General features: G+C 39.8%; 2 protein-coding genes and 1 long non-coding RNA gene across 7 annotated transcripts; 2 read left to right on the top strand and 1 right to left on the bottom strand.

Moving 5' to 3' along the window:
- The first annotated feature begins 15,141 nt into the window (after positions 1–15,141).
- Positions 15,142–15,702, top strand: LOC108651385 (dynein light chain 7b). The gene has a single exon (XM_018101023.3). It carries the CDS (start codon positions 15,272–15,274, stop codon positions 15,575–15,577), a length of 306 nt encoding a protein of 101 aa, XP_017956512.1. The 5' UTR covers positions 15,142–15,271; the 3' UTR covers positions 15,578–15,702.
- Positions 15,703–37,669: 21,967 nt separating this feature from the next.
- Positions 37,670–136,608, top strand: Ubx (Ultrabithorax). 5 transcript variants are annotated; one of them, XM_018113554.3, is made up of 4 exons: positions 37,670–39,542; positions 49,312–49,362; positions 70,137–70,187; positions 135,264–136,608. In XM_018113554.3, exons 1-4 carry the CDS (start codon positions 38,783–38,785, stop codon positions 135,566–135,568), a joined length of 1,167 nt encoding a protein of 388 aa, XP_017969043.1. In that variant the 5' UTR covers positions 37,670–38,782; the 3' UTR covers positions 135,569–136,608. The 5 variants fall into 5 exon arrangements, with proteins under 5 accessions (XP_017969043.1, XP_089113882.1, XP_017969044.1 ...); XM_018113555.3 differs by having other exon boundaries at positions 37,674–39,515; XM_089257756.1 differs by lacking the exon at positions 49,312–49,362 and having other exon boundaries at positions 37,671–39,542.
- Positions 53,474–55,033, bottom strand: LOC149092278 (uncharacterized). Its single transcript, XR_016197697.1, has 2 exons — positions 54,259–55,033; positions 53,474–54,198 (listed from the first exon to the last, which is right to left on the bottom strand). It is a non-coding gene; the product is annotated as an uncharacterized LOC149092278 (long non-coding RNA).
- Positions 136,609–137,133: the final 525 nt, after the last annotated feature.

Genomic DNA, 137,133 nt, shown 5'->3' with positions numbered 1-137,133 from the left:
GGACATGCGAATCGTTGGCTACACCCACGCTCTTGCTGCTCACGCCAGCAGCAACAACAACAATGACAACTGCAATGAATAAAATTCGTTGACATTCGTTGCGCTGACTAAGCGGTAAATGAGATTCGCATAGAGGGGCGCAGAGAGTGAGAGAGAGAGAGAGTTGCCCCCCCGGCTGGAACGTGTGCAATCTTGGCCATGCTTAGATGCATGCGCTTGCCCTGTTGATGGACAAAACGTCTGGCCACGCCCTCTGCCCACTCCGGGCGCTCATGCGACTTCCTGCGACAAGTTGCTGTGCCAACAGCTCGCATTAAGTATTTAATGGTTTCTGTTTTCATTAAGTGGCCGAAAAAAGACTAAACGGTTATGCAGCCCGGTCAACAGTTTACTGGCCATTGATTAAATGGCCAGGCCATCAGCTTTTGGCCAAAACACTGAAATTAGTTGGCATTTTAACACGAGCACCTGACGCTAACATTGAGCACTGAGTGGGGCCGGGCTTCCTGCAGGCTCCGGCCAGATGCCTAGTATCTCTTTAGTCAAGTGGATTATATTACCCGGAATGGGTGGGGATGGATGGGGGACCATGTGCAGTCAGAGCTCGTGTACATGAACGGCCATTATCGATGGTGCATGCCACAGAGGCAAGGCAAAAGCAACAACAACAACAACAACAACAATGGGTTATTGAACGATAATTCCATTTAAGCAAATGTTCGCGTTGAGCACCAGAATTGTCCAAATTATAGCGTGTGTGCGGTCCAGGTTAACCCCTGCCCTCGCTACACGCCTCTCTATGTCTATCCTTCTCTGTCGTTCCCTCTCTCTCGCTCACTTGTTCTGTTATGCCTTGACTCACTGCATATAAATTAAAAAATGTAAAAGTTTCCTCAAAATCAACTCGATTGCAACATTGTTTTTTTTTCCTGCTGAAATGCGCGTAATAACACACGCAAAGAGCACAGAACAGTACAAAGAATACCCCTACTGGCCCCCTCTGCCACAGCATCCGCCACTGTTGTGCCTTTCCCTGTCTCATGTGTGCGTTTGTCCACAGAGCGAGCAATCCGTAGAGAAGATGCATTTTTACTTAAACGTTTTACTCCTCGAATAATGGCCTTAATGACTTTAATGGCGTACGGATAATTTCGCCGTCGGGCAACTGAATCAGCCGCCTCCGTGCTGCACCACTCGATCCCATCTCGAGTCTTTGACTTTAATTGGGAGGAAAGTTGCCGCCGCTCTAGATGCAGCTCGTCTCCTTTTGACTGCCGTGAAATACCTGTAATTTGTTGCTTCTGCAATTCATTTAAAATGCACTTGATTGGCCAAAGCAGAGGGCAGAGCTTTCATCTCATATATGAGATGCATAAGCAGATTAATCAATATGTGCAGGAACTCATCAGACTATCTGTATATGATTATGCTTATGAATGGTCTGTTTCTATTCAAATGAACGTGAATAAAAATTGTAAAAAGATTACCTCATATTGGCTATGAATTAACTTATTGCAGAAGAGATTGTAAATGAACTGAAGCTGTGGATAAATTCTTAGATAAGTGTTTATATATCTTATCGCATTAGCTTTATTTATTGATATTAAGTAAATTTAGATTTATTAAAAGCCTCTATAAGTCAGTAATATAAGCTCTAATCTAATCAATATTGAAATCAAAGCCAATTTCCATACTCCATAATAAATGATAGATAATCTATGAAGCAAACTTAAGTGCAGTTTAAGCTAATGTAATTCATTTTCTAAATATATATGTAGATTAAACACTCACCTGGCACATCAAAGAACCGCTAGTTGAATTATTTATCAGCTGGAATACGCATCGGCAGCTGCTCGAGCAATCAGCACAGCCAGAGTAACCTTGACTGCTCGCAACTGTTGAGCGTGAATGAGTCGTTAGACTGTAAGAGTAATGAAACAGGTACGACTACAAAGAGACAAAGTAAAAAGCAAACACAAACAAAAAACTCATCGTGACAAGGTGACACAAATCAAAAAGGTGCAACAATCCAAAAAAAAAGTGACATTGGGAAAACAGATCATTAAGGAAAGTAGCTGAGGAAAAGTGCCAAATGGCGATGGCGATGGCCAGCGTTGACCACCGAGTGGAATGACATGGAACACGATGCAAGGGGCTGCTGGGTATGCGGGGGTGGCGGCGGGAATTTGTTGAATGACAAGTCGCACATTTTCAAAAGAAATTACGACAAGAGAAAAGAAGACATTGGAACATGCACATAAATTAAAACAGAGACAGAGCCAAACAGACGTCGAAAATTTTGGAAATGGTAAAATGGAGAGGAAACCAAAAAAAGGAAAAGAGCAGAAGAGAGGAGAAGAACAGCTGCCAGCGAGAGGAAGGAGAACGATTCGTGTTGATGGATACGTGTGTATATGCATATATATCTATAGCTATATGTCTTTGTATTCCCAAATTAGTCTAAAGCGACTCAATTAAAAGAAAAAGCAGAAATTGATAGGGTAGACTGGGAGGCAGCGGAACAGAAAGAGAGAAAGAGAGAGGGAATGAAGAGCGAGCGAGGTGAATACTTAAAAACGCATTAAAGAATACAAATATTTTTGTTAATTGTTTACAAAAAACATTCTCAGTGCTCATTAAGAATGTCGCGCTGCAGAATTTATAAGTCTGGCCGAAAATGCGACTTTTTCATTAAAATTCCAGCGACGACAACTGTGAGAGAAGAAAGAAGCAAAAAAATATATACGTATTTATATGTGGACAAAAAAATTGCTTTTATTATTTTAATTACCAATTCCAAGCGAACTGACAAACTCAGCTGGCAGTTGGGCCAGTCAATATTAATTTCATAAAAATAACTTTGCAGCCATTTTTTCTGTTTTTCGTTTTTTCTATTCTCTTGTTGTTGTAGTTGTTTGTTTTTCTTCATTAATGTCCCTTATAGAAAACGTGTCTTTTGTTTCTGGCGCAGCTGCGGCCCGAGCTCACGGCCAACTGTCGGGCAGAATGGGGAGGGGGGCTGTGTTGAATGGGGAACTGGGGAGCTGGTAGCGGAATGTTTTCTTTATAAAAACTCCCGATTGAGCGCGACAGACATGCCAAACATTCATAGATAGATGCGCATTTGTGGCCCGTTCGATAAACATTTATTGGGCAATCCAATCACGGAATTCACGTTCGCAGTCGTGACAGTTTCGTTAAAATGCTTTTTGTTTAATTTTCTTCTCATTTCATTTCAATTTTTTTTCTCTCTCTTGGTCGGGGCTAAAGAATTATGTTTGGTGTATGAAAGACATATAAATAAAATCATATGTGCATGGGATAACTAAAAACTATCATGGCGAAATCGAAAATAATTTATAATTACACATAACTTTCCATTTCGATACAAATTGAAGATTATATCTTAATGCATAAATTACTTATCTGATTTTTATTATAGTTTGAATTTTAAGGAAAAAATATATATTTCAATTTGAAATAAATTAAGCGGAGGACCACTAAATTAAAAAAAAAAATTATATATTTAAACTAATTTAAGGTCTGAGGTCTACTTAAGTTAGGGCCATATTGAAAATATTTAAGTATTAAGAAATATTCAGACTTTTAATTTTTTTAAAGTATTTTCTTTATTGCAATATTTATTTGTTGTATTTTTATGATAATCATAGCCGCTATCCGTGAGTCATTAATTTGTGCTCTAAAAAATTTAACAGAGCGAATTTTTGTTTTTTTAAATAAGCACCTAAATTGTTGGGAGTATGTGAATTAAAATAAAATTTAATGAAATCGATTGATTCTAAAAAGGTTCCAAGATTTTGTTTACTTTGTTTGCCAATAAAATATATTAAAATTTATACAACAGCTTGCGACTCCGCATGCCTGGTCTGATTGTGAACTCTGAGATCACAAATTATAATTAAATTATTCTGCTATAACTGTCTTTTGTATAAAGTTCCTGAACGAATATTTCATAAATCTCCTCCCCAGAAGCCCAACAATATTTTTACAATACAACAGCAAAACTTTACTGTCAAGTCATCAAAAGACGCAGACAAATAGCCATTTGATTCAATGAGGCTAATACACACTCACACACACACATATACATAAATGCTGAGACGACTGTGATCCTTGATGGGGCAAGTCGGTGATTAGACGCATCATCTTGGGGCAATTTGTCACCACACAACGAGGACGGCAGGCAAATGGCCACTAAAAATCATTTAAAGAGAAATAAAAATATTTTTTATAGCATTTTTATAGTTGTTGCAACAATCTAATAACAATCCAAATAATTATCCAAACAAACAATTTCACCGATGCCAAAGCGACGGCAAAGGCAATGGCAATGCTCAGAGCTCAGTTACAGTTACTGTTGCTGCTGCTGTTGCTCCGACGGACGCCGAAAATGAGCCATAAAACGGACATAAAACCCCAGTGCGAAGCGCTACTGCCATGATAGGCCACGCCTCCGCTGCGACAGCGCTGCCGACGACTGCGACGCGCATACGGAAGCCATAACGGCCATAACGATAACTCAAAGCAAATGGCGTGCGCAAGCGGGACAGATAGAGTCCCGAGAGAGCGAGCGTGAGCGAGAAGGCGCACGCTGCGAAGAGAGCGAAACTGCGCACCCTAATGGCTGCGCATACAACGGCGACTGGTTTGCTGTCTCTGCTGCTGCTGCTGCTGCTGTTGCTGTTGCTCTCTCTCGCTCTCTCTCCCTCTCGCAAACGATGCGCTCAATGTTGAACCTGTGCCGGAGCCACGTGTCTCTCGCATTAAAACAAGTAAATCGCCAGTTGAGCATAATCGATACGTAGCCCGTTCTGATTTCATTCGTGAGAATTGCTTTTCTCACGCTCTTCGACTTCGGCAGCGCGCCGACGTCGCCAGCGAAGTGGCTGTTGTTGTAGCCATAACTGTCGTCGTTTATGGCCGTTTTAAGTGCGACTGAGATGGCCTCATAATCGTTTGCTGAATGTTGCTCAATTGCTCGCAGTTACCGACGCGCTCTTTGCGAGTTTCTACAGGCCTCTGGGCATTTGCATGTTTGTTTGTTTGCCAGTGCAGCCTAATGACGTTTGCCTGCATTAATTAGTATTGATTTAATTAATGTGAGTGCGTGTATGTGTGTATGTTTGCTGTCCAGCACTGACCATAGGTTTCACTCCACTCCAAACACCCTCTCACTCACACTCATTGCGGGCATTGTCTCTCGCTCTCTTCGTGCTTTTTTCGGGGGCGCTTTTTGCAGCACCAGCAACAACAACAACAACAACAACAAGAGCAGCAAAAACGAAAAAGCTCTCGCGCGCGCATCTGCCGACTTTGCACGGCTGCCAGAATGGGACATAAAATGTGCCAGGCAGTTAAAATGTAGATTTAAGTAAGTGGAAACGAGATCGTTACGTTGGCGCATAAAAATAAAAATCATTGTTGTTGTGCACTGATTGAAATAAGCAGAGCCAACAGAGCGAGGGCCCAAGCCCAAGAAAATCGTACGATTTTCCGCCCCAGCCGCCAGCAGCGTTCATTTCGTGAGTTTCCACTCGGCTTTTCTCTGAGTGAAACTCTGTGCTCACGAGTTGAGTTCATTTCATTGCCGGGACAAACATGTTGCGAGCGCTTGGCTCCCACTCGTTGGCCCATTCGAGATTAATCAATGCTCTGGGCCTGCTCCAAGTGGAGCCGCGGCACCTTAATAACACCTCAAACTTGTTTATATATTCAGCCAAGCAATACGCTAGTATTTCTTGACTGCCCGCTCCCTTTGGCCATTTAACTATTCATTAATTCTCGTTACTTGTTTTCTTTCTCTCTGTCTCTCTCTCTCTCTCGCTCTCATTGTTGTGGGTCTGCTTTTTAAGATTCTTTTCATTTTCATTTTATGGATTTTATGCGGGTCTTTATGACTTTTATGGGGTTTAGTGCGTGCCAAAAACGAAGAAAAAAAAGTACAACTTTTAATTGAATAATGCCCAAGTGGCCGCCGGCGTCGGCTTTTCGACTTTGTTATTGTTGTACGCGGTAGCTGTTGTTGTTGTTGCTTCTTGTCTGGGGTGTTGGCGTCAACGCCCTCAACAGTAATTAGGCAGATAAACATTTAATTGGCAAATTCAAATTGGGAACTACCATGAAATCCCATATGCATTTTAATTGGGTCAGAAAAAAGTGTAGAAAATATAAGCAGAAGTCTCGTAATCTAAGTAATATCTTGGAAAGATAATTCAATATATAATAATAATATATAAAATAAATAAAATATTTTATATAATAATTTTTATAATTTACTTGATTATATTGTGGAAAGTTTCGAAGTCTGTAAAAAAGTGTAGAAAATATAAGCAGAAGTCTCGTAATCTAAGTAAGATCTTGGAAAGATTATAGCAATGATAAATAAATAATCCATTTAACAAATAAGAATTTTAAAGTTCAAGCGCTAAAGATCCTTTGGAGTATAATATATAAATAAATAAAATATTTTATATATTTTTCATAAATTTTATAATTTTCTTGATTATATTGTGGAAAGTTTCGTAAGTCTGTAAGCTGCATATTTTATGGGCACACATAATTGGCTCTTTTAAAGGCAGGAAAAGGTAAATTGATAAATTACAAAAAATCATTAAAAAAAAAAAGTGAAGAAAAGAAACCTTATAATATAAATAATCAGCAAGTTGAACTTGTCGCACCGAGCCGACGTACTCAACATAATTGCCAGCTGGTCCGGATCGCATTAATTGAAGTTTTTAATATGCTTGCCCTCTTTCTGGGGCCCAGCGGACGGACGGTCGGACGTTGGGCTGGACGGGAAGTGAGTGTAAACACGACATGAAATGCTGCCATTGCCAGCTACTTAGACGGGACTGCAACAGGAATTTGCGTGTGCAGCACATGCAGCAATCCACATGCCGCATGCAACATGGCCAGCTCGGCTCGGACCAGAGGACCCCCTGGCAGGGCGCTGCCAACTCCTTTGGCATGCCGCGTGTGAAAGGCTGCAAAGGATGGAATTTATGAGCGACACAGGCTCTTGTAATTGCACGCAATGCCGTTGCCATTGCTCCTGTTGTTGTTTTTGTTGTCGTTGTCGTTGGCATTGCAGCCAGCGAGGAGTCGGCGACCTGAACGGGTCGAGAACGAGTCGCGTCGCGTCGGTCACACGAGTTTCAATTTTTCAAAATTATGAAAACAGCAGCAGCAAAAAGTTGAAAAGAGCGCTGCAAAACAAACAAAGCACGTCCACGTCGTTGTTGCCGCTGTCCGGCTCGTCCGACTCGTCCGGCTCGTCCTGGCCGCATGTGGCGCGAGTCCATTTGCCACACCAAGTGCCACACGGATCGGTTACGTGGAATGTCCTTTTAATGGACTTTACACACTCACACTCACACAGCGCGTCGCATCCTTTTACCAAACCTTTTACGCTGCACTCGTGTTCCGCGCCGTTTGATTGCCGTGAATTGCTGCCGCATGATTTTCATCCTTTTCGCCAGTTTTCCTAACACTCTGTCTCTCCCTCTTCCTTTTGTTGCCCTCGTCATAACTCCTCAGTGTCCTGCCGTGCAATTACGGTACGTTGCAGCGTCCGAGCAGTTGGCTCCGGACAGCTGACCAGTTGACCAGCTGACTGATTCTTTGCGGTCATTAAATTCACATAAATGAAGAACAAAAGAGATTTATGGATACAAATATATACTGATATATATGAGGGAAGTTTCTTCTGGGTTTCTTTTTCAGCTTGGAAATTTGTTGTAAAAGATTTTCAATACTCTGCAAATCATATATAATTCTTAATATATTGATAAGTCTTCAGACGAGTTAAATTAGCGTTGATACTCTGAAATTGAAAATTATGGATTGTTGATTAATATCAATATCATACTTATTTTACTAAATAAATATTGATTGCTTGCTTATTCAATCAAACAAAATAAATAAATATAAATAAAAAAAATATATATATATATCAAAAGCTCAATGTTAAGCTATTCGTTTAAAATACTTACTTTAATATAATACCAAATTTATTATTATTTACATTCTTTTGTTTAGAAATTAATCTTATTTAGCTATTTGGTCATACGATTTATAACGTGTCTCACATTTGTTTATACACATACCAAGCAGCTATAATAAATTCAAGTCTTATACTGACAAATTTTCTTAATACATGGTAATACCTTTTATTATGCACATTTTTTTTTAAACATTTACTCTTGTTTATGCATTTGAGACAAAAGCTCAATTGGCATATATGAATTTAACCATTTTGATTGTTATGTATATCAATTCATTATATAAATTCACATTATTATACACGTGCTTACATAACTAATAGCTGAACCATCTCACTTAACCTTAATATAAGACAAACGACAGACATTTCCCTTGTTTGAGCCAAGCACTGAATCATTTCACACTCTAAACCCCATTTGAAAAAGTCAAGTACAGTTGAATTTATGCATTTATGACCCTTGGACGCTGCTCAAGTTGACAAATCGTGCATTGGTCGAGTGTAGCCAAAGGGGGGCCACAGATGCACTGACAAAGCCAACGGCAGAAGCAGAAGCAGCAGCAATGGCAATGGCGTTGGCTGTGGCAATGGCGACGGCGACGGCGACGGCAACGGCGACGGTGTTGGTAGTGTCAGAACTGACGCTGAATTTATTACTGGGGCTTTATTTATGCGCTTATCGCGTTGCCAGTTGTTGGCCTTAGCACGTTGTCAAGTGTTTATCTTGGCCCGAGCCCCAGAGCCAGTTCGAGAACTCAAATGGAACGAAATGAAATACCTAAAAAGCTTAAAATTAAATTTATGGCTGCAGCTAAATCATGCGACAAAAAAATAAAAAGAAGAGAAAAAGAGGAAACAACTAACGCATGCTGCACATATATGAATATCTATATGTATATCTGTAGCTGAATCTGTCGCTGTATCTGTATTTGTATCTGTATCTGTTGCTGTTGCTCTGTCTCTTGTGGGAGTGCTGTGCGTCGCTTGAATGAGCCTGTCGCATGATTTAGCTGCCATGCGAGAGTCGAAATTTAAATAATAAATATTTCATAGTTACAACAACAAACAACGAAAAGCGAGAAAATCGAAAGCCAAATGCCTAAAATATTCAAAGCGAGACGCGCAAACGAAAAATTGTGCGACTAAATCAAAATGTTGTCGAAATAAAACGTTTGAAAATTGAATTTCGGGTTTCTTTCCCTTCTCTCTCTCTCTCTCTCCCTCTCTTTCTCTCTCTCTCTCTCTCTCTCTCTCTCTCTCTCTCTCTCACTATATGTGTGCGTGTGTTCATCTCTAACCAAATTGAAAACATTTGTAACGGAAATGAAAACCATTTTTCTCTCTCTCTCTCTCTGTGGCTCCCCCTGTCTTCCCCAGCCTTTAACTTTGAGGAGGGGCGCTGCGTCGACAAAACCCCCCAAAAAAATAAAACTCGACTTGTTGGCAACTCAGCGTTGGGGTCTGAATTTAAATTAAGAAATTTATCTTTTGAATACGTCTCTTCTTCTTCTTCGCCGCCTCTCTCTTTTCTCGTTCATATCGTGTTCCCTTTGTGTGTCTGCCTTTGTTTTGTAAGTCGCCTTTGTTGCTTACAGAAATAAAAATCTCTCACCTTCTGGCAAATAAAATTGAAATTCGTTTGATTATGCATTTGATATTTTTTTGTTCAGCTCATGTTTTAAGCGAATAAAAAAACGGAATAATAAACAAAAGATTTCTAAGATTTGATCATTTCTTGCCTAAATAAATTGAAATTTATGCCAAGTTTATTCTGCAGTCGTTTGGCATGCGCTAAACGAGTCGCCGAGAGTCGCTTAATTTAATTTCTGAGATTTATTTAAGCGCGCAGTTTTGCACCTTTTGAAGCTCGATATGTCCCCTCGTCCACAATTTACGGCCAGCCGCGAAGCCAGAGTGGGCGTGGGGCCATTCGAAATCGGGGAGCATTTGGAATTAGCATACGCAATCGCGCGTCATCTAAATAATTGCCTTGAATTAGCTGATATTTAGAAGGCACTCAAATAAATTCGGCCCACAAATAATGCCATTTGTCAATCGGAGTTTCGCTCGGCTCGGTTGCAATATTTTCACAGTGTTTATTGATTCCAATCGATTTTTAATTTTAGTCAATAAAATGCCGATATTATGTGCTAATGGCAACTCGCTCAACTCTGTCCCCAGGTGCCCATAACAATTTGGAAACACGCATTAAATCGCTATCTATTTTTCAGCATTTAATGCTGTTCGCATTCAAATGACTTTTAATTGCCCGAAATTTCGCTGAATAAATAATCTGTTTTTATTGTGTGAAATAATGCGTGAGAAAATAAGTTAGTTGAGTTACAAAGAATCTAAAATTGTAAACAAATAAACTATGAACTTTGTGCGAATTGAGTTGAAATTTGAATACAATATGGAAGCTGTAGAGGAATTGAATTAACGAGATTCATTCAATTTGTTGTTTTTGGTTGATCTATAATACATGAAGAGAAACCCTAATTTTATCCAATTGAAGAGAAGTTTATCATAATTTAGCTTCGGGCTACTTTTATAAGGGTACTTATTACTCATTAACTAATTCATGTGGGTTTTATTATACATACATATGTATATGGCTGCTGCCCTTAGAAAGAGCAAAGCGAGAAAGGGAAATCAAGACATGCTTAAAACCAATATACTCATTTCACTCTCGTATATGTTTATATGTGTAAGTGAGATAGGATTAAATAAATGAAGAGTGTAATATATATAATTGTAACGCAAGAAAAAGATTGCCATCGTATTTAGGTAAGCATTTGAATTAACTGAGCAGCGATATCAAATTTGGTTAAGGTAGAAGAATGCATAGAAGAGCAATGGCTTTAGGCTAGAAATTTTAAATTTTAAACAAACTCAAATAAGCAAATACATTTTATAGTTATATATATATATATGCATATACATATATTTTTGTTTGTATCAAAGTTAAGCAAATATTTATAGAATTTTTTGTACGTCTTTCCACTTCATATTTAAATTATTTTCATGAAAATTTAATTCCGGTGCATATATATTATTATGTTCAAGTAGAAAAGAACTGGGGTCTTGTAAAATTTTAAATGAAAATGATAATACACAACAGTTTTCTTTATCGAAAATAAAAATAAAATGTTGCACACAATAATTAAATACAAAGATATAACATATCGAATACTTTATTTTATTTTACTTTATCTCTTTAATTTTTGTATTGAGTTTGTTCACACTTAGATCAAGCAGTGTTTGTAAATGTTTTTTGGCTTCTATTTAACTTAATTATGTTAAATAAAATAAATTTTACAAACAAAGCCTTTAACTATTATTATTACCTTTAAATTTTTTCTTGAAATATACAAATTTATAGTTTAAGATATTTCCCATTTCCCGCGTTATTTGAAATATTTCGCATATCTTTTCACTTACATCACCTAATGCAATTAAGATGATGAAAATGAATGCCTCAACTCTGTGAATATTTAACACATTATCCTTTCATTTTCCAATTAAAGGACGGCACACATGCACACATTGTTCGCAGGACAGATGCGAGAGGACTTTTACTCTGGATAGCAGAAAAAATTGACAACATATGAGCATTAAAAATTCGAAATGCGTATAGGTGAGTGTCTCTTCACAGGCATATGAATATATATGTAGTGGTTCCTTATTTATGAATGTTCATATGTGTCTGTGTGTGTTTTATAATGAAACTGGACTGTGTCGAGTGTGTTGATGAAATGTAGAGTTGAGAGCATAACTGGCACAGTCTGGATGTGTGTCAGTGTGCCTGTGGGGTAGCCCGAGGCAATGGATGTCTGCCAGACTGACCCAAGAGGAACGATGGGCGGGAGGGGATGGGTCGTCCAATTCGTGCCATGTGTGCCATGTTGCCCTTTCGCAGAGCCCAAAATGAAGCCCGAAACGAGAACAAGAAATACCCAGAACGAGATACAGATACAGAATGTAGGTGAAGTGCCGTCTGTCCGACTGGCTGTCTGTCCGTCTGGTCAGCTGACCGCTGGGCGTTGACCGGAGCTGAGTTCCGAACGAATCTGGAGCCAAAGCGGGCGGCATGAAACACTCAAAGACTCATTTGCATACTGGGTAAACGGTAAATGTAGCAGGGAAAGTGCTGCGGCCCACAGGAAAAGCGACTTTCAATTCAATTCTCGTGCATGTATCTTCCTCTGCCTCTTCTTGTTTGTTGGTTTTTTGTAATTAACAAACGAATTGGGTGCGTTGCCGTTTTTTTTTTGAGTTTCGTTGTTTATGAACTCACGGCGGCCATTAGAGCGCCTTTCGGCCTATCGCTGAGCGAGTGGCGAATGAGTTATGCAGTTGCCCTGATACCGATCTAATTATATGATTTATGCGCTCTGCATAATGCCAAACTATTTTGGGTTCTGGATAAGCGCACTGCGCTGCCGCCTAATCCCCGCCAGGCGCAACTCCAACTGCAACTGCCACAGCCAGCCGCAGAGATAAGCGAGGGGAGCGAAACACTGTTGCTGCAGTTCTCGCTATTTACGAGCTCGCATTTTGCATAGTTTCAAATGGCTGTTATACTCGTGCCGCAACACAAATTCAAGCCCAAAACACAATTCATTTCGCCCGGCCCAAGTGGCCAAATCCACAGCGTCGCCCAGCCGCATACAAATCTGCCGTTTTGCATTTGCTGGCCATATATCATTGCCCGGCGGGTCAACCACAGCCACAGCCGCCCCACAAAACGCCACAAAGCAGAGATCTAGTTGTACAATGGGGCAGGAATAACCACAATTCGATAAATAAATTAAATCAAAGTGTTCTTTGGAAGCTAAGACTTGGATTAGAAATCGAGATTGATATATTTTTTTGTCATTGATTGTTTTTGTAATTTGAAATGATCATCTCTGCAGCAATCAAGCATACATACATGGTCTAAAGTATATATTGAGCCAATTCTCGAGTTATTCTCGAGTTACTTTGCTTAAAGTTCAGCCAACCATTTACGATCCATATGGAAAGCTTTGAATACATTTCACTCAATATTCAAACTAGAGATCAAATATAAATTTATATACTATAATACAAGTTATACAAATTTAATCTTCTTAGTTTGTCAATTGCGTAATTACTACTTTCACTCATATATTTTGCGGTTTGAGTTTTTATATCAAATTTTGTTTATTATTTTTATTTTTTCAAATAAGACGCACTATTTAAGGCTTCACTTACAAAGAATAAAATAGTAAAGCGCAAATTAGCTTTAAGACATAGTAATCTAAACCTACTACAACTTGTTTAGATAGTATACATATATTATTATAAGTTGTCTACTAATTTCCTTCATTTATTTCATTTAAATTTTACACTAGCCTTTGCCTTAAACTTGTTTTCTTAAACTTTCAAGCTTCAATTTCTTTGCATTATAGAAATTTTATCTATTAAAGGAATGTTAGATTTATGTTTTATAAATATTCATACACTAAAAGCATGTTAAATTTATATGTTTTAAACAAGTATGCCAATATATATTCCGATCTTTGAAGAAAGTTAATTTCCAATTCAATGTATCTAACACTTTGAATTGATAAGCAAATTAGCGTTTCTTATATGTATATTTAATTAAAGAATATAAAGCATTGCATTTTAATTTGAACATTATATATACATATATCTATATATTTTTTTTATTATTTATATTTATTACATACAATACAAATTGAATTATTTTATATTTCTTCTTTGACTGCCGTGTTCTTTTGTTATGTATTATTTAAAATTTATTTATTATATTCTTTTTTGACTTTTTTTATCCCAAAGAAAACTTCTCTGTTAGTACTCCTATTATTCGTATATTTTTATCTGCTATACGTCTTAAATTTGTACCATGGTTTGTTTTCTGGAAACGGGCTTTGGTCCTGCCTGCCGCTAGCCGTTAAATGAGTGCCCAGCGCTCGTGGGCCAACTCCCGGTTCAGTTTCAGTTTTGCCGTTGAATGGCACCAACAATTTATGCACATTTTATTGACCACAACACTGAGAAAAAGCCCATTTGAGTTGCTGTTCTTGTTGCTGTTGTTGTTGTTGTTGTTGTTGCTGTTGTTGGTACAACAACATGTCCAAAAGTGTTTTATGGCCGTTGTGGGTGCTCAAGTGGCCATTTTGGGTTTGCTGCCAGCGAGGGGCGCGGGGGGCTGCATATGCACTCGCCGGCCTTGTCCGACAAGCACTTGGCCAGCAAAAATGTGTAGAGCCCTGAATACAGATGAGCTTAGACTCGACTAAATATGGCCAGTTGCGACTTGAAGCATTTGATTAATATCACTTTAGAACAGTTGGGGAATTTCATTCGCTCTAAGCTAATCGTAATTAGAGCCAAGTCAACGACCTGGGCCAATGCGGTTCAAAGTCAAAAACTCAATTAGCTGCTGATGAGCGGAAGCGGGGCAGCGGCCGCTCGTCGGCAGTCATCTAAAAATAAGCGTACATTAAAAAGCGCAATGGAGTCGAGTGGAAATCTCGTTAAAAGCCAATAACAGACGCCATTAAATGCGCATGAAAATGAAATGAGAACCGCTTGACGAGGCGGGCTGCCGGTCCACGCCGAGATTGGGGGGCGCGGTCTCCAGAGCAGCAGCCACGCGCCCACTTGAGCCGTTCAATTCAATGAAGTAATTCCGACTGACCTCACTGTAGCCCAGACAAGTTCAATGGCATTTGTGCATAATAAAACTCAAGATAGATGTATTGAGATATTTAAGGAACACATTGATAAATAGATAAGCTGAAATATTGTATGGAGTATAATGCATATGTCTTATATAAATGATTATTATTAAAGTTGGTTTCCGTACTAATTTATTTATGCATTTTACTCTTACTCAAAGTTCAGAAAAGGTACAGAAGATATTTAGATATAATAATATTTGATATTAAACATTTAAAATGGGTTTCATAAAACATAAAATAAATACGCATACCGTATTCATTTATTTCATGTTTTCGCAACTCATTTCTCTCATTTGCTCTACAAATGTAAATTGAAATCCAGCTATTAAAATATTCAATACGAATCAAAGTAGCCTTTTCCTGTTCCCACTCAGCTCGTACACATATCGATGCTGTACTTTGTCATTCCCTGCTTGGACTTAACATTGAAAACATAAGCAAAAAACATTGTTAAAGATTTTCAATTTACACTAGATGAAATCTGAATTTATTCAAATCTGGTAAATAAATCCAATCGAAAATGAATCGCGTGCTGGAGGATGTCATCCAGAAGAACTCGGCCAATACGGAGCGAATAACGGCTGAGAATACACTGGGCTACGTGGTATCTGACAACCTATCAGGCAATGTGGCTGCCACGTCCTTTGACAACACCAGCGCCCAGGGCATAGTGAAGCACATGAATATCCTGTTGGCAGGACTTGTGCAGAGCGCCGTCCGTGATCTGGATCCATCGAATTCGCTCTGTTATCTGCGTGTACTCACTCGCAAATTCGAGTATCTCGTTGCACCCGAGGAGGTGTTTACTATCACCGTAATACAATAAACACACAGTGAAAAGAGGTTCCGACATACTGAGAAATGGAAAATTAAACACATAAATATGTTCATTGCATTAACATATTGAAAATTCGAAAAAATAAGAAAATATACATTTGTTTGCCTCCCAAATATATAGTGAATTACTTATGCTAGAAATGATGAAAAGTCTTAGTCTCTATTATATCTTTATAAATATATTTTATATAGGTAAGAGTACAAGTATTAATACATTATTTTTATTTTATATAAATATTCTACAGATGTATATATGTATATACAAGAATATGTATTAATAGAGTATTTTTATATTTTAAAAATATATACATATATATATAATTTATTCCTTTATCTTCATTGACTCGCTTTTAACTTCCATCTACAATCTTCAATCTTAAGTTTGCACCCCTTTCGAGCGCCTAAGTCAACAATACGAAGAGGTATGGATTGCCTGAGCAGACCGAAAATCCTTTATAATACCCAAGTGACATTGGCATTATTTATGGCATGGCTTCATTGGGCAGCCGGGCTGGAAATTTATCCATGAGAATGCGGCATTCTAATGCGATAATTCAAAAGATTTACTTCTGTCAACATGACCATTTTGTAGACAAACTTGGGGTGGAAATTGCCTTTGACCTTTTTCGTTTTCGTTTTTCTCTTTTCTCTTTTTTTTTTCTTTTCTCTTTTTTGCTATTTTCATATTGCAATGGATGCTGGCTGCTATTTTAATTTAAAATGGCAGAGCTCGTAACTCATTTTAACGGCGCACCCTCCACACTATCAGAGTGTGTGTGTGTGTGTGTGTGTGTGCGTGAACTTGTCCTATTTTTACAGGCCTGGGCCTTTGCAGGGGTTGCTCGCTCGTTACAATAACTTATCTGGCCTTTTTTACCCCGGGCCACGGCAACGCCATAATCACCACGAAGACGCTCCTGGGGTGCGCTTTGTACTTAGCTATCGATGCTCGATCCCATTCCCATGGCCATTCTTCCATTGCTATCTCGAGGCAGTTGTCCATTGTCTTGAGTCGTTTTGTGGTACATACAGATGATATAGAAATAAATACAAATTTCTACAGCAATTGTAGATGGCGAGAGTTCCTCGAATATAACTGGCTTTTCGTCTCGCTCTTGGCCCATTGTGAACTCCACCTTGGTGGCAAGGTCGGGTTCATTTTGCGCACTTCATTTCAGTGAGCGTGAAATTCAATTAATCCATGGACCATTTTGTTGACGACTTCATTTCAAGAACTCATCTCAGCAATAACCCCCCCAGGCATTCATATTTCATCTAGCAATTCGTAACACTCGGCATTATATTCAAATAAAACGCTTTGCTCGGCCTCAGCTTGAATTTCAAGCTAACATTTTAATAGAATACGCACATATCCTCTAGTATGGCCTCCCCTCTGCCTCGGCCCGCGTCCCTTTGGGCGTGGCCCTGGCACATGTATTCACGCGAGCTGCTCTATGAATTTAATTAAGTTGTGCGACAAACCAAACACGAAATACAACAACAAACAAACACGAAACATATATGTATATTAATCGGGCATTTTAGTTCGAGGGAAGAGCGTCAAACGGGTTGGTCAGAGCCAGAAGTCAGCTGCCTGAATATAATATTTGTATAAGCTATACGACTTATTCTCCAACAATTCTTTCTTTAAACCAATATCAGTAAATTATATTCAATTTATTATATTCAATTTACTTCGATAAGTTCTTATTCAAATGTTCATAAATTCATAAGCCATTTCGTATTTATTTAATTAAAATGTCTGAAAATTTGAAATTTCAATTATATCACACAAATATATATATATAATGCTTCATTCACACTTAAACAAATTCATAACTCTAAATTAGACTAGTGGCTCAGTTCCTAGAACTTGTTTAGCTTCATATTGTCTACTATAAATACGAATAGAAATTCGTGAATCCCAAAAGAAATCGAAGCTGTTGCATCCACGAGCCTGTTCCAAATCAATTAAGTTAATTCAAACGCCGAAAAGCCATAGAAATGGGATTTAAGTGAGTGCTACAAGAAGCAACTGCTAAATATAGAAAATACACACGCACACACAAACACACACACAAGCGAATACGCGCTGCATGTGTGACAGAGATGGAGATGGAGCTGGCGACTGAGACGGAACCAAGTGAGCAGCAGAAAAATCCTCTCACTCAAATGCGCAGGCCAAACCCATTTTGCCTGGCGCTGGCTCAGCCCATGTCGCTACACTAAGAGAAATTAGCTAGACAAATAATACTAAAGAGCGTACTTTAGGAATATAAAATATTTATTAAGACAAATAAATACAAATATAAAAAATATATTAATTTACTCATGGACATATATCGATTGTTGATAGTATTCTCAATTTCCTTATATAAGCATAGCTCTTAACAAGGCAGCTCAACCGGTTTCGCGCAGTGCACCCCTACCCGAACCCGTTTTGATGAAATGCTCAATTTTTTCAGACTCGTTCAACCACCAAACATTTTCAGTTGAGACTCGCAGCGGCGCAGACGTCATTCACGTACAACGGTGGAGGCCGTACAGACATTTTGTTGCCTCGGACGGACGGAAAGACAGACGGATAGGAGTACAGACGAGAAAGAACTGAAAAGCGCCTTAAGAAATACACAATAACCAAAAAAAATAATGAGAAATTATTTATAAATAAATATATTTTCAATTAATCAATAAAATTAAAAAAAAAAAAAATAAATAAATTAATAAATTAAATTAAATTTATATATAATATAAAAAATCAATAAGTGAATGAGATATATTCCAAATACAGAGCGACCTGAATTACAGTGAGATTATTTAAATGACAAAGAAATAACAAAATCATAAAAATTTAATAAATAAAATAATAAAATGTAAATGAAAATTTGCATATAAAAAAAAATTATTTAAGTATAATTAAATGTCATTTGCTGCTGCTGCTGCTCACGATATAAACAATAAGCAGCAGTTGCAGCTATTATGCAATAGATGGCAGCAGCAAAATGCATGCGCCATCTATGGGTCGTTATGCGTTGACGTCAGTGCTGTCTTTGAGAGTCACTGCTGTGCGGTTTGACTGCCACTGTTACTCCTTCGAAGTTTGTCTGCAAAGTAACAGCGATTTATGCTTTCAGATATGTTATCTCCACTGATATGTTAAATGTTTCGAATTATGGGAAACTTTTTTAATTATATATTGAAGTAAATGATTTCTTATCTCAGTATAATTTCGGACATAAAATAGTTGATGCTGGAGAGCAAAATAAGATAGTAATGTTGGCTGAAGGCGAACGTTATTTAAAATGCATTTAATTCCTTTTTTTAACTTCTGCTAATTTGAACTGTTATACGCAGTTTCATATATCATATATTTGATAAGAAATTATTCAAGGTTCAGCTTGGTAGCTGATGAAAAGGAAGATACAAAATTTATCATTTCATGCTTACGTGTGTCTGACTTCCTCATACCACAACTACAATTATTGAAAACTGGTAGCTCGAAAAAAAAAAAGTAAAGGCAGTTCACTAAAAATTAATTCGATTGTGGATGAGCTAATAAAATGAAGCACCGCTAAGCCAGCCAAGTGATTGGCTCTGTTGCCAATCAAAGATTTCAATTCAATTTCGCTCGCTTGTCACAGCATTTGGGACAGCGCATTAAATTGAAGCGCTGAGCATTTCATTCAAAATCGGAGCAATCGAGGCATCAAGATGTCAGTAAACGCGAGCTTGAGACAACAAGATTGCATCGCTGCATCGTTAGGATCCTTGAGTCCAATGAGGCGAGACGTGGCAACGCTCTGGCGGTGGGGCATGGCTGGCGGGTCGAGGGCATTTGGCGAGGCAAAACATGAAAATCATCTTTCAACGGGCTGCACTAGCAGCTCAATGCAGCTCGATGGGTTCCAATCGCCAGCTGGATAAGCGGGAGCCGGGGCAGGGTCTCCAGGTGCTGCACGCGCACAAGTGCAAAAAGGCAAAACCGAATACGTTAACTAAAAACCTCAACTGAGTCGCAGTCGCCGTCGCAGTCGCCGTCACAGGCCGAGTCCAGTCCAGTCCAACCATTTGCGCTTCACTTGCCACATACACATCCACATCCACATCCAGCTCTTCGTACTTGCAATTCCAGCTTTTCATTTTGCTGTCGGCGTTGTCCACAAAATGCGCTGCACGCGAGCACCTCGACATGGCGTTGCATTCCGTCCGTCCCGCACGCCAGCCCAACTGGTTTTCTTGGACAAGGTGGCCGCCCTGTCGCCCTGCCATTCGCGCAATGGCACAATGGCTTCAGTAATATGTTTCATATATAAATAATAAATAATGAACAATTTTATTTATGCTATATGAAATAGGATAGTTTTATTAAACAATTATTAAGATTTATTCAGTGCAAATTTTTGTTGGCTTAAGTACGAGACATAAGTACGTCTTTTAAAGAACCGAATGACTTGTTCTTCAGTTTCATTATTAATGAATACAAATTGATATATAGATGAATGCAAATTATGTAAGCTATATTGTCCAACATTTCAGGGATCCTTTAATTCTATAGATAGAACAGTTTTCATTCTTCTTCCTGATAGACTACAGTTAATAGACACTAAAATCAAACCCTATTGTTATTTAAATTTAGTTATTTTTGCAATATGCTAAGCTGCCAATTCATTTGTCTGAATATTTAGAACCAGAAATAGTTTTCTTATTTTCAGCTATTTTTGTTCTCCATAAATATTGATTAAATTATCATGTTTAACTTTCCATCAGAGCTTTATAGATCAATATCAATTTAATAATATAGACGAATATTATAGAAGACGTCACAGTATTTGGCTTGACCTAAAAAAACAAAAAAAAAAGTTTTATGTATTATTCATCGAAAAAATGTTATACGTACGTAATAGAGTCTAAAGTCATTTAAAAGAGCCGAAGAAAACGTTGCTAATATCTAATATTTATAATATTTATATATGACTAGATTTTCTGTGTTCTTCTTTATACAAAAGTTTAACGAAATGTTAATATTTAATTAATATAAACGTATAAAGAAATTGATGTTATATTTTTAAAAATATATTATATTCTATACGACCTGCACTCTCCAAAGAGCACACAGCTCATTGGAAACATATAAAAAGATCTCAAATAAATCGTAAAGTTTGTGAGACTTATGGAGCTAAGCTTATAAATACTTTACATATACTGATGCAGTATTTTGTTCAAACTGATTTATTGTAGAACACTTATATATTTAATACATTTATTCACCTTCATCTACTTCGTTTTCAGTTCATTTGTTGCTCAATTTTCACCCATTGTTTCCTCTACATTTCACAGCTTTGCCTTTGACCCAGGCCAAGCACTCAGAGTTCATCAACTTAATCATCAAATCTGCATCGATACGGATGCTCTATGCAGGAGTATATATGTATATATAGGTGTCATCTCTTTCTTTGCCCCCCCTCTCTTTCACTCAATCGTGCTCACAGCTTGGCATTGTGTGTGTTTTGTCTCCGTTTCGGTGTCTCAGCTCGCTTTGCTTTGGTTCCGTAAATTACGCTTTTGATTTTTAGTGGCCGTAAAATAATCGTAAATGTCGTGGTTATTGCGACCGAAAGTGCCCATTTTGAGTGCTGCTGTTGATTCTCAGCTGGCATTAACTGATATTCTCGTTTCGCTCAGTGCAGCGATGTCCGACGGGCTGTGGGACGTGCTGCCACTGCACAAACAGCTCGCAGACCCCCACTGCACCCACTGAGTGGCCTGCCGCTGCCCCCCACCGCCCCTGCAGCTCCCTCAAGCTTGCCAAACAGCGCTGCACTTGTTGTTTTTAATAAGTTTCTGACTGCTCTTGCTGTTGTTGTTGTTGCTGCTGTTGTTGCTGTTGTTGCTGTAGCTGGCTCTCTTCTGTACTCCTTTGATGTTTCGATTAAGTTCGGAGTTCGCGTTGTCGAAACTGGTTGGTTGGCTCTGCCATCGACTCCTGCTCCAGCTCCTCCAGTCGCGCCCAGGCACACACCCGCACTGCTCTCCCGCTGTTGGCCGTTTGGCTTAAGTTTATGGCCATTTCGTTTGCACTGTCTTTGCAGCAGTTGCCGCACTCGAATCGCCTCTCGGTTCAGTTCAGTTCAGTTCAGTTCTGCCATGCTGGCTGCTCGTTGAGTTGATTTTCTTAAGCATTTCACCCATTTACCTTTATACATTTGGCTTGTGCAAGACATTTTCTCACATTGCCAATTCTCCTCTTTCACTCTCCTCTCCCTCTCTCTCTCTCTCTCTCTTTCTGCTGGCTGACGCAACTGGTTGCCGATTGCCCATTGCCAAGTCGCCTTGTTGCCGCGCTGCCTCGTTGCGGTGGCCCGTTCGCGTACTCACAAATTTCGAATTTGATTTTATTGTTATGATTTCAATTGTTTTCGCAATGTAAACACTGGAGATTTCCAGCATAGAGCTGAGCCATTCTCGACGAGAGCATGTCGTCTTGTCTACTACATAATTGTGAAGAGCTCCCCTCCTACGAGCCACTAAAACTAGTTTTCGGAATTGGAAAATTAAATTAAAACCATTGTTAAAGTTTACTATATGAAATATACTCGAATATGTGAAGATCTGCATATGATAAAGGAAAAAAACTGTTTGCCGATGTGAACCTGAAATAGCATATTTATGGCTATCGCATTAGCCTAGTTTTTCTGATAAAGAAATTACTATCATTATTGAAAATAAAAAAAATTACTAAAACATATATTTATTTGTTGTTAGCTTTTATTTTATTTTATATTGTACTAATGTCCTCTATTTTTCTATCTTTCAACTTAATAAAAACCTATTAAGACATATCCAGAAATATTAAAAATGACTTATGATTTTTTCTGATTATCTTTAATCAATAATGTCTCAACTAAAATTCACTCAAATATTCAAATGTTTTTCATTCATTCCAACATAAGTATTCAGATTTTCTGAATTTTCAACAAGTCGTTGACATTCTTTTTTCTTTTTGGGGTCGCGACAATGGCCTAATTACAATTTTCTGAAAAGTCACATCGGTACGCCCGATTTCACGTAAACAATTATAAACAAAGCCTGTTAAGGCTGATCATAATGCCAACTTCGGCTGCTAAACGGTCGGCGATCGGGCCCTCCCAGCAGTTTTTTTTTGAAGGCCGCGTTCCCAAAAAAAAATATATATATAAAGGAAAAGATAGGCTAAAAACCAAAGCAATTCATAAATCATAAAAATGTGTCATAAAAAATAAAAACAAAATGAAAACATGCTGTAGAACTAAACGGAACACCACATAGCTCTGCTATGAAGCTGCCTTTCAACATGTCCTCGAGCACACAAAAAATTGCTTAAGGCGATAGAGCGAAGATTTTTTAGCTGACCTTAGAGCCAGCGAGCGATATTTGTTTTGACTCACGGCTGAGGCTTGTTATCTCGCATATCTCTAGTCCCAGTCCATAAAGGACACACACACACACATACTCGCATACAGCTAGATGCGCTTGGCATTGTGCTCGCTGGCCTTTCGATTATTGCCGGCGTGGTAATAAATCATAAAAATATGTTTCACTAGCGCTCGTTGGATCGTTCTGGTCGCCCGCTCGTTACACGCTGCAATTGTAAATGCCTGTAAAATTGCCAAGCCGAGCCGAGCCGAGCCTTTTGGCCGGTCTGGTGTTTCACTGTAGGTAATGCGCAACTGTGATTGGAATTGGGCTTGGATTTTTTTTGGGTCTGTCACGGGGATGCTCCTGCTGCTGCTGCTGCTGCTGCTGTTGCTGCTGCGGTGATCGCGCCCTCGAGCATCTGATAACAAAACCACTGCCAAATACCAAACAAAAGGCCAACAACTTTCTCTTTTGCCTCACATGATTTGGGCCGCATTGAGGCTCGGCTCATTCGACTTGTTTTTGCATTGCCAAAATGTTTGATTTATTCTCGAAAAAAAAAAGAAACTGAAGCAAAGTAGCTCTGAAATGTTCATTTTTGGTATTTGTGAGCCTGTCGTCAAGAGGCGCCTGCATTTGGTTGTTAACACAATTAACTACAAGTTTAAAAATATAGTATAATACCTTTTAAATGTAATTAAAATAATCTTCTTAAATAAATATTTATAATATGCTTGCTATAAAAGCTCTTTATATAATGAAAATTATAAAATAGGCTAAAAATTAGAATGTATTTCTTTACAAAATCTAAAAAATTTGTATAAAGTTAAGCTATTTAGCAAAATAACTTATATTTATTATATTCATTATATTAATTTTGTATTTATTAAAATAAATATTTAGAACCTTGATTTACTTTCAATATATTTTTTCTTTTAACTTTCAAATCTATCTATTTGAAATTCAATTACTTATTCTATTCAATTGCATAAAATATTTGAAATATTTATTCAAGACTCACGACTGAGCTTTGAATTAATTAAAGTTGTGCAGCGGCAAAATTTAATTCAATTGAAGTACATAGTATACGATGCTCTAGCGCTCATCAGCGACAAATGCGCATCGCATTTGAGACTCTCATTGGATGAGAATGACTTCATTTCGAAATACATATGTGCATACATATACATACATATATAAATGGTATATTTGTCAGGCCTGTACTTGTGCGTGAGCGAGTGCATAGTGTTCTGCCTCCAATCCGAAGCCAAGATGATATACTACAAGCAGATGATTTAATGTGACCGCATATTGCGCAGGCACTTAAGAAGCAGCAGCCTTTCCGAACCCGAGCTCTGGAACGGGCGTTCCACATATGTTTCAATTCAGGCATTCGAGCTGCCATCTTGAAAACCGAAACGCGACCAGGAAAAGTATTCGTAGAAGGCAGAGTTGAAGTAGTACGATATAAATACACACATTCATATAGGAGACATATTCCACACACTAATCGAACTAGAGAAGTTCGGGCACAATAGAGCATTTGTTGCAGAGATTACTAAGGCATTTCATTCCCTTTTATTGCAGGCCAAAAGAAGCTGCTCCCAGGCTGTAAATCAGGGCCCCAACGAGCTGTGGCATTGCGCGCATAGCTCATCAAGATGCTGGCCAAATCCGCAGTCAAAACAAATCGTTAAAATGCCATAAAAAGTCCATATGCAGCGGGCATGGGCAGCGGCAGAGGAGCAAATGCATTCGAATAAAATTTTACCACCGTTTCCTCAAACATCATCAACATCAAACTAACGGCGGCAACATCCGAGCCACCTCATAAAAGTAACGATGTCTATGGAAAAAAACAGCATCTGATGGATGCAAACATCGCAATCGCAGCCTCCGCTGAGCAGCTTGAGGGGTATCAAAATAATTATGGCATACGTCACGGAACTTGGCTTTTATGTCTTTTATATTGATTGTCATCATGTCACACTAACAGATCGTAAAAAAGTCGTAAAACCCAACTCTCGAGTGCAAAAGCAAATGAACGCCGCAACTGCACTCAAACAGGATCGGGATGCTGGCAAGCGGCTCGGTCAGAGTCTCAGGACACTTCAACCCCCGACCCAAAGGATCCTCGACGAGTGAGTGAGTGAGTTAGTGACTAAGCTGAGCTGAGCTGAGCTGAGCTGAGCTGAGCCGAGTGAGTGAGCGACTGATTTGGCAGCGCATCGGCCCAAGTGGCGTCAAGTCGTAAAAAGAACATAAAATTCGGGCCAGGCGCTTGTATTAACCGCAATTTGTTTATATAGTTGTTAAAATGCCATTTCGGCTTGTTGTGCTATTCTGTTTGGCATTTAATTGTCGGCTGCCGCCTGTATTTCTTTTTACGACCACACAAAGTGGGCAAACCTAATAAAATTTATTTTTACGACAATTTAAATGCTCTCTCTTCGAATACCCCCAAGGTACCGCCTGACACAAAGCTGACAACAGGTTGTCGCTGCTCGTCCATTTGTTTTTCAATAATTCCGAGATTATAAAATAATGATATACTTAAGCTAATCCGTGAGCGTACAACATAATTTAAGAGCCCATCAAATGGGCCATTGAATAAGTAGGAAAAAAGAATAAGTAGTAATACAAAGAGAATTATGTTCCTTATTCAATTTTTAGAGTATTTCAATAATTTATTCAAATTAAATACCCAATATGTTTTTGAAAAAAAATATATATATATTTAAAAAATTATATAATACCTTTACCTCATTTATATAAATATATATATTTTTTTAATAAACATACAATATTAATATAAAAAAATAAAAATAAAAATAACAATTTTGAAAATATATAAGTCATATTTAACACAACAAATATATGAATGTTGATAAAATACTTTTGAAAAAGATATGCACATTTTATATGTTAATTATATTTTATATTATAGATTAATGAAAATATTAATTATAAATATATAAAATAATAAATTTAAAAGAAGTTCTTATATATATTTAAAAAAAAAGTTGTTTTATTTAATAAAAGAAGTGTTTAAAATATTTATTAAAAATATAGATATTCTGTGATATAATAAATAATATATATATATATTTTTTTGTAAAAAGTGATTCCGGCCTTTGCAAGAAATATAATTCTATTCTCTAAATTCTCTACCAATAAAAATAAAGAATAAATAAATGTTTACAAAACACTATTCCATTCATTTTTATTTTATTTCTTGAACAATTTGATTGCCTAACTCTAATCTGCCTTCAAAAGCAAATACGATTCGATCGCATCACCTTTGACGCGGGCCACAAGAAGGGCAAACGATGTTTTGAGCTCTGCTCGGTGAGAAACCCGTGGAGATGATGACTTAATCCCACAAAACCACAAAGTGGCTCAGCAGTTCCGATGCCGATGCAAACACAGACAGAGGCAAACGTCTCATTACGAGGTTAGGAATCAATTGCAGCTCAAGTCCAAGCAGCGAACCGAGCGAGGTGAAACAAAGCCAACCGCCTGCTTATGCAAAATGCTAATGGCCGGACAAAAGAGCCGCCGTTGGTTGAATAGACCAAATGAGAAAGAGAGAGAGAGAGAGGGAGAGGCAGAGCAACAGACGCAATGAAGACATTCGTTACAGTTAGAGTTACCTAGAGTTAGGCCTGGCCTGTGAATGAACCCTTGGACACGTTCATCAAGCAATTGGCAGCATTTGCATGCGCCCCTGACTGCTGCCTGCTGCCTGCTGGCTGCTCATCAAATCCGGCCAAATGGCAGCGAGTCCTTTAGCCGGGCTAATTGAGCGTTTTTCGTTGACTGCGATAGCTCACGGTTTTGCCTACTCGTTAGCCAGCTGGTTAGCCAAGCCCGCCCACTCCATTCGGCCGTGTTACCTGCCCGGCCGACTCGAGTGGGAAGTGGCACAATCTGAAATCCTTTTTCACTTTCCATGGCCGGCGCTTGCGAAAACGTGCAAAGTGGGTGTAAACGGATCGCGATGATGATTGTTTATTGTAATTTTTATGACTGCTTTGCACACAAACACGCCAAGGCGCCGCGCCGCGCCTCGCCGCGCCGATGATGATGACTGCAGCAAGCCCACAGCGCCCTTACACCCAGCCATTACAGCCCGGGGGTTGGCCCCACTGCCCGCTTTGGCCCAAAGGGTAATTCTCTGTCTCAGCCGCGAAACTCCCTTCCGCTATTGTTGCAAGCACTTGAAAACTTTCTAATTAAGACATTTCAATGATGGCTGAGCTTCAGGAATTCGCTTGTCAATGGAGCTCGCATTTAGCTGTTTAAAATTGTTTCAACTCCACGCTTTCACTAATGTAATATTGAATATACTAAATTTAGTATCTGACTATCTAAAAAGTGCATTCACTTTGCACAATTTTATATCAATTTGATTTAATAATCTATTTTATATTAACACAATAAATAATCATGTTAATAAAAATATTACTATTTGCCAAACCTCTGGAAACAAAATTTAATAATAAATAAATATGAATGACCAAAAAAAAAAAACTTAAAAAAAAAATAACAATAAAAAAATAACTTTAATAAATTAATTTGAGACAATTCAAGATGGTAGACACTGTATTATTATATAATTGAAATCATTTAAATGAAAATATATTTTTTTAAATTAATATAATATTGTGATAACATATTCAGATATTTTGAATATATTTTCATTAGTATTATTCAATTCAAATTAAAGTGATATTGTAGTTTGGTGTTGGATGCCTTGCCGAAGATGTTAACCGATTATGCTGCATTAGGAGTTATTTCTTTTCAAATCAATAGACATTATTAAATTTTAAATATGAAGACATTTTTTAAATTGGGGCTTATTCACCATTCACGATGCATGTCAAAGAATTAAAAGTAAAAATTGTCTTATTTTGGTTCTTCAGTCAATTAATGTAGAGTTTTATTTGGGGATTAAATTTGTAATAAAATGAAATGAATTTTTTTCAAATTTTTGCTAGCTAACTAAATATTTTAATGAACTCCTACAACTCATATAGCTAAATATAAATATAAAAATAATTGTAATAAGAGCTACTTGTATTATACTTTATAAAGTATTCTTTCATCTCCATAGTTACATCAATGTGCGTGATTTTGTTGGCTTCAAACTTAAATCCGTCTTATAGTGGCTTAATTAATTTGTCATAGTTAATCAAACATGGGCTTTGATAGTCATCTATCAATCCAACTGGCAATCAAGCGGTAAATGCAGCAACTGAGTTGCCACAAGAGCAACAACATGGGGCAATTAGCTGGCGCGGATTGGCGACTGGTACGAGGAATCGTACTGCTTGTGGCCGTGATTCTGGTTTGCTTTATGGCCATGTTGGCGTTGATGGAGCGAGCAGCGCAACAGCTCACCGGGGCAGCAGCAATAGCAGGAGCAGCAGCAGCAGTTGAGAGCATAAATTAAGGCTGCGTTTATGAAATGGCGCTGGGGGCGTTTATGATGCATTTTTAATTGACGTTCATTTGAAGAAACGCGAAGAGCGCTTCAATTCAATTATGCATTGGCCCCTTCCGCCCCTTCCACCTGGCAAACAACAGCTGCAGCCCGACTTCAGCTACAAATGCAACGGCAACGGCAACGTCGACTGCAACTGCAACTGTTGGCCATAAAAGGCGCGCGCAACGGTTTTGGGCCAAATTGGCACTTTGTGTGCAAATTTGAATTGTGGAAATGCTGGGCATAAAAATGAAATGAAAATAGCTCTGAACAATTGTGCTGAGGTCTCGCTATCACTCGCATGCGATCTCTGGCAAATATCTTAAACGATGCAGCTCGTCAAGAAATCAGCAAAGCAGCAGCAGCAGCAGCGCGTGGCAGCTCTTGGCTATGCCTGTGGCATGGATTGTGCCTGTGGCTGTTGCTCCTGCCTGGCCACGCCCCGTTTCATCGCACGCCCACGCCGATTCATGCCGGTTGGCAATTACGCTTTGTCGACGTTGGTGGCAAACGGGCTTCTAACTCAAGCCCACTCCCGGCCCCCTAACGAATGCACGCCCAATTGTTGCACATCCAATTGACAGTCGATCGCTCGGTAGTCGGTGGCACGTCAACTTATTCATTAATTCATCAAAATGGCAATCCCCTCCGCCAGCAGCTGACCCCTTCTTTGCCCATCCCTTCCGCTCCGTTCCTTCTCGTTCGGTTTCTAGCCATAGCCCGCACGATTTATTTGCGATGCAGAGTCGCATTCGCCGTTGAGTCGTTGATAGTCTTAATTGGCTTCGTTTCTTCGTTTCGATTGCATAAAATAATCGTTAGAAAACGTGTTTTGCTTAATTGGAAAATTTGTATGTCTTGCCCGTCCACGTCACCGTCCCGAGTCGCCTCCGTCCAGCCGCGTCCTCGCCTTGCTTTTCCTCATGGATCTGCCGTGCGTGCTTGGCCCCACGGCTTATTGATTTTCCACTGCTTAATGAAGAAAAATGCCTCTGCCCAGCTCTCGAACAGCTAACTCTCTTAACAAACAGCGCCTACTGAATGCTAAATTTCTATCCATCTACAAATATGTACATAAATAAACATATACTTTTTGCAAGCCTGGTCAAAACATTCACAGATCATGTGTCATGCGAGCTACATGTGTGTGCAACATATGTAAATGCATTCATATTGAAGTGGGCTAACAATGTTTTATTCATTAAATGCAGAAAAAAAATATGTTTTGCAAATTAAATAAATCTTAAATAGGCGCAATTTAAATAAAGTATTTTTTCCTGTGTTTTTATCAATTTTTAAATTAACGCAAAAAAGCAAAAAGCAATAGAAAATATTTATTAATTTTTTTTGGTATGCAATTATATATCATAGCTACTGATAGCATTCACCAAAATATTTTTTAAATTTTCTCAAATTGCTATATTTCGAATTTAGTTCATTTCAAAATAAACCATTTTAAGATTAAGTCGTGCAAGAAATGGAAATACCAAACTTGATTAGGTAAAAAATTGTTAATTATCTTGGAGTATAGCTTGTCAAAGCAATTCTACAATTGAACTGCTCACAGCTAAAAGCTTATGATTAAACTCAAGTTCGCTAAAGTCGAACTAAATAACTAAGTAACCTTTCTCCTCAAGTATTTGCAGCCATTTTAGCTCTGGAACTTCAGTTCACATGATTATCTCTATAGTAGATTTAAGAACATCTTCATCTAATAATTTCTTCAAATATATGAGTTCGTCATACTGATCTATGTTTATGTCTAAATTGTTGCTTTTGATTGCCGAGCATCATCAGAATTTCAGTCTTTGATGTATTGTCTATTGCCAGGAACTGTCGCATGAAATCTAAGCCTAAATTATTTAGTCTGGTATTATCTGCAGTATATATGTAAAAAATTATGCATAAATATAAGTGAGATATTGATGGCGTTTTCCTGGCTTTCCATATGCAATGACAGCTAAACATTTCCATAAATCCCGAAAATGACTAGGGTGGAGAAAATATCGTTTCTTTTCTTTTATAATTATCTGTTAAATATAATTTTTTACCTTATTATAAAATATTTTATTATTATTGAAATAATTATATACATTATTTTATATTATATTTACAGTATATTATTTTATATTTCATTAAATTTTTTTTTATTAAGTTTTCAAAGTAATTTACTTTTTATATAATTAATTTATTATTTTTATTATAAATATTATAAATATATATGTTTATGTATATATTCGAATAACAACAAAAAAAGCAAATATGCATAAATAGATTTAATAAAATACAAATTTCAATATAGATTTAAATTTCACAGCTACTCCATTATTATTTTATTATATAAAGTCTAACAGATAGTTTTTTATTTTTAGTAGAATGTGTTAATGCTCAGCTTTACCCAATTCCACAAATTTCGCATATTTTATGGGCGTGGTGCGAGGCATTCGCACACAAATCGGCGTTAAGTTTAAATCCGCAAATATTTATAATTCCGTATTAAATTCATAATGTAGAATGTTTAATGCATAAATACATAATAAAATTTTACGACTTTTACCTTATCTTGTCACACAAAGGCAACAAAAGCAACAACGGCAACAACAATAATAAACTTTCATTTAAAAATGAAAGAGGAAATTTTGCGCCTACCTTTTTTGTGGGCCGCTGCATTTTACGAGTATTTTATTGTGGTGCATGCAACCCACACGTTGCAACTGGCAGAAGGCAATGCACGTGCAAAACGCAGGCGCCACATTCAGTTGCAACAGCTCCAATCCGGCGACGTCTGTGTGGCGTCCAATTCCTGCGCCAATCGAGCGCCAAACAATTTGTCATTTTTTGCGGCATGCATAGGGGGTTAGGTGGGGGAACGGGGGGTCAGTTGCAAAAGGGCCGGCCGGAGTGGGGAGTCGCAGCGATGATCAATGCTTTGAATTATGATGAGGATTTATGCTTGACACTGTCGCAGTGTGGCAGATAGTGCCAGAGCGACAGCCAGACAGCCAGACAGCCGGACAGCTGGACAAATGGATGAATGGATGAATGGACAAACATTTACAGCACTGACTGCGGCATTGGCGCTAGTTTTATGGCCTCCACTTCCCTTCGTCCGCATCAATCGACGGCAGCTGGAGACGAGACCCGCCCCTGTGTGCCCCGCCAGCTCCATTCAGCAGCGACTGCCCGCAGCCCTATGATTTATTAAGTGTTAATAAAGAACTTAAATCCGTTGGCTTGCATTTCGTATCCCTTTCGTATTCTCCATATTCCACACTCACGTTCATTCACTCTCTCACTCTCTGCTGTGGGTTTTTTGCGCTGAGAGCCTCGCTCAGGATTTCCTTATCAATGCATTCCATATTCGACGCTGATTTCATTTGTGCGCCCAGCAATTTTGCAATAAAATTTCGCCAGCCTGCAAATTAAAATTGCATTGTAATTGGTTAATCCATGCGTACATTATGCTCCCATTGCCGCAGCCCACTCGCAGCTCTGGGGCAGAGGAAGTGCACCCAGGCTGCATGTTTTCGGCTCCATTTGATTTCATTGCGTAATTTCCTCTTTTTCTTGCGACTCTTGTACTCTTTAATGCGAATACACAACTATGCAAAGAGGACTATGTATTATTTTAAATAAAAATTTAATTTTTTAGTTAATTTTGTTAGCAATGGGAAACAAGATTTGAATACTTGATGAGCACAAAGTCATTTGAAATGTTTAATATATTGTTTAATGTATTGCCATTTAATGTCTTATATTCCCTAACCAATTTGAAAATATATTAAACAGATAATTATTTAATAAATATTGTAAATTATAATATTTTTTGAGAGCCACAAGCCGAATCCAAATTATCTAATTCAAACCGGCTTCAAGTTAAAGTCAGCTTGTTGCATAATACTCCTATATTACAAAGGCTGAAGAGATATATTTCAAAATTGATTAAGTTTCTATTAATATGGTTCTTGTATATTGTTTCTATAAATAAATTATTTACTCTTTGTAGTTGCTGAAATTCCTTTACATAGATTTAAGCATTCACACAGACGAAGGAAAAGACAGACTAGACAGCACAAAAACGCTCTTATCAACTTAGATTTTAGGTAGACTCGCTGTGTAAGCACTTAAACATCTTAACAAATGTTATATTTAAGTTGTAAAACAGAGAAAGCTATTAATTGTTGTTACATGTATTGTATTTTTTAAATTATAAAAAAAAGTTATTTATAAAAGAAAACATAGACAGTAAAACATGTTTTTTCCATTTACACTTTAAAGAGACTTCAATGTGTTTCGCGAGTTGGATTTGCATACAAAGCAAACACATTAACATATGCGCCCCACCTGCAGTCAACAGTAGCCGAGAGTAGGAAATTTACGAGTGCCACCGTTCAGATGCAAAGGCCCAGATATAGCCATATAGAGAGATATACATATATAGATATATATAATGGGAAGAGAAGGCTGGCGGAGAGCATGAGTCGTGTGAGAGTTTCGGCCCCCTCTCGAGGCGGTCAGCATATTCTCAGATGCACTGTACGCAGCACCTGTTGATGGATGGCATTTTAATGGCTGAGCTCATTCTGGTGGCTCGCAGATTAAGTAAGTACACAGCAATTAGACAGCTAATTTAATTACCACACCCACCCACTGTTTAATTGGCCCATAATCGCTCAAAGCGAGCGCCGGCGCTGATTGCCGCCCAGTCGATACAGTGAGACGCCAGCAGCTACATATGTATCTGTAGCTGTAGCTGTAGCTGTATCTGTGGTCTAATGTGTTCTGCATCTATGTCTGGCGATTGGGTGGGGCTCGACTCTGCTCTGCTGTGCTGTGCTGTGGCTGCCACTTACGCAGCTAATAAAGCAGCAATTTGGCAGCTGACGCCGCTGCCAACGCAAACAAAACATCAAAAGGCGAACGGCCCCACCGTTGCCCCACTCTGCACCACCCTAACATCAAACGCCAAATGTGCGGAGGTTTATTTACAACAAAAACAAAAAACTCAACGAAAGTGTTGTAGCAAGTACAAAACACTCGATCGCCAGATCGCTGGATCGCCGGATCGCATTGCCCTTGTTTATTGTGTGCGTCTGTCTATTAAGAGACTTGGAATTTCGGCTGCTGGCGCTCGACTCGGCACCTGTTGGCTGTTTTGAAGAGCGCTGTTATCGCCGCCTCACAGATTTATGCGAGCAATCCTTCAGTTATCCAAAGCTCAATAGTTTTACCTGAGGCCACTGGCTTTGAAGCGGCCGCCGTTGACGTTTTTATGGGCCAGAAACGAGGCGCATTTGATGCATTGCCAGCGCAATGGGCCCTAAACTCCTCAAGTGGACTCACGCTGACTGCACGTTGATTAGCTCTGGCCAAAATGAGCTGCAAAGAAAGGGAAACCAAGGAATCAAATAATCATTCCATAAAGATTGCTTATTTTATTATTTATTATTCTAAATTATTTTTAATAAAACAATAAGAAATAAATAAAATAAAAGGATATTATTTATTTAAAAAATTTTAATAATAATGATACACTTTTTGGTTGATTTTGTAATACACATTTTTATATATTTTTGTATATGGTATAATTTCTTTTTATTTTATATATTTTTTGACATTTTTGTTTTGTTTTTCATTATATTTATTTATTAATTGTTACTAAGAATTAAAGCTAGAGTAAGAAAGGCATTTAATTATTCTTTATAAATGTATATATTATTTATTTTTTTTAAATTATTTTATTTATTTATTATTATTCTTTTTGTTTTTCTTTATTATTTGGAGTTTTATGGATTCCCTTCCCATAACTTTTACTCTCTTAACAAAATTAAATTATATATCCATTATATGCTAAAATGGAAGCAACATCGAAAGTATGGAACAAAGAGAATTAATTGAAGGATAATAAATAAATCAGCAGAGAGATCGAATTGTTTTGATTACCCAGGCAATCTGGGACGATCTGAAATATATTATATATATATTTTTTTATACAAATTTTGGAATTATTTTGATTTCATTATTAACTTTATCCGATCATAAACGCCATTAACCTATTTTAGAGTGTTTATTTTGATGAACTTATAAGACAATCATGGCTCGATAATACTTACATAACCAATTGTGCAACCAACTGGCGCCCAAGCGAGGAGCCCGCCACAACAACAATCATCGATTCAGAGCAACAGCAGCAGCAGCAGCAGCATCCACTGAAGCCACATCCCGACAACAGTTACAGCAGCAGCAACAACAATTGAGCCACATAACGAACCAAGTTTGAATATACTCGTAAGATTCCTGAGTATATTAGGTAGCAAAATTTTTACGAGCTCATTATGGCTCATTTCGGCGATTGTTGTGATCCTTTTATGCGCCTTCGAATGGCTTCAAATGGTTATGAGGCTATTCGCTGTCTGTCCCTGGCCTCGCAGTCCTGTGCGGCTGCCGATGCTGCCGATGCTGCCGCAAGGACTCACGATATTTAGTTTGCAGTTGCGACTGCGATTTTTACTTTTGGCTGTCGTTTCGTTTCGTTTCGTTTGGCTTGCTTTGCTTTGCTTTCGCTTTGGCGCTGGCTTTGGCTTTTTTGCTTGGCTTTCCGCTCATGTTACTTTGCAGTTTGTTGTTGTTGTTGTTACTGTTGGCAAAATGTCGCCGACTGTCTGCGTATGTGTTTGTATGTTTGTGTGTGTGCTTGTGTGCTTGTGGGGACATCCGTGCGCTGTGTGTGTGTGTGTGTGTGCAAGTTTTTGTATCTTTTTCGCATGTTGTTGATTTTAGAGACTTGGCAACGAATGCGAGCGACGACTGCGACTGACTGCGACTGACTGGGCTGCTGGGGAGGTTGCACAAAAGTAAATTTCTTCTTATAATAAGTTTATTTTGCAAACACTTGTGGCAAGCAACTTTGTTTGTTCGCCTCTAATCTACGAGCCGTTTGTGCGAATGTGCAAACTTTGACAAATATTTGCAAAAGTTTTGCACAACTGCGCGAGCTGCGAACCGAGCGCCGATCTCTTTGCATTATGCATATGAATTTATTAGCATCAATTTGGAGACGCATTAATAACGCATCTCAAATATGAAAATGTATACATATGTGTGTATATATGGTACATATGTATATGTATATGTATATGTATATGTATATGTATTCACATGTATTCATTTGGGCAACAATTCATATTGACGTCAATCGGCATTTAGCTAACTGCATTGACTTTTATTTTGAGACTCGCGCTATATAAGAAATTGTAATAAGCTGTTAAGCGCTGTGAATCGGCGACACAAATTATAAGAGTGCCATTCAAATAAAATTCCATTAATATTCAGTGGCAAAACTATAAAAACGGCATTCAAAAGCCTTTGGAAATCTTGTACATACACAAATAAATCAAACTTAATCCAAATGAGAGAAATGCGAATTCGAAAAGTAGTATAGCTGCATGAGTCATGTGAATCTACAATGTAGTCAAGGGAAGGATATACAGCGAGTCAAAGGATGAGCTTGAAGGATTAGCTTTATAATATGAATTGACTTCAGCAAGAGTAAAAGTATTCAATAAACAGATCTAAACAGATCTATTTTTTATCAATTAAATTTTTAAATAATGCAACTCTGAGCAATTAAAATTGCAACTATTTTATAATTACAAAAAGTATTAAATAGAAAAGTAAGCTACACAAATGAGTTAACACTTATAACATTAATTATTGCTGACTCACATTTCTGGCTATACCACAGATTTGAAATATATTCCTTCCATTTGTTATATTACAATTATAATACCTTTATAAGTTTCAAGTTTTAATTTTAAAATAAAAATGTATTTTGATAATAAATAAATAACTTGGATAATGAAGCATTAAGGCTCAGCTCATATTGGATTGATATGTAAAATGCAATTTTAAATAAAGATCAAAATAAACACAAAAGATAATATTCTATATTATTTATTTTATTATTTTATTTCATCATTATTGTCTGATATAAGAGCTATTAAAGTATATATTATATTTTTAAATATATGCTAATATAAATAGTGTACAGTATTTATATATATATTATTTTATTTTATTATTATATACATATGTATAACCGACGATATATTACCAGATACAGACACAAACAGTAGTACAAAAATTTAATACAACGATGAGTTTATTATAATTACTAAATTACCGTAATTACTAGTTTAGTCTTATATAATATAACGAATATATTCAATATCTGAACTGCAAGTTCTGTTTAATTACTTTCTTAATTAAAGCTGTAAGCCACAAATAAACTTCTTCAGTTTAGTTATTATAAATTTTATAGAAAGAATTCACTTTAAAAAAAAATATATATTATGAGTCAATGAAATATACAACAGAATTTAGAAGCGAAAAAATATTGTTTGATTTCAATATGCTATAAAAATAAATCATATATCATTATAATGGAAATGTATCAGATAAAATAAAAAAATTTGAAAATCTAATCTCTTCATTTAAAAATTTGTATACTCATTTCAGCCTTGCTTATTATTATTTATTAAATTATATATATCAACTATTTTCCTTTGCCAAATAAACTCGCACAAATTGCAGCGGAAAAATGTTCAGGAAATCATGGCTAGCCAGCATTGTATCTGTATCTGAATGTGAATTTGTATCTGCAGTGCGTTGCGTGCAACGGGCAACTGCCAACTGCCAACTGGCAACTGGCGAGCATCGAGCGCTGAGCGTCGAGTGTTTGTCAAATTGAGTGCAAACTGGCGAAAATCGTTTGAGTGTAAACGTGCGCTGTCTGGCCTATAAGAAAAATCAGCCCTCCTCCATGATGAATTTCCACAGACAGAGCGCATTTTCCACACGCGCAAATGATGAATTCTCCACTCAGAGCGAGCCGAGCACTCGAACATGTTCGAATGAACGCGCTCAAACGGCCCGGAATGAACGCAGGCGAGCAGCCACGGCGAGTCGTAGTCGGAGTCGAATTCACTTGGTGAGAGAGAGGGAGCGAGCCGCTGGTTTGAGTAGCCCTTATCACTTGGTGAGCGCAGCGAGTGAAGCGACTGTGGCTCATTCTGTTTCAGTTTCGCTCATTCATTTAGTTGTTTGGCTCTCTGTTTTGGCTGCTTCTTCTTCCAGCGAGCTGCTGCCTGTCGCTGCTGCGTATCGGGGGAGCTCTACAGGCGAAGCGCTGCTGCCGCTGCCGCTGCCGCTGCCGTCGACGCTCGCTGCTGACGACGGCCCAGCCGTTGCCATTCAGTTGAGTTTAGTTGAGTCTCAGTCAAAACACAACCAACTGCGATTTGGTGGCACATTCGTTCGATGGCAACGGTTTGGATAACAGGCGCGCGCTTTGTTTTATTATCCCACATTATCAGCGGCATTATTGTTATTGGCATTGTACGCTCAATTTTAATGTTGTATGGCCCTCGCGCTCTGAGCTCGCACTCGCTTACGTATCTGTAGTCCAGTGGCCAGTGTATATCTCAATCTGCATCTGCATCTGCATCCGCATCTGCATCCGCATCTGCATTTGTATCTGAATTTCAATTTGAATCTTCAGCTGAAGCGTCAGTTGAACGTGAAGCGCGCGCTCGTCGCTGTCGTCGGTCGTCGTCGCTAATAACAATAATAATTATAATAACAATAACAGCAATAATACCAATAATAATAATAATAATAATCGTAATAATAATAGTTTGTTATAACAATAATGACAACGCTATGAATGCTAAACGAGGCATTGAATTGAAAGTGATTCAATAGGCGCCACATCGAATACTCCAGATCAATATTTATCCACTTAAAAAACAACACAAATTTTTATATGAATTATGGTGTCAGTGTCAAGTGAATAAAACGCGCGTGCAATTGGAAAACAGCAAACAACAAAATCTAAATTTAAAATCTACAATTAAAAACGAAACCAAAATCAAGTATACGAAACTTTAATTTAAACAGAATTAAATATATTTTATAAAATTCTACGGTCGGCAAAAGTGCAATAAATAATCTTAAAGAAATTTACAAATAACGAAAATTTAAATAAAAATAAAAATATATTGTTAAAACATTTTTAAGAGGAAGAAAAAAAACAGCAAACCAAAATTTTTTACAAATAACATAAATATAGCAGAAATATTAACTTAAACTGAATTTATCACAGGATTGCTAAGGCAATGCCCATTGTGGAGCACAACTGAGTGTTGAGTGTTTGTATACGAGTGCCGTGCGCCGCGTGCAGTTACTTTTAGTAGCGGCTGTAGCTGCTGACAGTTAGCCGCCAAAATTCTCACCGCCAGCAGCAGCCACAACATGAACTCCTACTTCGAGCAGGCCTCCGGCTTCTATGGCCATCCGCATCAGGCAACGGGCATGGCCATGGGCACGGGCGGGCATCACGATCAGACGACGGCCAGCGCCGCGGCGGCCGCCTACAGAGGCTTCCCGCTATCGCTGGGCATGTCACCGTACGCCAACCACCATCTGCAGCGCACCACACAGGACTCGCCGTACGATGCGAGCATCACGGCCGCCTGCAACAAGATCTACGGCGATGCCGGCAGCGCCTACAAACAGGACTGCCTCAACATCAAGGCGGACGCCGTCAACGGCTACAAGGACATTTGGAACACGGGCGGCACCAATGGCGGAGGCGGCGGCGGTGGTGGCGGCGGTGCCAGCGCTGGCAACACCACCAACGGCTCCAATGCGCCCAACGCTGCCAACGGACAGAACAATGCGGGCGGCGGTGGCATGCCCGTCCGTCCGTCCGCCTGCACGCCCGATTCCCGCGTCGGCGGCTACTTGGACACATCGGGCGGCAGCCCAGTGAGCCATCGCGGTGGCGGCAGTGCCGGCGGCGGCAACGGCAGCGCCGGCGGCGTACCACAGAACACAGCCAGCGGCGTGGGCGGCGGTGTGGGCGCGGCCACAGCCTGGAATGCCAATTGCACCATCTCGGGCGCTGCGGCGGCCCAGACAGCGGCTGCCAGCAGTTTACACCAGGCCAGCAATCACACCTTCTACCCCTGGATGGCAATCGCAGGTGAGTCCACAGCAGATCCAATCAAAAGTGAGTGTTCAGCGCAGTCTCGACTCTTGATCTATCTATCTATCCTAAGTTACATTTGAAATTCCTTTGATAATTATTATTTTGATTATGATTTATTGTTGTTGTTGTTGCTGTTGTTTTTGTGGCTGTCTCACTTCTCACTTCTGGTTTCATGTGTGTTTTCATAGTTGTTTTCGCTGGTCAAGTGATGAGCCATTAGACATCCACTTGGCGAGTGAATAATTATGCGACCATTGTTAGTTAATTATTGCAACACTCTCAGCAGTTGTAAACACTTGTAAAACAGTTACAGAAATAAGCTTACACTATGTAAACAGAAGGGGAAATGCGAAAAAAAATGGAAAAACATACTCAAGTTCTTTGCTTGAATTTCATATTTTAAAAAAATATTTAAAGAAATTATAATAATATATTAGATTATATTATCTTTCACATATTCTAAAATCTAAAAAAATCAAAATTGATCATTTTGTTTAAAATCAATATCTACGAAAAGAAAAATCAGTTTTTTATTTATGTAAAAAAGATTGGACTATCTCTCCGATTATTCGTATTTTCGATTAAATAATTTTATAAAAATATATGATTTAATTTTTTGATTCTTATTATAACAAAAAAAAAAAAAAAAATTCAATAAAAAAATTTCTCAAAAAACAATAACTTTCCGTATATTAAATATATATAAAATATTAAAATATTTTTAAATTATTATTGAAATTCTCTCAGTAATAATAGCAGTATTTAAATGAATCCGCTTGACGCTGATTTGATGCAGTTCATCAATTTATAGAGTCCAATCGGTGCACAAATTGAGCTTGAGGCTGGCTCAACAGACCCATAAATAAAGCTCAAACACTCGAAGCAGGCGTTGCCACCCAACCAAACCAGTGGCAGTTACACCTGGTAGTTAGCTCTTCCTCTTCTTCCCCTTCCTCTTCCTCTTCTCCTTCTCCTTTTTCGTTGTCGTCTAGGTGGTGCTGCTGCCACACGCCTTGAAGCACTCGCGCAGTAGCTGCCTCATAATTTTCAACACTTTGTTTACTAATTTTTGTCACCTTTGGTTTTAATGATGCTCAGCGGCGACTTCGTCGACGGCAACGGCGACGCCGACAACGTTGTCCGTAATTGCTGCAGCAACGTTGGCGGCAAACTGGCAACAAAAGTGTGCTGCAATTTGTGCAACAAGAACGGCAGCCCAGCCAAGTCAAGCCAACTGGCAGCGCTGTAAATTATGGCCAGGCAGCTGAAAGAGCTGCGAGAATAGCAAAAATCCTTTTGCCAGGACACACACTGAGCGCGCACATTGGGCGGTTGAGCAGAAGTCGCGCTTATTACAGTTAACAGCGCCATTATGTAATTATGTACAGCACGCTCTCAACTCAAGCAGCAGCAGCAGCAGTAAGGCCACCAGCCGAGCCAAGTCCACAGGTTGCCTCACCAGCCAAACGGCCAGCCGGCAGTCAACCCGTACGCCTGCCGACTCCTAAGCCTTATCAACAGCAACGCTCTCAGAGCCCTCGACAGTGGGTTCAACGAGTCGCTGATAAGCCACAAGGCACTCATAACACCTTCAGCGAAATTCCATTTACAATTCGCATACAGCCACAATCAAAATCCAATTCAAAAGCTCCCCCCAAAAAATGCTGACCAAGCGAAATTTATGATCACCTTCATGTAGGTGGTCGGCCGAGCGGTCAGGCATGAATTTGGTATTCGTATTCTGAGCGCGTTAAGTTTGAAACATTTATGCTTCGGTTGGGCCGCGGGGCAGACCAGAAGTGCGCAAAAAATCAATCAAATTTCACTTGGGCTATCGGTAATTACAAAACTTGGCACCCGAAGCAGCCGAAGCAGCAGCAGAGCTGGTTAAAAAACAATTAAAGTTGAACTAAATACGAGTTGAAGGTACGCTCCAGCGACAGGTTTTTGCCGGAACTGGTTCGTTCCACTTCAAACGCAATCGCAATCAATCGATCCTGCCATAACACAGAGATGATCGTAATGTAATTTATGCCCAAAGTGAAATCCTGACGTTGCATTACACAGTCAATTTTTATTTTGATGAAATCTTTATACAGGGTGCTCCGCGCTAACTGTATTTGTTCAGCTCTCAAACTCTGTTTGTTGTGTTACCTGAGCGAGTTGAAGAGTCCAACTGTGAAGAGGATTCACATAAGTGTCGAAGGCAGTTAAATTTACCTGAGTCTAGCTGTAATCATTCCATAGGTGTTTCCAATAAGAATACGATATAGGAGATTATTCAACTCACCAGGCTCTTAGCGCTGTGTGCGCTCGTGGTGAATTGTTTGTGTGGTGTAAATGAATTCACCACTTCAGTTCTTATGCTCTTTTTTCGGCAGAACTTAACAAAAAATAATAAGAACTATCACATAAAGAATTTTTATTTTATTTTGAATTTTTGTAATTAGATAATTGTAAGTATTTAATTAAATTTGAATTATTATTTTTTTATACAGAGTAAAAACTTGTTAGCATTTATTTCATGAAGAATAAAAATATTAATAGTATCATATAATTAAATACTAAACATTTTGTGTAAGAATAAATAAAAATAAAATTCAAATTCAAATTATTAAAAAAATAACAAGGTATCAACAAATTTATATTTTCTATATATAAATAGTCAATAAAAATAATTAAAATAATAAACAAAAAAAAAATAAATCTAACCAAAAATCATACATTGAATAAATATACAAAAAATATAATTATAAATAAAAATTATAAATTATTATTATAAATAAAAATTTTCATTTACATTCCCATTTTAATAAACGTCTATTGCCTATTGAGCACTTTACACTTAAATCGGCTGATCTCTAATCTGAGAATATTGATTTGCAGTTCGCATCAGTGCGCAAAATCTCTATTTAAATCAATATTGAGTCTAAATTGTTTACACTCGTGATTTATTCAACACTCGAAACAATTTGCAATGTGAACAATAATTTCGCTTGGCGGCAGAGCCACTGATTCCATCGCAAAAATATTCACAGAGGGTATAAACCAAATCAAGCCATAAATAAATCGGCGCACACTTCCAGCGATCATCGATCATTTGCGGCGACCGCAATACAACCGCAAATTAATATATGTATGTGTATATAAACAAACACACATGCATACATACATGCAAAATGCAAAATGCAGAAAATAATGAAAAATTCCGTTTTTATCGTATCTAAACATGGTTTAAGATTTGAGAACCTACTTCAGATTTGTTCGCCTGTATTGGCCAGTTGGCTGACTTGACTTGAGCAGTTGCTGCTGCTGTTGTTGTTGTTGTTGTTTGTGTTATGTGTGAACACGTTGAGCGCGGAGCCATTAAATCATTGTCCTGAAGGCTTTTAAGTCATTATCGATAAATTTCAACATAAATTCGTAAATTTGCTTTATTTGCCGGGGCCCCACACGCACACACACACACACTCCGACACACACATATGGGCCAACCACAAACGTTTGTGTGTGTTTGGCTGTCTCGGGGCCTAAATTTGTTTGGCTAATTTTGTTGCTTGTATCAGCGCCCACGCCAAAGTCAAATACAACAACAACAAAAAAAAAAGAGATCGATATCATTGGCAAAGTCAGGCCGCAAATGTTTGCCTGTTCGTTCAATGTGTGTGTGTGTGAGTGTGTCTGATTTTTTTTGTGTCCCACAATGACCTTGAGACTCTGCCAGCAGGTCCTGCAATTGACACGTTCTGCTGCAATCATAATTCATATTTTAAGGGCAACTTCCAAATGAACGCAATTATCAGCGGGCATTGTCTCTCGGGGCTTAGGTAGATGAACGCAGCAGCCTATCGACCTTTTGTAGCCGTCTTCCCTGTCTCGGCAATCTCAATGTCAATTAGCTGCAGTGCAGCGCAATTGTGGTTCACACGTACAATGCATCGCAATGCCCAAAGGCACGTCGAGTTCCCATATTCAGCCAAGGCTAATGTGCTGGGCAGCATTTTTGGCCAACATTGCATAACCATATTGCACATGGCTCATAACTCACATCGCTGTGCAGGCAGTTCAAATGCCAATGGACTGCAAATATTCTGCATTTCATGCAACTGCAACTGCAACTGCAACTTGCAACGGCAACATGCAATTAATAGGCCACAAGGGGCGCACACCCCCGTCCAGAAATGTTTTATTGATGATTATGTAAAGCGGTGCGAGAGAAACAGGAAGGCATTTTCAACGCGCGCTTTTAATCGACATTTGCAAAAATCAAAATCAAAAGCAAATCAAATCGATTGAAAAATTGGCGAACAACTTGCAGCAGCGGATGCGACTGCATCACAGCAGACGCTGTGGCAGAGTCCGGGGCCGGAGCAGCTGACTCAGATGACTCGCCGCATTCGGGGATTGGTCTGTGTTCTGGGGCAGCTTCTTGCATTTTTTAATGTATTTTTAAATAAGGAATTTAATAAGCACCTTGGCGGCCCTCGGACAACGACTCGAGCGCAGACAACGACTTCGACGACGACGACGACGACAACGCAAAGTGGCCCAGACACATGGCCCAAAAAAGAGAGAAAAAAATGGAAAATAATAATAAAAAGAAAGACTGCAGGGCGAGAAACAATTTTTGGTTATAACCCAAAACAGACAGTGGGCCGCAAATAAATTATAAAGTCGAAAAAATATATTAAACAAAATAAGATTATTGCTGAACTAGAAAATTAACTCTAAGTTGCTTTAAAAAATTCATATATCATTCATCATGTAGATAAATAATATATCTATTCATTTCTTCATTTAAACCGATATTCAATACTAAAACTGGAATTTAAAAATATTTAATTAAAATTTAATATTTAATTCCGAACCCTATAAAGCAACATAATTTGAATTCTAAAATAATAAACTTATATAAAATATTATTATAGACAAAAGACAAAAAGCAAAAAGAAAATACTTAAAAATTTAAATTAAAAAACTAAAATTAAATCCATAGTTTCTTTTATCAATAAATTTGTATTACAAAATACCAAGCTTATGATTCTTAAAGATGCATAAATTAAATAAAATTAAAATTGTATATTGCTCGACTGCATATTTTTTTTTTATTTTTTTTTTTTTAGTAAGTAAACTAAAAGTCTTCTTTCAAATTATATAAATTTGGTTATTTATATTAAAATATTTCTATTTCCATTTAGATAATATTATTGGGTAATGCCGATTAACTTTTTGAAGTTAATACTATAGAGCAGTTTATTGATATTTAAAATTACAGGATTTAGCAGCTCTGATATATGAAATATTAGAATATGATTTGCATTCAATATTCTTTTACTAATATATAATATTTTTACTATAAAATATATTCATTCGCATTTATTCATCTGTTCAAATTCTTTGGTCTTGTGCCATTGTCCGCTGGTCGCTTCTTGGCAGTTGCAAAATCATGTTTTAAGGTGTTTTTGATACCTAATAAAAACAACAACACGGCCCCGGTAAGAAGCACAACCACACTCACACATGTAGAACTGCATCGAAAACGCGCCATGCCAAAGGGTCAACTGTAGATGGGGAAGACAGCGAGAGAGAGAGAGAGAGAGAGGCGGCAAGCAAGCAGGCAGGGTTGCCTTGGCTTTAAGGGCAGCGCCGCAGTGGCCAACAGAAGAAATTGTCTTCGGGCTCAGGTCCCCGACATACGTCATAGCAGCGACGCCGACTGCGACGCCGTTCGGCGTGTTTATTATAAAACAACAAATCATTCATTATAACCACTTGTGTACAGGCACAGATGCACACACACACACACGCATGCCCATAGGTGTACTTGTGTGTGAGTGTGTGCATATGAGAAAGTGGCGTAAACATGAAAAGAAACACGAGCTGCCAATGCCATGAAGTTTTGGACATGGCCATCTATGTGGTGGATCCGAATATGAGTATCTGAGCATAAGTATCTGTATCTGTATCTGTGTGTGTGTGTGTGTTCGTGCTGTCGTATAATATGCATATTTGCGTATTATTTTGATTTTAATAATGATTTATTTATTATTAATAATTCATTGGCGGTGGGCCCATGCCGAGATCGTATTGGATTTGTGCTGGCTTCGGCGCTGATTGCGATCTGATCTCCAGCCACTGAGCAGCAGCACCTACGTCAGAAGCGGCAGAAGTCGTTGCTCAAGTGCGACAGCCGAGTTCGAACTCGATCTCCAGCCAAGTCGCCATTCGAATACGGTCGTATCCATCGTTTCGATTCGAGCTCCATGAATGGGCACAGAACTGGGCTCGATCAGCCAGCACCGAACACCGAGCAGCCACTGCCAACTGCCAGCAGCTAGCTGAGGTAACACAAGTTGCGTTTAACTATGTTGGAAACGTAGGAAACGCATATTTTAATGAGCTTCAATTAAGATAGAAATCTCGAAAACAAAAGAGACAAAGATTTATGCGTTCACAATTATGCAGTGACTGCCTTGAGGCTCTAGACCAAAAGACCAAAACTATGTGAGACTTAGTACAAGCTAGCTAGTTAGTGAATCACAAACACAAACATACACACACATACCAACACGCACACACGCACACACACTCACGCAGTCAGTCTAACGAACTATCTCAGTGGGCATACTTGGAATATGTGTAAAGGGTTGCAGATCGCATTAGATTATATTTTACATATAACCAGCCAAGTGAATCATCTATATTTGCCTATGGCATACATTTTATTATTTTATTTAGAAAATATTTCATATTTATTACATAACAATCTGTTGACGTTCCATGATGGAATGGAAAAAATTAGGGATTCTTTAGTAAACTGATAAAAATAAATATGTATTTGAATATATATATATAAATAATAAATAAATATATTAAAATATTACATTGAATTTTATGCAGATAAAAAATATTTTCAATGCAGCTTTTGCTTTTTAAAATAATATATAAATTGTATAAAAAATAATATTTTAATTCATAATATTAATACATAAATTGCATAAAAAATAATATATTAATTCATAATAAATAGTCAACTATTTTACAATAAAAATTCTTTGAATTTGGGGCTAAAAATCATCAGTAAAATTTTGTTTATGCAGAGCAATATTTTAGATAAATAATTAGATACATAATAAGATAACATAACACATAGATGATAACAGATACATGTTTTATTTGAATTGCAAAAAAAATTAATTGATTGTTCTTTTGAAATTTATGTACATAAATTTAATTAGGCTTAATTCTGAAACAAATTTATTCTTCATATTCTAACTCAATTTCCCATTCATGCCTGAGCAAGAGCATTTTGCTAGCCTCCAATCTCCGATTGCCTAACTTCTGCTGGCCCATTGGCACTCTCTCACTCGACCTGAACAGTAGCCCGATGTCTATTTGCCGAGTCTCAATCTGTGATTTACGAGTGCGGCATGCAGAACTGGGTAACTGTTATACCAGTTTAAATATTTGGTAAAAGCGAATCGATGTGCTATATGCGACTTCTGACCAGCGTGAGTTATAGACCAAAGATTTTGATTTACAGCCGTACATTGAACTCGAAACCCTACGAACCTGCCCCTGGCGCCTCGTTGTCCAACGGGTGAGCCTCCGCCATTGTCGTCTGACCAGCGGGGTCTTTCTTGGTCTCCGCCTGAGCCTCCGCCTCCGCCTCCGCCTCCGCCTTACAACATTAATGTCAATTTAATGTTTCCTTAATGACTTCTTTCGTTGCAACTTGTTTGGCTCTGGTTGTCGTTGTTGTTGTTGTTGTTTTAGTTCTTATCAGTTGCTGGTCAAACTTGTCGCATGGCTGGAAAGTGTTTATGCTAAATAGCTAACGAGTTTTCTCCACGAAAGTGAAGAGAGCCCAGCCGAATAGTTGGCAACGACTTTAAGTTTAGAGAGCTACTGCTCAGCCACGATACGGTGCGATATGATATAGTATATATGCGCCGGCTGACATGTGCCTGACTCAATGTGCCAGCTATTTATTTGGGTCGGCAATTAAGATTTATATCAGCGCCTTTGATGGGGCAATAAAAGCGCTAAGAAAATCTAGCGAGCAAATGCAGCCTCTCCCTCTCACTGGCCCTCTCTGCATTGCTCTTTCTCTCTCTCTCTCTCCTTCTCTAACTAGCTAGCTCATTTATGCGGCTGGGTATTTGTCAAGAGCGTGCGCCGCCTTAAAGAGTCATAAAAATCAGCTAAATGCGCGAGGTGTGAAATCACAAGATACCCAACGCAGGGCGCAGAGCTTAGGGTATGCCTCGCCCGCTGCTGGCTGCACTTGACGAACTGTTTGCCAGCTCAAGCCGCAAACTAAATGTTTAATTTTTCCCCTCACTTGTGCTCTCTCTCTCGCTCGCGCAGACTCCTGCGTCTGCCGACGCCACGGCGAGCCGCCAACCATTTGTTTGAATTTGTCTAAAGTGGCTGCCCCTTTTTCGTTTTTCTCCCCCTTTTTCCCACTCATGGCATTTTCATAATTTTCATTGCTGCTCTGCTGCTGCAAAAAATAACGTTTGTCAAATTTTCCGTTTACTTTTAGCTGGCGCCCCTGCTCCCAGCCCCCTTCCCCCACGCCTATGTCTGCCCCTCATAGTTGTGTTTCCTTCTTCTTTTTAATTTCATATTTTTCTTTGTTGTTTCTTTTTGAGCGCTGTGTCTGCTGTCTGCCGTCTGCATCTGGCTGTCCGTTTGTGTCTGCAACAGTCTCTCTCTCTCTCTCTCGCTCTCGCTCTCTGCTCTTCAGTTGGAAATTACGTTTACTCAGGCGCCAGGCGCGCATATTTAAATACACACGTGTTTTATCGCTGCCATTAAATCATATTTTTATACTTTACCTTTTTGCTGTGCCACCTTCAATGACTCCAAGCAGCCCCACGTCCCCACGCCACCTACTGCTCCCCGCCCAGCACGTTGGCATTTTGATTGTTTACATTTTGCACTTTCACGGCGTAAACAAACAAACGGCGTTAAAAATTGTGAAAAAGAAGAAAATATAAAAAAATAGATACACGAGACAGAGCAGGAGTTGGAGACGGCGGTAGAGGCGGAGGTGGAGGCGGAGACGGTGCCAACGTCCCGTTGGCGCATGGCCAGTGGAAGGGTATTGGGGCTCCTGCGAGTGGGCTTGGTCAGAGCTTATAGAAATGGCTCTTGTAGTGCCAGACGAAATGTCAAGTGGCCTCAAATGCCTCCATATATAGGGAAAAACAATGCCAGTTCCTAGAGGAAAGGGTTGGGAATACTGTTTACTTGTATAGTTCGTCTAAGCAGTTCTTAAATAGTATCTGCTCAATAGATCATTTGAATCAATCATAGGCAAATAATCGTTAGATCAATTTAATCTTTCTCTTCGATTCAATCCTCTACCCTTTCATTAACATAAATTGGCCAACCTCTCTTTTATTATTACTCTTCAAGATCGCGATCCATAGCTGATGGAACAAGTCTTGTCTTGCTTCGCTCATACGCTCAGTAGCATAGGTAGCATAGGTTAAAGATCAAAAGAACACTTTAATCGGCTACTGTTTAGCCTACACTTAGACTCAGCACCACCAAGCCACCTCCACCGCAATAGCCGCAGCAACAACAAAGCTTAGTTTCAATTTACTCGAGTGGCCTGCACCACACGTGCGGCTGCTTAAGCGTTAATGCCTCATGCAACGCTCTGCTCCTGCTGTGCCCCTCTGCACCCTCTTTGGGGCTTGGAGCTTGCTGGCGGAGCGTTGAACAATTTTGTAACATTTTTTAAACGTTTCTCCTCTCTGGTCTTCTGCATTTTCAGGTAAGATAAGATCTGATTTAACACAATACGGCGGCATATCAACAGACATGGGTAAGAAAATTTCCACATTTTTATTTCGTTTATATTTTAAATTTATTTCGCTAAGGAAACTGGTTACGCTGTAGTCTAAACAAAAACAATGAATCGTAGAACTTGTTTACTAATACCGTAAATTAGCTAGAAATTAGCATAAGGTGTTGGTGCCACACTCTCCAGGAAGCCATCGGAGGGCGTCAAAGCTTGCAGAATTCCTCTTGGGCGTCAAATGTTAACTCAAATGCGCCAGCCCCGGTTCGTGTGGAAATGATTGATTCGTCGGCTTCATGCGGCCCCGTCGAGCTGATTAGACCAACTGCAGCCCGACAGCACGCAATGGCAGTGCAATTAATGTTAACATTAAACAGAGTCAAGTAGTCAAGGTGGGCAGCTCCTTTGCCACTTGGCACTTGGCAACTGTCTAGAGCTCGATAAGATGCCAGATATAGATTGAAGCTGGCAAGCCGACTGCCACCGTGAAGAACTATCACTTTGGCCAAGTGAGTGGGCATTTATTATAAGAAGCTTGGCTCAGCGAAACGATCTGTTAAACTATAGAGTAAATAATATTATTATGATAGATTGCTGGAATCGGATCGAGATCTTAGCTGAGATAGAAGATATGTATGTAGGAGAATAGATTGAGAACAGTAATACTATTATATTAGCTGTACACAGATATTGATTTGATAATGTTTGAATGTGAATGTATTTCCTAATATTATGATATAACTTTAATATATTGCAAAATTCAAAATTCAATTTTAATTCATATAATTAAATATTCTAGAAACAAGATTCAAGATTGAAAATTGGAGATGTGAGAATAAACATAATTAAACATTGTAGATTGTAGAGATTGTAAAGATTGTTCGAGGATATTTGAAAACGCAAAGAAATTTATTCTACTTTGTTCTTTCTTTATTAATTACATTTCCACATTATAGAAATATTCTAGTGAATTGTAATTAAAAATAATCAAATACTATATTTTCATATATAGTAAATACAACATTTCTATAGTACTTAGGGGTCAGATATTTCAATGGCATCCATTAACTTTGTTATCAATAATCAAATCAAAGTTCTTCTTCTTATTCATACTAAACAAATAAACAAACCATGAATTTGCTAGTATATTCCATTTGACATATCGCTCAACCCGTGCCCCGCCCATCCATTAAGTCTTCTGTCAGCTTAATCTACACTGGAATAATAAATATTCGAATTTATATATAAAAACATTTTTTTTTTGTGCTGCACAGTTTAAATCTCATAATTTCGCTGTCATTTCTCACTCATTTCAACAAAGCGCTCGAACCCCAACAGCTACAACAAACTAGGCGCTGTGTAAGGGAGTGGGGGGGGGGCTTTCATATGGTGGGCGTGGCTTGCACTCGCAATGCTGCTGACATTGAACATGACATTTTCCCCCAAAGAGATAATTAAATTGCGGGCTTAATAGAATTAAATGCCGTGTTTGCATTTCAAAATCCAAAACGTGCCAAATGCCAATGGCCGTGCTACCCGTTGCACGACGACGACGACGACGCGGTTGGCCTGGCAACAACAACAACAACAGCAACAACAATAGCAACACCAGCAGCAACAGCAACAACAACAAAAGTACAAAAAATGTCAATTTGGACAAGTTTTGATAATTGCAGGCGCGGCCGCGTCCGAGGTCCAGAATCGCATACGAATTGTGGCAGCGGCTACTGTGCTGCATGTTGCACGTAGCACGCTGTCCAGACTGCGCTCTGTGGTGTGGTGAGCGTGAGCGTGTGCGTGTGCATGTGTGCTGCGGCTGCTCCATGTTGCATGTTGCAGTTAATAATTATTGAAATGTGCGGCCGCCAGGAATTGTGCTCGTGCTCCTTGTGCTTCCTGCGCGGCTTCCGTTGGCGGCAGCGTCAATGTTGCATGCATCGTTACCTTTAAGCACTGCTGCTATAGTTGCTGCTGCTGCTGTTGCTGCTGCTGCTGTTGAGCTAAAGACTAACAATGCTTGCATTTTCCCACCTTTTTCACATAACTTTTCAGTTGTTGTTTTTGTTTTTGTTTTGTTTTTTCGTACTGTTTGCTTTCGTTTTGGCTGGCTCAGTGCGTCTTCGGCTGTTTCACTGTTTCGCTGTTGCCACCGGCTGGGCAAACAAGTCGGCCACTTGGCCGGCAGCTCGCCCCGTCGCACAGCCCGCGCCCGGCCCGCACCGTGTTAACCCTCTGGTACGATGTCTCGGACTTGTTACCACTTTAAAAAGCGGGCCGGCCCCCGGCCGGACTGGCCCCTGTAATAAATTCATATTCAAATTGTTAATTGAATATTATTTGTTAAATTTGCAAGCATTAAATGTAAATGTCGGCTGGCTGGGCAAATGTGGCGGGGGCGTGACCGCGGGCTGTGCAAATTTCATTTTATCGTATAATTTCGTCATTCCTTTTGTTTACTCTGCCTGCCTAATGTAATTTATGGAGCATTCCTAAGCGGATTATGGATAGATCTGAAAGCGAGTTCAATAGTTATGTTTGCCGGGCTCTGCTCTCGCTTTTGATACTGTGTCGATTGCCTGTCGCCCGCTGAAATTTGGTCACTGTACCAACGACCTCCATAAAAATCTCGCCCAAAAATAAAAAGAGGAAGGAAGAAAACCCTCGCTGAGTGTGGGAGAAACGAACAACGAGCTCTCATAGCTGTAATTGTGTCCTGCATCCTGTGCGACTGTTGTCCGTTGTCCGTTGTCTGCTGGTTGTTGTTGGCTGTTGTCCTTGTCATGCGCTTTGCTAGCCGTTGCTGTGCAATTTCCATAATTCATATTCATAGACATAACAAGCGCCCAGACAACAACAAACAAACGAGGCTGCCGCGTCGCTAGCTGCACCTGCAATACGGACAAATGTCCGTCCTAACAGTCGCCAAAAAAGTATCTGCAAAGTGTAAATGCGGCCAAAGTGCAAAAATTTCACATATGCTTTTGGGGGCAAGCTGCAAAAACAAAAAAAAAAAGAGAGAAAAGAGCTGGCATGAATGGAACATAAAACGTTTGAGCAGACAATGAATCTAGAGAGAAGGAAAGAGCAGAAGAGAGAGAACGAGATATGAATACTTTATAGAGAAAGAGCTGCAGAGCGTCAAAGGTTTTTCAATTCATTGGATTACGTTTAATTTATGTCTTGTTATGCAGAGCAAAAGTGGCTCTAGGCAAATGTACAACAAATCAACAAGCCCATCATTCTGGTCATCAACGTAAACATCAAAGCAGAGCGAAGCTCAGCCAAAGTATCTCACAGATACGCACGCACACTCAACGTTCAGCTTCATTTGATTTCACACACACAGACTTCGAAATTATTAACTGGGGAGCATTTTGTAGTTCGGCAAGCGTAAGTGTTGTCCTGGACCCCGGACAGCAGACACTTCATAAAATGGCACACGGCACTTTCCGTTTTACCGTTGGCATCTGCAGCACGTGGATGGACATGCTCGAAAACATAGAAACATGAGCAACAAATACAGAGGGAACAAGGCAGAGAGAGAGAGAGAGAAGACAAGTGGGGGTGGCAGATAAGGCGACAGAGTGGACAACGACAGCTGAAGCTGACCACCGGGTTTCAATTAATGAATTAGTAATTTCGGCTTCATTGCTGTAATGAACACTTGGACCAAAGCCTGGCGGATGAATTGTTATTGTGTTTAACTTCTGTTAATATTGTTACAAAGCAGGTGGATTATGGCTTGTGTGCTGGCTGAGACTTGAGCTGTGTGGATAGCCAAAAATTAGTTGGCCACTAAAGTGCTCTCAAGTTGATATTAACACAGAAATCAAACTTAAACATTTTATGTATTATTTTCCCTTTTTTATAGGACAGATTTTAGTTTGAGTAGTACGAGCCCAAACCACTATTAATTCGAACAGCATGTTTTTTTTGCAGTGCGCAATGTTTAACACACTATATTGTCAATACTACTAAAGATAACACATACCAATGCATTTCGTCTTAAAGAGAATTTTATTCTCTTCATGATGAAAAAAAAATAATGCTCTCTTTGCAACAACAACAAAAATATGAGTAATTTATTAAAAAGGTATACTTAAGAGATAAGAAAATATTGACCACTATTAGTTCGAACGCTGCGTAATGTGATTTACTATCATACTCAAAACAATAATTTAATTATTATTAGAATTGTGTAACGTCGCCCTTGGCCTGAATTACACATTTAACTCGTTTTGGCATTGATTTTAACAAATTTTTGCAATGCTCTTGAGAAATTGAGTCCCACATCTCTTGCAACTTGATTTTCAAATCAGCAATATTCCGTTGTGGCTCATTTCGAAGCTGGTTTTTCATTAGCCACCAAATATTTTCAATTGGGCTTAGATCTGGACTATTTGCTGGCCAATCTAAAACCTCCATTTGATTAGATTGCAGCCAATTTTTGGTTCCCTTAGCTGTGTGCGATGATGCTCCGTCCTGCTGAAAAGTGAATTCACCGCAATCTGATAGTTTTGGTATTGATGGCAACAAACTATCTTGTAAAATATTAATATATTTTTCAGCATTGAGTGTCCCTTCAATGAAATGAAGTCTTCCTAATCCCTTGGCAGACATACATCCCCATACCATAATGCTCGCAGGAAACTTTGTTGTTCTTTTAAGGCAGTCTTTATGATATGTTTCTGACTTTTTACGGATGACGCGTTTTCTCGTATCGCCGACACTAACATCAAATTTAGCTTCATCGCTGAATATGATGGTATCCCATTGCCTTTGAGTCCAAGACATCCTTTCCCGAGCCCATTGCAAACGCTTCTTTTTGTGACGAAGCGTAAGCAAGGGTTTTTCCTTGGCCTACGAGTAAGATTACGAGTAATTTATTGGGTACGATGCACAGCTAATAACAAAACATACTTTATAAAAACCATATCCAATACTTTTTAATTGCAGTCGAGTCCACTCTCGGTGGACAGTTTTGCCAATTGTCTGCGACCACTCAGAAGCCAAATTTCTTAAAGATTGGCGACGATCAGCCTTAACAATTTTGGCCAGTTGTCTTTTGTCGCGCGGTGTTATTGCTGATGTTCGGCCTCTATTCGCAATGTTATTTTCAATATTCCCATTTTTTTTTGAAAATTTGTATCACCCCATGCACAGACGACTTAGGCAAATTTAATTGCTTGCTTCTCTCCGTAAGTATCTTTCCAGATTTAAAATAATCCCTAATCAATACTCTGATTTCTTTACAAATTGGTTTACCACGCACCATCGTTGCTAAACTTTCACTGATCTGCAGCATAATATTTTTTTGCATGCTGTATTGTGACATTATTTGCAGATCATAACTAGATAGTGATTCCGTTACATTAGATTCCGTTACATTAGTTGCTTTTGTTTTGCTCTTCTTGAGATTAAGGTAAGCTTACGCAGCGTTCGAATTAATAGTGGTCAATATTTTCTTATCTCTTAAGTATACCTTTTTAATAAATTACTCATATTTTTGTTGTTGTTGGAAAGAGAGCATTATTTTTTTTTTCATCATGAAGAGAATAAAATTCTCTTTAAGACGAAATGCATTGGTATGTGTTATCTTTAGTAGTATTGACAATATAGTGTGTTAAACATTGCGCACTGCAAAAAAAAACATGCTGTTCGAATTAATAGTGGTTTGGGCTCGTATTACATTCTATATATTTTGATTGTGACAGTCGAAACAGAATATACAGCATATATAGTAACATATATAAACATTATATTTTATATGAGCATATACAAAGAATATATGATTCATATACAAACGAGACTCAACGATATCTCTAACTCACTCATAGATTTCACTTGATCTACATTAGCATGCATTTTAAACAAAGCCAGCTCTCACTTGAATTCATGAGAATCGCGTAGAAAGGCTAAACGAAATTTTCTGTATTTTTACTGTAAAGCTCACTAGACATAGGAGCATACATATATGCATACATATTCATATGAATTTAATAATCATTTTTTAGCATAAAATGATCTCATATATGAATTCGTTTTCCGTTTTGATTTCCTATCTAGGTCTGGTTTACACACACATAAACTTTAATATTTCACATTAATATGAATAAAATATATATTAAGCAAACAAAAGTCGCTCCATTGAACCAAAAAATTAACTTTTACTGTCAATTTGAAGTCCCAAATGCAATATTCGAGTCGATTTAGTTGTGTCATAAACTTTGATTATCTTAGGCAAGTCGGGGCTCAAATATTGGCCAAACAATTACACATTTGTGCGAGTCGGTGGATTGAACGCATCCATTAAAAGTATTAAAATGGAGAATACCTTTAAAGCAATGATAATTTTGTAATTGTGGGGCCAGAGAGCTCGCATTTGACCAGGGAGAGCACGAAGCACGTTTATTTGCGTTGCTTCTTGCGTTGCATTCGCTTCATTTGTTTACGCGCGGCTAATGAACGGTTGCACTCGTATTATCCGGTTATCTTGGGGCGGAGACACGCCCACTTTACATTTGGCGTAAATGTTATGGAACTCGCGGACATTTGTTTTAAATATATAGAGAGATATATATATATATGTATCTATATCTGTATCTGCCACTGCAACTGGCAATTGTGACATTAGAGCCGTAATTACGAACGTAAATCCATTGAGAGGTGAACAAAGTCGCTTGCTCGATAAGAAATCACCGTTGAAATTCACTTGCTTGAGATACTTTTTGTTCTCGCTTCATCTCTCTCTCTCTCTCTCTCTCTCTCTCTCTCTCTTGGGCTGCACGACGCTGTAGGTATGCAATTAGTCAATTAATTTGAAAATTTATTAACCGCCAAAAACCAATTTGCTGCACATCAAAATATTTACACACACACACACACGCATACACATGCACACACACGCGCTCTGTTTGCGAAATGCCGGCGGTAAAGCGAGCCAGCGCACCGATACCGAAACTGAATCAGAAACTGGGGCCTCTGTCAGATAGCGATTGCGATAGGATCTGGCTATGAAGATACCGTTCGGCGCGCTGGTAGCCGGATCGATTCACATTCAGCCACGGCGGTCAGCTGGCAAATGAAGGAGTTCGACTGAGGCGACTTGAAAGCGTTTGCCAAGTTTCGTTTGCTTTGCACAAATTTCCTTATGATTTGCGAAGGCAGCGCTGAGGCGACGAAGCTCCGACCGGGCAGGAGCAGAAGTGGAGTAGAAGAATGTGGTGCAGATAATTTATGGGCTTAGGCTTCAGGTTCAGCCCCTTGGCAGCGGAAGTGCGTGTGTCTGTTATGCCATACACACACACACATATACATACATATATTTATATTTATTTTCTTCTTTTTGTTTTGTGTATCTTGTAGATAGGAATCGCAGCTACCGCTGGCCAAAAATTCTAGGTCAAATGAAATAAATAAATGACTTTTGTGCATGTCGCGCGGTGTGAACCGTCGGCTTGTGCTTGGCCCATAAATTTGCAGCTCAAAATCAAAATTCAAATTTCAAATGTTTGCTTGCTCTCTTTTATATCACTCGTTCGCCCTGTCTCTCTCTCCCTCTCTCTCTCGCTCTTTTTGTTGCGTGCTAATGATTAATAACGAGCCAGACGGAAACCTGCTTTGGGCCGCGGCCATCATGGCGATCAGCTGATCGCAGCGCAGGCGACACTCACGTCATGTCACCGCCATCTCCGCTAGCCAAGTGCAGAGGCCATCAGTCAAATCGTAAATGCAACCTGTGTAGCTATAACTGTGCCTGTATCTGCATCTGTGTCGGTGTCTGTGTCTGTGTGAACCCATTTTGAATTACAGGTACAGCAAATAGAATAACGAAATATACACAAACGTCACCTGAGCGAGCTGCTCAACTGCCTGCTGAGAGCGGGCAGGTATGCCTTGCTCTCAGTTGCTCGCTCACTCTCTTACTCTCGCTCTCTATCTTTCTACCTCTCACTCTCTCTCTCTCTCTCTCTTGCTGGGCAAGGTGATTGATCATCTTTTTGCTCAGCCACAGCCGGTTTTCATTTAATTTATGTGCGCTCAGCGTTGCGTCTGAATGAATCTCACCTTTTATTATTCGAATTGGAACATTTTGCTGGCTAGTTGGGTTCTTGTTGATCGTATACGATATTCGGCATGCGCGTTCGTTGCGGCTGCCTCCACTTGGAGTTGCGTTTGATGTTAGAAGTCTGATCGCAGCGTATAACAGCCGGCAGCTAAAAACTGTTATACTGCGCACCCATATTACACCCGGATCTTCCAATTAGATTTCGAGTCGATTTTATGGCATTTAGCTTTTTTAACGAGCTTCATAGAAATGCTAATGAAATTTACTCTTTCTTACAATCAAATTAATTTACAGAAAATGTTTTGAATATTTATCGTTCTCTATTGTCAGAATAGTGTGAAAAACATATAAAATATTTAAATATTTTTCTTTTTCTCTTTTTTATTTCCATGGGAAATTCTTAAGCAATTAGAGAGAACTTTGTATAGTTTTATTGCAGTTTCTTTCTATATCCATTTTATTTTCTTTACATTTTGCTTTCACAATTATTAGGGAAATATATTTACAAAAATTAAGAAAATGTTTAAATTTTCTATTGTAATGTCCTTTTTGTCATATACTCCAATTTTTTTCTAAATTTAATTTAACAAATGCTCAAACAGCGCTGTTGGCTTCTCACTTAGCTGCTTCCTAAATTTCTGTTAACAACCACTATCGAAGCGACATTCCGAAACGTTTCTACAGAATTCAGACGAATTTCGAATGCGACCCACCACAGCTAATCGAAATGGTTTCCAATCTCAATTGATGATCTATTAACGAGCGCCCATAAAATTATGCAACTATCCACAGCAGCAACAAAATGGTGCCCACATAGACCAACAGCGACAACACAACAACTGCAACAACAATAACAACTATAGCCAACAGCTGACATGCAATGCCATTTCCTTTGTCACCGAGAGGCAATAAATCTTGAGCATATTAACATGGACGTGCGATGAAAGTGCCAGCCAAATATGTCATTGTCAGTGCTTGGCTCTGACTTGGGCATTGGGATTTGGATTGGGATTGGGTTTGAGTTTGGGTTTGGGTTTGCGATTGGGATTGAGATCTGGGTATGAAGAGCCGCCTCTGCGGCTACCAAATGCGAGTGTATTGACACCTGAGCCCAGAGCCCAGCCCAACCCAAACACGGCCGAAGCGCATCGCACCATTTGCCTCTGGCGCCAATTTCTGTTGCTGATGCTTGCTCCCGTCGTTGCTGTTGCAAATGAACTGAAGGAAAAAGAAAGTGTCAGCAGACTGAAACAGGTAAAAGAGTGCGACTAGAACCGAATGGCTAGAAGGCCTACAGCTACAACTCCCGCAACACTTTCCAATGAAAACGGTCGTTCATAAATCACTGATTGGATGCCTGACCCAATGTCTCTCTGTGGTGTGTGTGTGTGTGAGTGTGCGAGTGTGTGTGCTGATAACTGACAGAGAGTCAAGCATTTCGAGTTGCTGCTGTTGCTGTTGCTTATCGTGCATTTGAATTGGTAGACAACGCATTTTTATTTATACATATAAAAATTCTCTCTACGTCACAAAACATGACAACATTTTGGGCGTGAACTCACACACACACACATACACACGCACGCACACTCACACACATATGTATATGCATACGCATTTACACTTAACTGCCCAGCAACAGAAACGACAACAACAACAACAAACATGGCTCAAAAGGCAGCAGCAGCAGCATCGTCGTCCGTGGTGACAGCGCACATAAATCTCTGTAACATGACACTTTTGGCAATGGAAATAAAATATGGCATACGGCGCACCAAAATGTCGCACCAAAAACTCAACAGCAACAACAACAACAGCAACAGCCAAGCAACAACAGCAGCAACAGAATTTTTTTTTTTTTTTTTGGCACTTGGCTACACTTTTTGGCCCACTGCGGACCACTGTGCCATTTGAGAAGCGACTCATGCCGCATTCAGCTAATTACAAATGAAATTACAATGGTCAGGTCCCAGTTGCAGTCGGCTTAAGGCCCGCAATGACACGAGCTGAAAGAGGTAGAAGGCTGAGAGAGAAGACAAGAGAGACATAAGCTAGGGGAATTAAAATATAGTAAAATATACTGATAAATGCTTGGAGTAAACGAAGATCGAAAATAGAGAAATGGAGCGAGGCAGTTTGAGATGTAAGAAAAAGCTAAAAAAAAAAAAAACAATTTTTGTTTATAGTAAATTCATATCTATAAAACTGAGAGATCTTGGGAGATAGAAAGAGAGAGAAAGCGATAAAAATATAGAGAATTGAAATCAATCAGCTATAAATCGCGCATACAAGCAGTTGGTGCAATATCATTGACAGAAGTTAAAATATAATTTAAATTAAATTATTATTCAATTTAACTTTGAACTCTAACTTTACTGTTGAAAAAATATTTATTTTCAATATCATAAGTCCAGAAGTTCCTTCTAAGACCAAAACTCTTACTTATTTTCACAAAATTTTTATTTATTATATATATTTGTATATTACTCATTACAACTCGTTTTCATAATTTTAATTCATTAATTTTTAACTAAAATCAATTATTCAAAATAGTTTTATTTAGCTATAAGATAACAGAAACTTAATTGAATATGTTGGGCACAGTTTAAGCAAGTGTCATTGGGCCTATGGCAACGTCTGCCTCTGATGGCGATGCTGTCACTTGCCACTGTCATTTTCATTTTCATTTCGTTTTCATGTGTCACTTGGCGCGCCTGCGCACGCCTGACTCCGGCCAGTGTCCGGCGTCCCGAGTCCTGCTCCGTCTCCTTCTCTCTGTAATAAAGCAAAACGGCTGCGCATGCGCGCTAGTCACTCAGCAACAACAGCAACAACAACAACAGCAACAACAATGAGAAACATCTAAAGCCGCTGCCTCTGTCAGATTTTGTGAGTGTCACTTGGCTGCTTTGTTGGCTCGAGCTCGGTCCCAGAGTCGTAGTGGTCAGAGTCGAGTCTTGGGGACTTTGGAGACTTGGGTGTTATCTGTCCCGTCGACCGTCTTCAGTTTCGCTTGGCCATCTCCCGGTTGGCTGCATTCCGCGCACAACACGCAAAATCTGCGCGCCTGCGTATAAAACTGTTAACTAACTCAATTTTGTAGCTGTCAGTTGGTTCCTGTTCCCCCTCCCCGCGTGCTCAGCGTCACGATCTTGGCTGCTTACAGATGTTGGCTGGTTGGTTGGCTGGCTGCTTGGCTGGAGCTTCAGAGTTCAGCATGGGTTAATGAGTTGTTGTTGTCGCTGTTGCTGTTGCTGGCGTGCCGCTTACACATGTCACAACAAATTGCTAACCGTTGTGCGTCCCGGGCTCATAAACAAATCACTTGACCTTCGCATTGAAAACATTTGCGTAAAGCGCAAGGAAAAACTCGGCCACCAATGGAACAGTGGAATATGAATAAATCAAAGAATGAATAAAAAATTAAAATGAGATAAAATATGGAATAGAAAGCATTCGTATCATAATCAAATAAATTTAAAAAATAAAATTTGGAATGTTAAACGAAAAAATAATAAATGAAAAAGAAAAATAATAACGATCATAAGAATAACAAAAAATTTATTAAAACTACCGAAGACTTTTATGGTTTATTTTACTTTGAAATTTCGATATAAAAATAAGCTTAATTTTATTTAAAATCTTTTTAAAGTGATTTAAATTAATAAAAATAATTTAAATTTACATAATAAATTGAATTATTTTGTTTATTAACAAAGTAAAAACTTTTTATATTTTTATTTGTTTTATATAATATTTTTTTATATTTGTAATTTAATTATAATAATGTAAATCATCATATAAAACGCTCACATTACTCAAGATTTTATTGTCCAACATTTTCTTTTTTACAAATAATAAATTATTATTTAAATAGAGAAACTTAAATTTGAACTGAATTTGTTAGCTGCAAGATTTGTCCACTTTCTCCCATTGTGTACATTATGCATCTGCCCAGCTGTCCACCCCGCATCTGCTCGGCCCATCAGAGCAGCAACTTCTGACAGCTGTGCGTGACACGAAAACGGACTCACGGATGCACGCGCGCATGTCTGTCACACAAATGTCACTTAAAACTGCAAAACTCGACGCACGCATTGCAATTTCATAACTTTATTAAGCATGTGCGAGGCGTGGCACAAGGCGGGGGTGGCAAACCGAGCACCGAGCTCGGAGCACGGAGCTCCACCTGACAACTGAGGCACACAGAATATACACCCATTTACAATGCCTGTCACGTTCTGGCATCTAAACGCCAGGCCAAGCGGCTGTAACTGCTCCACAGCTGGCAGCAGGCTTAGACCTGAATCGAGCTCTAAGTAGGCGCTAGCCAAGCGCCACAAAAGTGGGCAAGAGGAAGCCGACTGATATAGAGTTGGCAATTCAATCATTTAATGCCATGGCCCACATAAGGCCATCAACTGCAGGCAAATGCAATTGCAATTGCAATTTCAATTTCAATTTCAATTGCGATTGCGATTGGTAGGGCATTGCTTAGTCAGAGTTGCCCTTGCACCTCTCCCCGTCTCACTCTGCCCCATTGTTGTGATGGGGTTTGTGCCGTTCCTTGGCATTTTCTTTACATATTTTTTTGTGTATTTGTACTTTCGTTTGTTTGTGTCACTTGGCAATTGCTGGGCGCAGTGACAACAACAACAGCAACAACAACAACAACAACAATTGCAACAGCAACAACAACTGTAGTAGCATTATGGGGAGCACAACGAACCACGCGGTAATTCTACAATGAAAGCGTTTCGCACACACACACACACGCACATACACATTTAGTGTGTGTACAAACAAAACTTGTGGCAATAAATTTGAAACGGATCACATAAATCACATTCAAGTGAAGCTTAACACACGCGCCCAACTAGAAGAGACACAAATACAAGCATACTATAAATATGCACGCACACAAGCATATACGTGTCTGTGTGTTTGTGTGAATGTATGTGCATACATACATGTTTGTGCGCTTGACATAGAAAACATTTATTTGCAGCTTAAGAGTTCCTAAGCAACTGGAAAGACTCGAAAGGCTCAGAGAGAGAGAGAGAGAGGGAGAGAATAAATTTATATTTAAATGTATATTTTTTGTATGTGTAAAATTAATCAATGTAAATCCGTGAATAGTCGTTGACTTGCCTATAACTCTATAAAAAGAAAGGAAACCTAACCTAACTGTATGCAATGTAATATCTCACATCAATTTGCCTAAATTGCCTTATAAACTTGCTTAAATATCTTTGATTTACTCAATGCGCTCACACTCGCTCACATACATATATGTATATCTCCCATGGCCAACCAGAAATTGCTTGGGACGCGTGTAAAAGTTGTGCGCGTTCGCCAAATTAACTAAACGGTTAAAGCAACAACTGCAAATTGGCAACAAATTCACAGATCATAAAGTTGCAGCTGCAACGAGGCGGCCAACAACAATGAAATGAGGGATGTGGGTGAGGGGGGGAGAGGAGAGGGACGAGCAGGCGAAGCATCATTTCATTTGAAGAACTTTGGCATTTGAACTTGACATTTAGCACACGGTTCGGGGACTTCTTTGAAAACAATTGCAAGTCACACACACACACAGAGAGACACACTCTCACACACACACACACACACACATACAGATGCAATGCACTTTTGGCATTCCTCGGCTGTCTGCCATGGAATGCCAGCACACACACCAAACAACAGCAACAACAACAACTGCTGCTCGGGCAAAGGGATTCCAACTAGAACGAAACAGTTGCAAATACGCAGCGAGAGAGAGGGAGAGAGAGAGAGAGACTGAGGAAGAGCGAGAGCGCGCATACATACGTCTGCAACCCTCTGCAGCAACAGCAGCAGCAGCAGCAGCAGCTGAGGGTGAGTGCTGACCCACAGCAGCAGCTCAGACACACACACACACATGCAGAGCGCAGACAGCCGGCCATTGCAGCACCTGTCGGCCATGCGACAGCATGCATGTGTGTGTTTGCCCTCCGGATTTTGCACCATTAACAATATGGTTCGCTTGGCGCGGCACACGCTCAGCCTTATTGAGGAAATGAGGCACAAATGTCATGTACACTTGCAGCCACACCCCCAAACACACACGCACACACACACACACACACATATAGCAGTGGGTAGCGTAGAGGGTTGGGTTTAATGCAGCGCCATTGATTTGCTTATAAATTAACCCATTGACAAATGAAAATATTGTCTGTTAATTGATCAATGTGTATGCACAGAGAGTGCAGCAGCAGTTGTTGTTGCCCTTTTGGGGAGGCCACACTGTACGTGTGTGTGTGTGCACTGCAGCTAAAATTTAATTAGATGCGCTATTTGTATTTGTATGCGCCAAATGCGTTTTGGTCATTGTGGGCGCTGCAGTCAGCTAGCTAAATGGAGGGTGTGGTCATTCTCTATCTGCATTGCGTGTGAAGCACACACACACACGCACAGTCGCGTACACAACATCGTATCTCATGTCGTACGTGCAAAATTTATTGTTATTGAAATACAATTGCAAAATTAACTGTCAAAGTGTGCGACCCATCGTCAATTTAGTTCAGCGCCATATGTTTCACTCTATATACAGTGTGTTGTGTGTGTGTGTGTGTTGGTAGCAGCACATGTGCTCCTAATTAGTTGACCTGAGCTGTGGCTGGTCCTTAAACAATATTCTATATTCGACATTATTTAAGTCGCCGAAAGAGTCCTCGCAGCCGCAGTGACCAAGAGTCACAGCAAGCAGCAAAGCACACGGCCTCTCGGAAATGGCACTCCCCTCAACCCCGGCACACCGGCTGGGCCCCTCAGCCCCCTTCAGCTACCCCTTGGCGACCTAACTAACCCTTTATTTGCACCGCTAAACGAGCTTTGCATATTTACTGTACTCGCAACAGACATTTTACGATATATTGAGAATTATTTGCAATATATTTGGTAAACGTGGACGGCAGTCAGTGCGGGGGCAACAACAGCAGCAGCAGCAGCAGCAGGAGCAGCAGCAGCAGGAGTAGCAGCAGCAGGAGCAGCAGGAGCAGCAGCAACAAGGACGACAAATGTTCCAACGACAGCAACAACAACAACAACAAGTGCAGCTCGGTGCAAATGCAAGCAGAAAGCTTCTAATTCCAGCACTGAAACCATAAGTCTTTGCCGCATTGTACACACGCACACACACACATAGACATATATATGTATATGTATATTGGCGAGCACATATGTATCTATGTGCGCAGTCCATCTTTGTGTTGCTCTGAGAGCCCAGTAGGAATTTTGCACATGAAAATTCACTTATTAAGTGAGCATGTTTATAACCGAAAGTAGATATCAAAATTTATACAATAATTAGATGATATTAAACAGGTATTTAAATGAGAGAAAATAGCAACTAAAAGAGAGAGATATCTAGCTATAAATAGAGCTGAAATCCGATACGCATTGAGCTCTATCAGTAAATAAACAAACTGAGCCACATTCATTTCATAATCAAAACAAAACTAAATAAATTTTAAGTTTTCTCTTACATTTCCCATTTCTTATAAATATGACAGACTCTAAAGCAAGCTTAAGGTAAAAAAAATATATATATACCTCTGTCAACAATATCTCTTTAAAAAATATATATATAAAAGGCTGCCAGGTGGGTCAGTTGAATATGCATCGCCTTATATACAAAATCGAGTTGATTCCAGTAATTTGCATAGAATATTATTCTCATTCCTCTGCCCGGCTGCTCTTTCGACTGGGCTGTCTGAACTAAAGTCGAGCAACTTTGGGAAGAGCTGCCGCTTAATAAGTTAAGTGTCGATACACAAGTTTTGCATACACATAAATAGAAAATACTTATTTTTCTGTTTCCCAAAGATTTTGTTTAATTTACGTAAATTTGCATAAGAAACAATTGCGAGTCCGGGGCCTGCACTCTGCAGTCTCTAAATTTGTGCGACAATTGAGCCGAAGTTCAGCTGTGAAGCAAACGAAAAAATAGAAAATAGAAAAATAAAAAAATAGTCAGAGAGTTTATTGCCTTTGGCCTGGGCTGTTGCCGGGGCTAAATTTGAATGCAGCTCAAATTGAAAGCTAGCAAAGGCAACAGCACACAGTCACAGTCACACACAATATAGCAACTCTTTAGCCCCCGGCGGGCGTCCCCTCTTCGCACAACTCGATATTTATGCCTTTTCGAATGCAGCTCAGCTTTAATTTAAATGGATTTCTCTGCCGGCTACCATGGCAGACATATGGCAGCATTCCCAATGGCCAATGGGTGACTGGGTGGGCGCTCACGACTCCCGACACCCGATTTCCGAATGCCAACTTACGACTGGAGACTGTGGACTGGCGACTGCCTCCTGGCAACTGCTGAGGATTGATTGTGCTTGTTGATATTTTGTCAAATAACGCAAATAAATACACAATTACACACTCAAGTGAGTCCAAGGGTGGGCCGCAGCGAGTCCAATTTGTGGGGTTCAACTGGGCAGGTCTCTCTCGTATGCACACGCACACACACACAGACACACTGTGTGATCCTGTTGCTGTCTGGACGCACCGGCTGGCCGCTTGCTGTTATCCTTGTTTAAAGGATTTTCATTTGTTTAAATGTGCTTTATCGAAAATGGCCAAATGGCCAAATGGTCGCTGACCATGGCTGCTGCCGCCACGTAAAATTCATACCAGCTGCACACTGGTACAAAATATGAGAAATGTGCTGGAAATTGAGTTCATTATGGAAAGAAATTAAAGTTGCCTGGAGTTAGCTAAGGAGTTAATGGTATCTCAATGAAATCAAGTTAAAGCATAAAAAAAATTGAGTGCAAAATTAAATTAAAGGTAAATGCAATTAATTATATAAATATGAATTGAAATTAAACATGTAAAATCTTTATAAATATTCGTGTGATATTTTAAGGCAGATATATATCATACACATATATATATATATATATTTCAAAATGTAATTTAAGCTAAAGCAAAATATATATTAAATAATATAAAAAATGTCTGGTTAAGAATATGTTATTAATAATAAGACCTTCAATAGGAAACTAAAATCATTCTTTACAAATTTTACAAAATTCATAAAACTGATAATATAAAAAAGAAAATAAAATGACTTGAAATATTTGTGAAACATAAAATTCCATTTCTTATTAATATATATATTTTGTTTTTGTTTGTTTTTTTTTTTTTTAATACTTCTAAACAATTATATAATACTTAATAATAATAACTTTGGCTCCATTAAGAGTTATTTAAGCCCTGGCTAATGAGCACCGTTTTTGCTGCCTTTATCGCCACTTGTTGCCCACTGTGCGGCGACATTTGACTTTGTCATTGTAGTCGCTGTTGTTGCTGTTGTTGCCGTTGTTGCTGTTGTTGTCGTTTTTTGCCACACGCCCGTAAATTCCAATGTAAAATGTTGCATTTATCTTGTAAAAATAATAAATCCAGCAAAGGGACTTTACTCTCTCACGCTTGGCAGCACAGGGGACGGTGCTCAGGGGCGAGCAAGGCGGCGGTAAGGGCCAGCATTGTTAGCTAATAGCCAATGGCCGATGGATGGAGCTGTGTAGATTTAGCTAATGATATAAACAGTCGAATAGACATTTAACCCTTGGCCGGGCGGGGTGGAGGTTGTGGCTAAGAGGGAGACAACAACAAAAAAAATTTGCAAAAAAACAACAACAGCAGCTGCCATTAATTTAATTTATTTATTGGCTGCTGTTTCATTGGCGCAAATCCCGAATACAGTGCGATAAATTTAGTCAAATGTGAAAATTGTGTGTGCAGTGCAGTTTACACACACACGCACACACACATGTTTGTCAAGCGAGGATTTTCATTATAAAATATCGCCTGGTATGCGGCTCGAATATGGAAATGCAGTTGAGCCAAACAAACTGGCAAAAGAGTTTGCAATTTATTTCAGAATAAAAGTATCTCTGCTCTGACAAATAGTGTGAGATATGTTTTTGCGCAATGCGGCTAACACAGCCGCCAAATGCCAGAGACTCACTCCATACCCCACTGCCCCGACCCAGTCACGCCCACTGGCCCCACCCTGCCGCAACGCCAGCCCACCCATTCAGCTGGAAATGCGACATGTGACGCGGCGTCGCTGATTTATTTGCATACAAAAGCGCAGACGTGCATAAAAACTACACAAATTCAACAAGAATAATAAAAAATATATATAAACAAACAAGCAGCAACAACAACTGCGTAACGCCCCTTTTTGACGCCAGCGCGGAAACTGGGCTAGTTGACTGCGCTGCCAAATGGCAAATGGCAGAAGGTGGGCGCCCAGGATGCGACCTATGAGAGTTCATAAAAAATGCATTACAAATCAGAAATCAAAATGTATTTGCCTACGGAGTAATAAGTGAGCGGAGCATAAAGTGGATGAAATGAAATATGTTGCGTGAAATGGAATTATATGTACTTGACCAAGAAAACAAAGCTCATTAGCTAAAAATAAAATATATGTAAAACAGAAAAACATATATAATACGCTTGACAAGTTCACTGAAATTTATAAATATTTAAATAAAAAATTATTAAAATAAATTTTAATTACTCTTGACTAAATAAGTTGTAGAGTTTTGCTGGAACTATGATTGAAATATTAAATTATATTTAATGAATATACAATTATATAGTTCACAGAAGAGCTTGAAGTCATAACATAATAAATATAAAATGAATAAATTCATTAAAAATCTGTAAATAGATCATTAAATTACCAATTCAAAATGTGCTTGGAAAAAAGAATGCATTTATTAAAAATATATCATGTAATTAATATAAATAAATACAAAATTGCAGTAGATAAAAACGGTGTACTCTGATTTAAGTCAGACTGAGTTTGAAAAACCCGTTTAAAATAAATTATACATTTCATACAATATTATATAAAAATAAAAATTAAAATGTGCTTAGAAAATATTTTTAAAATATAAATATATATAGTTTATAGTTGAATTGAAAAAGAATTTGCTAAACATCATTAGAAATACAATGAAGAATATTATACATTATTTTACAATAACACAAAAAAAAAAAATATCATGAATTTATATATATAAAAAATTTAATGAAATTTATTATATATATTCTTTAAAATGGACCTAACATTTTTTTGAGTTTATATAATCAATATAAGGAATTTATATTATACAAATATTCATAACATAAGGAGCAACAACAACTACGTTGCTTCTATTGTTACGTAGGGCGTCTACCAACCCTGAGAAATACGTTTATTAAGTCTTCAGCTTCTCCATCCCGTCGGCAATTCATCATTTGGCGCCATTTTGAGCGTCAAGTTGCATTTAGTTGTTATTTATGCAAATTTTGCATGTTTCAACTTTTCGCCAAGTGCGTCGAGTCGTTTTCGATTATTTAAAACTTTGCCAGAAATTTAGTAGTCGAAGCGCTCAGGGGAGCGGGAAAGGGAGAGGGAAATGGAGAGGGCGTCCTTTTAATGCGCGCACCTGACGCGCTTCAATGTCTTACTGCCAGCAGCTCCTTGGCACATAACGGCGACTAGCACCTGGATTACCTTCGGGACGGGGCTGGGCGAGATGGCTCCGAGTCTTTGCTGGCTGCGTGCTGTGTGCATAATTTTGTGCGCTGCTGTTAGAACAAATAAATTGTAGACGGCTAAAGTTATTAGATTAGCATTAGGGACGAAGCGCCGTGCGCCTCACCTTACCTCACCTTGCCTAGCCTTGCCTTGCCTGCACCTTGCTGGCTGCTCGCTAAGCTTAAAATTATGATTTTGCCCGGGTTATTTACATGCATATAGACCAAATATGGAATGCCGCGAAGCTGGCCGAAATTTATGAAATACCTGCCGCGCACTTCTGGCAGTCATGTGCTTTTTATAGTGCGCCACGCCCATCGTTTCACCCATATTTAGCCGAAAATGTGCGGAAATTAATAGCCAAACAGGTGGATATACATCAATTGAGTTTAGCCGTTTGACTGTGGAAAGGCGGCTGAAAGGACATTACTTTTTTATTTTCTTAAACAATTGTGGAAATTTTCAAACCATAAAGAACCAAAAATAAAATTTGTTTAAAATATGTATATCGCTTACATCCCTTTTACACATTTTAAATTCTAAATTAATCATGATTTTTCATTTTTAAATTTGTTCTGATTTAAAATTTTGAGAATTTTCTTTTAAATTAATTATATGAATTATTATTTTCAGACAATATTTAATACATCATTTCAATTAAAAATTGTATCACAATTTATTTTTATACCCTATACCCAACAACAAAATGTTTTATTATTATTTTAATCAGATGATTTTTTATTATTTTCAGACATCACTTCATTAATATTATTTTTCTAGGCATATTTTATTTTACAATTGAATATTTAATCTCTATTTATTTTTATACCTTATACCAATATATTTATTTCTTTGGCCATTTATGTTTAAATATTTAATGCACAATTTATTTTATTTTATTTTTTTTTTTTTGTATAATGAAATTTTATTAATTTATCGCTCAAATATATATACAATTCATTATTATTTCTTTTTTTTTACTGATTAATTATGTGTATTATTTACTAATAACTAATATTTCTAACAATTATCATTTGCTTTCTATTAATTTGAGTACTAACACCTAAAGCGAACCGTTAGGCACTTGGCCCTATTAAACTCTCCCAACTAACCAAATACTTTTCTATTCCTTTTCAGGTAAGAGATACTCAGAATCTCTTGCGGGCTCTCTTCTACCAGACTGGCTAGGTAAGTGCAATGTTATTTTGATTCATTTATTTAGCTTATAGTTTACGAATATATTTTTGGACATTTTTGTTTTTTTTATATGTTACGAATATATTTTAAATATTTTTCATATACATTTGTATTTCACGAATTTTTTTATAAGTTGCAACGCTCAGAAATTTTTTGAATTTTTTTTGCGAGTGTCTCACCTGTACCCTCAAAAAAATCCCCAAAAATCCAATGAAAAATTGAAATGAAATTTTTGTATAGAAATTCCCACAAAAATATGAGACAATTGAATACCCTTTGTCCAATCCGTCCAACATGATCCGAAATACTCTTCTACTGAAGATCCTATAAAACTGCTTCTTCGACATGTTTTTGGTTTTTAATTTCTTGAATTTTGTTATTGTTCATGTTGTTGTTGTTGTTGTTGCGCATATTGCATCCTCTTCAGTTGGTGTGTCCAGTGTGTCAGTCAAAGGAGGTCCCCGGCAGAGCGAGAGAGGTAAACCCTAAAATATACTCAAAATACCAATAAATCGTAAATGTTGTGTGCATTTGCCAAAACTATCAACAAACACATATATTTCAATATATACTGTATATACTGTATATAAACCATAGCATGTGCATGCCCCAACTAGAGCGAGCGAGAGAGAGAGAGAGGGAGAGGAAGAGTGAGAGAGAAAGCAGATTGAATGTAAAGGTGTTTTACGATATGAGCTCAACAATATATAATATGTGAAATTATCAGCTCATAAAACTTGCCAAATAATTGGCAATTATTCAGTTTGTCAACCTGCACAGAGTCACACACACAAACACACACACACACAGATGCTTGCTCTTTAGTTTTCCTTTGCTGCACAATTAAAGCCGCCCCATAGACTGGGCGAATTTTCTCATTTCTTGATTTGATTTTCCTTTCATTTTTTTCGTTTGTGTGTGAAAAAAAGTATCACTTGGCACGCAAAGAAAAACGAGTGAGAAAATTGCAGGCATAACACAGAGAAAGAGAGAGAGAGAGAAAGGGGGTGAGAGAGAGAGAGCACACAATTTACAAAGCGTATCATTTTGTTAGCAATTTTTCAGCATGCTGCACTTTATCGTAAACCGCTTTGAGGCACGCAGCCAGGCTGCAACGAGCCACCCAAACGACCCACCACACACACACAGACACAGTTGTATATCGTTTAAGCCAGGCCGTCGCCAATTAAACACAATTGAGTTAACAACTCTCAACAGAAACGATGCCAATTGTTAATTGTTGTTAATTTTGTGTGTGTTTTTAGTTGTGTTAACCAGGCCTCAAGTGTTTTTGGCTGTCAGCGACAGAGCCTGGCCAGGCCGGGAATATGCAACCTTTGCAGTTTTCCGACTGGCCAAATGTTGTTTGGTTTATTGGCAATTTATACAGGCGCATAAATTACCAACACACTCACACACACACACACAAACAGAGAGAAAAAACATAAACAAACATTGCTCACTAAATGCCACTTGCCAATCGTAATCAATGCTCATGTGTGTGTGTGTGTGTGTGTTTGTGCCTGTCTATAAAAAAGGGACCCAAAAGACTGTCGCAGACAAGTCAGCAAGTCAGCATCCGCATCCGTATCCGCATCCGCATTCGCATCTTTAGATGTATCTGCACCCCCTCACAGACGAAATGCTGCGCATAAATATTTATCAGAATTGTTGAAATCTTCAAATGCAGAAACGTAAAATCCATTAGAAAATTAATAAACGGCCCATAGTAGCATACTTACAGCCATATATACACACACCCATACACACACATACATACATAGATATAAATTTATATGTATATAAATGTGGTTTGGCTCACCCCAGACGGCAAAAAAACAAGTCGTGGAACCTTAGCTGAGGGTTGAGCTGGGGCTTAAATTGATTAAAATGATTTCTGTGTCTGGCTAATGTTTCGATTGACTGATCTAAGGGATATGAAGAAGAAACTCCTGATAATATTAAAAAATTTGTATATATACTTAAATCTTTATGCATGCAGATCTCTATTTATATGGGCATAATATCTTGTATATATTTAAAAAATTCCAAAATAATGTATATAAATAAGTGTCGTTTTTTCTTAAGCACATTAAATATCGAAACTATATATATACATACCTACATAATATATCAAAATATCTATATATAATATTCACAATAAGATATTCAAACATATATTTATTGAAATTAAATATTTTTAAATATCAATGTAATATCAATATTCATCAATATAAGATTAATAATATTTATCTCAATGTAATTTCTAGCGGGTAGAAATTATAATGCACTTATAAGTATCTGTACTTAGTCCCGATATTATATATAATTACTCGACTGGCTCGCGCTTGTTTACTGTTCCATTGAACATCGAGACATATAATCAGCTGACCGATCTATTTTTAGAGTGCTCTCGAAACTTATCCAGACTCAACAATATTTGGTATATTATCACGTGCTCGAGTCTGTGGTCTCGTGGCCATATGTCGGCCACTCGCAGCTCGCATACACAGTTATACAAAAGCAGCTATTTATAGCGGAGCTGGAGGAGCAAATGTCTTCTATCGATGGGTCGATGGCTGCCCGAGGGGCTCCAACTGGTACGCAATTCACAATAGGAGCATAATAATGTGCAATAAACTATCTCAATTTGTTGAATTGTTGATAAACTTTGGCGCCACTTTGCGGAAAAACATGAAACGAAGCAATTGGACTCGCACATCCCCCCCAGTCCCCTCCCTTTGCCTAGTCCCACTGCAAGATCCGTCCCGTTCCATGGCTTTGAAGTGGGCAAAGAGCTGAGCGTGTGCCAAATATTTCGTTTTCTCTTTTTCTTGATATTTTTCTTATAGGTAATCTTAGTTTGTGAAACGAGTAGGGCATATTAGCATTTTATGGCCTTTCTGATTATGTCACGATTAGTTAGACAGTGTTGTATATAATACATATTGAGAAACGAATCATATAGTGGGAATACAGTTTTTGAGCTATAAAATAATGGTTTCAAAAGCCGATATTGAATAAAAAACGAATAGGAAATATTTATTTTTTGGGTTTTACAGTATAGATATATAAGAATATAATGTAGTGAATGAGGCAAGATTTACTTTTGGACTTTGACAGAGTATTAGACAGTCAGTATTGCTCAACTGCAAAGTTTTTTGTATTTCCTTAGTTCGATTCGAACTTCTAACATTCTAAAGTTCCATTAGAATGGAACAAACAATTTCCGGTATACTGTAAAGTTTTATCTGTGGGCTAACTATTAACAAAATTATCAGTTCGTCTGACATTTGACATTTTCAGGTAGAGCAGCGACTGGCTGCACTTCCTTGTTAATTATCTACAACTGTGTAAGTGTGAGGGTGTGTGTGTAGCTGTATCTCTAACTAACACACATGCGGCTGGCGCCATGGTCCGTGTACATTTAATTGCCCCTCGGAGAAGCTTTTGCAAATTAGTTAATTGGCGGCCAGTTTATGGCGGCTGCAGTAAGTGGAAACTACTTGGCGTGGAAGACAATCTAAACGAGTTCACTTGAGCAGTATATATGGTGCACTGTATACGTATAATGACTGAGCTGAGTGAGTGTATGAAATGCGCTGGGATTATCTTAAATATCAATATTAATGGATGGATCTCATTTGAGCTGCAGATAATCGAATGAGAAATAGCTAATTCATATAAAAGGAGTAAAATATTATTTTCGTGTTACTAAATAGGACAATAATAAAGAAAATTGGCAAAGAATTCTATGAAAGTAAAAATTCTTAGACAACAAATAATTTAATTAAAAAAATTAAAAAAGTAAATGAAATAATAAATGAAATAATAAAGTATGTATTTTATATACATATATTTATATACTTGATTCTTATTGTATGGTTACCTCTAATTGAAATTTATAAACAGTTTCTTTGGAAGCATTTTATACATTTGCATTTGCATATTTAATTCACATTTTGCAATAATTTTCAAAGTTAATCCTTTGGCAAAAGTATATAAATTTTATACTTTATACTTGGCATATTTGTTTAATTGTAATATATTTAGAAACAAATGATACCAAATATTTATATACAATGATAGATCAATAAAAAACAGTTTCGACTCAGAAAGAACTTTGCAAATAGTTATAATACATTGAAGTATATAATAAACCCATTCTTATAAGACTCTCTAACACTCAATCGTGTGAGAAGCCAAGCAGCTATCAAAGTCAAGAAAGGAAATCAGAGCTAACTGCAAATCAAACAAAATTCATTGCCGAAGGTCGAAAATTGTGAACTTATGAAATGATTATGATTTAGTTTATTTTCATTGTGAATTTATTATACGTTTCATATCACTTTTGGCCAGTTCGAGTCAACTGATGAGCGCATTCGGCATTCGCTGCGATAGCAACAATATTTTGCATTTTTAATTCGCCAGCGACTTGGACTTGTTATTGAACCTTTTGCAGTTTGACAAACGGCGCAGAGTTTGAATCTCATATGCGTGAGTATAAACAAGTCGCCATTTAGCATTAACAAACGAGATGCCATCAAATTATGCAAAAAATGCCAAAAGAAGACGATGAAGAAGAAGCAGATAAATGTTATCTAATACAAATATAATAATAATAACGGCAATGCATGGCTAGGTATCTCTGCTCTCTACCTGGGCGACGCTTTGAAGAAGTCGCTGTTAACGACGTCCTTTTATTGATTTTCGTACGCCATTAAATTTCGCACAGTTACCCATATTTTCCGCCATTTGCCAACCCCTGTTTGTAGCGCCTGCCACGCCTCCCCCCCATTTGTGGGGCAATGTGGCAGATATTTCTTTTCTTCTTTTTGCCAGCTCAGCAGATGAATGCGTGCGTAATTTTCGGTTTGATTTATGCCCGCTGACCCCCGCCCCAGGCCCCAGGCCGCAGGCCGCAGGCCGCTGGATCCAGGACCCAAAAAACACATTCGCCCGCACACATGGCCAGCCACACAGACCCCACCCAAGCTCCAGTCTCTCTGTTAATTTTGGCAACCTCAGATTTGTTACGGGAGCTGCAGGCTCTTCTTCATTCACTCACTCTCTCTCTCTCTCTCTCTCTCTCACGGTGTCCTGCTGGTCCTGGTTTTATCGCCAGAAATGCTAAACGCAGGCAATACATTTTAGCCAGCCTTTGGCTGTCTCGGGGCGGGCTTTATTACATTAGGCGTTCGTAAAATAAAAATTGTGCCACTTTCTCAAAAACACGCACAACAATACGCACACACACACATACGCACGCATAGCCTGTCAGTGTGTGTGTGTGTGTGGAAATCAACCTGCTGCGGCAAACTGCCGAAAAAAAGGGCAGGCCAAGCAGAAAAATAGCGCCTCAGGCTGTTCGTGGATGCCAGGGCGTGCGGGGGGCGTGGCAGCTTTGCCAGGACACCCAAAATGCGTTGAGCTTTATTTGTGCGCGTCCTCGCTTTGGCCACATTTGCTTACATAATCAGTCATGTTATCCTTGTTTCGCTTATTCTCTCAGACAAACACACCTACGCACACACACACTCACACACACGTACACACATAGACGTTACACGCATAGAGCGTGCATATAAAAATTATTTATTTATGTCGCTAGCTTTACTTGGATATCTCTTTTTTATATATTTTGATTACGTGTGGACCGCGTGCAGAGTTCGCTTTTTGTTGTCTCTCTCTCTGTGTGCATGTGTGTGTGTGCGTGAATGTGTGTGCATTTGGCTTAAGAATCGGTCAACGTAGAATAATATTTTTTGCTATGCTGTGAAATATAAAGCAATTTAAGATATATGAATGTGTTTACACAGATGTAAAAGATATCCCGGAGTTATGTTATCCAAAGTAGGCAAGTTAATAAAGTAGACTGAAATAAGTATATACTATATAAGTATAGAACTATATATACTATATACATGTCCAAAATCTAAAATATTCTTTGATCATATCTATATATATAAATCTTTTTCCAATACCCAACATCAAATAATATGAATATTATATACAAATATTCAACTTAATAAAAAAGCGGAGCAGATCAGATATTTATTTATTTTAATAATTCAGAATATGTCTTCATCTGTCTTGTATTATGTTATATATTTTAGTATACTTTTTAAATATTTTTAAACATATCCTAATAGACATAGATGAGATGAGAACCTTCACTTTTATTCATATATCTCTACAAAAATCTATTTTAATATATAGAGTTAATTAAATATATCTTTAATAATAATGATATTTTATATATATACATACATATATACTATATTAGTGAAATTATTTAGATTCTGAATATATCTCTATATATATATACAAATAGATTTAATACAAAAGGTTTATTACTCTCTTGAATTAATATATGCCTGTATATCCACAATAACTTCACTGAAAATCCCAATAGATCAATAGGATAACAACCCTTTAATGTTTACCTACATATGCTTAAGGGTTGTTTTACCAATGAAATAAGTAAACACGAATATCTTGGTGCTATCTCTGTCCAACTATTTATTTATACCAACTAGCTTAAATATTTGGAGTCTTCTATATATAATTATATAAATTAGAAATACCAAATCCATTTAGGCGACCCTCTTGTCAGCTTCCAATTCCAATTTCCACTTAGTTTCTCATATTTGTCCTTAATGTTCTCCTCGCTCTCAAAGCTCTTTCGTTCTTATTTTATTTTTTTACTTTTTCCCCCTCGACAACATTGTGTAGCTTTCCGCACTGAATTCCGAATTCCTTTGCCATTGATAAATGGCATTTGGAGCTCCGTTTGTTGTTGTTTGTGTTCTTCGTCTTCTTTCGACTTTGCGCCTTCTTTTGCCTCTCCTTCTTCGTCGCGCTGTTTGCTTTGCGCTTTTCGTACGGCGCTTTAGCGGTTTGTCCTTTGGCCAAGCAAAGTTTTGTTTGTTTCAGTTCCACTTGCCTTGCTGCTCCTTTTGTGCCTCTATCTCTCTTTCTCTCTCACTCATTCATACGCTCACTCGCGCTCTCTTTCTCATTTAGCTTTTTTATTTCTCCTTTTTTCTGCTTGCTCAACGGAATCTGGGCTATTTATTCACCCAATTTCTTTTTTTTTTCCACATTTATCATTGTGCCTTCAGCTGCACACGCACACACAGATATACTCTCTCACTCACACACGTACGCACACTTTGGAACAGACAACAGTTACACCCACTAAGTTGTACACTTGCAGAAATTAATGTGCTGAATTTTTGCCTGACCTTAACAACATTATTCACAAGTTCCTTGATTTATTTATTTGTTATAATAATTTACATACATTTCACGATAAAGGTAAAATCAAATATGTCAAGCAATTTTATTTCATTTTCTGTGTAGATTAAGCTTAGCGGTCCGCTGAATTCCCTATGGGCTACAGTTCCGAATCGCTAGGGGAAAATAAAAAAGTTGCTGGCGTAAATCAACAGCGTTTATCAGCATTTTAATTGAAATGTGACAGGCGCTGACATTGGGGAGGTCAATACTTTGTCGTAAAATAGAAACTACATTTTATAAAAATTATACAAATACAAATGAATAATTGTAAAATATTGGATTTTGAAAATTCCGAATTTCGTCTTTACAGAAGTTACATAAATAATATAAATGACTGTGTTAATTACTCATTAAACAACACACTCACATCATCAAGAGCCAATCTTATTGAGCGTGATCTACAAGTGATCGCTCCGCACTTATTGGCAGTTCCGTTTTATTTTTTTCGACTCATTGTACATGCTGCACGTTTCGCACTCGCTTGCTGAACTCATAAACTTCTCAGTGCTTGTGCTTCCACGCACGCGAAGTCGCCCTCCCAGCCCGCACTCGTTTCCAGCTGACTAAAACCATTTTGCATTCACGCACATTCATGCGTTGTGCGTGTGTTGGTTTGCCAAAAATAACTTTTAAGGCTTGGCCGTCGCTCATTCAGCAACAACCGTAATTGAGAAGAGTTAGAGAGGCGAGCACAATAAATGAGTCAAGCTGGCCACGCAGAGCCATCTGTTGGGCATTAGCGGCAACTAAGAAGGGCTCAGCGAGCAAAGCTTTATCGAGCTTTATGCGGGATCAGATTTCGGATGCAGCTCGAATCGAATTGAACATAAATCGTGCAATCGAGCCATACATAGACACAACATCCTCTCACACACTCACACACACACACAATCGGAGTTTCTTTCATTAAAATGCATTGCAGCCGCTCAGCTGCGGGTGGAAAAACATTCGTTTTGATGAGGTGTTGACTGTAATTTAAATGACAGCGTTAGCAAAAATTAAAATAAAATTCATTAACTGAATTTTTAATGCATCGCAATGGCGCTATTATATAATTGTGTGCGGCATGCAAACTCCGACGGCCACTGCTAAGCAGGCCAGCGACTCACACAATTCCCAGTGGAATTGACCCATATAACAATCGAATGCGCTGCTATTCCAGCGACGCGTCGCTGCCGCTGTCGCTGCTGCTGCTGCTGCTGCCGCTTCTGGTGATAAAGCAAGGCAATAAATGAGTGCTTTATTGACCGGCAGCTTATGCAAAAAAAGCGCTCAAGCTCAAGGCGAGAAAACGCGCTCTCTTCAGCGTCTGGCCGCATGCTATGCGGAGTCTGAGCTCTTTCTGTTTTCGGCGCGCACACATAAATAAATCGATGAGCGCTCGAGCCGCGTCGCGTCGCAATGTGAGATTCAATGTTTTATTGATTTTGAGTGCGCTGTTGTTGCTAGCGAATTGTTTATGCGCTCATTAAGTGTCAAGTGCAGTAAGTTTAGCAAGTAATTGTTCAAAAGAGCGAAATCTATAAATAAACACCATCGAGAGACGAACGTTAATATATTTTCAAATCTCGCATCAAGCTCACTCTCCCATTCTCTCTCTCGCTCTGTCTCTCTCTCTGGCATTCGTTCGATATGCCTGTGTGAGTGTATGGAATTTATGGCGGCGCATAAGAAAGCGCGGCAAGTGCGATAAATTTTGCAGCCCTGCGGCCATAAAACATGCGACTTGCAGTTGAGTAATTTTTCGTTGCTGTTTATTTTGTGGCAACATTTACGGAACATGCGCAAAAAGCGAACCGAAGACGAAGAAGAAGCAGTAGCAGCAGCAGCAGCAACAGAAATAAATAGCGTCGCGTGTGTTGCAAATTAAATTTATTTATTGCATTTAAAATTGTATTTAAAATGCGAGCAACAGTGCTTTGTGTTATTGTAGCTGTTGTTGTCTTTTTGCCAGTTCTCACATAAATTTCCAGGCAAAAGACGTGCTTAATTCGCTTTATGCTCATTTGTCGCCTCGTCGCACAACCGAAAACCCAAATTGTTTATGTGCACAAAAATTGAGCGATTGTCGCTCGTAAATCGCGCTCGGTAAGAAATGTTATAAATATTAAATGAATTCCATATTGTTAATTAATAAACAAGCGCTCGTACAACTAACATTAACTACGTGTGAAGAGTGCCCAACGGTTTTTGTCACTCAGTTTCAGTTTCGACTCTGTGTGCGAGCAAGTGCTGGAATTGTATTTCCCCTTCACGCACACAGCCAAACACGCGCGAACACACACACACACACACAGGCAGTGCACACAATGTCTGCCTGATTTATTTGCCATAAGTCAAAGCAGGCGCGCGCACATGCTCGCCGCCTATACGCTCAGTCTGTGCGAGAGCGAGTGAGCGAGCGCATATGAAGAAAAGGCTGGGTTATTTGTCTTGCGGCAACGCTATTATTCATTTGGGCTGTTGTCTTGCGCTCGCTCGCTCTTTCACTCACTCACTCACGTTCATTCCTGGCCACTCATTCGCTCTCTCGGCTTCTGGTGCTTTGCGTGAGTGTGTGTGAGTATCTCTGTGCGTTACTTGTGTGTGTGTGTGCATGGCTGTGCGCTCGCACTCGCTCTTGCTCTCGCTCTCGCACGCTCGCTCTCTCTCTGGCTGATTTTAATGGCCGAAGTGAAGTGTTTATCGTTGGCACACAATATTCGCAAGTGGCATTTCTTATGCCGTCGGCCAAGCCCGCCCCCTTTTTCACTCAACTAACACACTCACACAAACACACTCATTTCTATACATAGGGACAGTGTCGCATTCTTTTGCTCTCTGGCTGTGTGCTTTGTTTTTGTTCGACTGTTTTCCTGTTGCTGCTGCTGTCTCTTATTATTGTTGTTGTTGCTGTTCTAGTTGCTTTTGCTGCACTTTTCCTCTTGGCTTTTCTTGGCAGCCGTTGAAAAACCGCGCCACAATTGGCAAAGCGTCTTGCTGCCTTCTTGCTTCTTTTTCTACTTCTTCTTCATCATCATCTTAGCACAAGACTTGGCAAAAAGAGTTGTTTTAAAAATTGTTTATGGCCACAACCGCTGGCGCTGTTCATTTTCCAGGCGGCAAGCAAAGGGAAAATTTCTGCCCCATCCTCGGCTGCAACATTCCACTGATTAATAGTTTTATTTATTTTTAGCGCTCATCTTCCAAGTTGCTTTTGTCGTTGTCTTTGCAGTTTCATCTCCTTCTCCTTCATCTTCTTATGTCTTTTTTTTCTACTCTTTCTGTTGTCGTCTCTTCTGAAATTTATGATTCTTTATTAAAATGTTATACGAGTTTGTTGTATGTTTTTCCCCCTCGCCATGTCCAGCTCGTTCGCTTTTTTTGTTTTTCTATATTCGTTTTATCAACTTTGCTTTTTTATCAAATTTTCTGTCATTTTTGCCTGATTTATTGCTCATATACATATATTTATTTCTATTTGATGTGCTCCAATGCAGTATATCGAATAGTTTGGTATGTAGTGGGCATAGATAGTATATATAGTTGGGGTGCTATAGAAAGTATTTAGCTACTTGATAAGTGATTAATCTTTGGCTGAAAGCTGAATCTGAGACAAAATTAATGACTGCGATTTATGTCTTAAAAATAAATTTGAATTATACAATTTGTTTCCTTTTTTTTTTTAGTGCAGTAGATATATAATTATGTACAATATATTAATAATTATATCGATATCTATAGATCTCTTAATATGAAACTATTCTTCAAGCTGTAAATACTTATTTTAAATGATAAATATATAATATATTTAAATTGAGAATGATTAAAAACGAATTACAAATATATATAAAGAAAAGGAATTTTATTTAAAAAAATACCTTTTATATATATAATGATAAATACAACATTCTTTTTGATCTGTATTTCGATCTTCCATTTAGAGAGCTCTTCTATTGAGAGCTGCCCAGAGTTTGTCTTAGATTTGGGAATAGTTTTAATTGGATTGCCGCTTCGATCGGTTACATTTGCAGCTGTGTGAGTGTGTCGCTCAACAGTTGACAATTCAGCCATCGACAATGTTCTCAATGTTCGTTTCTTTCAGCACTGTTTTTTGTTTTTGTTATCTGAACCACGACTTTTGGACTCTGTAACTGAAGCTGAGCTGAACTTTGGTGACCCCCGAAGTGCAACATGTGAACGTTGCTGGTTGTATCTTCTCTACCAAGTTGCTGTTGTTGTTGTTGTTGTTGCTGTTGCTGTTGGTCACATCGTGTCTGTGTCCTCTGGATTCGATCGAATCATGACAAGAATTTCGTGCCGAAAACTCCAAGCGAATGAGAAATGTTGTTCATGCCGCGTTATTTCTGTGCAAATGCTCGTAAATTGAAGGCGGCACGAACTGCTGCCAGACGTTGGAACATTCGATGTTAGACTTATCCTTGAGCGAGTCCCTTTCCCAGGTTTTTTATGCACTCGGCACACATTTTTTTAGCCAAAAAGTCGAAACACATGAGCCACAGCGCATTTTTATGATTGATAATTAACTTCTTAATGGCCAAACATAGTCAAGGTCCTGTCTCGTCCTTGGGCCTTGAGCCGTTTGTGCCTTTGTTTTTTAAGCATCTCGAGTCGAGTCATAAAAAATTGTAGTTCCAAGTGTCATAAACAAAACGCGCGAACCTCGAGCGACGGCAGCGCTGCTAATTTGCGCTTCCGTTGAAAATTCGCTCGCAGGATGCTGGCTGGACAGGACACACACACACACACACAGGCAGATTGTGCCGTGTTTTGGCATTGCCTTTTAGGTAGACAGGCCACGAATGCGCCTGGCATTTGTCAGTTTTTTATTAAGTGTCCAGCAACTGCCAACTGCCAGGAGCAAAAAAGAGAAAAGAAGAAAAAGAATAAAGCAGACAAATCGCAGGTAAATATCTCGAAATAGTTGGCTAAATTAGCTAAGGGCAAGTGAGGCGAAAATAGTAAGAGGATGGCGAAAGGTTGGTTTTATCGCCTAAAATCGTCCTAGAAAAATATTATTAGAAATCATTAAAACTACTTGTATTAAAATTTAATTTTAATTTTTTATTCTGTCTTAATACGAATCAGACGATATTTATTTCTAGTTTTTATAATTTAAATATACGCGAATGACAAGTTAAATATATTTTACTTTAAATTTAAATGATTTCTAATGGAGATCTAGTTAAAAAATGAGTAGAATTGAGCTGTAGTTGAATCATAATATATTGAATAATAATTGACGGATCAAAATCTAAGGTATAAGTCAATGAAGTGAAGAAAATATCGAGAATCTTGAGAAAAAGCAATAGAGTATGAAATTCGAATATTGCTTTTTTTTTACTAAAAAAAAAAAAACAAAAAACATTTTAAAATTTAATGTGAATATGAAACACAAAATATAACAAATAAATAAATATATATTTATAATATATGTATGTACATGTCTATGCATATATATGTAAATAGGAAATTCGAATTCATAATTAATAAATTCTAAGCTCAATTGTTGTTGTCAGGCGAAAAATAGATTATGTTTCGAATGCTAATGAGTAACCTAAGACCTGCTATAAGATGCTCCATAGAGCATCTGTTGTATTTTTTAGTCTCAAATGAGAATTAATTTTTAATGGCAATGCCAAAGCCGTGTCTAAGGTGACAGACAGTAAATATTATGAGGACTTTATTGTCTGTGCCAATAAATATAAAATATTAATGGTGCGACTAGCGCCAGGCTGAAAGCAATTAGAATTCAGTTTACTGTTTACTATCTGCCTTAATGTCAACCTTTAACATGCATTCTCCCAGCAGCTCTCCCTCTGTCTCTCACTGTTTCTCTCTGCTCTTGTCTACATAGAACTTGACAGTTTTTGCAAATTAACTGAGGCGCAATTCGAGTAAGAGAGCTTATCAGATTTCTAATTAATTTAATTTTGCGCCGTGTGCCTTTCCCGTTAACTGCCTGAGTCGACAGAAAAGTGAGCGGAGCCGAGAGTGGCGTCAGCGGGGTTAGAGGGGCTAGAGCGGGGAATAGGTGGGTCAGGCAGGTGGTGGTTGGGCGACTTCCTGGCTCTTGTCAAAGTCTGCTGATTAAATCAGTCATAGAAATGTCGACAGAGCCAGCAAAAAAGAAATAAAGAAAGAAAAAAGCAACAAAAACTAGAAAAAGGAAAGCAAAAAAAAACCTTTAGACCAAATCAAATATTTGCCTGGTCAGGACGGCCAAAACTTGAGAGTGTGTGTGTGTGTGTGTTGAGGGCAATGAAGAGTGCGGAGCAGGGCAGCATTTAACCGTTAGCTTTGTGGTCTTATTATGCAAAAAGTCGCAGTCGGAGAGTCGGACCACCACCAAGCGCAGGCCAAGCCAGCCAAGCAAAGAGCCACGACACAAAAACCAAACACGAAACGGCTAAAAAGGCCAAATGGCGGGACGAGGGGCCCATAGGGTGCAAGGCGGGCACAGGAAGGGAGCAGTACAGGGGGAGGGGGAGGTAGCGCTGTGTGCACATACATACAAGGAGAAAAAGTCATCATCAATTCAAACATATGCAGACCACTCCATGCTGCCTGCCCCACCGCCGCACCACCAGCTCGCTGCCTGCTTAGTTAGCCTCATTTAGAAAACGTTTGTTATGCAATGCCAACATTTGTATTCGAAAATGTTTTTTATTCAGTTGTTGACTGTTTTTTTTTTTCTCCACTGCTTCCACTGCCTTTTGTATTGTAAGTTTTTCGTTGACTGGCGCGGCCTAAATGGCCGCTGAGCCTCTTACCGAGCGCCTGTCCCTGTCCCCGTCCCCGTCCCCGTCCCCGTCTCCTTCCCTGCCTGTGCCGGCATGAGAACGTGGCGACATGGCTTTTGCGCCGACTTCAGCTGTTTTTCCAACGATCCGAGTCGAGTTTGAATTTTAAATGCAATCATTTCCTTTGCCGCAGTTGGCTGCCCTGCTGCTCTGGCTAAGGACACTTCGTGATTTTTGCTATGATTGTCTGGCCCCGGCCGTGCGCCCGCTGCCCGCCGTTGGCCCAAACTCGTTTTCTTAACTAACGAGCCGAAATTGTTTAAATATGCGCGAGATATAAAACATTTCGTGAGCTACGAGAGCGCACAGCGCACTGCGCAATGCTCAATTCAACTTCGACATCGACTTCGACTTCTACATTCGAATTTGTATTTGAATTTGAATTCGAATGCCCCTTTTTGGCCAACTGCACAACGGGACACCAAAGCCAAAGATGGCCAAGAGGGCCTCAGCTGCGAGCCGATGCCGATGCCAATGCTGATCGCAGCACGCCCGCAGAATTTCCACACAGAAAAACAACAAAATCTCTCATTTGATTTATGTTGAGTGGCTTGTTTTTTATTATTTTGGCGCAATTTATAAAGATGTCGACTGCAAGCTTAGCTTATACATATATAGATATATTTAAGGTATATTTTTGGGAAGTTTCACGTTTTACCTGAGCGTTCAGCAACTTAATAAGATAGCCCATAAAAAAACAAGAAAGAAAGCTCTAGTCGAGACTGCTCGACTACGAGATCCCCTGAACCCTACAAGCAACTGATATTTCAATAATAATTAGCAAACACACACGCACACACACACACACATACACATACAAACAAACACACGCATATACACATACTCACATATACAGGCGATTGCGCTTGGGTTGCGCTGCAGTGTTGGCAATATAATGAAAACTTATTTGTTGAATAATTTAATTTCTAGACGTACGATCGTAATGAAACTTTCAGAACGTAATCATAATGTTAAAATGTATGTGTATACCGAAGCACAAGTCTCTAGTATTTGATATACGACTTTTAAAAAGATGAGGGTGAGGGGGTGGATTTAGGGGTGGGGAGTAAATTTTAACAAAAACCGAAATTGTATAAAATTTATCTTAATATACATTTTAAATTTGGAGACTCTAGCTTGAAAGATGTAGAAGATATAATTTTTTAAGTGATCTTCGATAAGGTTTTTTATCGATAAAAAAATATCGGAATGAGTTATCGTTTTTTAGTGATAAACTCGATCTGCGCGTGATATGTACGGACATTTTAAAAAAAAGTTGAAGTCTCTAGCTTTTATATCTTCTGAGATCGACGCGTTCATACATACATACGGACGGACGGACGGACGGACGGACGGACGGACGGACAGACAGACGGACAGGGCCAAATCGACTCAGCTTGTCGCCCTGATCAAGAATATATATACTTTGTGGGGTCTGCCACGCCTCCTTCTGCCTGTTACATACTTTTAACAAAACCATTATACCCTGATTTCCCATTTTCAATGGGTTCAGGGTATAAAAAAATAAGAGAGAGAAACGACAAACATTTCGACGCTGTCAACCCAATTCAAATTGTGTACAAAATCGTGACGTGCATAATTAAAATATTTATAAAAAAAAATATATATATATATGTACACATTCCTATATACAAGTGTTGAAGGCAAAGGGGGCGGCACATCAAAACAACAAACGCCAATTGAGCTGTATTCAAGTTATTTTCGAAGGGCAGCCCGAAAAAAACAAAGAAGAAAAAAAAGAAAACGCATAAAAATGTATCTCGCAAATGTTTATAAATTAAGCTTATAACAAGTTAATAACAATCGTGATAAACAAATTTTTATTATCAATTCGAGCAGCGCCTTATGAATGTCGAAGAAAGTGTTTTTTATTCGCAATGCGCTTATCTTAATGCAGTGATTAAATTTAGCAAATGCTTCGATATAATCACGATAATTATTATGAACCTGTTTTTATATTATTTGTCATTATATTTAATCATTGAACCAGCTAATAAAAATGACTAGCCGAAGGCTGTAATTAGTGTTTGTTCAATAAGCTAATAATTAATCACAACTAAATGTATTATAAAAGCAAACTTGTTATTTAGACTATATATTGGATTTAGTCTAATTCAAGTGTACTTTGCTTTTGATTTGTTTATTTATGAAGTATTATATGTATATGTAAACCATAAATTCACATATGGTTTGGAATATGATATAAAGAGCAACTTGTAGGAGAATATGCATTCAATAGCTCATTATGTATTTCAAATAATATTTATATTTATATTATTCTCATATTATTGTGTTTTTATTTCTGTTTTGTGCAATCATCGTGAATTTTAATATATTTTAGTGCGAGGTTGTCTTTATTTATATGATTTGTATACAGATATATATATATAATGTCTTTATTTATATAATTTGTATACAGATATATATATATATATAATTTTTTTAAATTATTTAAATCGTTTATTATTTAGATATAAACTGCATAGAAATAAAACAAATTTTTGAATCTTAATAAACTCAGACAAAAGATGAGATACAAGTGTTTTATATATAAGCTATAGACAAGATTTTATACATAGATAAATTTTCAATTATTTGATATATTCATTTATTTTATATAGCTCCACGCGACATCTGCTCTTATAGAAATTTCGAAGAAAATCTTCGTAAATAATCGATTTAAGTAATCGACTTAATATGAGTTTTCTACGAATGTATAAAGAAAATCCTTGAAATATTTGTGTAGGTTTAAACGCTCTTTCTCCATAAACATTTTCGTCTTTACTTTTTAGTTGACATATTATTATTCACATATTTACATTCATTGTCTGTCCAATAAAAAAAAAGATGTTCCAAAAGAGACTTTAAAATTTGATTCAACAACATACATTAAACAACATAAACTCCAACTTGAGATGGTTATTCGAGCCATACAAATGGCGCCAGCTAGTAGCCAAGGCGTAGCTTGAGCCCAGTCATGGGAAGTGGTCAGGGCCAAGAGGGGCCCGGCCAAGATGCTGAGGCGCTGCCATTTTTGGTGCGATGCGAAAACTTTACAATGGCAATTAAAAGTAATTACCACAGCCATTAACGCAGCAGCGGCAGCAGCAGCAGCGGCAGCGACAACAAAAAGCCCAAAAAAGAGAAAAAAGGCCGACGCGATACCAAAAGCGGGCAAAGCCGGCTAAAAGGAAAAACGTCAACTAAAAAACTAAAATGCAAGAAAAGCAAACGGCAAAAAATGCACGTAATTTATTTGTCATCAATTGGCTGGCAATAAATCAGACAATCACAAAAATGCTGTCAGCATTAAGACATGTGAATACGAATACATTTGCAGCGGCAACAGTCGCTGTGTCGCAGCAACAGTTGCTGTTGCTTTTTTGTTGCTGCTGCTGCTGCTGCTTGTTGGCTGAGACAACAACGTCGAAGTCGCCAGCATTTCAAGATTTATGGGCGTGTAACCTGTTTCTTTAATTGCACATTTGCAGCCCCAAACGACAACGACAACAGCAGCAGCAGCAGCAGCAACAGCAGCAGCAAAAACGTGAAAAATGAATTAAATAAAAATGCACACAAAACAAACGAAACGATTAGAAATGAACTGAAAACAGTAGCAAAAACATGCGCAAAAAGTGGACTCGATTCTCTTGTTGCTGCTGTTGCTGTAGTTGCTGTTGTTGTTGTAGTTGCTGCTGCTGTCACCGCTTGGCTGCACTGCATCAAATTTGGCTGAATTGCAGAAAAAGGTTTACATACATGTATGCATACATATGTATATATGTATTTCTACATGTTTTTGTTGTAGATGTTGTTGCTGCTAAGTTGTCGCCATTTTGGATCTGTGTTGCAGCTACAGGCGGCATGCAACATCGTTAATTAGCCGCTGCCATATATGAGCAACTGCAGTCAATCATTAAAGCCAATTGCCAAGTTTTCCTTGGCTATTTATGGCCAAGTAGTTGAAGCTAAAATAATTGACGAAAAATACAAAAATTAACTCAACTAATGTATTTATTTAATAGTTGATTTAAAATTGAAAATATAGAATATTAAATCTGAAGAGATTGTGTTGGCTTGATAGAAAACTTTTATCTGATATACATATATGATATGAAATGATACATCATTTTGAGCACAAAACTGATTGACTTTGCTTTAAAAATATTGAACTAAGTTATAAAAATTTATATATAATAATTGAGTTATAATATATTGTTAAATATATTGTTAGCAATATTTTCTCCAAGCAAAAATATTTCAAACCAGGTTTATAAATTCAAAGGCATGAAATTCAATTAAATAATGAATCGAGCTTGTTATATTTACATATATATATTTTCATAAATATACATATATATTTTTATATTTATTCAGTGAGAAATAGGTATTTTATTTAAATTTCATTTTTTAGTCAGAAAATGCCACAGAAATAATATATTTAAATGATATATTAATATATGTATAGAAGTAGTAATCATATATTGCGATAGTCAGCTGTAAAAAATAAAAATTAGGCTCAGTCAAAACTTTTGATGCAGCTTTGCATTTGGGCCAAGTTGCATGTGGCACCTACTCCAAATAACCAATAACAATTTCAGTTGCATGTTTTTGTCGAATTAAAATTTGCAACGTGGCACGTTCGCAGTTAGCTGGCAAAGTTTGGCGCTGATCCTGCCTAAAGCAGAGGCCGCATGCAGCACAGCATCTCTGCGACTGGGATGGCGTCTGTATCTGCCCCTGCTGCTGCTGCTGCTGCTGCCGTGTCAAGGCTGTGGCAGACGCAAGCAACTGGAGTCCTATTGCCGCTTAGTTATTCATGTACATTTGTATCCTGCGCATAAAATGCGGCTGCGGCTGCTGTGCGGAAAGGCAGCAGACAAATAGTAATGAAAACTCTTCTCGCCAGCCAGCCATCCAGTCAGGACACTAGTTCTTCTGGCTCCATTGTGTGGCTGCCACAAGTGGCAGGAGTGGCAGGCAGAGGCAGGGGCAGGGGCAAGGCGCGTAGCGTGGCAGCAACATTTCGACATAATGTAAACTAATTAAAATTCAAAAGCCATAAACAGATTTTGCCAATAAAACTTTGCTAGCTAAATATTTTTTGCGCACACACACACACACAGAGAAGGAGATGGCAGGAGAGCGAGAGCGAGAGAGCTGGCTGTAGGGAAAACAAAGAAAACTTTGGCCAAGTGCGGAGATTTTTGTTTTTCTCTTCCTATTTTTTTTTTTTTTTCAAAGTTAAAGCCGTCTCTTAAAGCGTTTTCTCTGCGCTGTTGTTATTGTTATTGTGCATTGTTAGTGGAGGCTATGAAAACAGTTAGATATATATACATGCCCCCCGTTGCCGTCTCCTACAACAATATAAGATATGCATGTGTGCTTAAGATGTGCTCTCGAGACGAGGCGAGGCGAGGCGAGTCGAGTGCAGGAAGTGAAACGTAGGAAGTGTGGCCAACAACATTTTATACTCGAGCGCATAATATTCATATGCAGGCCATAAAAAACTTTGGCAGCTCAACGAGAGATCTCCATTTTGGACTGCTTCTTCTCCTGCCCACACCACCACCCAACCACCGCAATTGTGGCTGGCAAGTGGCTGTACAATGGGCCAGAGAGTGTTAATCTCTCAATTTATGAGGGAGCAGGACATTATTATAGATGCAAGGAATGTCAATCATGGCCACGTATTTCTTTGAGATGATTATTAAATTCATTTATGTCTGTACTGGAAAACTGATAAATATTTAAATTTCTATATTTAGTTTTGTATTTATAATGAATATTTCATTGTATATTACGAATTAGTTCCTTAAAGCAAAACCTTTATGTGCTTAGATTCCATTCTACATGAGATATAAATATATTTGGAATTCTGTAAAATAACAAATGAATTTAATAATTAATTCAATAATAAATTTTTGTATGCATACATTTTATTAGAATTTGTTATATATATATTTTTGGAAAATCAGGTAGACTGGAAAGAGATTCCATGTGAAAATATTCTTGAAGACTTGAAGTAGTCTAGCTGAGAACCTCAATTATAGTTATGAGAGATCATGAGTATTAGATGAAGAGAAGTACTTAAGTCTATTGAATTTGGAATTTTAAATATTTTAATAGAGATTATGAATTACTAAACACTGAATCTATTGAAAACTTTTCCATTGTGCGTTTTGCAACACTTGAATCTTGGACAGACATTTATGCAATATACGAGTTGGTTTGGTTTCGAGTTGAGCTGAGAGTCGGAGCTATAAATGTGTGTGTGTGTGTGTGTGGGTGTGTTTGTTGCTGAACAATTGAAGTTCGCCGGGGCAAATATAAAAAATGAGCGCCACAAAGAGGAGAGAGAGAGAGTGATAGCAAGAGTGAGTGTGAGTGAGAGGGTTGAGCTGCTGTTGCTGTTGTTGTTTCTGCTGCTGGTGCAACGCCTCTATTTGCTGGCAAAGTTGCAGTTAGCGGGTGAAGAGAGGGCGAGGGGAGGGGGAATGGGTGCTGGCGGCAGCTTAACTTAACTTTGCTTTTACTGCGATAAAATGAAAATTGCACACGCGCCATAAATAAGGATTCTCACAAGGATAATTTATAAAACTTTGCTCACAACGTTTTACTTATGAGCAGCAGGCGACGCCAGACGAACACACACACACACACACACACGGACACAGAGATATGTAAAGGGAGAGAGAGAGAGAGGTAGAGGGACGGAGACAGGTGCCCCCTGGCTGCCTGCTTCACCTGTGGGGCCTGTTACGTTTGCCCTTTGGGGCCCAACTCCTCCAACTCCTCCTGCCGTCGCTCGCTCTCGCTCTGCCCCATCGGACAGGTTAAGTTTGTAAATTCTGCAAGTGCTGAGACTATGACGTATGCAGCCAGCCCCTCGACTGCCCCATCTAATGGGACATGCCACTGGCTGACCGGGCCAGAGCCCAATCGGCCAACCGACGAACCGACCAATAGGCCAACAAAATGGCTCCCACAGCAGTCGAAAATTGTAATCGATGTGCGAAATAAACAAAAGCGGACATAATTATCGAGTTATCGCGCGACGCCTTGCTGCGGGTGTGTGCCCCCAACGCCCCCAACGACCCACCCAACGAAATGTATGACCCTGGCGGGCCTGCTGGCTGCTGTGCTCATATTCTGCGCTCCTCTGTTCAGCTCTGCTCTGCTCTGTTTTGTTGTGTGTGCGCTAAGCCCGCACCGAAAATGTTCGCAATGGCAACGCATCGATATTTATGATGTCATGGATTTTATTGTTGCCTCTGCTGCAAAATATTCATATGCGTTGCAGAACCTGCTTCGACGGCAGTGGCAATGGCCACAGCTCCAAGTCCGGCACCGGCTCCGGGTCCGGCTCGGGGTCGAGAGTCCGGCACGGAAACAGTAAAACGACCATCAGCCGAACAGGATGTAAATTTTGCAGCAAAACGAGACGCACAAGGATGTGAGCCGGACAGATTCGGAGGGGCTGGGGCATGGCAGAGTGAGTGCGACGTTAGGGTGGACCAAAATAAATGTCGTCGGGTGGCTTGTTATTGACGCTGGCGATAAGGAGGTGGCGGCGGCTGTACAGCTGTACTGAACCCAGAGCGAGATGACGCTGCCACGATAGTCCAGTCCGGCCAGAGTCGAATTCGAGTAGGTTCAGTAGCGAGCGTGGCTGCCACAGATGCTCTAGGTCACAGTGCAATAAAATGTTGCCAATATTATTTCGCTGTTGTTCTATTGCTTTGCTTTTTTCTTCTCTCTCCTTTTTTTTTTTTGCTGGTGCTGCCTATTGCCAAGTTTGATGCAAACGGGGCCCGCAGAACGAGCCGCTGCCCAGGCTGAGGCAACGCAGCATCAGTTAAGAGACGTGCACGGAAGTTGCACATATGCCTCGAATTGAGCGAGGGGGAGTGGGAGTCCGGACTGAGGGGCTGGGCAGGGCAGCAGGGGTCGCGCGCTGTTATGCGGGTCGAGCTTTGGGGTGTCGGGCTTTGTTGTGGCTGCTGCTGCTGCTGCCGCTGCGCCGACACTTGAGTTATGCGCATAGATTGAAAATTGTCGATAACCGAAAAAAGAATCGCACGAACTGCAGCAACAAACAACAAACAACAGACAACAACAACAGACAACAACAACAGACAACAACAACGGCAACACCAGCAACTCGCAGCAGTTTGCAATTGTTGTTTGGTTTGTCAGGCACTGGGGTCAGGGGCTGCATATATGTATGTGTGTGTGTGTGTGTGTGTGTGTGTGTGAGTTGGCAGGCATCGCTGCTTTTTGGGGGCGTGTCCACACGAAGTTTGAGCGCGTGATACGACACGCCATTATAAAGTTATTAAAAGACAACAAACACACACACACACATACACATACAATAGCAGCAACAAAATGTATAAAGCGACAGCAGAGCAAACGAAACAGGTTGAAGAAGTTCTCTAAGGCTTGAATAGGAGAGGGAGAGCTGAGAGGGGAGAGGGGAGCCAGAGCACAGGAAGGTGTGCTAAGTGTTGGTAGTGCGACAATTTTCGAGAGCAATCGAGATTGGAGCGAGTGAGGACTATAGATGAATATGATTGTCAAAGCTGAGCTTTAACTGATCTATGAAAATATATGGATATTGATATTGAATGAAAAATAATAAAAAAATATATAGTACAATTTTACAAAGTAAAAAAAAATTTTAATAATTTTAAACTCGAAATATTCTCGATTAAAATATTTATTTATTTATTTTATATTTGAGCTATATAGCTATATATTATATTAAATTGTATATTATTTTTAAATATATTAAAATATTATCTCCTTAGTAGAATAAAATTGAGCTATATTCTGCATATTAATCAGCATAATAACTTGCTATCATAAAGTTAAAAAAAAAAAAAAAAAACAACATTTACAGATGGGGCTATATAACCTTAGAAGAAGAAATTTAAATTTGAATAGTGGAAAATAAAAATAGAATTTTTCTTAAATATATATATATATAAAACAAAATTTTTTTTTTATGACTTTCAAGTCCATTTATTTTTCTGCTCTATAGTAACGTTTTGCTTTTAACAAGGCAGAAATTCCCAAACTAATTTTGACTTGTTTCATCAAGCTCATCTATCATATATATTATGCATATAGAAAACACAATGTAATAATTTCTGGTTCGCTTCAAATTTTCCTGATCACACCTCTGTAGATCAGCTTACATTCATTTTCCACAGTTTATTTAACAAACCGTATTTAAGCCGTCCGCTGACAGTCAGAAATCGCGACAAACAAAAAGGATTTTGCAACAATGCAAAAATTGTTTATGAGATTAAGCTCATAAACTGCGAAAATGCATTTTAATTGAAGTGCAGCTCTGGGACTTCATAATATACTGGTCGTTTTTTGCCTTTTTGTGTGCTTTTTGTTTTTGGGCTCGAGAATGCGATGCGATGCGATGAGCCTTTACGGCTGCTGTTGCTGATAGTAAATTGTGTATATATCGATATATGAAAACTGTGAAATGTAGACAAAATGAACAGCATGAACTGGCCTGCTGCCCGTCACCCCGTCACCCTCCACTCTCCGCCCGTAGCCAGCCAGTCCGTACAATGGCGTTGATTGTTTGAACTTTGTTGGCGCTGAACATTTTTCCTCTCGATGCCATTTTGGTTTTTTTGTTTTTATGTGGAGCTGCCAATAAATTTGCAATGAGCATAAATCGTTAAGATTTATGACACGCATGCATATAAAATAAATTAGTTTCTTTTTATTATAAAAAACATTAAAAAATGCTAAAATAATGGCTGCAATTAAGAGCGTTGATTGGGCGCTGCAGTCAGAGGCGTGGACAAAGTTCACAATGAACTGTTGCATCAGCTGATAAGAGCAGCTAGCTGATGGCTGATATATGGATAGAGCTCTCCTAGAATACACGACTAATCTTTCCATAGAGTTTCCCATTTGTCAGCCTTTGATTTATGGCTGAGGCTGCTTCCATGCTGCTGCCGTGTGTATATCAGGCGTCGCCATCGCCGTCGGATGTGGCACTCAAGATGCAGCGGAAGTGTCGCACTAATTGCCAGTCAGCCCGGCGGCAACGAAGTGGCGTGCCGTGTGGGTGGATGGGTGTTGCGGCTCGGGCTCATAAATACGCCATGTTTGCATGCATTTCAAATGAGAAATTGTCTGTGTCGAATACGGCAAAGCACGCCATTTAATTTCTATGAATCCATCAGCGCCTTTGTCTTGGCCAACACACAGAAAATATAAAAAAAGAATGAACAAAGTAAAACCAGACGGCGACGCGACAAGTGAAAGCAGAGTCTCCAAGCCCTTCAGCTGCAGCGCCTTCTCCTGTTGGCAGTTTTCATGGCTTTGTTCAGAATTACCATCAAGTTGACAGTTCTATGGCGCGTTGACAGTTCACACACACACACACACAGAGACACCAGTACACATAGTACACATATGCAAATGTCGCTGGACTCATTCTTGTGGAAAATGTGTCGTGTGAAGAGCCCGCAAAGCGGAAGGAAGGAACCCGACCAAACCAAACCAAACCCAACCAAACCAAAACGGAACGAGACGAGCTAAACTGAAATGAGGAATGTGCCCAGCAAGTTGTCGTGTGCTTTCACACACACACATACACAAAGTGAAGAACGTGGCCAAATTCAAATGTCTCTAGCGATAAAAAAAAGCTGCAACAAAAACAAAATTTCCTCGCGCAATGTCCAGAAACTTGAAAATGCAAATAAATGTAAGTTGGCCATTTTCATTTTTATTTGCCGTTTTTTTCGCTCCTCTTTTCGTTTGTTTGTCGTCACGAATTCGTCACGTGAAGTATCTCCGCCTCCGCCCTTCCGCCTCTCGGAGCGCCCCTCTGCATTCAAAACTATTTTGGTCGTTGGCATTTAAAGTGTCACATTTATATGGCATTTTTATGCGGTCCTACGAGAACAACTGCCGCCCCATCCCCATCCCCATCTCCAGCCCCAACAGCACGCCACAACAAACCGCACAACTGCACACCACATTCACCGCACGTCCCGCGCCTTTTCCCTTTCGCGCGTATGTGTGAATTTTCCAGTGCCTGCGCCCGGGCCTGGGCTGGCATTTTAAAAACGACTCATCTCCAGACAATGGCCACGTATAAAAGTCACTCACGTGTTAAAATACAACGACACTTGAATAGCCTCACTCGCCACTCAGTGTCGCATCGGATGAGTGTGGCTGACAGCTGTGGTGATTAGACAGTCGACAACAGTCTAGCAGGCCATTGGGCCAGTCAAGTCAAGGGTGTTTTGCTCCAAGCGCAACGTATTCCCGACGACTACATAAACCAAAAACGCTCTTTGAATAGCTGAACAGCAGCAATCGATCGAGACAGAACTTCCCTAAAAGACTTGCAGATGAAATTAACTCCACGTGACGCTATAATGATGCCTATAATAATCTGTTTGTAGAGCATTTACATCATATTATATTCACAAAGATATTTATTTCCCTATCAAAATAAATTACTGAAAAACTAGATATATTTATAAATATAAATAAATAGATAAATAGGTAAATAAAAATAAAGAAAACAAATAAATCAATTAAATTAAATATTTAAAAATGTTTAGACTTAATTATCGGAAAACTGAGATATATTCAAATAAAAATAATTAATTAATGAAATAAAAAAATAAATATGTGGGCATCAGAAAATGAATAACAAAATAATAAGAAAAATAAAATAATTAAGTATAATTGTATAACAGTTCTAAAATGTTAGATATCAGAAAATGAAAAATAAATAGAGTAAAATAAAATAAATAAATATATACATATTTAAAATGTTTGCAGGAATTCCTTAATATATTTCCTCTGTATTCATGATTGATTTTCCTATCTACAAGTTAGATAGTCATACTTTCTAGAATAAAAACTTCTTCATTAGTTTAACCGATAGTAAGGAATGGAAAGATACAGGCAAAAGTCTTCGACTTATTCTATCGTTTTTAAATAATGCTGCTGCCACTTAAACTGATAGCCCCAAAGTCAAAAACTCATTGAGACACAACTCACAAATGAAATCTTAATATACACATACCTAAATTCTTATGCTCTATATTTATTTTCATTTGAATTGCTGTTACACAGAGCTAAACTCTAGAGATTATGCACATCCTGTGAATGTTCCCAAATGAGATAATGGGATAATTGTTGGGCCATTGCAGGCATTGCAGCTCCAATTACACTGCATTGACTTGTCACACGTTCCCATCGCGCAAAGGAATTGTGAAAAACATGGCGACTGTTTCCATTTTTTTCTTCCCTCTCTATCTCCCTTTTTCTCTCTCACTCTCTCTTTATTATTCTCCTCAAGTGCATACCAAATGTCGCTATTTTGGGACGACAACCACTTCAGATTCCAACTTAGAGCTCCTAACTTCGGTTGCGCTAACTAGCGCATATGCGCACATTTTACACACACACACACACACATACAGTTGTACACGTAGATATTCTAAGTACCCTTGCGCTAGCTACAACATGTTCGATTCATAAATCATAATTCAATATGGAGTACAACTCCCCCTAAAACTGCAGCAGCGTGAGAGAGAGAGAGAGAGAGAGAGAGAGAGAGAGAGAGAGAGAGGGAGAGAGAGATAGAGGCAGAGTTTAACAAGAGCTAGACAAGCATTCAATGGGCAATGGGACATCGGGCGTTATCCCTCGACCAAGTTTCGTTGTGCTATGAAATATGCATTAAAATTGCCTACCAATTGGCAGGCCATAAAGTAGAACCCGATCGGTCGACTGCTGCCATGTCGAATTGCTCGGCATATTATGTGGATTTTTTTCGTGGAAATTCGATTATGCTCAGGGACTCTGCAGCAGCAGCAGCTGTATCTGTCCGGTATCTGTGTGTACGGCCATAATTTGATTTTCGTGGGAGTTGCCGGAGCGTTCATTGGCGCCACGGCTCGTCGCCTGGCAGCGTTGCCAGACTGTTGCCAGCGGCATGTCGTTCATTAAGCAGACTTAGTTGAGTGCTAATTGCATAAATCACATGAGGATTTCGGTCGTCTGGTTGCCCCTGCCTCCCATTCCTTCCCCCCCCCCCCCCAACCTCAACAATTCTCAAAAATTTAATATGCGCATTTGCCATGTTCATGTCTGGGGGGGACTCTTGAGTTTGTATGTGTGTATGTGTGTGCGATTAGGCGAGCGAGTGTCTGAATAATCGCACACTAGCTAAGACCGTAAGCCCACAACACAAAGTTGCCTCAGACATGCGGCACTAAAGTATCTTGTGCATGCCGAACTTATCTTTTGGCAGTGTTCGAGTGACCGCAACAGCAACACCTGAAGCTTCGGACAACATAAACTCAAGTGAGCCCAGCCATTCGGATTAGAGCTACAGAGATATTATGGATTACGTACATACGTGGCCAAAATTTGTTTTGTCTGCTCGACACACTGAAAAGAAAAGAAGAGAACTTGCCGATAGTTCGATGACATTGCCACAAAACAACACATGAGACAAGTACGAGTACAGCAGAGAACGAACAACATCATCAAGCTGCGTCTGTGTCTCGAGCTTGGGGCCTGAGAAACTTGCCACCGCCAGCGCTAAAGTGCCACAAAAGACCCGCATCCGCAGCGACAACAGCCCATGGGAGGAGGAGTGGGAGAAGGAGAGGGAGAGGACAAGGGGAGGACCAAGCAGCGGCAGCAGCAGCAATGCTTGTTTAAGATTTAAAAGTAAAAATAGCTCCTTATTCATCTTCGATACACGAAGGCAGTTGAGGATGCGGATGCACCCCAAACTGTCTGACTGCCAGTCACTGCTGTCTTTCTGTCTGCCTGTCTGCCTGTCCGCACTGGGAGCCCAGTCTCGGGCTGCCACAGTACGCGGAACGTGCAACGTGGCTTCAAGTCGCATGTTGCGCCGCATGTTGCATTATTTGCATATGTGCGAGGGAGGCGCTAGAGCGGAGGCGGGCCAGCGCCTTGGTGCCGCCAGCATAAAACGCAGCTCTCCAGCTAAGGCGGGAGGCATTCGCTGCTGGGCGATAGGCGAAATGTTGCAAAATGGACTCGCATTTTGCGGTAGAAGCCAAAAGCAGTTCGGGCGTTTTGTGCGCGGTTTGCCAGCGACTCGCGCGCGACTTTAGCAGCACGTTCTAATAAAAATTTATTTAAAATACTTTAATTATCAGGAAAATTCGAAGAATTATGAAAATATAATTTGGCAGCGTTTGTTGTTCAAATATAAAATATATGTTGTGTATTTTAGAATTCTTTCCATATTTTTCTTTGATATTCGCAACATAAACAAACAGTGCCAAATTTATATATATAATATATGTATATGTAATGTCTAATATCTAAATTTGGGTCACTGTCGGGCATTTTTATTTAAATAAACTTTTTGAAATTAATTACAAAATTTTAAATATATTTAAATGTATTTTAAATGATATATTTAGATATTTTTTAAATTTATAATAATGTCTTTACAGTCATTCGGTTCACTTGAGTCACTTAAATGTTTGCCCAGCCTATCAGCTCCATTTACTGGGTATCTCTGACTCGTGTCGAGTGCCGTATTTCTATTGATTTTATTGTAGTCTTCTTTTGCTTATCCGCTCTCCATTATTTAGCTATGTATTCGTATGGCCATTGTGCGCGCGTGTGTGTATGTGTGTGTTCTCTTCATGTGTTGCTTCGTCTACTTCTTTTATCTGTTTCACGTCGCAGTTCGACCCGCCGAAAGATTCGCTTTTGAGATATGCCCACAATAAAACACACAAATAAAAGCTGGCGAACCTGCAGCAACTGCGATTCACCTTTGCAGGCAATGCCCCACTGCCCCTTGCCCCCTGCCACCATGACCCTGCCTGCCCCTTCGTCTTAGCCGTTGCGGTGCTGCGTTTTCTTTAGCTGGCCAAAGCTGGCGGCAAACCTTTTGTTTATTTTATTATCGTTGGCTATTTGGGCGCTGGCTGCTCCTGCGACTCCTGCAGCTCCTTTTGTATATGGAGTGTGGCGAAAACGCTTAAAACGAAATTTATTTAGTCGGCCCAGAGACAAAAAGCTGAGAGAGACAGAGCGGCAGAGATTCGCAATGCGACAAAAATGCGACTAAAAATAAGCCAAAACGAAAAAGAATATTTGAAAAATCTGCGACGCAGAAAAACAAAAGTAGAAACATGAAAAACTAAAAATAAATAAACGCTATGGCCGAAGCATTGGCTAAAATTAATTTTAATTTCTATATTGCAGGCCAACAATTTAATTCAGAAATGTTGTGAGCGAAAAAGCGGCTTAAAATAGCCGCCGAATCAGCTGCCAAATCCAATTTTATGATGGTCCGACATTTGCATAAATGTGTGTGCGTGTGTATGTGTGTGTGTGTGTGTGTGTGTGAGGAGTACAGCATGCTGTGTGTGTGCAACAGGGACAACAGGAGAGCACAGCATGAGGCTGCCGCTTGAAGGTGGCGGCTGGGGCCGATGGGGTCTAGGGCGGGGCACTGCATCGCATGTTGCTCGTGTTCTGCAATGCTCGCATGCAAGCAAACAGCACGCGAAGACAGATTAGAAATCCGGCAGTAAATGCGCGATTTCTAGAATTGAGAGCCCCGACACAGCCAGCAGGAATGTGGCGGAGCAGGACTCTGAAATGAAATGGCGAATGGCCGTTATCAATGCCGGCACAGCGGGCGGCAGCGCAGCAGCGGCTTATTGCCCATCGCCAAAGGCAGTTGATTCGCAATCAGAACTGCAATTGAATGTTGGCTGCGACAGCTGCTGTTCGCGTAGGTGAAACTACCAGCGCTGCAGATCTGCTAAGCTCCCAATGGAGCGACAGCAGCTCTATCTATTCAAGTTTTAGTCAGCCGAAGAGAGAATAACTGAATTTTGGAATATTTGCTTATCCATTGAAGCTTTTAGTTTATTATTGTTCATTGCGGAAAATTGCCTTGAGCTAGGCCTGAAAATGATAAGAGATCTGTTTTGTTAAAGTTTTCATTTCGTTTAATTAAAAAGTATTTTTCAGTATATTTATTCAAACACACTTGATTCAATTTGAATGCTCATTTAAAACAATTGGAGTTGAATTTATTTTGCAATAAATTTGCAAGCAAAAAACTGCTTCAAACTAAGCGAATCATTTCAGACATTTTTAAGAAATGCATAAAAGAAACTTCCACCTTAACTTGTGAATTATTCGCAGTGCCAGGCAGCTCTCCTGGAGCAAGGAAATCATTTTCTTCAAGGAGTGCCCAACAATTGTCGCCATTTCTCTTTGCATTTCTCGCTGGCTGCAGCAGAACTTTAGAAATTTGCATATGCTGCCTGTCGTCGAGGGGATTGGAGAGGGGGCGGTGCGAGGCGTGGCGTGGCTAGAGAAATGGCAAAAAGTTCTTTTGCAATTTTTCTTTGTGTTGCTCCACTTGTCTAGCTCTAGCTTGGCATTGTTGTTCGCCTGTCGGCGTTGCCATTCGCAACTAAAAAAGTAAATAGAAATACGAGCCGAGAGTTGAGCCATGGGCAGCAGCAGAGGCAGTCCACTCGATGCGGGCAATGCCAGGCTCCAGCTAGTGCATCTCTTTGGCTCCGATTCACAGACTCATTTCTTTAATTTTCTAAACGATTTTCAATTTATGTGCCGCTGTTTTGGCTCGACGCAGTCAAGATCTTCAATTATACGAGAGTTTGGTTGGGCTCCAGGTAAGGCGCTGCTCCTCCAACTTGGCCGCTGCGTCCCCGGGGCATTGCTTGTTAGTCGCGTACACCCGTTCCGAGGCTGCGAAATTGCAATAATGTTAATTTTTTGCAACTATTTGCCATGCCCCATGCCCCAGGCTCCCCACTTCCCACTCCCCCAGTCTTTGTCTACGCTCCTGCTGCACACCATTCGCGGCAGCACTCACCGAAAAGGGTTTAATTTCATTTCATTCCATTGCCCCAAGTACGTGTAAGTGTGTGTTTATGCTTAGCAGCTGCTGAGAGGGGCCCAGACGTACCAAGCAGAAGCTGCAGATGGAGCTGGAGCTGGAGCTGCTGTTGCCATTGCCATTGCTGCTGCCTTTGCTGCTGCCTTTGCCTTTGCCGTTGTCGTTGCCTGTTATCTGCAAAACTCCATTAGAAAGGCAACGCGGCGGCACGCAGGAAGCAAATGGCAATGGCGCGCTCCAGCTCCCAGCTCCCAGCTTCGAGCTGCGAGCTGCGAGCTTCCAGCTTCAGCTCCATTGCAAGCTAACGAACGGAGGCACATACAAAAGGCCGCGGCTGAGGACGAGGCCAAGGCAGGCGCAAAAAACGACGACGCTTAACGACTTTAAAGAAAAATTAAAAACATCCCAAAAGGAATACATCTTCGCCCTGCCGCATCCATCGACATGGAGCGAAACTGGAACCTGAGACTCGAGCTCTTGCTCGAGCTCTTGCTCTGTCTCTGGCTGTGGCTCTTTGCTGCGGCGGCCGTTGCATGTTGCCCATCCGTCCGTCCATCCGTTCGTCCATCTGTCCGTTCGTCCGTCCGTCTGTCCGCGCAACATTGTTAGTGGCTCTCGAATTTATTTTAACGAACTAGTTTGGTCACTTCATACAACATTTTGTGTTTTTTTCCTCTCTGTTTTCTCTGTTGTTGCCTTCTTCGAGCAAAGATTTTTTCTTTCTTTTCGCTTTTCTGCTCTGTGCTCGACTGCATTTGCTGCGGGTTATAAAATATATTCGCCTTATATAAATAAATAAATTGGTAAATGGCGTTTCATTTGTAGCTGGCATCTCATGTGTGTCTGTCGCTCGTCCTCGTCGTCCTCAGCGTCCTCATCGTCGTCGCCGTCGTTGTCGCTGTCTTCGATGTTGATGCGATGATAAATGCGGCAAAAACCTGTCGCAGTTCGTCGACTAGCCGCAAATTGAATTTATTTGCTCGCGACCATCGCCAGGCATTTGGCCAGACCAAAAGATGGAGATCCAGCAAATACAAATGCAGAACCAGTTGAGTTTTTAATGGCTTACAGCGCGTTTTCTCTGATTGCCAGCTACATAGATATGTGGAGTGTTTTGGCAGAGCTGCAGAAAGGCAGACAAATTTGATTTTGATAGACAAAAGAAGCAGAAGATTGTGCAGCATTAGAGAAATATTTTATAAAATAAAAATAAGAATAAATTAAATTAAAATGTGATTATAAATATAAAATCAAATTAAATCAGTTAATTACTTAGATAATCATTAATTTTGGAAGTTTAGTTTGCAGAAATTTATCAATTGAGTTCAAGCGAAATATATAAAACTCTTCATTAATTTTCGAGTAAAAATATTTTGATATTAATAGGTTTCTTTTCATAGTGATCTCCTTTAGAGTATTTCACTCAATTAAGATATGGAATTGCACAATTTGCTTGCTCTCTTTTGAATTGAGTTCTTCCTTGGCATTTCGGCAACTGCTCTGTCATTTAATGCACTTAGCTCTAGAGTAGATGCATTTATCATTAATCCTTCATTAGCCATATCTGGCAGGAGTGACGTCATTATGCCGCCAAGTGATTCGCTTACTCGAAACGACTTTACCCATCGCATTATGCTCCACACAGACACACACACATATATATAGAGAGAGGGTATGCGACAGAACGCACCCAAACATGAGATAAACGAAACGGAACCACTTTTCGCAGCTGGCGCGCCCTTTTTATTTTGCTTTTTAGACATTTAGATACATATATATAAATATATATCTCTCGTTCCTTTTTGGTGGCGCATTATGAGGAACAGCGCGAGCAACAAAAGAAAAGAAATCGCTGAGCAAAATGCTTAACGAGCACGAAGCACTTGCAACAAAAAACGAAAAAAAAAAAAAAACGAAAGAAAAACAGGCGAACAGCAAAGAATTATTTACTTCAAATTCCGAGTGCAACATAGAATTCGTGCAGCGGCAACATGTTAACCAAAAAGCGCAGCAGCGAACAGCAACAGCAGCAACAACAACAACAACAACAACAGCAGCAGCAGCATCAGCCGGGACTGTGCTGCATATAGGAAAAGAGCTAAAATGCCGATAAAAGCAACGATGGCAGTTCAGCTTCGTTTTGCTGCCCAGGCGGCCATGTTGCTGATTGCCATTGCAGCCAGCAAGCAGCAACAGCGAGCAGCAACAGCGACAACAGCAACTCATTGCGAATGCAACAACTGCGCGCCTTTCTCAAGACTTGGACAACGTTTGGGGCAGCATCATTACTTCCATTCAAGCTGTTTGGCTTGGCGTGTACATAAAAAAAAAATGCTGCACGCTGTTGCTGTTGCTGTTGCTGCTGCTGCCACAACCATTTTGGACATTGGTTGCATGTGGCAGCCGCTGCCGCTGCCACTGCTGCGGTTGTTGCTGTTGCTACAGCTTTCAGCGAGCCACTGCCAAATAAAGCAAACGCATTGCAAATTCCTCGTTGGCCGCTCTTGCTGCTGCTGTTCCTGCTCCTTCTGCTCCTGCTGCTGCTGTTGTTGCTGTTGACTTTTTTGCAGCGTTTTTTTAATGATTTAAAATTCCATTTTAAGAATTTTATACTTAATGATGTGTTTTGCGTTGTATAGCATCGTTGGTGCACCCTCTCTCCTCTTCTCTCCCCCCCTCTCTCTCTCTCTCTCTCCCTCTCTCTCTCGCGTTGTCAGCGTCCTTTGCAGTGTTGTGTCCTGCCATTGGCGACGTCGTCTTTGCTTTTGATCTAAACGCTGCGTGCTTTTTGTAAATTGCTTTTCGTTGTCGTCCCGGAACGGAGACGGGGCTTGGGCCGACTCTTACCTTTTGTGGAAGCCGCGTGAAATGTGTGCGACTTGTTCCTTTTTTTTTTTTTTTTGTGCTGTTCGTCGCAGTTTTTGCTTCTTTAGTTTTGTTTTATTTTTGCACAAATTAAATGGGCCCAAGTGCAATGCAATTGTCGTCTGCGGGGCATGAAATCGCTGCAACCAAAATATTTGCCACACACACGCACATACACGTGGAAGAGATTTATGATCGTTCCAGCAACTGGCCGTAAATCAACGCAAAATGCCCAGCAACTGCCACTGCCACTGCCACTGCCACTGCCACTGCGACGGCAACGGCGACGACGACTGCGGCAACTGCAAATTGCAACAGTTTCTAAATTTTCATATTCCATTGACGCATGCAAATTTCACGCCCACCGCCCGCAGCGATGCCCTAAACTAAGACAAAAAGAGAGGACAATGGGCAAATACCTGTGCCGTGCCAAATTTCCGCATTTCCCGCCAAGTGCGTGCGGCAATATGAATTTTCATAATTTTTGCACCGTTTGCGGTTTTTGCCTGGCCCAGTCGCAGGTCGACCTGTCATAAAGCATAGAGCAGCTGCAGTGCAAATTTTTCCTGTTTTTTTCTATATTTCTCTGTTTGCCTTCTTTTCGTTTTGTTGATACATTTTCACAACAATTGTCATACAGTTCGAGTTTTTTGTTAGCCCAGTTTTTTGTTTTTATCTCTGGGTCTTTCGTGCTGTTTAGAAAGTGCGTTACATGCCCCGAAATTGAGGCCCAGCGCTGAGCGTGTGATTTATGGCCCAGCGGCAATTTTGTCCATTTAGAAAGTTGGCGGCACAATTTAGTGGAAAAAGAGCTGACATCAGTTGCGGCAATATGGCCCAGAGCAGCGGGACGAGACGCGTAAAGAAGTGCATGAAAAACAGTTGCAGATAGTGAAATGAGAAATTCAATAAATAAAATGTTCAAATTGTTACAATTCAAATATGTGTTAAATAAAATATAGATAAATATAATTAACATAAAAAATATTAGATATTCGAATTGAAAAGGGAAACCTATAATAAATAAATAAGTAAAAAAAAATTTAAAAAATAAAAAAAAATGTAAAGGAAAAAAATTAAATTATTAATTATTTAATGAATTAGTAATATTATATTTAATTATACATATGCACTATAATTTATAAAATATAATATAATACATATATTATATATATTAAAAAATTAAAAATAACTGAATAATAAAATGTATAAATATTTAATATATAAAATATAAAAATAAATAAAAAAAAACAATATATAAATACAAATAATAAAATAGGTAAGAATAGAAATAGAAATGAATCTCAGTTCTCTCTATAGGATTTTATTAAGTGCAAGCAAAGAGCTTTACCTTTCCACTCGCCGAGTCACCTTTAAGCTGCAGCTTCAGCTTATGCACTGGGTCATCTTAACTGCCGCGCTGACCTCTCTCGTAATTGCGAAAGGCTCTGAAGTTCATTTCGCGTCGCCTGTTGGCGCTGGCATAAAAATTCAATTATCACTTAATAACAGCAGCAAATGAAAATTGCGTGCGGCGCGCAGTTGCAATTGTTGATGCTGCTGGAGTTGGCATAACGCATGTAAATGGCCAGTGGACAACGTGCAACGTGCAACGTGCAACGTGCAACGTGCAACCTGCAGTCGTGCAACAATCAGCGTGAGAGAACATTTGCACTTTGCGTTATTAACAAAAGGTCGTTAAAGCATTTTAAGTTACTTTATGCGCTGCATTTTAATTATTTCATTTTACACAATTATTCCACAAAAATATGGAGCACGGCCAAGCTGGGTGCGTAATTAAAAATCACGCCATAAAATTCAGCTGAGAATTATATAAAAATCTATAGATGTTGTTGAAGCGCATGTTTTAGTTGATTGTATTCGAGACTAAATTGAGTTAATTCAATTAAAAATATAATGTAAATTTAATATTCACTTGAAAGTATCCCATATAATATTATTGTAAATAAAAATTTTACATTAACTAATTATATATTTCTTCTCATCTTTCAGGTAAGTGCTGCATTTCATCAATAAGTTGCTTAACTCCTCCACATTGAAGCATTGACAAAGCAAGATACAATCAGATTATCGTAAGTAAATGAATAAATAAGAGATACCCCACACAAGAAAAACGAAACCTTCCCACTCCGCGCTAGAAGAAAAATCCATTTTCCAGATTAGCTGCAAATGCGAAACAAAAATTGGAAAATTACTCATGCGTGTGGCTACAGTGCCTGCTGCCAATATGTGCACACATGCGAGCTTAGTTTTCCCTTGAATAAAAAAAAAATAGACATTTTTTTGCTGCCTGCCCACAAGTGGTGGCATGTAGGGGGCGGGGCCCGAAAGGAACTGCAAACTCAACGCCCTCATTTAAATTTATTTGCGCAAATTTACTTTCCCATAGCATAAAATCAAATCCAATCAATAAGCATCTTAAATAAATTCATGGCTGCCGCGCACACCCACAACACACACACACACACACACACACACACACACAAACACACACACACACACACACCCTCACAGAGCACCGCCCGCCCTTTGCGAAGTCAAGCCACTCAGCTACCTCATTTTTTGTAATGCTAAATAAATTTATTTGCTAATGTAGTTTTTTTCTGGCTCTTCTCACTCTCTCTCGCTCCTCTTGCCACATGTCGAAGCAGAGTAGAGCATAGAGAGAGAGGGGGAGCGGAGGGCAGGGCAAAAGGGAAACCGAAAGGGAAATAACGAAACTTGGTACTTGTTAGTTTTATCTGCATATCATTGAGATAAATTTGGTGGCGATCAAATGCCGTGTCTGCTATCTGTAGCTCTCTGACTGTCTGCCAATGCTGCGGCCTGGGCGTGGAAAAAATTCGCAGTTCAGGCAGCGGACGGGGCAGCAAAAAAAAAGTATGCAGAAAGCCGCTGATTTGCATACGAAAGTAATTTGATGTCTTGTGAGCCACATACATTCGAACATACACACACACACACACACTCATACAGTTACTCACAAAAGTAAGCCGCCATAGCGACACGTCACAAGTTACATTTCCCGAGCTACTGATAAGCGACTCGCGAGCGAGCGAGCAGAGATAAAGAAAGGCTCCGAAATGGGTTTCCAATTAATATGTCGAGTGGGGTAAGAGGGCTTATAATAAGTCGTAATATAAATGGGCATATATTTTAAATGGTATATGTGGAATTCACGTTGAGCAGCTGAAGCTCAAGCTGGCAAAATTTTAATAAGCTGTGAATTATATTCATTAAGCATATCAAATTGAAGGCAAAAGGAATAATTAGTTAATTACAATTCAATGAATAAATTCAAGTATTTTAGTACTTTAGTTGAGGGATGCTGCAATACAATAATACATAATTATATATTTTATAGTCAATTTTACACTCAAGTCAATATTCAATTTGAATTCTGCAAGCCTTTAAGCCTTCCTAGGCTTAGTTTAAGAGTAGTTGCTCTCGCTCTCGCTCGCTGATTTGAAGAATTTTCAATTAAACTGGCCTGGCCGCTGTGCCACCCTTATAGGGAGCGCTTCGGGGGCGGTTTGTGGAGGCCATGATGCTCGCGAGCAAATGCAAAATGGCCGTTCAGCGAGTAAATTGAAAATTTTCCAAAATTCTCACAGCCATTGCTCAGCCCTGCCCGGTCGGGTGGGCCCACATAGTTTAATAGTTGTTTGGTCAGTGCATATGTAGATTTTCAGCTGACCTGACAATTTGCCCGGAAAACGGGGGCGTACCCGCTCCCTCCCCCACAGGCGGGTGGGGCGTGCTGCGATTTATGGTGCTACGAAATTCCTGGTACTTAATTGTCTGCGTATAATGAATGAATAAATGCGTTTTCCTGGCCGAGCTACATGCGTGCACAGCAATACATAGACCAATATACAGCACATATACCACTGCTGTAAGCATATTTGTCGAGCTGTTGCAGCTACTGAACGCTAGGCGGCGCCCATGTGCGGCCATTAACTTGCGATTATTATTAGTTTTTATTGCGCTTTTCATTGTTGATTTTCAATTTTTAATTGAATTTTAATGGAATTCATGGGCCGTGCATTTCCACCTCCACCTCCTCTACTTCTTCTGTTTTTTGCCGTGAATATTTTTTTGATTTAATTGCGCGCTCGTTTGGAGTTAATCAAAGGCGCGTCTGATTATTTTCGCTAAATTAAATTTTAATCATAATTTTAATGGCTCCACGCGTTTATTGCCATTTTGCGGCCATCCTTATGTATATATGTATATCTCTTTCTATTTATTTTATATACAAATATATATATTTTATCTGAATGTATGTGTGTGTGTGTGTGTGTTTCGCAACACATGCAACACTTTTGCGCGCCGTTTAATTAGTTTACACTGCGCTACAAGCAATTTTTGGCTTTGCCTTTTTTCTGCTTTTGTTTTTCCTCGGCTCCCTCTGCTGCTCGGCTGCCCCCCATGCGCTTCGCTCCATGCCGACAAACGTTTTATTTCGTTATCTTTTTGCCGCAGGCAGCTGCAAATGCCACGCAAATTAAACATGCTACCTTTTTTTCACTCTGCTACCTCGTCCCCTTGGGCTGCCCCTTTTTTCACCTTTGTCGGTTGACAAACTGCGCTCAGCTCGCAGCTCGCAGCTCGCATTGCTCTCACATTTCGGGCCCTCGCTGGTTGGCCTGAAATGGTCGTTGGGCCATTTGGTTGTTGGCCATCCGGTTATTAAACACCCACTTATTAGCTGCTTTTCTTTACATATTCATGCGGCACACTCCCAGCTTAATTGGCAGCCTTGCCACAGCCTGCCGGCTCGGTTACCACTTTAGTTATGTGGCCAGCGTAAATTCGGGCTCCTTGCAACCTGCAGAGCAGCACAGCAAAAGTCTGCTAATCGTATCATAAATATTCAGCGTGCTTTTGCTTTGCTCTTTGATTCGAGTTTTCACACCCTCCGGCTATTCGGGCGTTTAACATATTTTATGACAGTCGAGGCCTGCTCGCAGGAAAAGTGTTGCATACACCGCGGCGCACGCATGGGAGAGAGTGAGAGTGAGAGAGAGAGAGAGAGAGAGGCACAGCCAAAGGCAAAGGCAAAGGATTGGGCTCAAGCAATTGGATATGGGCTGTGCACCGAGTAGCACATCGTATAAGGCAGGCAGGCATAAATAATTTCACAGCAGCCTGTAAATTATATTCGAGAAAAGTTTGTTGAACTTGTTCTCATTTCATATTGGGCGTGCATACGTATGTATGTATGTGTGTGTGTGTGTATCTCGCTGCGGCCTCTGCTCGAAAATTAATTGCTTAATTAGTTACGGGCAAACACTTTGAAATATGGCCGCGACGCTCGACTTTGCTTCAATTCAGTTTTCATTTTATTTTATTTTTTCGTTTTCATTTTTGTTTTGTATTTTTTTCTCAGCTGCGTTCTCGACTTTCAACTGGTCATAATTGCTCTATTAAATGGGCTTACTTTCGAAATGCCTTTTGTTTTTTATTGTGGATGCGACATGGGGGCTGCAACCGCTTGTGCTAATGGCCAGTTAGCTGTCTAGGCTTAGCTGTGGGGGTTGGGCGGCGGCTGCATTGAGTTATACGAGTTTCGGCTTTGCCATTAGGCATGCGATATTTTTATAGACTAACACGCGAACGGCTTGCACATACACAGATACTCAGATAGACAAATACATGTACAGATACAGATACTTATGGGCATTGCAACAAAAACATGTTTTATGTCGTCCTTAATGACCCCCGAGTCGAGTCGAGTCGAGTCGACTCGAGTCGCCATCCTCGCCTGCGCCGCGTCGTCTCACTTAATCGCTTTGAATTGCAAAAGCAAATAATGTGCAAAAAAGCATAAGGATAAAGGATAAAAGGATAAACCATGGCGTCGCCAGCAGCGCCGGCGGTTCCTTGCTGCCTTATGGCATCTTTGTCGGCTCGCCACGCCCGCCACACCCACATCCAATCGACCGCCCATCCCACAGCCAGACCCTTTGGCTGGCCCTCTGGCGGCCACTGCAGAATGACGCCATTATTTTGACAAATTTTTTGGCAATGCTCTTTGTTGCTGTTGCTGTTGTTGTTGCTCTTGTTGTTGCTGTTGTTGTTGTTGCTTGGCTAAAAGCTCGACTGCTGTCAGCTTTTGTTGGTTTTTAAATTGCATGCAATAATTCAATTTTATATTTCCGCATGAAAAAAAAATCCAGCGCAAATCTTTATCATTTTTATTGGTCCGAGATTTTTCTTGAACAACTTTTTTTTGCCAAAAGTCTAGAGCATTGTATATATATATATATTTCGCTTCTCTTTTGGCACAGATCAACATGACTGGCTTTTCCAGTAAAGTGCAATATATCATAAATATGAAAGCAATCGAGTGCTCAGTACAGTTGTTAAGAAACTTAATTATCTAGTCAAAGTATATTTTTCATACAGAGCAGGAAATTCGTTATATTTATTGAAATTCCGCTTCTCTTTTAAATAAATAATATACTATATGGCAATATTCTTTACTACTCTGATAAAGAATAAACTTTTAAATATATTATTAATATTTACATTTAATTTTTAAATAAAACAATTTTATATTCATATATTTCTGGCATCTATTAAAATCCAAAAATATTTGAAGCCATTTTCAAGCTTAATATAACGAATGGCTGATGCAAATCCTTTATTAGCATTATAATCAGCTCTTTAATTTCCACACCTATCTACTCATTTTTTTTTCGGGCAGCATATGCTGCTGTGAAAATGTATGCAAATTACTTAATAAAATGTTGACAACAACAAAACTAAATACAATTTCAATAGACCAATATCAACATTTGCCTCCCTGGCCAGTTCGGTCAGCGCTCGCCCAGGGGGCGTTTTTTTGGTTGGCCATTTATGGTGCTTTTGAGGGCGGCAACCCCCGGGCCAGTGCGGGCCAGTCCACCCCTTTGGCGAGTGCTGCAGCCCCCGTGGTGTTGGTGGTTAAATCACTTGGCTGACACAGTTTTTCGAGCAGGAAATACGAAGCAAAATGATGAACCTGTCCTGAGGGGCTTGCGGGGGTTGCCATTTGGCATTTTCGCTGGGTGACAGCACATAAATATCGCATTAACCTGACACGTGAGAAGTTTAAGGCATAAATAAGAGCAGCAGCTACTCTAGTTGCAACCCTCGCTTTCGAGACGCTCACGTGCCACACGAGGCAGCATTTGCTACGTCGCCGTCTCCAGCTCCAGCTCCAGCTCCAGTTTCACCTCCTGCTCTGCGCAGCGCTGCTTTCTGTTTGGCTTCTGTGCCGATTTCAGCCGAAAGATAAATAATAAAGCGCTTCCCAGACGCAGTCATATTTGCGGTTCGCCCCGCTACGCCCCTGCCCCTTCGCTCCTCGCCCATTTCCCCTGTGACCGCCTGACTTCTTCGCATTTTCGCAATAAAATCGTAATAAAACACATTGGTCACGTAATTTCGTTTGTCTGTGGGATTTTATTGCCATTTTTTCGTGCCATTTTAAATTGTTATAAATGCGACGGCAGCCCACAGCAGCCGTGTGTTTACGCTCGCCTACCCACCCCCTCCCCAACCTGTCCAACCTCCCCACAACCTCCCAGCCTCTGCGTACTTATGTATTTATGATGTGGAAAATATCTTGAAAACTGCAGTCAGGCAAAATCGATGATATTTGCTGTTCTTTCTCATAAGAGACTGCTTCTCTAGCCCACACACACACACACTCAGTGTGAACTGGCAAATGAACAGCCGCATACGCACGCCCCCTTATTTGCCTACTGGAGCGAGCAAATGGGCAAACTTTCACTGCCAACACCGCATGGACGACAATTAAGCAACAAAACTTTGATAAATTGCTTCCTTGCTGGCATTTTATGAGTTCTGGCGACCCCAGTCCACAGCCCCCAGCGGCCAGCCGGAGGACGGCTCGAGAGCTTCTTTACACTAATTAAGGGGCTCATGGTTTCCTGCAAATATTTGTTATCTACTTTGTGGCGCTGCCAGCAGCCGTTGCCAACCAGTAGACCAAAATCCAATGGCAAACAAGCAGCAGCAGCAGCAGCAGGGGCAGCAGGAGCAGGGCAGCAAAAGAAGCAACAATAACAACAAGCAGGAGGCAGCCATGTGGCGCCACAGAACGATGTTTGCCTCATTGGGCAGGTTCAGTTATAAAGTGCAGATTGTTGAAATAGTTTTCATTTGTCGGCATTCATCGAAAGACTAAAGCATTTCAGTTTTATATATATTTTGAGCAAATTAAGAGAATATTTTAAATGTTTTTTTTCAATTCTCAAAAAAAAATATTTATCTGATCTAAGCAATTTTGTATATTCCTAGAAATTGAGTTGTTCTGTCAGATCATTTTATTTTACCGTTAAGCATTTAAAATTGCAAAATAAACTAAGTGCAGCCCTTCACTAGTCGTCAGAAAAATACTTTAAACGTTTCAGAGCAATCCATCATTTATAATAAATAGTTGGTAGGACTGGCCGCATTGTCTATATTGATTAAATGCACTTCAGGGAAAATAAATTGTTGGTTTGGCATAGAAGAACAGGAGTAGGAGGAGGCGGATGAGGAGGAGGGTGGACAAGGGGGTGGCCATTGTTATGGTTATGGATAAAGCGCAATCTTCAGCAAATTATAGCAATTTTTATGCTTATAGAAAACCGCATTGCATTCAAGTCGCAATTTGCTCCACTCGCTAACCCTAAAGGGTAAAGACGCAATTACTTTTATTATTCAGCCGGACAAACAGCGGACCGCAACGGGCAGCGTCTTGGCCAGAGCTTCACCTTCACATTCACATTCACCCCAAAGGCAGCAGCCGCCGCAGCAGCAGCAGCAGCAGCAGCAGGAGCAGGAGCAGGAGTAGGAACATTGGCAGCTGTGTAGAGTGCAGGCGCAGGTCAATTCCTTTGAGCTCCGACTGATTGATGACTGTCTAGGCAATTTTATATACGACTATACACATATATATATATATATACATCGTGGCTTTTTTTCGTAAAGTATAGTCTGATATTATTATAATGCAAAATGTATTATTACAAGTAAATGGCAGACTGGAATTTTTCAGCAACTTTTTCCGTGGGCGTTGCGGTATATATACCTGGCCTCTCCCCTTTACCGCTGCCTCTGCACCTCTCTCGCTCTCTCGCTCTCCTATACTTGGCCATAAATCGCAATGAGTCAACGACTGCAGCAAACTGTCCACAGTTCTTAACTCATTTTGGCTGAACGAACGATGAACGCACAACGCGCGACGTTTATTGGTTCCGTCTGGCCATTTATTTCACTCCTATGATCCGCTGGCGGAAGCCATTAAAGCCACCACCAACATGCGACGGCGACGATGCTGACTGTAGCACAGTAGGCACTCGGAACCGGCTGCTGCTGCTGCTGCCGCTGCTGCTGCTGTTGCTCTACCTGACTTGAGTCGAGTTTTTAAGATAAGCAAAAACCGGTTTGCTGCTGCCATGGCAACCATAAACATGGCAAAGAGCAGCAACAGCAGCAGCTTCAAGATGCAATGGCAGTAGGCAATGGGCAGAGGGTAACGGGCAGTGGGCGACGGGCAATACATCAGCTTGGCTCATCCAGTTGCAACTGTTGCAGAGGGAGCCGCTGAGAGCCATTTGGCGACCCATTAGACAATCGCGCACATTTCATCAAGCCAACCACTTTGCACTGCACGTGGCTCACGTATCCACGTATCCACGTATCCACCTCCGCCAGCACCACCACAGAGTCCAGGTTAATCATATGCGCAAGTGCCAAAAGCCCCACTGATGAACGAGCCCCACTCGCATTCGCATTTGTATTCGTTGCTGTTGCTGTTGCTGTGGCAGAACCTGTGTGTGCCTGGGCCAGCTTCGACGTGTGTGGCCAGCGGTTTCTAGGCGATCGCCGTTGGCTCTCGCCGCGGAACGGAATCCGGAGTCCGGCCCATCACGGCGATCGCAGTGGCGGGCACAGTCATTAGTTTAATTGCGCTGTTTATGAAGCGTTTTCATTGACTGCTGGCCAACAAGTGTCTGCAGCTGGTTCTGCGTGCCTCCACTGGCTGATTATCATTTAACAATTTTGTTGCTGTTGTTGTTCGATGTTTGTTGTTTGTTGTGTGTTGTTTGCATTTTGCATGCGAGTCGCTCATTTAGCCGTGATGTGTGTTGTTAGTTTTAAATTAAATTAAATTTAACGTCAGCTAATAGAAAACTGCATTTATGCCGCTCGATGCATGCAATCTCTGGCCATTTTGTGTTATACAGCAATGACTATATTTAACTGACTGAGATAAAAAGTGCACTCAAAATTGATAAGCTCAAATCCTAAATCATAATCTAGACTAACAACTTTCTACAAATTTATCTCTGGCACCAATTCATAGATTTTTGTAGGAGATATGGATTAAATAAATTCACAAGAAAATACAGAAATTAAATTTAAATGATTTATTTAATCAATAAAAAATATCTGCCTTTTTTAATATACATGTAAACATATATATTTTATTAGAATATAAGATATATTTGCTGGATATATCGCTTCAACTTCATTTTAAAATTCTATCACTAAATATTCCATTTGAAATTTTATGAAATTTGCTTCAGTGGAAAAACTTAATGTTGCACTTAAGCAAAAATTCATAATATTACTTAAAATTACTTACGTTCCTCGTAATCGTCGCCCGAACCTCGAACATATTATGCCGCACTTTTAGCGTGGCCTAATCTTAATGGAAATCAGCAGCAAATTGCTGGCGATGTTAACAATCAATTTTTATGCTCAACTTCATATGAATGAGTTTCTTATCGCAACTGAAAAATAAAAATGCAGCAGCAAAAAAAAAAAAAAAAAAACTGTCACAATAACAACAACGAGCAGTGCGAAAATGTTGTTAGAATTTCATGGTGCAGAGAGGGGCGGCGAAAGCAACAAAACATTTAGAAGCAAATAATTTCGAAACGTACTTAAAATCAATTTACTTAATAACTGGGCAATTTGAGTGAGCGCTGAAGCCCGCTCATTTAAAGCGGCTACTTTTGAATGTGCCGACGCACACACACACACACACACACACACGCATGCACACATGCTCACACTCGATGTGCGTGTGAGCTTATGAATAAACTAAACATGTTGCATGCCAAGAGTCGAGCCTCTTGCCACAACGTCTCGGCCAGCTCAATTCATTTTGGCATGCGAATAATAATTTCCAGCCAAAGCAGAACAATGGCCGCACCACCACCAGCACCACCGCCAACAACAACAGCAACAACAACAGTGCAGCTTGTAATAACAACAACTAGTGAACGCGCTTAATAATAGTTGTTCCAACACATACGCGAGCACTAACCAAAGCAGGCCTAGCCGGCGGGTAATCGTTTTACTCACCCGGCGAACGTTCAACGGGCAATTTGAAAATCGCGCAACAACAACAACTGCAACAGCAACAGCAACTGCAACAGCAACTGGCCAAAACAAATCAACCTGCTGCTGACCAGTCAGAGTCGGTTCCCAACTCTTGACTCTGGAACGTGTCCCTGGCCATGGGGCATGCAGCCACAGGCCCCCACTCTGTCTCTCTGTCCCCCATGCAGCTGCAATCAAGCTGTGGCTGGCTTTCGTCCCGGCACACAAATCGCAGATCAAATTTTCAGAAATAAAAAAAAAACGGAATTATTTAATAAATAAAAGCCGTTGCCAGCGTTTAATCAAGTCGAGTCGAGGATCTTGCCAGGTTTATAAATTGAATTAAATACGCGCTTCAATTATTTGCAATTGCATTGGGCAACTCTTAGTGTCTCTTTGGCCAATGTTCGTCTTGTTTATGCGTTTAATCTGCAAATTTATTTGCATGCTCGTGTTGCGTGTGCTCAGCTTAGCACATACTCAGCCGCCATGAGTTGTTGGCCCCCTTCCGCTGCCCCAGCGCAGTCGGCGTCTGCATCGCATCTTGGCTAGCCTGCTGTGCAGGAAGCGAACGCCTCCGAAGCTCCCTTTTCGGCCATGCTGCAGCAATTGAAGCGCAAAATGCCTGAGTCGAGGCAGAAGTCAAAGATGAAAGTCATCTAATCTAAGACTTGTATATCTTGATGATATATAGCAATAAATATGTAAAATAATATTATAACATATATAATATACATAATATGTGTAGTGACAAATACTGGAGCATAATCGAGATTTAAGTTTGACAGAAATTAAGTAACATATGCAACATAATAAAATATTACTATTCACTACTTAAATAATTTATTTTTATTGAATAAGTGAATAATGATCTGTATTTGTCTCAAATTTGTCTTTAATAAAATATTAAATTTTGATATTAAAAATATTTTAATAAAATAATCCAATTGAAGAAGTTAATTCTAATATAATTCGTATAAATTTAATATTTTATTCAAAGGTAAATTTGAGACAAATAAATCAATTAGCTGGGATCTCATATTTTAAATGTGCTTAAATTGTTTAAGGAATTGAATCAAATATATGACATTGTTTGTAATGTAAAATCAAAATAAATTTTTTTATATGCGATATTAATATATATTATGTAGTATAATATAATATAATATATATAATGAAATATCATATATGAAAATCAGTTTATTATATAATATTTTATATTATTATAAATTATTTTTTATTATAATATTATTATATATAATATTTTAGACATTAGTATAAATAGATATACTAGTCATTAGGCAATGTTCTTATGTTTGACTTTAATATCTACACGCTGCAATAAGCATCTCATTTGTATATTTTAATCAAGCTCACTTACTAATTTAACTAATTGTCTAATAATGCCACCGAAACAACAAATTATATAGCCAACTTATTTGTCATTTCAGTTTACTAGCAGACTGAATTTGTTAGAGCTATGTGCGTGTATGTGTGTATCTGTGTGTGTGTGTGTGTGCAAATATCTGTTTTTGAATGGGCTGCTAGTTAGTTTTTGCTGTCCAAGCAGAGCAGTTTTTGGGCAGAGTTTGTTTTGTGGCTATTTTATTGCACACACATACACATATATATGTATATTGTATAATACACCAACACTAGCATAAATATCAAATATATATATATATTTAACTACAAAGATATATTTATATATATGTTTGTATGTGCTATTGTTGTTGTTGCTTTTGCTGGCTGGCTGCAAAATTTGTGTGCCGAGAGATAAAAGTGCCAGAGCAACTTGTCATAATAAATTTTGGAGCGAACACTGCGTCGCCTTTTTGCCATTTTATTTATGCGCTTTTCATAAAACACAATAGCTTTTGTTTAATAACAGTGAAATTTATTTTACGGCAACAATTATTTTTGATTTTTTTTTTCGCCTTAATGAAGCGCCCGTAGACAAATTTCATGCACTTTGATTGTTGATTTTTTTTTCGCCTTGTGTTCTGTTTGGTTGTTGTTTATTTTGCAATCATTTTGCAATTATAAATTTCCATAAATATATTTTTAATTTTAATAATCTGTTGAAAATGCAATTGTGTCTGTCTGTCCGGTCGACTGATCAAATCGATTGCGAAAACTACGGCACACTCCGCCCAATAATATTTATCAGTTCCGGCACACTCACTCACACACACACACACACACACATACAGACATTCCCATACAGTGCTGCAAATAAAGTGCAACAGTGTTTAGAGCTTGCCTGTTGGGGGTGGGGCGGGTCATGAAAACAATGTGCAGCATTCAAATGATTAAAACAGCTCCAAAATGCTGCAGCCACAGACCAAGCTCAACTCACACACATATGCATACACACACAGACACACTCGCACACAGCAACAACAACTGACCAACAACTGTGTGCGCCACGTTAATCTTTGAAAATCCGAGTGCTGTATGCGGTATTATGCGAAAATTTATCTGATTTAACACCTAATATACAATAACTTAATATGCAGTGTGTTCCAAACGCTTGCACGAGCCTTGCAGTCATCCAGCAGCCAAAGCACCGCCACGCCCCGCCCCGTCCCGCCAGGCCCGTTGCTCTGCCAGTGCGGCCCCAACAGCATTTGGCCAGAATTGCGCTAGGCCAGGCCAACAGGCAGGCAGGCAGCGCACAGTGGTGCAGATTTAGACAAATGTAGGCGAAATACATTTTATTTAATAATAATGAAATAATTGATAAAAATAAAATAATAATTTAAATTATTTCAAATGTATATGGAGCTGAAAAGGTTCTATATTTGATTATCACTAATTTTTGAACGATTAATAAATTTTTTATTTTACATAAATATATTTAAAGATATACATATATCACAAAAAATATGATTTCAATCAACAATTTTTATAAAATTAATATTATACTTAATATTTGGAGCACATCTAATTTACATATATTTCTGTTTACGTATTCACCAATCTTGTTCCACTGTGCTGTGGCTGTGTGAGGCTTTTGAGGCTAGCAGCAGCAGCAGCAGCAGCAACAACAACAACAGCAATATCAAACTGCAATGTTCAGCGTTCCAAAAAAGCTTCAACAACTGCGACTGGCCGTTCACTGCCTTCCCCTTTCTCACTCTCTCTCCCTCGCTCTTTCTCTGTTGAGCTCTCTCACTCTCTCGCACGTTTAGGCACGTTTACAATGTCCATAGCCATGCGAGTCGCTCCTCGACTGCGTTCGAATGCTGCGCCTGGTATGCGGCGTTTGGAAAATGTGAATATGAACTGCATAAATCTTCCAGAGGCAACGGCGGCAGTCTTTGCCAGTGCGTCGTGCTCCTCGTCCCGCCGCTGGCTTTACGGCTTTTCGGCTTCGGCCTCGCACACATACCAGAAAACAAAAAAAGGAATAGCAGGCGGCCTGCCTGGCGCTGGTGCGAGCCAGTCCTTCCTAGGCCGGCCGCTGCAGATATATGGCCATAGGTACTCGTAGTTGGAGCGCAAATGCGAATAGAATGTGGCGGCATCAAAGTTCAGCTCACTTACTCACCCGGCGTTGATGGCCCTGGCCCAGGGAGCTGTGGAGGGGGCCGGCAGCAAGGGGCACTGCACTTTGCGCCCGCCGCTTAGTGCAGTGCAGCGCCAGGCGTCCGAGGGGGCGGCCATGGGGTTCTGGGTCTGGTTCTGGTTCTCTCATGGCATTTCATTTTTTCCGGCCTAACACTCATAACTCTGATATTATTATGCATTCATATCGCCATTTTAATCACACACATGTAACTGAGCATGTGTCCAGCGATGTGGGGATTATGGGAATCGCAATCGACTGTAAATGCAGCGAGCGGTGCAGCAGAGTGGTTGCATAGCTATGTAGGTGCAACAGTTGCTGCAGCAGATCAGCGTAAGCTGATGAAAGATGAAATTGTATTCAATTATATACATATATATATTATTCTCAGTGTAAAATATAATTAGAATTGAAACATAAAAATAAACTTAAGCAGTGCAGATTCTTGTTCCAGTAGCTATAAATGATGTACGTTATAATGGAATCCTTAGCTTATTAGCTTTTAATTGAATCAGTGTAAGTGTTCCGTAAGCCTGCTGCACAGCAGATGGGACTCTCGTCTCTCCAGCGAGCAGCGTCGCACTCCAGCAAAATGTCGCAAAATCTATATAATTTGTAGCGCAACAAATTACAGCTGTGCGCTGTTCTATATATATTTATATACATGTATATGGTGTATAGTGTGTGTGTATAGGAGGCAACACTTTGAGGCCCCCCAATGATTTATTACCCAATTTTACTGCCATGTTTTCTTAATTTCGCATTCGACATTTCCCCTGCACGGGCGCCTCCTTTGCCGTGGCAGCCATGCGTACCAAGATACAACTAGCACACACACACACACTCTTACACAGATACACACAGTGAAGCCCCCGAGCCACCCCTAGGCAAAGGGCGGGCATGTACCGTTAGCTGGCGGGTAGTAGCTCAAAGAAATAAAATAAAACACGCACCAAAGCACATTCATCCCTCGAGAAATATCGCTTATTTGGTCGGTAATAATTCTTGTGCTCTGCCAGGCCAAAAAAACCCACCCACCTCACACTCCAGCTCTGCCTCTCTCTCTCTCCTCTCTCTCTCTCTCTCTCTCTTTGGCTTTCTCTTGTATGTCTTGACAGCACGACGATGGGCGGACGGGCAAGCGGGCGCTAAAACAAAAGCAACAACAATGAAGGCAGAATAGAATGCCAGCAGCATCTTCTGCTGCTCTGCCCCCTCTTCTCCCCCCGCTGCTCGCTGCTTCGCAGCCAGTTGCCACGTGCGTGAGCTGCCGGCAAAGGCGTGGAGCCGTAGCCGTAACTGGCGCTGGAACTGGAGCCGGAGCTCATGAATGCCGCAAGGAGAAAGTTTTGTGCTTGGCCGAAACGCAACTCGAGGTCTAAAAAACCAAGACGTTGGCCAAAGGTGAAGCTGGCTGAGAATAGGAGCGGCGCAGGCTCGCATTTTTCGCTCGTAGACACTTTTTACGAAATATTTCATCGAAATGTGTCCCTGGTGTAACATTTAATATTAAAGGTGGGCGGCCACCAAAGGGGCGGTGGGTGGTGAGGGCTGGGCGTTGGGCGTTGGGCATTGGGCAGAGGGCGGATGGTACGACCACTTATAAATTAGCTTTACTTTTAAGACATTTTGTTGCGAATAAAGCAGCGCCCGGAGAAAGTTCACAAAATGAACCACGAGCAGCGCGACAAAGAAAACAAAATGAAAGAAAAGAATGGAGGCCACTGGGAGTGGGAAAGCAAACAAAAAATAAAAGGCAGAAAATAAAAGAAAGGAAAAGGCAGCTAGCTCAATGAAGCGTCGCCGTGCCGCTAAAAACTTGAACCAATAAATCACAAGTTAATTACAGTCGCGTATTAACTCAGTGCACTGCATCGAGAGGGCTCATTCCGCCTCACCCGCTGCCCTCGCACTCCCTGCTCACATGGCCTCCCCCCGCCGCCCAGCACCCACCGTGCTCCAGCCGCAAGCAAACAAGCTACAAATTTCATAATTATATTTTATGCGATTTATTATTTGTGGCTCGCTCTCATGTCTGTTTGCCCAGAGATAATGCCCAGGCAGCGTCTTCTGAGCCACTCGTCTTTCGCTGGGCTCTCCCCCGAAGTGCCCCAGCCTCGCTCCTAGTGCCTGCCCTGGCCACTTGCAGTTTACCCCATTGCCGTCATGTGTTGGGCCAATTTAATTGCCGAACTTTCTTCGGGCGACAAATGCGGGCATTTTTAATATGGCGCTCAGCCCGGACCGAGGGGACCAAGCGAGCGTTCGACCCAGCTCGATTTATGTCTGGCAAATTTAATTGCGCGCCTCGATAAGAGCAAATCATATTAATTATGATTATTAATTTTATGGGTTTCATCTGCCGATTCTCCAAATGTTGTTGTAGCTGCCGGCAGCAGAAGATGCCACCATTTTAATAATGGCAGCAGCAGCATACGGCTTCAATGGCTCTGCATGTGTTGCTTGGAGTCTAATCATTAATTAATATTAAATACAAATTAAGATAGTTTGTTGCTATTTTGTGAATAAATATGCAAATATTATGCATGCCATAATATATATAGTTTACTGACTAGTCTAAAGATTGTAGTATTCTATATATAGTAGAAGTAGTATAGAAATATTAGAGTTTAAAATTCAGACGAATCGCATATTAGCTCGTAACATGATACAACACTCTCTCATACCCAGCTGGGGGTAGTTTTACAAATATAAAGAATGTATTCGAGGCATACAGAAAAAAAAATATGTTTAGGATTTTCTTAAAAGAGCAATTACGAGCATATTCCTCCCGAGGCTTCTGCCTACTTATTAAAAACTGTCATTATTATGGTGATCCAAATAATCTCTTGATACACTCGAAATTTAGGGCCGGCGAAGTTTTATAATTTTTAACGAGCCTTCATACACTGACTGGCAGGCATTCTCAGCTGCTCAGACGCGAACCCTTAGTAATTTGCACTTTATAAATGGTATGCGAGCAATAGGAAAGTTTTCATTGCCCTCTGAAGATTGCGTGTGGCATTTCTTGCATGTTTGTGTAAACAATTTCTCGTGCTTTTCAATGTTGTTTTTGTTCAAGTTTTTCTGCTTGTTTTTCATTTCATTTCTTTGTTTTTTGCCAAGTAATTTACATATTTCGAAGCATGGCCTGGCCATTCGTCTAAGCGCCCCCGCCATTTATTCATTAATTCCAAGTCGTCCGACATAAATTAGTTAACTTGGACTCGAAATCGGACTCAGTCGCTGCCTCTGTCTCATTCCCATTCTGGTTCTCAGTCCCGTTCTGTTTCTCTGACTCGGTCTTGGTCTCGGCTGGAAAGAATTTTAATGTGGCGGCGCACAAGGGGCTGCCCGTTCCGTACTCCCTCAAGGGAAGGGCGGGAGCATCCAAGGCGAAGTCTTACAGCGTTGGGTGCCCAACGGTACAAGCCTCTGCAGGCGGACGATGCGCAGGCAGGGGGGCAGGAGGCATTCACATACAACTAACATAAGCTGCGGTTTCCTTTTGCCAGCAAGTGAAGTGCATGTTGAAAAAGCAACAGCAATGGCAACAGCACTCGAAGCCTTGGGCAGGGCAGGCGGAGCTGCCAACTCAAGTAGAAAAATACTCGTACAATGCAATAATACAAAACAAAAAGTACAAAAAATAAGAAACCAGCCTGAAAAAAAAAAAAAAACACTGTAAAATGAAACGACGGGCGTGAGCATGAAAAGCGAGCGAGTGCCGCTTCGTTGGCTGGTTGTTCGTTGTTTGGCTCGTCTTGTTGTTGCTGTTGTTGTTGTTTGGTTGGGTTGGCTGTGCCACCTTTTTCGCTGTTGCAAAGTTTTCCTCGACTTTTTGTTTTGTTCGCAACAATCTTGAACATTTTTTGGCGCTGTCTTTTTGTGCAGCCGTCAAAGAGAGAGGGAGAGACAGACAGAGAGGGAGAGGGAGAATGTGGGCCGCAGGCGGAAACACCCAATACAAGTCACATCTGGATTTATGTCATGCCTTTAATTGGCTGCTGTGCCGATGCCGATGCCGACTCCAGCTCCAACTCCAACTTCAACTTCGACACCCACTTTCAAGCCCCACAGCCAGAGCCAGAGCCACAGCCACAGCCAGAGACCAAGCCCAGGCCCAGCAACAACCGTTTCCATTAGCTGCGAAATCGAGTTTTGGGGGCGGACAAAAGACTAAAAAACACAAGTGCCCAAGCAGGATGCCGGCCCGGGCATGAGCCGGGCATCTGCCCGCCTTTGCCAGCAATTAAAAGCAAATTTTTCTGGTCGCCATCTTCGGGATTTTCAGTCGCAATTAAAAACGAATTTCGCGCAGCTTCATTAGGCGACGCTACCAAATGCGATTTTAAATATTCATATGCCCAGCGCGGCAGATTACGTATAGAATCGATGGCCGGATCTACGGCTCCAGCCCGAGAATGATATACTAGCTGGGCCCATAACTAACTGAGTCTCGCAGTGCCAGCTGTCGCCGGCTGTTATGCGATTTCAAATTAAATTCAATAAATTTTTTGCATATGCAGAAGCTCAGTAAAATATCAACACTTGCAAGGGTTCAAATGTGCGCAGGAGGCTGCTTGGCGGCAGGACGGGGGCCAGCTCCACTTGAGAGTTAACACTGAGGCCGTCGCCCAGTCTGCGGCCCCTTGGAATTTATGCGCTCCAGCGACAACATATGGTCACGTAAATTCATGCGACAATATGATGTCACACACACACACACATATAACCAGAGAGACATGTGTGTGTGCTTTATTTTTTATGCAAAGTGTTGTAGGGATTTTTTAATATGTGAAAAGAGTCTTAAAACTCTTGAACTCTGTGCGCCATAAACTGTCGCAACTCTCGAGTCGCCCCGGACTCCATCTCTGCCCCTGATTTATGAGTGACAGCCGCCATTCGCTCCGCCTAATAAGCGTGTCAGGCATTGAACAATAATTTTGAGAACTCCAATGGATGGGAGGAAATGGATATAAGAATGCACACAAAAGAAACAAAATATCTATAACTATAATCATATATAAGATGATGAATGAGGAAGGAAAACAAAAATATTATTTATGGAAATATTCTGGAACATCGGGAAAATATGTGTGCAGTGTGTATATTAATAATTATTGCATAATTATAATTAGTAAAATTCATTTCACATAAATGTTTCATATAATTATATATATATTATATATTTATTAATATTATTTGCCAGAACTAAATTGACTTTAATAATATAAAATTGGGCAATAAATTGGAAATAGTTACACTATGTTTACATACTATGTTTACTAACAAAATTTGCTGTTATAGCCTCTCAGATCTAGCTGATCAATATACGTTATGTTTGGCCAATGGCGGGCAGCAAAGTTTGCCAGCTTTTGTTTTTTGCAGCTGGCAGACTGCTGGCAGCCCGCTCTGCCCGCTGACCCCTTTCCGGGGCAGCTATCGGCCGTAACTTATGGCTGCCCCAGCAGCGTTTGGCAGAGTGTGAAATTGGCAAGCAGCAAAATAAAGAAACTTTGCCTTGTGGCCAGCTAGACAAGCAGTCAGATAGAGAGAGAGAGAGAGAGAGAGACAGATAAAGAGAGAGGGCAGTTCATAATTTCGTGCAAGATTTTATAAAATATTAGTTAAACAAAACATAAACCAAAGCGTTGCAGACGTTTCTGCATACGAACGTGAGCTAAATCACCTAAAAGCATGCAACATAATTCAGCAGGGAACATAGCCAGCTTCTTGCCACACTCACACACACACACACAGACATACACATGTGAGTGGAGCTGAGACGAAGACAAAGACTCAGACTGGCGACAGAGCCCAGCCAGCCCAAGAAGCGACGAAGCTTAACGTTTCCGTTTCCTGCATGCTCAAGCAGCATACGAACACCCACTCGAGCACACCACGTCCCGCCGCCCACTTTTAATGGCACTATGAAAAAGGAGGTGGAGACGGAGGCGGAGCTGGAGGTGGCATGGGTATTGCCTTTTTGGAGTACGTTTTGTTTTGCATGTGCATGAGCTAAGTGAATCTCGAGACTGGCAGAGGGACTGCTGCTGGCTCCTGCTCTGCTCTGCTCTGGCTCTGACTCTGACTCTGACTCTGGGAGTGGGCAAGACAACAAGGTTGACATTAGCGCGCTCAGCGCACAACGAAACCCAATTAGAAACGAGATATACGACACCAAAGTGAGGCGATGAAACAACATGAAAATGGAGCCAACCTTCGCGCCCTTGCCTCCCGGGCGGGCTCAAGGAGGCGGCCGGGAAGATGCCTGGCCCGTGTGCGCAAAGGCCAACAATGAAGCGTGTAATTACAAGCGTAAACGGCGGCCCAAGACGCAGCGGTGGGTGGCGGGTGGTGGTTGGGCGGGTGGTTGCCCTGGGCCTGCCATGCCCCGTGAAAAATCTCACATACTCACGCGCGCGCGAAGACGACAGCCATTTTTTGAAAAGGGTTGCCACTGAGTTATGGCCCGGGTGGTGCTCGAAGGTGGTGCACACGGATGAACGCGTCGCGGCGCATAATTACTTTACAAGTTCATTATAAAGCATCATAAATCTATAAAGGAAAGTGTGGAGGAGCTCCAGCGCCAACAGCAACGCCAACGCAGCTCGAATACAATTTTGAACTTTAGCACTTGCTGCTGGCGCATTGTCGTCCTGCTGAATTGCCACCGCTGCTGCGAGTGCGGGTGTGGGTGCGGGTGCGGGTGCAGGGGTGGAGCACCAGGGGGAAAAAACAATAGCAAGTAATTCACTTGCGAAAATGTTATTGATTACGAAACACACGAAACACGATGACAAAAGTGCGCAGCCAGCAACAACTGCGTCACTGAGGCCAAAAATTGAGAGCCACAGCAAGTGCACTGTGGACTACAGTGGGCCAGATTCAAATTTTTGAGGGCAGAAAATTTGAACAGAAAAAATTGGGCTGCAATAAAATGCAAAAAATGTATTAAAACATATATAAAATGAAATACATAGATACATATATAGAAATAAAAGTAAATAAAATAAAATAAAAATAGGACGCAAGCAGATAGCTGCATAAAAAATGCCATTAAAATAATATAAATTATATATATAAAATAAAAACGAATATTTAATTTAATGTTCCAAAATTAGGAATTTATAACAGTTTTGATACAAATTTATCCCACTGTGCCTCTGGCTGTCTATGGCTGCTTTTTGTTGATTTTGCGCAAAAGCAATTTGAGCATAAATCTTCTAAACGACAGACTCGCCTGCATTCGCACACACAAACACACACACACACACATGCACAATCGCAGTGGAGTCAATGTGGAAGGCAAGTTGTGAAAATGGACGAGACAGGAATAGCTACAAGCAGAGGATTGCGAACAGGAATCGGCTGCAGCAATAGGAATATGAACGTCGGAGCCAGCGAAATTAACTGCTAGTTTCACACGTTCTAGCAGCCAGCCCCGGAGAGGAGGGGCCGCCGGCAGCACAGGCTAGCCTCGAGTTGAAAAAGTCGCGCGAAAAAGAGCGAGAAAAAAACTGTAAAAGAAATGTTGCACTAAACTTTCACTTTTGCCCAGGGCAACAGCAGAAACAATGAAAATAAAAGCAGAGAAAGACAGAGCGAGAAGAAATGTTTGGCTTTTGCCAGGGAGCAGCTGCTCTGAGCCCGAAACCAACAGACTCCCTCACTCCCCACTCTTTGTATTAGTGTGCCTCTCTCTATGTCTCTCTCTCTCTCTCTTTCTTTCGTTCACTCTGTGGCTCTCCCACACATTTGGACCATAAGTTTGTCGTTTAGTTTTTGGGTGGCAAATAAAAATAAAACTTCAAGTGCCAATTATGTGTGAAATTCCGACACTTTTAGCTTGTTTACTTTTATGTGCTCTTAATGAAGTTGCAGTTGCCTCACACACACACATACACACACACACACACACACTCACACTCATTTCATACTCATCTGTGCAATATGAGCGAAGGTGTGCGAACTTGAAGCTAATTATATGGCTCATATGAAATTTGTAGCTAGTTAAAAATCTCTTTGTGGGCCACGCGAGGCATCTGATAAGCCGAGGCGAGGCGTTGTCTTTGCAAATGGCCGCCACAGCTGGCAGCAGCATTGGAAAAGCAATTAAAAACGCATTCGATGCGATTCCCTGAAACGATAAAAAAAAGGCAGCCAAACGGCAGCCTGTTAAGCGAGTGGGCGTGTCAAATCAGTGGGGCGCACTCAAATGCAATTAAAAGATACAGATACGGAATGTATCTCAAAGATTGCCTGGCGTGCACGCTCCACCCCTCTCTCGCACACCCGCTCCCGCTCCCGTTCCTGCTCCATAAATAATCGCATCTGCCGCTTATCAGAGCTCGAGCCGCCATTTTGTTGCACAGTGTAATTTATGCTTGACACTTGCGTTGATTTTTATTGGGCAACAACATTTGAAGAGCCTGCGGAAATGTTGCACATTTCCGCTTCTAGCAGCTCCCATAACTCTCCCAGATAGTCATCAAGAGCTGTCGATTACGTCAGAGCTCAAATGTTGTTTCTCCTCTTGCTAAATTTGTGCGTTTTTAGTTTTTGTCTAATGAAGTCTGAAATTGAAAATATATCGCTGCCAAAACTGGACACTGGCCACATGAACAGCAACAACAACATCAACATCAACATCAACATCAACATCAACATCAACATCAACATCATCATCGCCTTTGCCAGCTCCCCTGGCTGACTCCAGCTGCTGCTGCCTGTGCTGGCGATGCTGCCTCACGATATGAAACAGCTTGACATCGTGCCACTTATTTATTTATTTATAATGTCCGACATCGAGTTTGGTCTTTGGATTTGGCGCTTGATCTGCCTGCTGCCGTATAACTTCATTTTTGTAGTCGCGTCTCTTCTCTCTTCTTCAGTTCTGCTGCTTCTGCCTCTTCGCATCTGGGAGCTGCTCAGAGTCGCTCGTTGTATTTGTAGATATATCTCGGCGCGTCCCGCCAGCTGTCGCTCGTCCATGGAATCGAGCCAAAATAGAGTCGTTGATTATTTAAATGAAGGCACGACAGCAGAGGGCGTTCCACGCACTCACACATGCCCATCTATCTCTATCTATCTGCTATGTATGTATGCATGTATCTCTTGTTTCAGTATCTCCCTATCTACAATATCTATGGAAATATGGAAATGGCGTGTTGCGTGTTCAAATTTGGTTTTTTTCTGTTTCGGTTTCTGTCTCGGTTTCTATTTTGTGATTCTATTTCTCGTATTTTGTTGGGGCGTTTCACGGCTCTCATTAATTGAGCTATTAAGATAAGCCCGCAGCGCTTTTTGTTCAGCTTCAACGCTTCGAAGCAGCCTCGGCCCGGCCACTGGGTCAGTCGTCATCTGGAGCGTCACTCAACCAATGATGGAATTATTATACAACCCAACACAATCCAATATAGCCATACTATACACAAAGCAGACATATTCAAGCAGCGACAATAAATTTGTGATTGTGATTGTGATTGTCTATTCAAAATGTATTTTTAATTGCCGTAACATGGCGGCCAATTCATTCCGGGTTCGCATACGGTTCGAAAGTGAAACCAACAACTTAATGGAACAATTTATAACATACAACCTCACGAGTTCAGTCATGCATGAATTTGATTAGACCCGTATTCGAGATGAACTCAAGATTGATTCAAGATGTGCCGAAAATTCTATAGATTGCATCATTATCGTTGATATCATTTATATTATGCATTGTTGATTTGCTCGAAAATCTAAGGATTGATGCGATATAATTTGTACATTTTTATGTAATTTATTTTAATATTATTTTTATTTATTTATTTTTATTTGTATATATATTTATATAAAATAGAGCAGAATATATAGAGTTATTTTTATATATGTATGTTTTATTTTATTTTTAATTTTTATTCGTATATATTTTTATATATTTTTTAAATTATTATTTTTTTTTTTATTCTTATTTGTTTATACCTTTATGTGATGCAGAAAGGAATATATAGATTAATTTGTATATATTTTTTAATTTTTATTTTAAATCTCATTATAGATGCATAGTTTATGTAGTAGACTCAGTAAGTTTTCTTAACTCCTTCTCTTACTCTCTCACTCTCTCGCTCTTTCATTCTGTTGCTGTTTGACTGCTTCAGTCCACATTTATAATGAACTTCATTAAATTGCAGTACCGTAAAAGCTTCAATGCATAACTCAAAACTAAATGCAGGGCTGCACTTCTTTGCGTTTAACCCTCTGTCTGTGCCTGTGCCTTTACCTTTACCTCTGACTCTGCCTCTCTTCCACTGATCATTGTTGATCGCTGCTCACTGATCACCCGTTGGTCTGGTCGTGCACAGGAGGCTACCTGTTGCAACGGCAGCTCGGGCAATGAATTATTTTAATGACGAGCAACATGTCCGTCCGGCCAAGTGTTTGTCCGCGTGTCCTGCGCATGCGTGAGCACCGGTTGCCGCCATGCCATGGAAACCAGTTTCCACTGCAATCAACCCCTTCCCCCTATCAGGCGGCCATTGAGCGTTGCGCTTGCACCTTCGAATTGCCAAAAAAAAAAAAAAAACAATGAAGAAGCGAATAAGAGGAAGGAATGCGTGAGCTGCAGTTGCCCCAAAAAGAAGCTGAGCCCTAAGCCCGTTCGTTAAGCTGATTTTATCGCAGCGCCAATTTCTCCAGCGAAATGAAGCACGAGCAGCTCCCAGCTCCAGCTCCAGCTCCAGCTCCGTCGCCTCGACAAAGTGCATTTCCAGGGCCACAATTATGCCCAGTTTCAGATAATTTGAAAGGCACTTTAATGCGCTCATATACGCACGCTTAATCATCTTTGGCACATCATTCCGGGCCCATGAGAATGGAGTAAGCCCGAGCTGGGAATAAGAAAGAATCAGGAATTGAAAGCTTGGGGTTTCGTTTGGCTTGCCTTTCGAGTGCCTCGTTCTACAGCTCTGGTATAAATCGCCAAACTCAAACAAAGTCAATTACCAAAGTGTCAGCAGAGCTCCCCCTAGATATGCAGATAGCTCTGTGCATGTGTGTGTGCAATTAAAAGCTGATTGCCTGCTACTGTTGCAGGGATATGAGTTGGAGAAAAATTGAAATTCCGATTGTTTGCCTGCATATCCGCAAGATGCAGTTGCAAGGTGTGCGTGTGTGTGTGTGTGCCTGTGTCTATGCAGCTGTGCACACCCCAAACGTGTAGCTCAAAATTTGAAAACCACACACATACACACACACACATACACACATGCAGGCGACATCGTGTATCTCGAAGATTGCGTTCGTGTTCGCAATTGCAACTCAATTGCGCATTTGCCACCGCAAACATCAATATTCAGTTGGGAGACATCGGCATAGGCATAGACCATAATCACGTCTGAGGAAACAGCGGCTAGCCCCACCCACTCAGCCACTCAGCCACGGAGCCACTCAGCCACCCACCCGTTCTATACGCAACGGGAATCACACTCCCTGCGGCCAATTTAATTGACAGATTTAGTGCGACTCGATTGGCAGTGCGGAAAATTAGTTTTCCGTCTCGCAATCAGCTTTCGACTTGATTTTCTGCGGCTTTTGTGCGTCGCACTTTAATTGTTTTATCGACACTCTAGCTATGTACACATATACATATACATACATATATGTACACCTTATAAGGTGAAAACACGCCCACGAGCGACACGCACGAGCATAGATTTAATTAAATTGCGAACAAAATGCGTGCGTTGTAGCAATCGGAATGGGCAAATGGAAGGGTCGGGGTCGGGGCAGGCCATCACACACTCAATTAATCGATTTTGTATTGATTTCGTATTTGTTTGGATGTGTGCGAGCCTTATGGCCACAAAGGGTTTCAGTCAAACGATTTCCGGTTGAACAGCTTTCGCACAGCCTCTGCGCCTGGCCTTGAGTCCAGCTTGCGAGGCAACAGGACGAGAGTCCCTATGGAATTGTCGGAGTGAAACAAACAGCTGTGAACTTTACGACTGGCTGAAGTTTTCTATTAATTTATATACAAATTTTTTATAAAAATGCAAAAATAAAAGACAATAATAGCTAATCAAAAATTGGATTTGAATATTTATATGAGAATCTCATTTTTGGTCTGCCTATTAATATTAATTCTATAATCTCTGCATAACCAGAATTCAATTCAAGTAGATTCCATAATTTTTCCAATAATCTCAGATCTGATCTCTTATCTTGTATAACTCCACTCAACTATGGCTGCTCTGCTCAACCCTTTTCCAGCTAAGCGTTTGTAATTCCCGCGAATTACGCACCAAAATTGTTGCCTGATTATCAAAGTACTCTCAGACCCGGGTCGAGACGTGTTCCGCGATGGATTCTTCTCGGGTTTTTGGGCCAGTGGCGGGCGCGTGCGTGACAATTTCATGTGCCGGCAAAGGCAACAGCGGCGACAAAACAAAACATAAATTAGAGCAAGGGAGGCGGAGAGGAGTGGAGGTGTCCAGGTAGCGTTTAGGGGAGCCATTGGCATTGGGAGCTGGGAAATCGAATTAGATATAAGTAGTTGCCCGCCAGCCTGTATATAACACACATGCGCACTGCTCGTGCGTGTGTCTGTCTGTGTCTGTATCTGTATCTGTATCTGTATCTGTAGCCGTGTATCTGTGTATATAAATAGTTATAATAGAAGCATAGATCACACGATGCGCCGCATGCAACATGGAGTCACCGTCACCTGGAGATTTATTGGCAACGTCTCGACCAGGGGTGGGATACAAACAGAGAGAGAGAGAGAGAGAGAGAGAGCGAGCGAGAGAGAGGCACGACAGCAGAGTGAGTGAGATGTAGCGACTGTGTGTGGCAGTTGGCCAAAGACGTGGGCTCTACTTCTTTTCTTTTTATTTGTATCTTTCTTTCTTGCCTTTTGGGCGCTCGGGCTTGGTTCAAAGTTCGCTGCACAGGCAAACACGTAAACTGTCAAAACTTTAAATCCCGCAGGAATTTAAGTTAAAAAATACAACACGTACTGGGCGTACGGGCGCAGCTGCTGCCCGGCGAGTAGCTCTGCTTCCGCGCCCCGCGCTCAAATGAGAACCGAAATCAGCCATCAGCCGCGTAGACAGAACCTTGAAATTGTATCTCAAAGGCAGATAGATATACGCGAGCGTCCCTAAGACTCCAGTCGACAATGGTGCCCCTCCAACTTCACATTTCCCCTTCGCTTCAAAGCTGGCACTCGTTCGTCTAAATAATCTAGAAAAATTTCGCGCCTTGCCATAGAAAGTTTTATTGTCTAGTTGAAGTCCTGCCCCGCTGTGCCCCCCTATCCTCTACCCCTATCCCTATTCCACATGCCAGCATTTAAATTATGTACTTAGAAATACACAAAAATACTCCGAAAGTCTACAAAAGAAAATGGCGCGGCGCAGCAGGAGACGTGGCAGCAGCAGCAGCACTAGCAAAGGAAGAAGAAGAAGAAGCAGAAGCAGACGAAGAGCGCGGCAGCAAAATGAATTTCGCACTTTTTCGCATAATAAATTTAAAACTTGGCCAGCACTGAAGAAAAAACTGAGCCCCTAAAAAAAAAAATCAAATAAGCCAAAGCTGGAAAAAAATATATATAGAAGCAAACTTTGGTAAAAAGTTTATTTTTGCATATATATATATATATCTTTACATATATATAAATATATATATATATGTATGATAGGGGTAGCATGGGAGCTCTGTGGCAGGCGCGTGACAAATTCCATTTAAAATTGTTGAGCTCAACGCACGTACCGGCAGGAAGCGACTCGGGAGCCGCCTGCTTGCCAGTTGCCTCCTAAATAAAATGAAACTTTTGCTAACCTCAGCGTGATGTATTCCAGTGGCACAGGACATGCGCCGGGACTCCTCCAGCCAACCAAGCAGTCAGCCAGCCAGCCAGCGCGTGAGTGAGCGAGCCAGCGAATAGTAGAGCGAAGGAGATGGCGCTAGAGAAAGGCCGAGGGGGCTGGCCAAGTGAGGCGCTGAGACTTAAGTTAATCAGCAAACAGGTTTAGTGCTAAATAAATTTATTTATGCGCTTACGGGTTGCCATTTCATTTGTGTTCTTTGCATTTGAAGGCGGCGCGAGGGGAGTTAAGGAACTTGAGAATGTTGGAGCGTAAACTAGAAGTGAAGCTTAAACTGTGTGAAAATATTGCATGGAAAATATTTATTATCTAATATTTTTGAATGCTTTTTGTGGGACAAAATAAAATAAATAATAATACATTTAAATGACAATAATGACGAAAGAATTCTTAGTTTATTCAAGTAATTAAAATAAATACAATTACATTTAACAAAAGTTAAGTTATTTATCTATCTATTCGGCTGAGATGTTACCTTTGATTGGTTCTAAGTAAATCAATAATAATTTAACATAAGTTTAAATGCTGTGAAATTGCTTAAATTATGTCTTAATTGTTTTACATTCTCAAGTCGCATGACTATAACCAAATTTATTTATCACAATGCTCTGCCAAGTAAGTGTTATTATGCCATCAATCTGACGACATATCTCTTCTGATAAGACACAAAATGCACAAATTTCCATGAAATTCATGTAAATGTTTATGTATTTCGTAGACGATGTTTTTATAAAAACTCAGAAGAAATTATTTATTTTGTCTGCGCATATAAGTAGATAATTTCTTTGTTGCATGGTGGATATTTTATTTTCATATCATTTTTATTGTCTATAAAATTTTCTCGCCATTTATTTAACGTGTGTCTGGGCACATGCACACATACGCATGCAAAGACTCGTGCACACAAACGAAGACGGCTCGGATACGTACAGGCTCGCTGGCTGGAATACTCGTACATGGGCCAATGTGAAAGATAAATGCGTTTTCACTTTATGACTTTCGTGTCGGCATAAATTTGTTAATACCTTTAGGCCAAATTTATAACATAATAAATGCTCATAATATTTAACTTAACATTTTGCCAGGCCGAGCTGGCCGGGCAGCTCAGGCAAGGCCCAGACTCAAACCGCCCCAATAAAATGCGAAAGTTACTTAACATTGTCCATTGGCAGCAGGTCGAATGGAGAGTGGAGTAGCTGATAAAATCTCTCCAGCTCTTGTGCTCTTCTGATTGTGCATAATGCAGTCGAGAATGCGTGTGTGTGTGTGTGAGTGTGAGTGTGTCTGTGTGCACATAAAATTGAGTTATTGCACTTGAGGCAAATTAAACTTCATAAATATTTAAAATCAGAGATTAACACGGTAGAATAGCAAAGCCTGCGAAATGAGAGACAGCGAGAGAGAGGCAGAGGGAAAAAGAGAGACTGAGACAGAGAGAGAGAGAGAGAGGGAACTGTTAAAGCGCAAACACATTCCATGTGCTGTTGGCGACTTTTGTGGTTGGCCAATTAAAGTTGCATTACAATGGCATAACTGCAATTTAAGTGGCAGACAACTGAAAGGCAGCCAGTCAGCATATGCCGAATGCAGCGTGCGGCATGCAACATGCAACATGCAGCTCAACTGACAGCCGCTTGAACGTCGCTTGGCGGCAGCACAGCAGCAAACGTTCAATTTAAAGTAACGATCTCTGCGCCCAAGAAACAGATACAACAGCAACTGCAACTGCAAGCCACGGGCTTGCCAACAGGCAATCGCTAAGACCCAAAAGCTAAGAGCTGAGAGCTGAGAGTTGAGAGCTCTGAGCCAGCAGCCATTGGCCATAAAAATGAAATGTATTTTTTTGCTGTTGTGTTTTGTTTGGGTTTCTTGTTGCCAGCCTACGTCAAAATGTTGCTGATCGTTGCTGAAAAATTTATATTTATGTCTTTGACAACGACAAAAAAAAAGCAGCACAACAACAGCAGCAGCAACAAAAACAAAAGGCATCAAAAAACAAATGATCTTTGTTGCAAATTTTGCGAAATGATTTTTCAATTTAATACGGCTGTTGAAATGTTTATAAACGAGCCAAATGAGGCAATTGAACCCACACTCGCTGAATATGTATTTGTCAATGCATTTGAATACCCTGCATCTACTGACTAAGTAAATAGACTGTAGGGAATTTCAGTATTATGAACTTTCTTGCTTTGTCAATGCATCTGAATATGTGGAATTTAGCATTCAATGTCCATTGAAACTAGACTAATTTGTTATTTCATTTGTGTTCAACAGGCACAAACGGGCTGAGGAGACGCGGCCGACAGACATACACCCGCTACCAGACGCTCGAGCTGGAGAAGGAGTTCCACACGAATCACTATCTGACCCGCAGACGGAGAATCGAGATGGCGCACGCGCTGTGTTTGACAGAGCGACAAATTAAGATCTGGTTCCAGAACCGACGAATGAAGTTGAAAAAGGAGATCCAGGCGATCAAGGAACTCAACGAGCAGGAGAAGCAAGCGCAGGCGCAAAAGGCAGCGGCAGCAGCGGCCGCGGCGGCGGCTGTGCAGGGCGGGCACTTAGATCAGAACTAGAACGAATTCAACTTGCTGCATCCCATCCAGTGCAACAATATTGTAACAAATAAACCATTTACTTAACTTAAATTAATTGAATAATTCAATAATCATATTGATATTGTATGGTATATATAAAGCAACTATTTCAAATTGTTTGAAAAGCAACCGAAAATACGTAAAGCAGCAAACGGCAACAAAAATTACAAATAAATTTCGTAGACTCTAAGTAAATGAAAAACAAAACAACAAGAAAATGAAAATAAAAAACTAAAAACTAAAAACTAAAAAATACAAATTGAATATAAAAGTAGTTGAAAGAACACAAGAAATCTACTTACCTAGATACATACATACGTAACTTTATGCATACGAATACAAAATGCAAATTTAATTTAAATTCCACAAAGAGTGTTAGAAGTAAACTAAAACTCAAATTTGAAAATTGTTTGCCCGCGTAAGATTTATGTTTAAAACGAGCAACAAATTTACTTTTCAAAAATTCTGTTCACATGTTGTCCCTGTCCACACACAAAAACAAAAACAAATTTAAAAAAAATAAAAAAATCCCCTTTGTTGCTTACTGCTATGTTTAAATTATATTATTTTAATTCGAATAGAGAAGCGTTTCGAAAATCAAAATAAATACTCAAAATGTTAAAGGGTAATTATTGAATTCTGTTGATATGAATTTTTGTAATACGCGTTTTTAAACCAATTGAAATTCAACACTAAAAAAAGTAAATAATTTAAAAAAAAAAAAATTACTTAAAACGAAACTATTGAAAATTTAACTTAAATATAAATAGAATTTGTTAGCAAAGTAAAAGTATATTTAAAATAAAAATATATATAAATGAAAATAAAAACGAGAAATGAATAATATAAAGGTAAATAAATAACTTAAAACGAGAGAATTATTATAATAAAAACAATGTGTATAGTTCGTGCTTAAAATTAATGCAATTTTAGTTAACTTTGTTTAATTTTAAATTAATTTGTTTAGTTTTCGTCTAAGGCTTTTTAAGCGTGCAACAACAACACAAACAACATACAACCACAAACGTGAAGCTGTTTTCTTTAAGTAATTTTTAAAGTTTTTTTAAACTAAATTAAATCCTATTTTTATTATGTTTAGTTTAATGAAAAGCGTTTATGAGATTATCTGACAACAACAAAGCAGAAAAACAAAAACAAAAATTTTGCTACGGCAAAACGAATAAATTATTGGTTTTGAAAAAATCTACAAAAAAAGAAAAAAAAAATCAAAGAAAAACGAATTAATGAATTGTGTTATTATTTTAGTTGCAATTTTTGTTGTTTCGTTTCGTCTCCACTTAGAATTATAGAGCTTAGAGTTCTTCGATATCGTCGGGTCGTAACCACGGCCTCTGTTTATTGTGCATGCGAAATTGCTTTTGATCTCGTTTTCGTTGATTGTTCGTAAGTTGAATAGAGATGCTACCCATACCGATAACATAATCGATCTTCGACTATCGATAGCGCAACCGAGCTGTGCTCGAGATACTATTTTCAGTTCGATTCACTTAAGGGCTAACCAAGCAACCTTCACAAGATGTATA

Source organism: Drosophila navojoa, chromosome 2 (assembly GCF_054131105.1).
Source record: "Drosophila navojoa isolate 15081-1374.11 chromosome 2, UAZ_NAV_1.0, whole genome shotgun sequence".
Taxonomy (NCBI): Eukaryota; Metazoa; Arthropoda; class Insecta; order Diptera; family Drosophilidae; genus Drosophila; species Drosophila navojoa.
Note: the sequence above shows the minus strand (reverse complement) of the source record. Positions and strands in the feature narration are given on the sequence as shown.

Bases quoted from the DNA above. Each gene is read 5' to 3' on its own strand.
- LOC108651385 (XM_018101023.3), top strand. From the start codon at position 15,272: ATGAATCGCGTGCTGGAGGATGTCATCCAGAAGAACTCGGCCAATACG.
- Ubx (XM_018113554.3), top strand. From the start codon at position 38,783: ATGAACTCCTACTTCGAGCAGGCCTCCGGCTTCTATGGCCATCCGCAT. The intron at 49,363-70,136 runs GTAAGAAAATTT...ATTCCTTTTCAG, and splicing joins CGGCATATCAACAGACATGG to GTAAGAGATACTCAGAATCT. The intron at 70,188-135,263 runs GTAAGTGCAATG...TGTGTTCAACAG, and splicing joins TCTTCTACCAGACTGGCTAG to GCACAAACGGGCTGAGGAGA.